At 43.7% G+C, this 144,179-nt stretch overlaps 1 pseudogene; it reads right to left on the minus strand.

Annotated features, from left to right (window-relative positions):
- Nucleotides 1-41,640: 41,640 nt before the first annotated feature.
- On the minus strand, nucleotides 41,641-41,705 carry LOC141106978 (U4 spliceosomal RNA; annotated as a pseudogene).
- Between the last annotated feature and the right edge of the window lie 102,474 nt (nucleotides 41,706-144,179).

Genomic DNA, 144,179 nt, shown 5'->3' on the forward strand with positions numbered 1-144,179 from the left:
AACAAGTGTTAAGGCAAATAGCAGCTAGCACAATACCATAATACATAATATAACTAATATCATAACCATAAGTGCAGCACTAAAATAACAGATAAAATATACATGCAGTGTAAATTCAACAAAAGTTCACAAATCAGTGTGCACCACCAGGTCTTCAAATCAAAGTCCACATTAAGTAGAAAAAATGAGTGTCCAAAATTGAAGAAAGGCAGCTTAGGATAGCAGTCCTCTAATCATGGGGAAATAAGGAATAGGTGTAACTTTCCAAACACCACCAACTTTCCTCCAGTTGCAAAAACACACACCTCTGTGCACAGAGAAAAGGGGGGGGGCTTACCGGAAAATGTGTGACCCTTAATACAGAGTGGTCAATCAGTGCTTGTGTGTTACTCCACAATGGCCGGCTTTACTCTGAACCACATGTCAAAAGATGATGTTATATTGATGCCAAAGGATTCTAAGTGCACATACTCAGTATGAAAATAAAGCGCTCAGGGGCTGAAGTGAAATGATTACGAAAGCCACAGTCAATGTCCAATGAACTCACTGGTGATTTATTCACAATGTCATTTAGAAGTGAATATTCCATAGAACATTGTCATAACATTACCACGCTGATACAAGAGCTGGCTCGGGAACTGATGGGTTACTCGTCTTGGGCAAGGGAAGCCATGGGGAGGCACCAAGCACCATGGTGACAAAGATGGAACAGACTGCAGGAAGGACCAAGCCAGAACCCGCTGGCACGAGAGGATTGCTTCACAGGAACACCTGAGCGGAAGTGCAGTACCTGGAAGGAGGAAGCCGCTGTGGTCAGCGTGGAACACATGCATTCCGGTAGCCATGACGTGTTTCACGCAGATGCACTTTTTCAAGTCATGGGAATGATGGCAGAGGTTTTAAGTCCAATGTCATTTAGAAGTGCATATTCCATAGAACATTGTCATAACATTACCACATTGATACAAGAGCTGGCCCGGGCACTGATGGGTCACTCATCTTGGGCAAGGGAAGCCATGGGGAGGCGCCAAGCACCATGGCCGCAAAGATGGAACAGACTGCAGGAAGGACCAAGCCAGGACCCGCTGGCACAAGAGGATTGCATCACAGGAACACCTGGGCGGAAGTGCGGTACCTGGAAGGAGGAAGCCGCTGTGGTCAGCGTGGAACACATGCGTTCCTGTTGCCATGACGTGTTTCGCGCAGATGCACTTTTTCAAGTCATGGAAATTATGGCAATCAGAGGTTTTAAGCCCGATAAGGGAGTGGGGAGTGGGCAGAGTTAGAGGGAAACTCCTTTACAAGTTAACCCATCAGTGCCCTTTCCCGAATGTATGTTTAACATATGACCTATTTCATAGTGCCATAATTTTTTTTTAAATTTATAAAAAAAAACTATTTAATAAACAGTCATTGTGAAAATATATAATCAGTAATTGTGAGAAATACAAACATCACACAAAATATACAAAAAATATACAAAAAAAAAAGAAGAAAATAAAGAAAATTGCAGAAAAACAAAATAATTGATACTACATACATAAATAAAAAATAAATAATAAATAATAAATTAAAATAAAAAATGCCTCAATATAAAAAAAAAATTGAAAATAATACACACAATATTGAATTATAAATATGCAAATGATTATTGAATACTCTCATGGCTGGTGAAAAAAATCTCCTAAAAAAACACAATTAGGTGTGGCCATTAGGTGACAGAGATCCAAAATTATCAAATCCAAAAGACTTCTCTCCTGCAGAGGAGAGAAAACCTCTCATTGTCTGTAAGTGTACCTTTGGGGATAGTTTCAATTGCCATCACCTCCAGGCATCTAACATTCCTATTGTGCACCTGGAGGAATTGGCAACATTTTTTTTTTTTTGTTTACAAAAGTTTTTATTAGGAATAGTCAGACATTTCCATAGAAGTGACATCTTACATACAGGGATCAGGTTGGAGATAGCTGTACATATGTAAAGTATAAGTAACAATGTCCAATCTGCATCATATAGTGCTTATAAACCACTTGTATGGAAATCTTGTGTAACTGGTGTGTAAATGTGTAATGGTCTACAGTAACAGAATAACAAAACTTAGAAATGAAAAAGAAAATAATAATCATAAAAAAAAGTATAATATACTGCCATGAGCACTATAGGTATAAAGTTAGGCTCGCAACTCAATGACTGTTGTATCTTCATAAGTTTATCAATGTCAAAAAAACGTTGGTGTTAAGTATTAAAGCAAGCAGTTCCACCATATATGAGTTTGGCCAGTATTCCCACTTTCTGTCAAAAATTTGAATTGAGTCTGTGAGACTGTGATGGATACGTTCCATCAGTCTCACCGACTCCATGTGATGAAGCACCTGAGCCCAGGTGACTGTGTGTTTGTGCCAATTTAAGGCAATTGCCCACTGTATTGCCCCAAACAATGTGTGAACCAGTTTTTGCACTGGAGGTACGATCTCAGGGAGGTCTGCAAACAGAATGCACATCTGAAATGTAAAGGTGATGTTTGAGCCAGTAATTTGTAATACTTTTGCAGATGTCTGTTGCCAGAGGGAGTGTAACTCCCTACAGCTCCAAAAAATATGGAGTAGGGACCCTCTCTCACCACAGTCCCTAAAACATCTATCTGTGATAGTAGGGAACATTTTATGAATTCTGACTGGCGTATAATACCATCTAGTATGCAAATTAAGTACAGTTTCCTTAACAGCTACAGAGCGTGTACATTTATGCATATTCTCGACCATTTCATGCCAATCAGCTACTGAAAACTCTAGACCAACCTCCTTTTCCCAGTCCAACATTGCCGCAGATTTAGCCTCTGCATGAAGGTCATTCAGGTGCATATACAGTATAGATATTGTCCTTCTATCTCTGGAACCGTCATGGCACATGTTCTTAAAAGGTGTTCTAGCCTCCCCCTCGATTTGAGAGATGGCCTTTTGGAAAAAATGACGTATCTGTAGGTATTTAAATAGATCTGAGTTGGGTATGGCAAAGTTTTTGTTCAGGTACTCTAACATGCAGAAAGCGGTGCCCTGCATCAATAAGTGTAGTGTCATCAGTCCTTGTGAGGACCAGAGTGTGAAGTCTATCTCTGCATTGAATGCAGCAGGGAAGCCAGGGTCACCCAAAAATGAGGCCAACAAGGGGGGTTTAGAAGAAGGTCCAAATCAAAAGTGCAATTCCTGAATGCCCAAATCCCTCCTTGTATAAGCTCCAGAGATACAGGGACTGCCCAACTATTTCATTGAGCTGGGATATCAGTCTGTGGTTTATCGTAGTAGTCCACAAAATGCCTGGCAGGAAATAGGGTTTTATGGAGTCTTTTTCAAATTGTAGCCAAGGTATGTGCGATGTGGAAAAGTGCCATTGAGCCATTTGAACTAATCTGGCTGCCAAGTTATACTTCCACAAATCCGGGCAGCCCAGGCCCCCACTAACTCGGGATCTGAACATCTGAATCCTATTCATGTGTGTTTTTTTACCCTGCCATATAAATTTTAGTATGGCCTTTTGAATGTCTTGTGTGATAGATTTGGCTACGTATATGGGCAGGGCCCTGTAATAAAACTGCAGCTTAGGTAGTATCGACATTTTGATCGCCTGTATTCTTCCCAAAAAGGAAATATGATAAGGGGACCATTGAATTAATAGCTTTTTGATGTTAGAGAAGGTCTGAGGATAATTCAGGGTATACAACAATTTCAGAGTAGGTGCTAACCGTACGCTCAGGTACTGTAATGACTCCATATTCCAGGAAAACTCGAAACTGCTTCTAAGGGTTCCGACCGGGGGGGGTGGTAAATGTATAGGCATCGCAACGCATTTAGAGGGGTTGACCCCCAGGCCTGAGACATTACTGAAAGTGCAGTTATCAATTCTGATCATGTCTTCTCTGCTCTTTTACAGGTAATTGTCTCCTATCTCCTATCCAACTGTACATCCCTACTGAACTGGCTTTGCTGAGTCTGCTATTAATATTTTTGGTAATTGTCTCCTATCTCCTATCCAACTGTACATCCCTACTGAACTGGCTTTGCTGAGTCTGCTATTAATATTTTTGGTAATTGTCTCCTATCTCCTATCCAACTGTACATCCCTACTGAACTGGCTTTGCTGAGTCTGCTATTAATATTTTTGGTAATTGTCTCCTATCTCCTATCCAACTGTACATCCCTACTGAACTGGCTTTGCTGAGTCTGCTATTAATATTTTTGGTAATTGTCTCCTGCTGCCATATCTTTAAACTTCCATATTTACTGCTAGCTCTATAACAAACACACTGCAATAGCAATATTACTGGTGATTGATTCTCAACTCCATGTGGCTTGAGTGATCAAGAGAGGTAATTAGCTTTACGACCCTAGCCTGTGTCTGGCCTGGCCCTGGCCATCTCCTCCCCATATTCAGGTGTCTCACATCAGACCCAATAATGACCAACTGAGAAATGCATCCCAGCTTAGGCTGTCTATAAATTTATGGCAGCTTATGGGGTGGCGCAGACAGGGGCATGGCGCAGACATCATGGCTCTTTCCTGAGTGGCTCTGTCACGAGTGATGCGCAGTTTCACCGACGCAGTTTAACGAAAGCTACAGGAACTCTGCTCCACTCTGCAAGACGACAAGCAAACCAACTTTGAAATTTATTTTATATTAGGTTAGTTTCCCACTCTCTAGCCACATTCTCTTCCTTCTCACATTGGTGTCTTCTATCCTCAAATTATCTTTACTCTACCCCTCCTCTCTTCCCTGCAGCATGCACATATCACCCTCACTCCTACCCTCTCCCTACTATGGCACCCATCATCTCCTGCATTTGCTGCACCCACATGCTGACATAAACTCCAGGGCCACTAGACACGTGCGCTCATGCACATCCCACTCCCACCTTGCCTTCCTCACCCTCCTCCTTCTCCTAGTCTCAGGTGATATTTCTCCTAATCCTGGTCCGCCATTTTCCAAATGCAAGCCACATATCCAATACCCCTCCCCCTCTGGCAACCACCGCAATCCACTCAGTTTAATTTCTATCCCCCTACTTCCTCAAAGCACCCCACCAATCTCATGTGCCCTGTGGAACGCCCGCTCCATCTGTAACAAGCTAACATCTGTACATGACCTCTTCATCTCTCATGGCTTGAACATACTGGCCATAACAGAAACCTGGCTGCAAAATTTTGACTCAGCTTCTCCTGCTGCCCTCTCCCATGGTGGTCTCCATTGGACTCACTCCTCCAGACCCAACAGACATAAAGGAGGTGGAGTTGGCTTCCTTCTGTCCCCACAAAGCACCTTCCAAGTCCTTACTGTCCCTCCCTCTCTATCCCTCTCTTCTTTCGAGATGCACTGTATTCGTCTGTTTTCTCCCATTTCTCTGAGGATTGCAGCAATTTATAGGCCTCCAGGACTGGTATCGCGCTTCATTGATGACTTTGCTGCCTGGCTACCCTACTTTCTCTCCTCTGAAATACCCACCATTATTCTTGGTGACTTTAACATTCCTGTCAATGTCAACAGCCCAACTACAGCTAAACTTCTCAACTTAACCTCATCTTTTGACCTAACCCAATGGACACATACTTCCACTCACTCCAATGGTAATACCCTTGACCTTGTATTCTCCCATCTCTGCAACCCTGGCAACCTCACCAACACCCCCTTTCCTCTATCTGATCACAACCTCATTACTTTCACTGTATCCTTGCCTCCAACCACCCATCCCTCCAAGCAGCAAACAATTACTTGTAGAAACCTTCGCCACTTTAACCCTTCTCTTCTCTATTCTGCTACTGACAACCTATATGACATAATCTCTCCCCTGTCCTGTCCTGACCTGGCCACTTCTGTCTACAACAGTTCACTCTCATCATCACTAGATGCACTTGCTCCCCTAACCACACGCAGAATTAGGCCCCGACCGTTACAACCCTGGCAAACTGACAACACTAGAAATCTCAAGAGACATTGCCGTGCTCTTGAACGACTGTGGCGTAAAACCAAATGCCTGCAAGATTTCACCCTATATAAATCTGCCCTTCTAAAATACAATTCATGCCTCCATGCTGCCAAACAAGCCTACTTTGTCTCTCTTATTAATTCCTTGTCATCCAGTCCCCGTCGGCTCTTCTCAACCTTTAACTCTCTGCTTCGTCCACCACCCCCTCTACCCACTAACTCACTCACTGCCCAAGAGATTGCCAATCACTTCAAAGACAAGATCAATGCAATTCGTGAGGACATCTCCACTGTGCGTACATCTTCCCCACCCATCATACCTTGCCCAGCAGCACATTCAACCCTCTCCTCTTTTGAATTGGCTACTACGGAAGAGGTTACAAAAATTTTCTCGAATGCCCACCTAACCAATTGTCCCTTGGATCCTGTTCCCTCACAACTACTACGGTCACCCTCTTCTTCTATCCTATGCTCCCTCACCCACATCTTCAATCTCTCCCTTTCTAGTGGCATTTTCCCCTCCCCTCTAAAACATGCACAGATCACTCCCATTCTTAAAAAGCCCTCACTGGACCCTACCGACCTGAACAACTTAAGACCCATCTCATTACTCCCATTCACCTCTAAACTTCTAGAACGCTTAGTCTACAACCGTCTTAGCTCCTACCTCAATGAAAATAACCTTCTTGACCCCTTACAGTCTGGCTTTCGCTCGCAGCACTCCACGGAAACTACCTTACTAAAACTCACTAACGATTTACTAACTGCTAAAACCAACAGCCAGTACTCCATACTCCTACTACTTGACCTCTCTGCGGCCTTTGATACTGTTGACCACCCGCTCCTTCTCAATAAACTACATTCCCTTGGCCTCCGAGATTCTGCTCTATCCTGGTTCTCTGGCTATTTATCACAGCGCTCCTTCAGTGTCACCTACAACTCTGTCTCCTCCTCTCCATTGCCCCTTTCTGTGGGGGTCCCCCAAGGCTCGGTTCTTGGACCCCTTCTCTTCTCTATCTACACCACCTCCCTTGGTCACCTAATAACTGCCCACGGCTTCCAATACCACTTATACGCTGATGACACCCAAATCTATCTGTCTACTCCTCACCTCACTCCTTCAGTCTCCTCTCGTATTACTAACTTACTAACTGACATATCAGCATGGATGTCGCACCACTTCCTTAAACTAAATCTCTCTAAAACTGAGCTATTAATATTCCCCCCCGCCCGTGCCCCCCTCCATGACTTTTCCATCAAAATCAACAATGCAACCATCAGTCCCTCCCCTCACGCCAGGGTACTAGGTGTAATCCTAGACTCTGACTTGTCATTTCAGCCTCAAATCCAATCGTTGTCAAAAGTTTGTAGAATTCACCTCCGTAACATCTCTAAAATTCGCCCTTTTTTAACAAATGAAACCACCAAGCTCCTCATTCACTCCCTTGTTATCTCTCGCCTTGACTATTGCAACTCCCTTCTCATTGGCCTACCGCTCCATAGGCTATCCCCTCTTCAGTCTATCATGAATGCTGCTGCCAGACTTATCCACCTTACCAACCGCTCAGTGTCTGCCAACCCTCTACTTCAATCCCTACACTGGCTCCCAATCACCCAGCGAATTAAATTCAAAATTCTAACCACAACATACAAAGCCATTCACAACTCTGCCCCAAGCTACATCACTAATCTTGTCTCCAAATATCACCCAAATCGTCCTCTCCGCTCTTCTCAAGACCTCCTGCTTTCAAGCTCTCTCATCTCCTCCTCCCATGCTCGTCTCCAGGATTTCTCCAGAGCCTCTCCCATCCTCTGGAACTCGCTACCTCCATCTATCCGGCTATCCCCTACTCTTGCTACCTTCAGGCAATCCCTGAAAACTCATCTCTTCAGGAAAGCCTATCACGTCTCCAACTAATCTCCTACCACTTCCACCAGCTCATTCCCCACAGTTACAACCTTTTGTACCACCTGCCCCACCCTATTAGATTGTAAGCTCTTCTGAGCAGGGCCCTCTTAATCCTATTGTATTGTATTATATTATAACTGTATTGTCTCCCTTTTATATTGTAAAGCGCTGCGTAAACTGTTGGCGCTATATAAATCCTGAATAATAATAATAATAATAATAAAAGTGTTCAATGTCTTGAAGAGATTGGGCAAGGAGACTAATGGGTCTGTGAGAAACAATAGGACATCGTCTGCATATAGACTTAGTTTATATTCTTGATTTTTTTTAAAGTATCCCCTATTGTCCTGGTTATTGTTTATATATCTAGTCAAGGGCTCCATTGCGAGGGCAAATAGGAGGGGGGATAGGTGACAGCCCTGTTTAGTTCCCCTTCCTAAGTCAAAGTATTTTGATGAGCTGCCGGGTATTTTAATTCTGGTTTGGGGTTTGCGATACAGGGTGTGAAAACCACTTACAAATTCTCCTTGAATCCCAAATTTAGAAAGAAATATGTTCAGATAGGACCAAAGGACACTATCAAAGGCCTTGTTTATATCTAAACTTAGCATTAGAACCTTATTTGTATTTGTATGTAAGTTAGCATCTTGTATAATGTTTGAGGCTAGGCGTATGTTATCCGTAATTTGTCATGTGGGAATAAATCCTGTTTGGTCCAGGGATATTAAGGTTGTGATGATTGCTGCTAGGCGATCCGCCAGCAGGCGGCTAAAAAATTTTAAGTCATTGTTAATGACTGATATGGGCCTATAGTTCTGGGGGAGTGTGTGATCTTTACCTGATTTTGGAATCAGGGACATATTGGCCATAAGCATATCATTAGGGAACGACTCACCAGCCAAGACTTTATTAAAAAATCTTGTCAACTTTGGGGTTAAGAGACCAGAAAATTTTTTATAATAAAGGGCCATAAAGCCATCTGGGCCTGGAGCCTTTGAAGGTTCTAGTTTAGATATGATAGAGGCAACTTCCTCATCTGTGCAAGGGGCATTCAGGGATTGCACGTGGTCATCTGTAAGCTTAGGTAAGGGAATGGACTCCAACCATGATAGGGAAGCAGGCGCGACAGGAGTCATGGGGTCTGCAAGCAGAGTTTGATAATAAGTGCAGAACAGGTGTACTACCTCATTAGGGTGAGAGGTGAGAGTCCCTGTCCTATTTCTCAGTTTGTATGTGTGTGTGGGTTGTAGCGTTTGTCTTAATTTTCTTGCAAACATGGTCGAAGCCGAACCGCTATATAAAAGGAAACGAGCCTTTGACCATCTAAGTGATTTCTCTGTGTGTTCAGAGAGGATATCATCTAATGCTTTCCTCTTTTGTGTAATCTGTTGAAGTAATTCATGTGTTAGGGTCCGACCATGCTTGTGATATAGTTTTTCTAAATCTGCCATGAGGGAGGTGATATCAAGTAGTTTTTGACGTTTACGTTCCAAGGCTAACTGCATAAGTCTGCCCCTCAGGACCGCCTTAAGGGCCACCCACAATGAGGCCGGGGAAATTTCCCCGATATCATTGTGTTTGAAATATTCAGAAATATTCAGATAATGCTATGGGGTCCGTGAGCATGGAGTCATTAGGCCTCCAGGCTCCCGCCTCCCTGGAAAGTCCAATGTGGGAGAAGATGCAGGACACTATATGATGATACGACCACACGCAAGCATGAATTCTGGCTGATGTGGAATTGGCTGTCAGTACTGTAGTAGAGAATATATAGTCTCGTCTGGAGTAGCTTCCGTGGGGGTGGGAGTAAAAAGTATAATCCCTACCCCCCACGTTATGAGCTCTCCAGGTGTCCATTTATGTCCTATGTTCAGGCCTGGGCCCAGTTAGGCCTAGTGTTGGTTGCGGAGCTCCCTCCTGGGAGATGGCGTAGCCCACATCGCAGAAGGGTGTGGGGTAGATGGCATTCTGGGGTGAGCCGTGGCATCCAAGAGACCGAGTTTTAGCAGCAAGTCTTTTCCTTCCAGTATAGAGGTGACCGTATAGGTGGTGCCGTTATGTGGAACTTGCAGCTTGAATGGAAAGCCCCACCGGTATCAAGTGTGGGCAGCCTGAAGAACTGTTGTTATCTTCATTCTCCTGCATTTGTCAAGGGTGGTGGGAGATATATCTGGATATATCTGAATAGCGATGCCCTCCAGTTGGATATTAGGTGTGTTGCGTGAAGCCCTGAGGAGCTCCTCTTTAATTAAGAAATCCTTCAGGCATAATACAATATCCCTTGGAGGCCTGTCTGGAGGGGGCTTTGGGCGCAGGGCTCTGTGAATTCTATCACATGTAAAGGAGGCTGCTGGTGTTTCTGGGAGAAGTGATGAAAATAATTTCTGTATAGCTTGGGGGAGGTCTGTCGCTATTTCAGGGACCCCACGCACCCTCAAGTTATTCCTCCTGTTTCTATTATCAAGGTCCTCCAGGTGGGCTTGCAGGAGCTGTACTGTGTCTGTGAGGGACTCATGATCTTTCCTGAGGACCGAGTGAGTGAGGCTAAGCTCATCATGTTTAGTTTCCAGCAGGTCTGTTCTGGCGCCAAGCGCCGCTATCTCCATAGACAGGGTGTTTGTGGATTTGTGTAGCTCGGATTGAAATTTCCTAGCTGTCTTATCGTACATGTAGGAGAGGCTGTCCTCTAAATCAGCTTTTGTAAGCTGACTCACAGTCTCCTGTTGAGGGCTCCGGTGATAAGGCCGCAGGCAGTGTGCGTGGTGATGCAGGGTCCGACTGGGCGCCATCTTGGGACATCCTGCTCTGCTCTCTCACCCGAAGTAAATAGCTCGTTAGAGATCTTTGGGCCGGTTTACCACGGCGAGTCCTTGGGCCCGGCATGCGCTATATGTTCCACCAGGGGTGCAGGGCTTTTTGGTGCTGAAATAGCTGCTTGATAGCCCCGGGGAGTCTCCGGTCCTTACAGAGCTCTTATCCCTTGCTTCTGTCCAGGATCGTGCCGCGCATGTGCCCCCGAATTGGCAACATTTTTTAAAGCAGATGCCATTCAGAATAAAATGGTGGGTGTTGACATTTATGTAATATGGTATTTGTGCAGCGGTTTGCAAATGCAATTTTTTGGGAAAAAAATACAATTTAATGGATATTCATATACAAAAACACAATATTACACACAAGTGTTTAGTAAACTATAAACAATGATATGCTGAGTAAGTTGATACCAAACAGGTCACGCTTTAAAATTTCACACCTCAGTGGAACGAAATGTAAATTGTATCATCCATAGGCAATGCTTTAAAAGCCTGTACGAGTTATCAATTTTGATTTACACAGGAGGTCTGTTGCTAGAATTATTGCTCGGTATGATTTTATGCTTTTTACTAACCACTAACTGTTTTTAACTGGCAAAACCGGAAGTAACAAAATACTTGTCGCTTACGCCATCTTAAACCATAAAGATGATCTGGGGCCATTTCGGTCCCTGATAAGCAATATGGTCAGCCAGCAGAACCATTGTCTGCAATCTTGGGTTCCCCAGTGAGATGGGAGAGCCCAGGAAATTGGTAGAAGCTGGCTCGTGGGGGAGACCCCCTCCTGCCACTTTAAGAGCAATCCAGTGGCTATTTAGCCGCTAGGATTGCTTTTATAAAAAAGAGCTCCGCCTCTCTAAAAAAATAATATTTCAGGCATCACCCTGATATAACCACTGACTACCTTGCGTTAAGTGGTCAACGAAAGCGTGGTAAATTTGCATGTAAATCCTAACAATGGACTTCTCATTTTCTCCTTTTTGGTCCCCTAAATATATAATTGAAGGTGTTTTGTGATATGCATTTAGAAAAGTTGTAAAACATTCCTGTTAATTTTGCAAGAAAAAATTTAGTATAACTTCCTGTGCTCTCTGCCTGTGCAGATGAATGGGTTTTGGAAAGGTCTATATCCTTTGCAATCCTTGAGAAATAAAGAAGGCAGGGCTTACACCATAATCATAAAAAATGGAAAGCGCACTGGCATATACAAAGAAAGCCACTGGCGGAGACAGTCAGACACATTGTACACTAAACAAAATAAACAAAAGTCCCACGCTGGAACGCATTTCCGGTTTCCGGTTGCTGCAGAGTACGCCTGTGTGCTGGCTCTCTAGCCTCCCAGACATAATTAGAGGCTACACCGCTGTTCCATCTCCCAGCGGCCTATTGTCCACAGCACTGTGATCCAGCCATTTTTCAATCTTCGGACCGCTGAGTGACTCCACCCCTCGGACCTTGCATTTATGTGCCTGATTTTACTTCCCTTTTGTGAGTAGCCATTTGCCTTGTTTTAGTCTTATTAAATGGATACCATAATACTGCACTGAGTCTGGCACACCTTGTTTTTGCTTTTTTTTTTGTCTTCCAGGGTTTTGCTTCTACTCTCAAGGCTGCAGCTGCCAGTGTAAACTGGAACTTTTATTGGAACTATTTTTCCCCTAAACTGACTTTCTCGTTATTATCCCCCTCTTGTATTTTTAGCAATTTTATTTTATATTATTATTACCCAGTTGGTTCTTGCGCCATCATCCCCCTTTCTCCCAATCAAAAGTGACAATATACTAGTTTTTTGGTGCTGAGACCTAGATGGTTGCATCTGATCATCATTAAACTTTTGATTTCTCAGGATTATAATGCATATATATGGCCATGATGATGGTACAAGATTCCTCATAGAATCAAAACAGGTATACCCACATAGTGTGAATCCATAAAACACATTTATTAAAGGTAAAATGCAAGGCTATTCACATGAAGATCATAAAACAGTGCTGTGTATACAAAATATAGTAGTAAACGAAACCAAACATTCCAGAGATTGTGTGCATGGTGACATCACGTGCATTAAGTTAGTTTAATGTGTTTCTTCATAATTTACATCGGGGGGCTTGTTGTTTTCATCTATGCACATTTTTAACAGTCTCATAATTTATATATTCTTTTCACCCTATTAATGTGGTGTGCATTAATATTAGCACGGCAGAACTTTGTTTATTTTGTTGAGGGCTTACACCATGTGCTGAGGAATTTTGAGCTGTGTTGTCATGTCAGGGAGGAAGGTAAGAACATGCTATATGTCTGACACATCAAACAGTATTTTAAAGGGATAAAACATTGGTTAATGTGTGTGTATTTCTAAGATGTACCAAATACATACGTTACATGAAACAAATCAACCATGTTCCCTGTGTGTTATGCTACGTGTCAAGATTTTAGGCTGCTGAAATAAAAAAATTGGATTCTTACTACCAAGTGTGCGGTCATCCACCTACATTTTTCTCTGTGTCCAGAGCTGCACCCTTGCTTTTTTCAGGGCATTATAGCACTGGACAGACTTCGAGAGGTGCAAGAGTTTTGTTTGCACTCGTTATATGTTCCCATTCACACTGCATACCTAAAATAATTAACAAACATAGTTCATACCTTTCTAGGTGTTTATTTGAAGCAGGGCTTAGGCAGACTACAGACTACTCAAAACATTTTGAAATGAGAGGAAACCCATTCTATATCCACTGGCAAAGAGAGACAGAATGTGTTCTTATTGACATACAATACAGAAGCTAAGATTCTAGAATTGTAACCATTTTTTTAGGTCGGACAGTGTTCAAAATCCAGTTTACAGAGGATAATGGGATCTACCAGCATAGTATGTATAGGGTTAAATATGGTAAACATTAACTTCCTAGCCCTCTCTGCATAGCAGAGAAAATATAACATTTTGGAGTTTTTAGTACAAGCAAGTAAAATATAAGCAGCGATATTTTCTTTATGTTTCAATAAGTTTTTATTGTTTTTAAAAAAATACAAAGGTAGGAAGTACAAGACATATTGATTTCATATTAGCAGTTATTAGTTGAGATCACATTACAGGTAAGGCACATAGTAAAATGATAATGATAACTGATTCTTTAACAAAGCCTGCTATTGGCAGAAGGTAGTTATAAGATTTGAAGTAAACATTGCATGAATCGTACCAGAATGTGAGTGCCGGCTATTATACTACATGAACTTAACAAGAGGAGAGTAGAGGAACAATTGACTAACAAAAGTAACACTGTTTATACCTATAGTCACAATCAAATATCGCACTCAATCAAGTTAGGGTATAAGGAGCCTTGAGCACTGTGAGTACCATCTCTGCCAGGTATGCCAATTCTCAACTAGCTTTTGATGGTTACCTGTACTATATACAAAAAGTATTTCATATGTACTGTGTATGTTTATTGTTAACAAAGTTTCTGACAGGCCTGGGTCCATTTTATCTTTCCAGTGCCGGACCAAGTTAAGTCGTGCTGCTATCAAGATATGGGAAGTTACTATCCCCAGATCTGGCGAATAGTATCAATGTCTAGTGACAGCAATGCCATACCAGGAGTGGGTAATATATGGATCCCTAAAACTTGTTCAATAAGATTGAATATAAGAGATCAATAATTATTAATCTTTGGACAGGATCACATAAGGTGCATCAGTGTCCCAGGTCCTCTGCAGTTTCTCCAGCATTCTGGGGATACCCCAGGGGTAAATTTAGAAATACGGTATAGAGTAAGATACCAGCGTAATAAAATCTTTTGGTAAAGTTCCCATAAATTGTCAAACTTGGTAGATGTATATGCTACACTCAAGGCTTTTTGCCATTGGTCTTCAGAGTATTCTCTCCCAAAATCCCTTTCCCAGGCTTGTATATTGAAGGATTTGGTAAATTCCGGTTTGTTCTGTAGGTGTTTATATATTAAGGAGATACCTTTAGTCTTTCTATTGTTGGTTAAGTAATATCGGGCAACATGCCAAGGTAAATAGGTACTCAGTTTGTTAGAGTATTTTAGCAGATGGAGATTTGGATATACTTAAAGTACTCTGTCTGGGGAAAGGAATACTCTAGCTGGAGCATCCTAAACGTTTTGAGTGCAGGACCTATAAAGAGATCTTCTAATATAAGATCCTTATTGGAGCACCAATTAGTGAGGGAGATATCAGGGATTAGGAGTGAGATACCTGATATTGGAAATCTTAATGAAGTTAAGCTACCTGCGGTGGGTGAAGTTTTATGAAGACAATACCATGTTTCTATATAAGCTTGTATTGTAGGGGCCATTGTGGAAGATGTATGTGGGAGGAAAGGGCAAGCTATAAGATAGTTGTATAAGTTATCTCCCCTAACCTGGTGTTGTTCAAGTTCAGCTCAAAGTGTATTGGGGTTTGGGGCAAACATTGTGCTTTCTTCCCTATGCATAAATATCTATATATATTGGATTGCACGTATGAGAAAAAAAGAATTAGGTACAGGAATGGGCAGTGACCTAAACAGATACAGGAGTTGTGGGAGCACTTGCATTTTAAAGGCCGCTAGTCTGCCTGACCAAGATAGCTCACATTTTCCCAGGTTGTCTATCTTGGAGCGAAAGGCTGTAAGAAAGGAGTATAGTTTTCATTAACAAGGTCCGACACTTTAGGAGTAATGCCGTGTACACATGATCGGACTTTCCGACGGGAAATGTTCGTTGTGAGCTTGTTGTCGGAAAGTCCGACCGTGTGTATGCTCCATCGAACATTTGCTGTCGGAATTTCCGCACACAATGTTTGAGAGCAGGTTCTCAAATTTTCCGACAACAAAACTTGTTGTCCGAAAGTCCAATCGTGTGTACACAAGTCCGTCGCACAAAAGTTCACGCATGCTCTGAATCAAGCAGAAGGAGCCGCACTGGCTATTGAACTTCCTTTTTCTGGGCTCGGCGTATGTGTTGTACATCACCGCGTTCTCACGTTCTGAATTTTTGGCCAACATTTGTGTGACCGTGTGTATGCAAGACAAATTTGAGCCAACATCCTTCGGAAAAAAATCCACGGTTTTGTTGTCGAAAAATCCGTTAGTACGCTCCTTCAGACAATTGTTGTCCAACTTTCCTCTAACAAATGTTGGATGGCAGGCAAGTAAATTTTCGGCGGACAACGGTCTGTTGTCATATTTTCTTATCGTCTGTACACAAGTCCGTCACACAAAAGTCCAAAGTACAAACACGCATGCTCAGAATCAGTGCTCACCAAACACGACATTAGCAGAAGGTGCCCAAAGGGTGGCGCTCAAGAGCTGAAATTCCACGTAGTACGTCACTATGTTCGTGTTTGTTGGCCGACAATTGTGTACCATTTGTATGCAAGACAAGTTCCCGACACATGCTCTTCAGACAAAAGCCTGACGCTTTTTTGGCCAACAATCTGATCGTGTGTACGAGGCTTTAGTCTCACTGACCTTATAATACGATATTATATTGAATAATTGTAACGTTTGGTGTACCGAAGCCAGGGAGGTTTCAACATCCATGAGCATCAAAATTATGTCATCTGCAAAGAGAATTATGGTGTGCATTCTACCTCCTACTTGGAATCCTTTGATATTGGGAAGGTGGCAGATGTAAGTGGCCATAGGTTCCATTAATGAATTAAAAATGAGTGGGGACAATGGGCATCCCTGACGTGTCCCTTTGTTAATGGTGAATGGGGTTGAAAGCATACCTGAGATGTAGACTTGGGCCGAAGGTGTTGTGTACAATGTCATAATGGCCTGGTAAATCTGGCCTGTGAATTCAAACCTATGCAGAACTTGCGCCAAGAAATCCAAACGAATCCTATCAAATGCCTTCTCTGCATCCAAAGCTAGGAGCAGAGAAGGCTTCTTGTTCTGTTGGCTAGGTGTATGATGTTAACTAGAATCTGGTAGCATCTGCTGTTTGAAGACCTTTCGTAAATCCAGATTGGTCTGGGTGAATTAGGAATGGTAGTAAGTGAACCTATCTGCTTGCAAGTAATTTGGCATAAATCTTTAAATCGTTGTTGAGTAAAGATATGGGGTGAATGTTTTGTGTTATGTCAGGGTCCTTCCCTGGCTTTGGCAATGCAGCTATCATTGCTCTGAGCATATCGGAGGGGAAGAGGAGGAGGAGGCGGCATGGTTATAAACCTCAACTAAGTATGGAGGTAATACATCTCAAAATGATTTGAAATATTCCCCTGTAAACCCGTCCGGTCTAGGCGATTTATTATTGGGCAAAGAGTCAATGATTTTGGAAACTTCAGTCTTGGTAAACAGGGAGTTCAGTTTGTCTAGTTGTTACTCCGTGAGTTGTGGGAGTTTAATTTTGTCAAGGAAATCAGCAATCAGGTATGTTGTGGGTTGGATAGTATTTGGGTCTTGCTGTAAGTTGTAAAGCGAGCTGTAATATTGGCTAAAGGCATCGGCAATAGCCTGCGTGTGATGCAGCTCAGCTTTGTTCTCCGGGTGCAGGATGAACCATGTCTGTCTGTGTCTATTTTCATCTCTGTGTCCTCTAAGATGGTTAGCTAAAAGTTTCCTGGCCTCATTGTCATTTGCATAGTAGGACATTTTTAGCTTCCTAGAGGCTTTTTCAAAGTCCTCTAGTAAGATTACAGTAAACGGAGGTCATGTCTGAGCTTAGTTAATTGGTCAGATAGAGATTGTGACTTATTGGTTTTGTTTTGGGTTTCTAAAAATTGGATCTTAGAGGAAATTTTGTGAATTTGCCACCCCCTCTGCCTCTTAGCCCTTGCTCCCAATTTAATAAGGAGCCCCCGCATGAATGCCTTATGAGCGTTCCAAGTCACAAACGAGTCAGTAACAGAATTTGCGTTATATTAAAAAAATTCAAGTAACTCTTTAGTTAGCATAGACTTGGAGGGATCAGCCTAAAATAGCTGCAGGTTGGCTCTCCAAACAAATGTGGGATTGACATTGGGTCATCAACCAGCAGCGATACCGAGGCATGATCCGACCACGTTATGTTATTGATCGTTGATGATTTTATTCTGGTTAGCAGACATTTGTCCGCGAGAAATGAATCGCATAAGAGATTTGCATAACAAAACTCTATTAGGTAGCCACAGACTATATGTTGAACATATAGATACAACATGAATATTGTATTATATTGTATAATACACTATTCATGTTGTACCTTCAGTATATTTCCCACATAAAATCCATGGCTACCTAATAGAATTTTGTTAAATATAACGTTATAGGAACATCATATCCGAACAAGGAAACCTGCAACATATCTTTATTATAAAACACCCCAAAAGTATTAAAAGTAATGCACTCAGTATAGAGAGCCCTCCTGGCACCCAGAATGATCTGCCGACACAGTACTGTAGGAGCGCCGCTGCTCTGCACCTCTATGGTGGCACTCCAAATGGCGGAAGTGACGTTACACCAGAAGTGTGTGTAGGTAATATCCCAATTTGACTGCAAAAGTGGAAATACACGTTTAGCCTTGCTTTGCTGCAAAATAAATAGCATATCCTTAAAAAGCAAAGCCTAAAGCATTGAAGCATATTAACCCATATGTTGCCTACTCATATAACACGTAGATAGCATTAGGGATCTTTTCTTTAATCTTGTTTTTTGTCAAGTGACAAACAAGTAACTTTAAAACAAGTACGGTATGCAATGGCAACTCCCATATTTTCAGGTTCTAAACAAACTAGGGATATAATACATAGCAAAAAGTCATAGCACCTTAAAATATCCCATAAACAACACATTAAAGGCAATTAACATGTTTTATAGACTCTGGTACTCCTGTGAGTGCAGCATTATAGTTTCTGCAGTGATAGATGGGCCAGATCATTGGAAGAAGCAAAAGTTTAAATACGGCTCTAGTCTTTAGCATTGCTGCAGAGTGCATAATACAGAAAATAAATCAACTTTCAGGTGTAATGGAAAAACAAAAAAGTGACCCGCTCATTAGGCCAGCACTACCATTGCATCTTGTTTTCCGTACATATTAAGACAATTTATTTATTGTCATGCAACTTCAACCAAAGTTAATCGTTTAGAGCCTTTTGCAAATAAATGAAAAACAATCTCATGTATCTTAGGTTCCAGAGGACATATCTTGAAATATAACAATACAAAGTTGTCACAGTTCTTTAGGAACAATTTATACATGTGACTAAAGACCAGCCAGTTTGCACAGAGTGTTTAAGAGCACTGATAAGGGCTTCTGTGTAAATGATGCCTGCTAACAGCATAAATCTGCACTTTTTGAAATTAGTCTCTCGGCTACCACTGGTCAAAAAAATATATAAATATAAATATTTTTTTTTCCCAATTTTTTTTCCTTTTAGTGTTAATTACCAAGTTTATACCAAGTCAATAATCTCATAGCTATAATGTCACTAAAAATGGCCATACTGTACATAGATCGAAATTTGGTTGCTTCAGCAGGGATTGGCTGAATTCCGATGTATGGGCAGGCTGGCTGTACAGAAATAAATCTATTGATCAACTTCCATACAACCAGCTTGTCAGGCTTTTCCTGAATGATCAGTGCCTTTAGCAATACTAATCAGTGTTGGGTTATGACTAAACATGAGATGTGTGAAATATGTTAACCTTCCATTCATTCTTATGACTGCATCTGTCTGCATTACAATGAAGACGTTTTATTGGTATCCCATTGCAGTGTGCGGCTGCCTTTTCCAAGTTTCCTTGTTTGTCGCAGTGGTGAGCTGGGCCAGCACCTGTGGGGTTACCTGCTGTGGAATCTCCTCGGCACAACTGGAGCAGTGATTTCTCCTCTGCCTTCCAACAATGATCAGTGTGTTCTGATGGTGGGAAAGGCTCCCAACCACCAAAACACAACACCACAGCTGGAGTGATTCCCCCATCCACCTCGGATGTGTTGATGGGGGAACCAGGTAATTTTTTTTGTTCAACCTGCTTGTTAAACAAAAAAGATGATTACTGTATGGCCAGCCTAAGAAGTGTATGGGTACTGTTAACAACCTTAAAAAAATATACATGTGACACACTTATGGATCTGTTAGGTGTTTTGATTGTGCTACTAAAATGAAGAAAAAAAAAATAATACTACTAAAAAAAAAAAATCTATAATTTGAAATAGCTTGCAGTTCACCACCTGTACTCAAGTACATGAATATAATAATTTATAAAGAAAAAGAGCTGTGCTTTTAAATAAAATTTGCACCTCCCCTAAGTGTACTGTGCTAAAGTTGATCTAATAAAATGCTAGTTCCAAGTGTGAAATATAATGCATGATTCACAGTTCAAATTATATGACAGTTTACATTCCAAAGTGCAAACAAGTATGATACACTAACATTTTCCCTTTTTTTTCTATTATTATTCACAATTTATTTAGCGCCAACAGTTTGCACAGCACTTTACAACGTGAGGGCAGACAGTATAGTTACAATACAGTTCAATACAGGAGAAAACAGAGGGCCCTGCTCGCTAGCGCCTACAATCTAAAAGGGATGGTCAAGTGATACAAAATGTAATAATTGCGGGGGATGAGCTGATGGAGGAAATAAAAGTACAGTTGTTTGGTGGAGGCAGGATAGGTTTCTCTGAAGAGAAAAGTTTTCAGGGATCGCCTAAAAGTGGATAGAGTAGGAGATAGACAGATTGGGTAAGGGAATTCCAAAGGGTAGGAGAGGCTCGGGAGAAGTCCTGGAAGTTAGCATGGGAGGAGGTGACATGGGAACTAGAAAGCAGGAGGTCTTGGGAGGAATGAAGAGAACTATTTGGTTGGTATTTTAAGACTAGCTTAGTAAAGTTTAGCTGGGGGCAGAGTTGAGGGTGGCTTTGTATATGGTTAGTATTTTTCATTTAATTTGTTTGGAAAGTGGCAGCAAATGGTAGGGAGGGGTAGTAGACACTGAGTGGTTTGTAAGGTAGATGAGTCAGCAGTATTCATGATATACTGAAGGGGAGATAGCCTATGTAAAGGTAGGCCAATGCGAAGGGAGTTGCAGCAGTTGAGGCGAGGGGTAACCAGGGAGTGGATTAGGAGCTTTGTGTCATCATTGATTAGGAATAGGTATATTTTGGAGATGTTGCGGCGGTTGAGGCAGCAAGCTTTGCAAAGTGATTGGATGTGGGGCCGAAAGGAGAGTTCACAGTCCAGGATTGCACCTAGCACCTTGGCAGGCGAGGATGGGTTGATTGCTGTGCCACTGATCTCAACAGAAAAGTCAGGGGAAGGGGCATGTGGGAGAGGAAATATTATAAGTTGGATTTTGGACAGGTTTAGTTTGAGAAAGTGGTGTGACATGCAGACTGATATGTCGGTCAGTAAATTAGTGATGCATGAGGAGAATGTTGTGAGCTGAGGGGTAGAGAGATAGATTTGGGTGTCATCCACATAGAAATAGTATTGAAAGCCATGGGAGGCTATTATTTGTCCAAGGGAGGAGGTATAGATTGAGAATAGGAGAGATCCAAGAACAGAACCTTGGGGGACCCTGACGGAGAAGGGAAGAGCAGAGGAGGAAGTGGAATTGAGAGTCAATGAAGACCACAGTCAGAGACCAAAAGAGTAAAGTTTTTTGAGGCGGAGGAGCTATGAACGTATCAAAAGGTAGCCAAAAATGATATGCAATTTCTTAGTGCCTTGTTCTTTTCTTTCTTCCCTTACAAAATATAATTATAATCACCTGACACTACAACGTTCTTATGTATATTGTAATACTTTGTTTATTTCATATTAAGACAGCGCATCCACAATGTCATATACAATGTATGTTACCCTTTTTGTAAACCAAAGAAAAATTATTGAAACAAAAAAAAAAAAAAAAAAGGGCAGTCAAAAAGGTTCAGAAGTAGGAATACATAATAGTGTCCATTAGTTTTTTCTGTTAGAAAATCATTTGTGAGTTTTAGGAGCAGTTTCTGTGGAGTGTTGAGGGTGAAATCCAAACTGAAGGGGATCAAGAAGGTTATTCTTAATGAGGTGGTCAGTCAGTTGGTTGTAAGAATGGACATTAATTTAATGCTAATGATCTATAGTCTGACTGCTGCCTTTCCTCAATTCCCCCACCTGTAGGTAGAATATTTACAGTAAAGGTAAGTATAAAAGAGAGGTTTGAGTGGCACTGCCAAATACTAGTTGTAACGAGCCCTTGTTCGCTCGGTTCCACTCTCCCGACACTCCTCTGCAGCTATAGAATCAGATCACAGATCGCAACATCTGATTGCTCGGTCATCCAATGCTCGGGGATTAGAGCTACAGCTATGTGCCGTTCTAACCCAGTTGTGAAAGCTCAGAACAAACACCAGGCAGGCTGTATGTAAGTTCAACCAGGAATCTATATTTATTGACAGGAATACAGTCTTATTTATACAATAAAAGAGCAGGTGCAGACCTCCTGCTCATATTACTCTAACAATACAGCTGTAACCTAATTAACCTAATTAACATGAGCTAATTAACTAATCCCTTTAGACAGCCTAGATGACTCAGACATGACCTTTAGGCCAGACTGGCCGTCTTGTAGTTCAGAAAATCCAATCAACATTATCACAATAGCAGAGTTAATTAAACACAAACAACAATGGGGATCTAATGACTATTAGATCCCATTCTAGAGATTTATTTACAATGCACATTCTAGCAGGCAACAGACAGACAGGTGCTGGAATTTACATCAGCATCTCCTAACAGTATCTGTCCCAGCATTATGAATCAGCCACTATTTCTAATATGGCAAAATCAGGGTCCCCAGAGTCTGTGTGTCCTGGGGGACCAGGACCCGAATCCACAGTAGTACCACCTCAGGGGTCCCCAGGCATACAGCTCACAAAGAGCACCGTTCCCCCAACTGCCAGGGCCCATGATTGATCGGCAAGAGGCTAGCATACAGTCCCCTCCAAAAGTCTCTCTCCCGGCTAGGTCTGTCACACTAGTGTTTGGTTTATTATATAAATATATTTGGGGGTGTGTCCGGCCGGTGGAGAAGATGGCCGCATAACTCAGAGCTCCCGCAGCCTCAAGCTCTGAGCAATATAAAGCAATGGGGGAGATCGGTCTTCTGAGGCCCTGTACCCACTCACCACAGTACCCAACACCCACGGGAGAGATAATCAAGTGGCGTAAATCGAAAAGCCACCACTTGGTCATCTCCGGAATGCCTGCAAATGGAATGGACCTGACCTAGATCTCCTATTTGCAACATACCTCCCCCCACCAACACAACCTCTGTACTAGCGTGAGGCTGGGAGCTCAACCACTCATCTTGTTCTTTTTTTGTGGTTCATTGGCTCAGTGCGTAACACTGACAGTCTGAATTACCGCCAACGAAACCACAGCAGCTTCGGCTGGCCATTGTGCCTGCATTTTGTCAGGCGTTTCTTTTTTTTTCCATAAAGATTTTATTGTATATAAAATATATAACACATACAGAAATCGTACATAGCAACTTGCACAATCATCTCGTGGTGTAAAGAGCAAACAACATTCGGTGCATGCATAGTCCAACAAAATGCTAAAAGGAGGCTGATCTGGAGAAGGGTTTTTAGTAATGCTGGAGGTAAAAACCTGCAACCTCTTAATAGGGTGTTGTTATTCGGTACGGGACTCTCTCCACTCACATCGTCTCTTGGTGAGTACAAGGGAGAGAGTCGGGCACCGTGCTGGTCCCGGGAAAGGAGTTAGGGGGTGTCGTGGCCCCACCGGGCACAAATATTGAGTGTCTCGAGGTTTCAGGGGTGACGAGAGGGTGCTTTCATCTTAGGGCCTACTATACGTAGGACAACTGTGTAGGTGTTGCTAATCAAGGGGAGGGAAGATAGAATAGTCAAATAAAGGGAGGCGAGGGGGGAAGGTGAAAAGAAAGGGTAGAGGGGGTAGGGGAAAAGGGGAAAAAAAAAAAAAGTAGGGTGTGTAAGAAAGAAAAAGAAAAAAAGGGGGGAATAGGAAGAGTGATGATTGGAAATGAGATAAGAGAAACTAATGGGGGAAGACTCCAGGGAGTGACCGGAACCGCCCCCCCAGACTCTGCAGGAAAGGCACCCACAGGAGTGCCCTCCTGATTGTACGCGATTATGTTTGTATGGACACTCTTGGCAGATATTGACGATATCCCTCAGTGGTCGTGAAGTGTATCCAACAAGACCATGTAGTCGTGAACTTCTGCGTCCTGTCCTGAGAAACATGGATAAGCTCTTCCATGTCTTTCGTTTTGGAGATTCTTGCAAACCATTCACTGATTGATGGTGCAGATGTCGATTGCCAGTGTTTTGGGACACATAATCTGGCAGCATTCACCAGATGCATTGCTAGGGATTTAAAGTAGTTACGCTTGGATAATGAAGTGTGATGCAGGAGATATTGGGCTGGGGTAAAATCCAGAGTAAATGTGGTGATTTGTGCTATTAAATTATGAACCTCCTTCCAAAAAGGTTGAATAATTACGCAATCCCACCATATATGTAGCATAGTGCCCACCTCCGCTCCGCATCGCCAACAGATGTTGGTGATAGAGGATTTAAATTTGTGGAGTCTTGAGGGGGTTCTATACCATCTGGTAGCTATCTTATATCCATTCTCTTGTGTAGTGACATTCAATGAGCCCTTATGTATGTACTCATGGACCGCTTTCCATTCCTCACTAGTTAAAGGTGTCGGGAGATCCCTATTCCATGAGTTCTGAGAAGGTGGAGTGTTAGGTGTTAAGGGGTCATTAAGTAATGAATACAGGAGGGAAATGAGATGTCTTTGTGGAGTTTTACGGTGACATAGGGTTTCAAACTGAGTGAGGTGTTTAAGCTCTTGAGTTTGATTGATGTGAGATTCTAGGAAATGTCTGATTTGCCTATAAGTCCAAAAGGAAAATGTTGAAGTTTTGGATAAATCCATGAGTTTTTCAAGAGGTATGATTTTCCCGTCTTGGTAAAAGTGCATAACTAGAACGTCATCATATGGCCATTCTTTCTGTAGGAAATTATTATGGGAGCCTGGAAGGAAGTCGGGGTTTCCTCTTAATGTGGTTAAGGGACCTGGAATTGAGGCCAAGTTCCCCTTTGATGATGCCTTTCTAAATGCAAGTAGGGACGGATAGATTAGAGGGTGAGTCGTTATCGGTTGCGGCCAGTGTTTAGGGGAAAGCCATGGGAGTAAATGTATGGGAAGATGTGCCACGGCGTTTTCCAGGGGAATCCAAGATTTCTTGAGGGCGTGGATATTCCAGTCCGCCACCCTCGTGAGGTGGCTTGCGCTATAGTATTTGCCCAGATCTGGAAGTCCAATTCCGCCCCTGGATTTAGGTAAGGTGAGTCTAGAGTACTTAATGCGAGGGGGAGAGTCTCTCCATAAAAAAGTTGAGCAGATTTTTTGGTATGTTGTAAAGAAGCTAGATGGTAGAGCTATTGGTATTGTTTGTATGAGGTATAGCAGGCGTGGCAGGATAAGCATCTTAATCAGGGCTGCTCTTCCGAACCAAGAAACATTTAACATCTTCCATTCTTTAAGGAGATTTTGGGCTTTAAGTAGAGCTCCCTGGAAATTCATTGCGTATAGATTTGATAATAGGGGTGGGATTTGTATTCCTAAGTAAGTAAGGGCGTTTTTTTGCCATTGAAACGGGAAGGAATCTTGACAACTTGTTACTTCTTGGGGGGGGAGCGAGATGTTCAGGGCTTGTGATTTTGTATGATTGATTTTTAAATTGGAAATTTTACTAAAGAGATCAATTTCATGTAACAGGTTTGGGAGAGAAACTCGGGGTGCTTGTAGTGACAGTAGGATATCGTCGGCGAATGCCGATACCTTGTATTCTCTCCCTTTCACTGAAATACCACGGATATCAGGGTTGTTTCTTAATTTGTTGAGGAAGGGCTCTAAGGTGAGGATATAGAGAATTGGTGATAAAGGGCAGCCCTGGCGTGTGCCATTCTTGACCGAGAAGACGTCTGACAGGAGGCCGTTGACTCTAACTGCAGCGGTGGGACCAGAATATAGTGCCATGATAGAGGATAGCATGCGATCTCCGATCCCAATTGCCGAAAGAGCTTCGTGCATATAGTCCCAGGCCACCCTGTCAAACGCCTTCTCGGCGTCTAGGGAGAGGAGAAAACCTTGGGTCTTAGTAGCCGAAATCCAGTGATGTAGGTTTAGCGTGCGTATTACGTTGTCTCGGGCTTCCCTACCCGGGACAAACCCTACCTGGTCTAGGGATACGAGGTTTGGTATTAAGGGGAGTAATCTATTTGCAAGAATTTTTGCATACATTTTGATGTCTACATTCAATAGGGATATTGGCCTGTAATTCGCGACTGATGAGGGGTCTTTGCCCTCTTTTGGTATGACCGAGATGTGGGCTATTAGCATTTTGGAAGGGTCGAATTGGGCGTCAGCCAGGGCGTTGAATGTGGATAAGAGTGTAGGGGAAAGGACATCTAAAAATGTTTTATAATATTGGAGAGTGTAGCCGTCAGGGCCAGGGCTTTTGCCAAGTTTCATTTGTTTTACTGCTGCCTCAATTTCAGTTAGGGATATGGGTTTATCTAGTTCTAGTTTAAGTTGGGACGGTATCGGCTTGGGGCTATTTTTGGAGAGGAAAGATTTAATGAGGTCAGAGCGGGTTTTCTGTGTGTTTTGAGATCTTTGGTCAGGGTTCAAATTATATAATTTTGAGTAAAAGATCTCAAATTCTTTAGCTATTTCCTCATTCTTAACCAGAAGATCTCCCTTAGGATTGCGTAATTGGTGTATTCTGGTGGTAGTTTTAGCAGATTGAACTGAGCGAGCGAGTAGGCGTCCACATTTGTTCCCCTGCTCGTAGAAGATCTTCTGGGAGAGGATATAGCGCCTACTAGAACGTTTGTCTAATTCTGTTTTAAGGAGAGCACGGGTATGAGATAGTTCTTGTAAGGTGGCGATTGCCTGTGTTTGTTTGTGCGTTCTTTCTAGGGATTTAATTGTGTCGATGAGTGAATTAATAAGTTCTTGGTTCCGTTTTTTGGTTTTAGCCGCTAGAGCAATCAGATCCCCCCGGATCACACACTTATGAGCTTCCCAAAGGGAGATAGGAGAGATTTCAGGTGACGAATTCTCGGTAAAGTAGTTGAGGATGCATGTACGGATGCGGTCTAGGGAGGTCGGATCCCCCAGTAGTGAAGGGTTAAATCGCCATACTTTAGTTCGAGGTTGAGTTTCAGGAAAGGATAGTGTAACCGTAATGGGGTGATGGTCTGATAAAAACATGGGTTCTATCGTTGACTGTTTCAGGGATGAGAGATCTGACTGAGAGAGGAAAAAATAATCTATTCTAGAATACTTTTGGTGTGGTGCCGAGAAAAATGTGTAGTCTTTTACCGTGGGTGATAATGTACGCCATGTATCGTGGAGAGTCAGATTTTGTAGTTGGGTTTTAATCTGGCGAAGAGCCATATATGTTAGGGTAGAAGAGCCTGATGATGAGTCTAATAATGGGTTTAGGGGGACGTTAAAATCTCCACCAAGGAGAACTAAACCTTCCTGAAAGGTTTCCAGCCGGCAGCAGATGTCTCGAAAAAAGGAGACTTGATGATCATTGGGACAGTAAACGTTCGCCAAAGTTATTGGTTTGTTTGCATATTTCCCTTTGAGGAAGACATATCTGCCGGCCGGGTCAATCAGTGAGTCTGAGAGAAAAAAGTTTGCATGCTTGGAGATTAATATTGATACACCTTTCGTTTTGGCATCTGGGTTCGTAGCGTGGTGGGCTGTACGATATATGTGGTTCGAAAGTTTGGGTATTGAGTCGGAGCGGAAGTGGGTCTCCTGCAAAAAAATAAAATGAGCTTTGTGTTTGGAAAGAGATGTCAAGACTTGGGAGCGTTTCTCAGGAAGGTTGAGACCTTTCACATTGAGGGATATACATTTTAGTGTTAAGGAAAGATTGGTTAATGGTTTCGATTGCATGGTATATGTACTGTTAACGTCCGGGGGTCAAAGCCCACTCAGATGTAAATCTGTGGATGTCGGTGTACAATATGTGAGGGCTGTTAAGCAAGGGGCTGGACGGGGTCAGTCACCCCCCGGAGCCTAGGAGCGGGGCAAGAGAGGGAGGTTATTGGTTATGGAAGAGAGAGGAGAGAGGGGTAGAGAGAAAAGGTAAGGAGGGAAGGGAGTAGAAAAGGAGAAGAGCGGCAAAGGTGGGTATTGAGTAAAGGAGAGGAGGGAGAGAAGAAATGGGGATAGAGGATGGTGAGGGGGGGAGGAAGGTGAAGAAGGGTAGGTAGTGTAGGGTAGGATAAGGAAGAGGAGAGGGATCGGGCAAAGAAAATCTACCAGAGACGAGGTTAGAAAATTCCCCTCGTCTAGGGGGGGAAAAAGGGTTCTGGAGTGTCAGCTAGTGTCCTTAAGGACTTGCTGTGTGGGGAGGTGAGAGAAGACGGGGAACCTAGTTCGGGTGTGAACCGGGGGACAGGTCCGCTTCACAACTTAGGTGTAGAGATATTAGTTGTAGTTATATGATGTTGTGTTTTTGTGATTTTTGAGGGGATTTTTGAGGGGAGCCCACTCAGAGTTTAGGTGTACTATAGGGCCACAGGTCACACAGGAAAGGGAACCGTGTAGGAGGTCATAAAGCATTTGTCAGGAAAACATTAACATAATACTTCTTCGCTAAAATAACCTATAAGCTGTAAACCTTATCAATTCAAACCTGTATCGTGTGTAACAAGCAGTGAGGAGAAACAAAAAATTATTATAACAGCTTAAATCCCTTAACACAAATACAAGAATTCTAACAGGAAGAAGGGTTATCAACATCCTATGCATACTGTAAGACAGATATCAAACTCAAGCTTAAGCTTTTCCTAATAAGTGAAAAGTTAAGCTTTATTCCTGAAGGAGGAAGGTAAGGAGGCAGATCGTATGGGGGATGGCAAAGGAAAAGGGGGAGAGGGGGGAGGGTTGGATGGGTAAGGTGGGTCTGGAGCAGGGGATAGGGAAGGAGAGGAGGGGGTAAGGGGGGATGGTATGGGAGAAGGGTGGTGAGAGGGAGATACTTGTTGTTAACTTTTGAGCTAAAGGGACTAACCATGCGATTCTGAAGATGCGAGGCTAAAGCCATACTATGACCTTATCAGAGGAGCCAGTGGCCTGATAAAGCGTATTGTATGTGATCTGGCTTCTATGATAAATGGTTTGCTTACTAAAGACCAAAGACATCTGAGGGAATAGGTAAAGACAGTTTTCTTGATGACTAGGGTAGCTATGAGATTACTTTTGCTATATGTATAAGATCATTTACCATAAAGAAATCGCTTATTATGCATTTTTACAGATTGGTAATGACATACATGCTTCATCTACGTTTAAATACAAAGAAGAAATGCATGAAACACAAATAAATAATAAAAAAAAAAAAAAAAAAAAAAAAAAAAAAGGGGGGGTGGGGGGGGGAAGGGAGGGGAAGGGAAGGGGGGAAGCTGTAAAGTTCTGTTCCTTCTACTCCTGCATGTTTGTATGTGGAAATTTGGGCAGTCAGGGAGATATGGAGAGGTTCCTGTGAGTAATAAGGAGGAAAAAAAAAACCAGATAGGGGTTGGACGGATGTGGATGAGAGATGCCAAGGGATATCAGGGGACTGCATTCCTGCTGCAAGAATTAGAGTACAAAGTACGATGAGGGGGTGGTGTGCATCGGGGATTAAATCGAAAACTCACTGCTGTTGCAATGCGGCTGAGTGGTTGACTTCAATCTTCCTGATGATTTCGTCCCGGGGGAGACATCGGAGCACGAGGAGGGCTTCGCTGATAGAGGTCTCGACGGGATGAGTGTGGTTTCGGTGATGCCGATCCTGCTTTACGTCTGCGCGATCTCTGGCGTGGTGCCTTTGGAGATGGGTTGAGAGTAACCGGCTGCCATGGTTCCGAGGGGAAAAAGAGGTCATACCATTCCGGAAGTTCGATCCGTGGAAGGTCAAGCTGGTCACAGAAATTCTTCAGGTCATCTGGTGTGCGGAGGATGGCAGTGCGACCCCTGGTGGACGCAGATAAAGCAAAGGGGAATTTCCAGCGATACTGGATGTTCCTAGTGCGTAATGCCTCTAATAAAGGTCTTAGGGCTCGTCTGTTTTGTAGCGTGATCTGCGACAGGTCCTGGAAAAGCTTTACTTCAGTCCCATTAAAGATTACTCGGCCTCTTTCCCTAGCTTTCCGTAGGATTTCCTCCTTAAGGGGAAAGTTCACCAGACAACAAACAATGTCTCTGGGTGGTTCATTCTCCCTGGGCTGGGGGCGAAGAGCGCGGTGTGCTCTTTCCATATCAATGGGTGAATCTGCAGGTCTTCCTATTAGATCATTAAATAGAGCACAGAGGGTTTGCTGCACTGAATTTGGATCGATGCTTTCGGGTATACCCCTTACCCTTACATTGTGCCGGCGACCGCGATTATCAAGGTCTTCCACATGTCTATGAAGTTCAAACATTTGGGAGAGTTGTGCATCATAGGCAGATTGGACCTGGCGGATGGCTGTTGCATGGGTCAGGGTTGTTTGTTCTACTGTTTCAATACGGTGTGCTATCGCCTGCATGTCTGATTTTAAGTCGGCAATAGCTGCCGTCACCGTGCTTTTAATGTCCGATGCTACTTTTTCCAGGTCGAATAAGTTTAGCATGTGTGTTCGACCGGAGTCGGTTGTGGGAGTGAGAGAACTCATGGTCTGCATGTCGGGCCGTTCGGTAGGAGAGGCCGGTGTTTGGGCCTGTGAGGCCACGTGTGCGGACGGTCTTTGGGTGCGGAATATGTCAGGAATATTCCTACTGAGTTGCGTACCTGGGTCCAATGTGGTACGGGACGTTGAGGAACTCCGGGTGGACCTGCTCATGCTGAAATCAAGGTGTGGGCTCCCCGTTTAGCTACGATCTGTCCCCGGATCACAGGAGCTCTTGGCTTATGCTGCCATCACGGTCTCCGTCCAGGCCACGCCCCCGTCAGGCGTTTCTTATGCATGTTGTGTTTATTCTAATTTGTTTGACCCTTTTTTCTTTAGTTCCTACCACCCAGTAACCACCTATTATGCTATGTCTACCAGAAATGGACCTGGTTTACCACACATGTTCCCTCTGCTGCTTTCTACTTCCGGAGACTCTCCAATCAACCCATCAGCTGAAACCTCACAAATTGCCAATCCTCGGTTACCGAAATATCCACATGACAGATACTCTTTTCCTGGTTTCCCTCACTACAATGTATTTCTCTGCAACAATACCTTAGTAAATACCCATTCTTCACTGTGCCTCTAAAATTTATGTGACTGAACTCTAAGGGCCTCAAAAGCCCCTTTAAACGTGCAGCACTGCTGAAAGAAGCACGCTCCCTCAAGGCTGATGTAAGCTTTACCCAGGAATCCCATTTCGCTGCCCACAAATGCCGTAGAGTGAACTTTCAACATTTTACTCACTTGTACATGGCCAACAGTCCCAAAAAGGCCTGTGGAGATTTTATTGTTATCAGGGACTCTGTGGTATTTAATCATGTTCACACTATTCCAGATCCCCCAGGCTGGTACATCATCCTCATTTGGGAGCTCAATCAAGCACATTGGTTTGGTTTGGTCTTTACATTGGTTAACCTCTACGTCCCGAACGTTAAACAGAGGAAATTCCTCACTTCACTGTTTACCAAGGTTATTGAAGTAATGCAAGGCACCCTTATTATTGGCGGAGACTTTAATACAGTCCTGAACTCCACCATCCCCGCTAGAAGACCTGGTCACTCAATTGCCCCCTTGCTACATAAATATGAGCTGCATGATATCTGATAGTGCTTCCATGGATCTGAGAAGGATTTCGCTTTCTTGTCTGCAGCTTATTCTTCCTGCTTCCGCATTGAACTGTGACCGTGACTTTCCCTAAACCCAACAAAAACCCCACCACCCCTGCAAACTATAGTCCCATATCTCTTCTGAATGCAGATGTGAAGATATTTGCCAAATTTTTAACGCTTAGACTACAAACATTTTTTACCAGATCTTATCCACCTTGACCAAGTGGGCTTTGTCCCAAGTCGCCAGGCCCCTAATGGAACTAGGCATCTCATTAATTTTATCCCTCAGACGCCTTCTCTGCTCCTCTCCTTGGATGCGGAGAAGGTGTTTGATAGGGTACACTGGGGATACCTCAAGATAGTGCTTGGCACTTTCGGGATTATGTGATGGATACAAACAGGCATTCTATCCCTTTATTCCACTCCCTCAGCCACTGTACTCACCTCAGGAATTAGCTCCAAACCAATACGAATAACTAATGGAACTAGGCAAGGGTGTCACCTATCGCCCATTATTTTTACGCTCCTTATGGAACCAATGGCGGAGAGCTTCCGATCTCATCCCAACATTACAGGCTTCACTATTGGTGGTACTGAACACAAACTAAGCCTCTTTGTGGATGATGTCATGCTCAAGCTCTCTAACCCCAAGACATCATTACATGAGACACAGAAACTGCTGGGAGAATTTAGTGCTGTGTCCTACTAAAAAATAAAAGTCACTAAGTCCCATATTTTAGGTGTTAATTTCCCAACCTCTATGCAAGTTTTTGTAACTAAAAGGTTGCCCTTTGTTTGGTCCCCCCACTCGACATTTTTAGGAATCCAACTGACCCCACACACCTAACAGCTCTATAAACATAACTTTAAACCCTTCATATAATCACTACTTCAAAAACTATCCCACCTGAGGACCCAGGAACTATCAACAGCAGAAGGAATAGCGACCTTGAAAATGTTGCTCCTCCCAAAACTCCTTTATCTTTTTTGCACCCTAATAATCCCCTTTACCACAAACATTTTTCTCCATCCAAAAACTTTTCACTCAATTTGTTTGGAACCACAAACCCCCCAGATGCTCCCTTATTATTATAAGACATAGAAGGAATAGTGGAATGGGTGTACCTAATATTATGGCCTATTATAAAACCTGCGTCTCAGATTAATTTCGATATTGGTGGAACCCACCCCCAAAACATAAAACATTGGCTATCATGGAATCCACCACTGTCCCACATAAAGATTTAAAATTGACTCTCATTGCTAGTAAGTTGGGAGCTCCACCCCCATCTCTACTGTCCCAACTGTGCAGATCTCCATTAAAGTGTGGTCAGAGATCCCCCTTTTATCTTCACCTAAGGGATCACTCTGCCAAATTCCTACCCCACCATCAGTGCTCTGTACTTTATACCCTGCATTGACCTTCACATATGGAAAAATAAAGGCCTTACTCTCTTGAGAAACCTATACCAGAGTGCATCTCTCCACACCTATGGAGTCCTATGACCTTCCACTGCCTGCCCAATTTATTATTTCCTCCATAAGCACCCTCTACCTTTATACTTAGCAAATTCCAGTCTCAATATATACCTTCTTCCATGAACCTACAACCCCACTAAGGGGAATTTCCCTATTTTATAATATTTACAACGCCCAAGACTCCTTTTCAAATGGGAAGAAATCCTGGGAAAAACCTTCCCAGACGCCTGTTGGATGAAAGCTTTCTCCACCACCTATACCTCATGCAGGTATGTAAACCATTGGGAACACTACCAAAAGGTAGTACATACGTGGTACCTTACCCCGTTCAAACTTTCCAAGTTCTAGCCATCCAAAATAGCTCTATGCTGGAGAAAATGTGGACAATCGGGTACTCTATACCATATACTTTGGTCTTGCATATCACCGAGGTCATTCTGGAACAGAATTTTTTCCATATTGTCTGATATACTGTATGTAGCACACATTGCACCTAATCCGCAGCTAGCCATCTTGCACCTGAACATTCATGAATTTGTTCCCAAATTCCAAGTAGTGATTATATTATTTTTATTAGCAGCAAAAATCACAATTACAAGGCAGTGTAACACTACCAATCCACCTTCCCCCAGTGATGCCATTCTCACCCTCAACCATCAATGCGAGATGGAGAATTTATTGGCGATCACAAACCTTAATTTCACAGCATTTAGAGATAAGTGGGAACTCTGGTTATCAAACCCTAAGTGTACAGTCAAAGTTTGAATGTGTCTATATTATGGTGACTAGCTTACCTGATCCTAAACCCTCCTCCCCTATCATTTTCCTCCCTCCCTCCTCCATTACCCATTTGCTTTCCCACCCTTGGCAAGCTTACCTTGCCTACTTAAAACAAGCAATAAACTAATTTACCCTCTGTACAGGTACACTGACACTACACATTGCAGATTACACCGTTATTCAGACTTGTGTACCAAATTATGTATTTAACTACCTTGTTTAAAGTTTTGTTATTGCACCACCTCAAGTTGTTCAATATCATTATGACACTAAACTATGGTTGGCTGTGCTGCCACCCTCCCCAGGACACAGTTTGTTCCCAGATGGGGTGTCGGGGATGGGGAGCAACACTCCTACTTTAAGACTAGTAATGATATTACCTCCAAAGCTCAAGTTTATATTTGACTCTTATTTGGCACTGTATATATATGTGATCTTTTGTTGTACGTTCTACTGTACAAAGTGTACAACTGAATTATCTGTTTGTAACCTTCTCTATGAAAAATGCAAAAAAAAAGTATTGGAAATAAATACATTCATGTGCATTGTCCCTTTAAATTGCTGAAAATAAAAATGTGTACTAACTGATTTTTTTGTTTATTGGCCCGATAGCACTTTAATATTGAAATGCATTAGTATGAACTTTATTTATGCAAACATGTTATAGGTGGTTCAATTAGTGTTTAGCAAGGACACACACTTTTCATCTAGCACAAAATTTAAAGGGACAGTACACATACAATTACTTGATATATTTGAAAAAAAGATTTTTAGCACTAAATTTAAAAGGGACAGTTTACATGTATTTGTTTAATAAACCAAAAACTAGTATTTAGCAGTGCCACTCAAACTTTTCTTTTATACTTACTCAGCTGGTTGTACACCAAGCGTTCGAGGAGTTTGGAGGAAAAGCAGAGCAAGGAGATGGAGCGTAGGTAATTAAGATTGGTGGGGCCTAGTGATATTTGTAGAGAGGAGAGATCATTAGGAATTGTATCAGTCTTATTTTTTTTTTTTTATTCTTTACTTAATGGTATGCATCAAAATAACACAACATTAGAAGATAACATGAATGGGTACAAATAGGCCATGAAGAACAATCCTCAATAACACACATTAAAAAAACTGAATGCAAGAATCAGAACCTGTGAACATGGACTGCAAGCTGTCATACCCATGATATCAACGCACACTATAAAGCTTTTTAAAATATTTTTTGAAAAAGGGGAGAGAAACAATCTAGGGTGCCTGAGGGATAGTGGAAGATGTACTGTAAATGGAGAGGAGAGAGGAAAAGGAAGGAAAAAAAAAGAAGGATATATAGGTAGGGGTAGAGAAAGAGGTGGAATGATGGGAGGAATGGAAGGGGTCCACGATGGGGGCGACGGGTCTTCAAATCACATCCAATACAGAAGATGTTAGCAGATTAGGATAGCGATAAGTATTCATCTGAATAGTAAAACAAGTCCCAGTGAAGCCATCGCATGTTGTGCTCCTCTATCTTATTTCTAAGGGCCTCAGTCAATTGCTCCATGTGTTGGATGTCTTTCACCCTGGTGAACCATTGAGAGATGGTAGGTGCAGAATGTTTTTTCCACATACTGGGGATGCATGCCCTGGCAGCATTCAGTAAATGCTTTAGTAGTGACTTACGGTAGTCTCTTACTGGACATGGGGGTCAAGTTGAGAAGCACTGCAGCAAGGGGGTTAAAATCCATTAGTTTGTGAACAATTTGTAGTGCTTATTGCAAAAAAGGCTGAATGTTTGTCCCAAAAAATATGAAATATTGTACCGACCTGGGCTCCTCATTGCCAACAAGAAGGACTGTGCCCAGGAAACAAGGACGTTAGAATAGCCGGAGTCTGGTACCAACGTGACAGGATTTTATATGTAGTCTTGGTATTTGCTACACAAAGATGATTTGTGGGCAAAGAAAAGTATACAGTACTTCTGGTCAACAGTGAAGGTGGTAATTAGGTCCCTTTCCCATTTGTATAGGTATGGAGGATCCTGCTGGGAAGATAAGTCTAGCAGGATATGACATGAGGAAGAGAGTGATTTACTAATGGGACCTTCGCCGAGGCAGAGGTCTTCAAATGGGGTAAGGTGCCTATTAAAGCCCGCAGGGTCCAGAAGGGAATGTAGAAGGCAATAGTTTCCATCTGCCCATTGCGGAACTGGTGAGGGATCCATAGAGATACGAAAGTTGCACTCAGCCCAAGGGATGTAAGAACATAGATTCCCTAAAGATGCACAAATCTGTTTGGATTTAAAAGACATGATCAACAAAACACTACAGCGCTCACATGGCCCATCCTATAGTGATAAAATTTAGTATACCAGATTAAAAAAAGATATATTGAAAGATGCTTATTCCTGGAGGTATAGAAATAAAAATGTAAATTGGTAGAACATGACTGACACTGTGGTACTGGCAAGGCTGCTTTTATATGTGGGCTGGAAATCCACAATCTATAAAATAGGAAGGGAAGGGAAGAAAGCGCCAAACCAGCATAGTGTAGCACAATTTAAGTCAAATACCATATAAAACAAATGGAAATCACAAGCGGGTGAGGGGGAGAGGGAGGATGACAGTCCACAGACCACAGTGGATTGTAATGAGCTGGGAGCTGTGTGGTAGTCCTTGGTGGAGAAGAAAGCCTGCTGTGGTGGGGAGCAAGATGAGCCTGGAGTTTGTGCAGCTGGAGTAGTGAGAGGAGCTGTCAGTCCAACAGCTGTGTGAGTCAATCGGGACGCATTTCAGAAGCTTAGACACGCCGCCTTCATCAGCCTGATTCTTTCACTAACTCACACAGGAGCAGAGCTGAGGCTGTTAATGGCAGGCTGTGTGCTTCCTCTCTTGTTAACTTTGTTTCTTTTATTGTCAGGAAAACTTGTCAGAAGTGACTCAAACAGATAGCAAAGGAATGAGGCAGCAGACAGACTTGACACTTGCTCAGGATTGCTCTGGATTGAGACAGGCATACACCATAGTGGAATATGCTTGGTTTACATTTCATGTCAGAGGTTTACATCCATTTTACACAATATATCAGAAAAAAATATTGGCCACAGATCATCAGAGTGAAACGTTAATTTTGTAAAAAGCAAAGTAACAATATCTATTTAAATGTCTTTAGAAAGAGAAACTGGTAAATGTAAACCCGAGCTGAATAGAATTTCGTTTACTAAAGCTATGTTCACTTTCTGTCTACATGCATACACCCCAGGATGCATGGCATTTCTTAGGGCTGGTTTCCTAATGGTAACAAGAGTGGACAATGTCTATATACAGTGGCGGCTGGTGCTCAAAATTTTTTGGGGGGTGCAAACAAATTGAAAAATACTTAAATAAAAAAACATCAATTGCAGCCTCATTGTGCCAGACGCAGCCACTGTGCCCATTAAATTCCACCACTGTGCCCATCAAAGGCTGCCACTGTGCCAAACGCTGCCAGTGTGCCCATCAAATGCTGCCACTGTGCCATTGAATGCTGCCACTCTGCCCATCGAATGCTGCCACTCTGCCCATCAAACGCAGCCACTGTGCCATCAAATGCTGCCACTTTGCCCATCCAATGCTGCCACTGTGCCCATCCAATGCTGCTATTCTGCCCATCCAATGCTGCCACTCTGCCCATCCAATGCTGCCACTGTGACCCCCCCGCCCACTCGCTGACTGCCCAGGACTGTTTCAGTGGGGCAGCGGATGACGGCGGTGTATGGTGTCCTCCATTAGTTTCCTCTCGTCCTCTCCTTTCAGGCGTCCAATCACAGCGCCTGTCGTTTCAGCCAATCAGGTGATGGGTAACAGACCCGAGCACTTGATTGGCGGAGAGGCGGTTTAGTGTTAGGACAACAAATATCCATTCACTGTTCTAACACACCATGGCGCTCACAGGTCACCTTTTTTTATGCCTACTAGAGCATATGGCTCTAATCAGGTGCTTCAAAAGCACCCCCCGCAGCTGTAATTCAGGCGCCCGAAAAGGGGCCAGGTGCCTGAATAGGGGGTGGCAGCGGCAGCCATGGATAGATTCATGCAATGCATGAATCTATCCATTGGTCATAGAGGGGGTGGCGCCTGTGCGCCCTTATGGATGCACCGCCACTGCCTATATAGTGTCTGTTGAAATTAACTCAGCATAAGTCTGTGTGCTTGAAAAATTACTTTTAGCCTAGGTTCACATCGGAGCGGGTTAGAAATCGTCCTACTTCAACAGCAGGTTCCTGCACAGATGTCTATAGAAATTGCACCCCAAAATCGCGACAGTACAGAAACTACTTTTGGTAATCGGTGTGGCACCATTGCTGGCAATTGCCGCAGATTTGGCATGCGATTTGACATGTAAATTTGCATGCCAAATCGCTACAATGTGAATCTAGGCTTAAAACAGGATCACTAGGTATAATCTGAATGAAAGATTTAGATTTAAAATGATTGAAAATTACTATTTAAATTACATAAACGTGTTAAAGCATAGATGAGGTTTTAGTGATTGAGTTTAAATTTACTTTAAAGCGGGGGTTCACCCACACCGCCAAAAAAAAAAAATATTAAAAGCCAGCAGCTACAAATACTGCAGCTGCTGACATTTAATACATGCCCACTCACCTGTCCCAGGGTCCAGCGATGTCGGCAGGGGACGCCGAGAACCCGCTCGGTTCTTGGCAGCTGCCGCCGCCATCCTAGGTGAGGGAATCAGGAAGTGAAGCGTTGCGGCTTCACTTCCCAGTTCCCTACTGCGCATGCGCAAGTCGCGCTGCGCGTCCCTAGTGGTCCCCGCTCTCTCCTGGGAGCTGTGTGTTCCCAGCAGACAGCGCGGTCGGGATGGGAAGAGGCATAGACTCCCATGGGATTCTATGCCGGTAGTGGGTGCAAATACCTGTCTAGACAGGTATCTGCACCCCCCTCCCCCCTGAAAGGTGCCAAATGTGACACCGGAGGGGGGGAGGGTTCCGAAAAGCGGAAGTTCCATTTTTGTGTGGAACTCTGCTTTAAGCAAGCATAACAAACAGATGCTAATGATTAATGAAATAATTTGCAGGTTGACCAAAAATGATAAACTGATACTGAAGAAACAGCTATGCAGAGGGAACAAACAGGGCCAGAGACAGCATATTAACCACTTCAGCCCCGGAAGAATCTGCCCCCATAATGACCAGGCCATTTTTTTTGCTATACAGCACTGCATATTTTTAACTGACAATTGTGCGGTCGTGCAACGTTGTACCAAAACAAAATTGACGTCCTTTTTTTTCACACAAATAGAGCTTCTTTTTGGTGGTGTTTGATCACCCCTGCAGTTTCTAATTTTTGCACTATAAACAAAAAAAGACCGACAATTTTGAAAAAAAACAAAAACTTTTTTTAACTTTCTGCTATAATACATATCCCCCAAAAAATATACAAAAAAACAAATGTATTCATCAGTTTAGGCCGATATATATTCTTCTACATATTTTTGGTAAAATAAAAAAAAAATCGCAATGGGTGATTGAGAAAAAGTTATCACATCTACAAACTATGGGATAGATTTAAGGACTTTTTTATTGTTTTTACTGGTAATGGCAATGATCTGCGACTTTTAGCAGGACTGCGACATTGCGGCAGACAAATCTGACCCCAAATGACACTTTTTGGGGACCAGTGACATTATTACATTGATCAGTGCTATAAAAATGCACTGATCAATGTAAAAATGACACTGGAAGGAAAGGGGTTAACACTTGGGGGCAATCAAGGGGTTAAGTGTGTTCCCTGGGCATGTTATAACCGTAGGGGGGATGGGCAACCAGGGACATGACAGAGATCTCTGTTCCCGATCACTGGGAACAGAACATCTCTGACAAGTTGTCTGGAAGAAGAGGGAATCGCCTTGTTTACATAGGCAGTTCCCCTTTCAGCCTCTGTACACCACGATCGCGGGTCGCCGGTGGAAATCGAGCTCCCGCGGCGGGGGCACTGCCATACATGCCCGCTATCTCCTATGCAAAGACTGACATACACCTATAGTGGTTTGTGCAGGAGAGCTGACCTGCCATAGTATAATGACACTGGCGGGTCGGCAAGTGGTTAAAAAAACAAGGACACACACTAACAAAAGGGAGCATAAAAAAGAAATAGTAGTCATTCTGCATTAACAAGTTCTCTCCCAAGCAAAAATTTTATGGCAAACAGGTGTTTACCCGAAGCACAAACTATAGGGCAAAGTTTACAACTGCAGAAAAAAGTTGTAGGGGAAGAGACCCGAAGAACTCAAATGGGAAAAGGGGATTGGACAAACAGCGGTCTTCTCCTTTTGGTGTCAAAACGTTTATTAGTATCAAAGATTAATTATTATAAAGGCGGACTACATATCAATTAAAACATTTAACAATGTTGCCACTGGTACACAGACACATTCAGATTAATTTGCACAGTGAAAGTGAAATGCCAAAGTCATAACAATTTAAGGTTTCAAAAGCATATATGAATGGGATCAAGGGGGAGAGCAAAAGACAAGTGGCGTCTGGTGAAGTCAGTCATGCATTGACTATACAGACACACTGCCAATCTTTGTCAACTCTATGTCCCAAGATCTACCAAACAAATAATAATAAATGCATGAACAATGAAATTCCACAGTTATCGGGCATTTGAAGTATGAATTAGGCAGGAGAGCCAGACACTGAATGTGATGCACAGTGGACCGGTAATGGTGCAATGAGAATGCAGACGGTGAGATTAATCATGCTCTATCGAAAAGCCAGTGGCATGCAAAACACACCTCAAAAACTTCCACCCGGTGCCAAAAAAAAGTGCCCACACATAGAGAGTGAAACACAAAAATGTGCAACGGGTGTACAGAGTCCTCCACTAGGGAAGGACCTTACCCTGATCCCCCGGGGCGTTAGGCTCCAGACAGGGACTGAGGTACTCAGACAAAGGGTCCATCCGGCCGAAACCAGGCGGACCCCCACAACTGGAAGGACTGCGGAAGCAGACCAACCCAAGTACAGTGGGGCTCTCCCGAAGAGAGACCCCTCAAAGGAGAGGGCGAACCAAGCCAAAAGGCCTATGTCCACCCCCTCCCAAGACTTTCAGAGTAGGCCCGAGGACCCACACCCTACTCGCCACACAGTGACAAAACGTGTATACAAAGACAACCAAAAAAAAGACAAAAAGGTGACAAACAGGGGTAAAAGAAAGAGTGGGGAAGATAGTGAGATGGGAGAGTGAAAGTGGCCATTGTGCTATACAATGGCCGGCCCTCCGGCCAGGCATAAAAATTTCCCCTGGTCCTGGCCAAAAGGCCCGGCCCAAGAGGCAGGTGCGAAAAACGTGTGTTGTGGTGAAAGTGACCATGGTGCCATAAAATCAAGTGCTTACACACCGTGACTATACGGCACCCCTGAACTGCCACTTCAGGGGCACATTCACCACTGGCTTTTCGAAAAAGCCCTGACCCTCCAGCCCAGACCACAGCAGACCCCACCACAGACAGGAAGGATATGGAGATCAGGAAGCCGGAAAGAGCCCTTTACCATCAGGCTCTGCCGTCGCTCCCATCACTCCTCCTAAGTACTTGCCACTCCCTCCCCCCCTTGCAAGGCAGGAGTAAGCGTTCTCTCCCAAATAACTGTCTGGAGCTAGATCCGCCCCAATCCAGGCCAGAAGGCCAGGGTCCCGACCCTCTGGTTCAGACCCCGTGGTTCTCCATCCCCATCAGAAGGCTTCCCTTTCGGCTACAAACCGCTCCAGGTCACCTTCACTCCAGCAGGTTTTGCATAGCAACCGCAATCCCATCTCTATTTCGCCATAGATCAGGGACGGAAGCAAGCGCCACCTCCTGGAAACTGATAAGAACAGATACTACACTTGATCTTCGCCAAAAGGCCGAGAAGCAATTAGCAATAATCACGCCTCAGTTGAACCTCATTGGCTATGATACTGCCACTGCGCAAAGCTGTGAGATTAATCATGCAGTTAAAGCTCATCTGTCTGCTTGTTCAGATATAGATCAGTACTGATCATTCATGTGGCAACTCCCCCTACACGGAGGTGTGTGGGTTACTCATGGTTGGCAGGTCGACGGTTGTCACTGTAGTTTAAGAAAAAGCTTTGGCGGTGTCTGGGAGCGATGTGATTAACTGCCGGTAATGCTAGGTACAGTGATTTTCAGCCCAAGAAGCAGACCTGTTCAGTGAGTTCTCCTATCTCCATGCTGCATTGAGATGCTGTGCTGTACATGTGAGCAGTGTGGGGATTTACTTCCGACATGATGGGAGCCTCAGTAAGTACGAGGCTACCAACAAGTGCTCTGTGATCCTTCAGATCAGCCAAGCTTCAGATGGATACAAGGGAGGTCTGCTTTTGACGTGCACACAGTGTCAAGGAGGGGTGATGATGGACACCGATATCTGTGAGCTCCTTAGATCTCCTCAGCGATTGTAGGCATATGGTGAACAGTTGGTTCCTTCCATGGCAGAGAGATAGCTCAGAGACGCTTCAATCATCTGTAAGAGGGTCCAAGGAGACGGGCATGGGGTGCGAATGGTCACTGGGGGTATCCTGTGTGCTGTGGTTGGCATACTGACGCATTTCATTCAGCAAAGATGTGAACTTCTTCAGGGTGGTGACCCCCCCATGTTAGTGGTTTTTTATGCTGCTATCTCAAGTTTTCTCAAATGAAGATGGAACACGTGGGGGGACACCCAATCCTTAGATTGATTGGGTTAACTGATTGATTGTAGGTTGGTCGGTATAGGTGTGTGAGGCGCCATCTTGTGGATGAGCTTTTCGATTCTCTTCCCCTTAAACCTTTTTCTGCATGTTTATCGATTTATTATCACTCATTACCTTGGTCTTATGCGTTGATCTGAACACTCCCCTTTATTACAAAGTTTACAGCTGGCCATGCAGAGACAGCAGCTGAGAAAAATAAAATTATATTTCATACTGGCTGAATTTCTAAGTTCTCTGACTTCCTGTTCCCTTCCGCTTTCTGTCCTAAAGCTATATGTCCCATGATCTTCTGAGCCTCTCTAGCTTCAGGGCGGGCTATGGGAGTCACTTGTATCGGTTCTGGGAGTTGATGTGGGTGAGTCCTAGGGTTACTATGGGTGTTTCTGGGCCTTCATGTGGGTGGTGAAAGGTGTAAATGTGTCATAACTCCTGTGTCATTCCTATCTTGCAGCATGCCAAGGAATAATGGTTTACCACAAGACTACAGAGGAAGGGCTATGGGAGGTTATTATGAAGAGGTTTCCTTCATATGTAAATTAATCGCTTCACAGAGAAGCAAAATGAAGAGTCCATGAAAAAAGAACATAACAAAATCAGCATTTGCTTCAATATTTACCTTTAAGCCAGAGATTTTTCCAACAGTACTTTTTTCTGTCAATAAATGTCCCCAGTCCAAAGGCATCATCATTCAATAACTAAAAAACAAATGCCCAGACACATAGACAAAAAATGTGTAAATACAGTATAATCCATAAACACAAATTGCTTGGAGTATATGAGTGAATTGCCAATACTATGATCTAAACAAAAAATGGTGCTGAAATAGACTATTATCAAAAATATTCCAGTGGATGAGTTCTCGTAATAATCAAGGAGATGTGAATAAAAAAAAGATCTGTGAAACAATGTTTCACTCCATCACCACTGACTCCTGTAGACATTCTCTCACCTTTTATATTGGACCTTTTATGTTATAAAGGTCAATACTACAGGGTTCCTTTAAACATCTGGAAACAGCTCTAATGGATGAATAAAACACTCTTCCTTGGAACCACCAGCATAATAAACACTCAAGATAGACTAATTCATCTTTAATAACCACTTGCCCCCTGGAAGATTTACCCCCCTTCATCATCAGACCATTTTTTGCTTTTTGGCACCGTGTTACTGTAGCACGTGTACCGGGGTGGGCTCCCCAGGATACAGCAAAGTCACGAATGAGGAAAACAACTCCACCACCAGCTCTTGTCAAAACTGAATTTTACTTAAACGTGGTAAAGAACCCAACCGCCAATTCTGGGAACATGCAATAAATTTACAGACACGCAGCCAGAAGGCTGAGACCCTTGTGCTGCACAGTGCGGCGCCCTCCGTAGGATGCAGGAGAAAGACAAGTAATTTGCCTACTGGCAGGCACGACTAAACCGCCACACCTTACCTGTTAATACCCTAAGAACAACACAAGAATAACTGTATGGGTGTACAGTGTGGGCTAGCCTGCGGTGCAGCACAACAGTTTACAAACTTACAAAGCTCTACCGTATTCCCCTCCCTTAACTGGTGTCGTATCATGCGTCTGTGTATTCCTCCTGAGCACAATGCCAGTCTGCCTTGAGTTTGTAGAAAGTTCATCAGCTCTCCAATTGTGACATGCCACTTTAGGTTATGGAGTCCTGATAATGAACAGTAGCAACAATTTTGGCCTGACACAAACAGAGACCCTACTAACTACCTACAGGCCTGGTCTCAGTCCCTAGGCACCAACAATGTAATGGGGTGCATGCACAATCTTACTGACCCGGGTCTGCTCTGCATCCGCTGGTGACTCTGACTGGAACAAAATGTCTCTCCAACAAGTATGCGGTCCCGCAGTGTATGTTGTTTTATTCCTCAGCTCTCATCCATGTTCCTGCAAGCAATTCCTCATTCCTCTGGACAGGATCAGGATCTTGGACACAAGTAGCTTCACTCAGCTGCAGTTCTGGTCACTGAAGTCTGCTCCCACATCTGGATGCTGTAGGATTCTCTGCACACAGTCCTCAGAACCAGCTCCTTCTCAAAAAAATGTTTTGTTTGTTTTTTAGGTACATGATGCAGCACAGGAGAGCCGCTCTGCTGCCATACTCCTATGTGAGGCAAGTGGTTAACCACTTTCCACCTGCCTACTGTATATTAACTGTTGACATGGACAGGCTGGATCATGTACATTTACATGATCCAGCCTGTTCCAGGTTATAAGAACATTCATGCTAACCCACGCTGTCACTGGCTACACTTGGATTTTGTCCGCAGATCCCAGCTAATGATTTATAGCTGAGACCTGCTGATCGTCAGTAACCAATCAAAGCACAGAGTCCTGTGTTTACATACGTGCAGGCTCTCTACATAGATCAGCAATCTGTGTTTATTCTCCTTGCAAAGCAGTGAGGAAAAACAACCAGTTCTGTTAGCAAAAGCAGAACATATTACACTTGTTAGGCACATAATTAACCCCTTGGAGGGGGCATGGCCTGGCTGCATGGGAAGATGGACACTTAGGAGACTAGCTCCCGCCGCTTCACAGCCTCTCCGCTCCAGGGAAGCATCAGATAGCACTGCCGGACACATAATGATGGGGACAGCCTCATGGACCTCCTCCGCCTCATGCTCCCGCTCACCGAGAAGACAACAGCAGAGCGGTATGAGCCAGAGTATCCCTGAACTGTTCCGCACTCAGAGAACCAACATGGCGGCGTCCCGACAGAGTCCCTCACAGACCACAGCACCGCAACCGCCCAGAGTGACATCTAGTCTCCTCACCTCGGAACCCGGAGCTCACACAACGCTCAATCGGCAACACCCAAGCCTCCTGGACCTTAGAGCAGTGGACATCAAAGATACTCTGTCAGCGGCCAGAGCAGATCTGCGCCTTGACATCCACACCATCGCTGACAGAGTACAGGATGTGGAGAAAACTACAGCACAGCATCACGCGGTCCTCTGCAGAGCGACCCACAAGGTAGATACCCACACACTTCAATTGAGGGACCTCCAGAGGCATATGGAGGATTTAGATAATTGGGGCAGAAGACACAACCTACATGTCAGAGGACTGCCAGAAACAATAGAAACTGACCAGCTTCCTGCTGCCATTAGAGCTCTGTTTAACAATCTATTAGACAGGCCAGCGCAGACCAACATAGATATGGAGCGCATGCACCATGCACTAAGACCCAAAGGCAGAGAGAATGACCCCCCCCCAGAGATATAGTGTGCTGCCTGGTGCACTAAAAATTGAAGGAAGATATACTCCACAAGGCGAGAAATAGGATCCAACTCACACATGGGGGCTCAGAGATACACATATACCAAGATCTTTCTGGCATTACCTTGCAGAACATAAGAGATCTGAAACCACTCCTGGACACTCTTCGCACCAAAGGCATACTATACAGGTGGAAGTTCCCCTTCAGTCTTTCTGCTACCTGCCACGGCCTTACAGCATTACTGAGAGTACCCGAAGACCTACCATCTTTTTGTGATGCCATGGGCATCCCTTTGATGGAAGTCCCGAATTGGTACACCAAATTCCGCCACCCTCCACCCGGGAGAGATCAACGCCACGAAGAACCCATGGATGCACAACACACCAGATACCGCAGATCAGCATCAGGCACCAGGTCGCATGCATCCGCCAGAGGACACCGCAACGGCACCAGCCCGTCTGACTCTCCGCACCCACGAAGAGCCAGACGTGATTTTGGCCCGAACCACGATCGCTCACCGCCAAGCTGAACAGGCACTTACCCTGACCGCATATTTTAGCTGTTTAACTCTTTCTTTTATCTCAGTTACCACAGGTTAAAACTGTTTTTTTTTCAGTTACTTTTAAGCACATGCTTTTTCCAGATAGACAGCTTCCCTCATCTGCATCCGCGACCTCTGGGATGGGTCGTCTCTACAGGATAGGTAAGAAGCTTACTCTCACTCTTGTGGGTTCAGATGTCCCATCAACTAAGAGACTCTGCTCATCTCCTACCAACTAACAGAGACAGTGAATCCCACAATACAAGGCCAATTTACCTTGCTAGTTGAGAGACTTAATTGCTCTAATGCCATCATCTTGTTAGCTCTGACACGGGTTCTCCAATGGGTTTGTTACTTATTTTGCCCAAACAAATCGATGTGATTTCAGTCACTGAACATATGATATTGCTCCTGCTCTGCAACTGTGACAAATGTAAACATCCTACTGTTAGAGACTCAACGCCATGCATAATATGGGAATAGAGTATGTATGGAGGTTCTGCAACTGTGGGTTAGCCGGGGCTTCCCTACTGCCAATCACCCCTCTAACTAGCCCCCAATGCCTTTCTCCGTTTAGGAGACCGACCCCCCTGACTAGGGATCACTTTACCCCAACTAGTTCGCCTCAAATGGCACAACACCCACTAAGCATCCCTCTAACCCTATATATATTTTGCCTACTTGGGGATGATAATGGCGGTGGAGGAGGCTCAGGCTGGCTCATTCTAATACCTATGTTTGACCTGTACCGCACACAAATTACTGAATATCAGGCCACGATTCCCATATTACCCAGATTGATGAAGACATCTCATCCAAGCTAGAGGGAATCTTAGCATACCCCTCTCGTGGTCGACTAAGACCCCTTACCACATGAATAATGGAGAGACTATATATGCCCCACTCCATCGAAAACACCCCACCGCCCCTTATATAGAGTGGATAAACGTCGGATCTACGGAGATCTTGCTTGTGGTCACATAAGGGACGAGAGTTAGAACCCCCAAGGTACCCGCCTGTCCAGGCTCCGCTCTTAGTACAAAGGGGTACATTAACAGTTGAATACAGAGTTATGTTTGTTTTACCAGATGTTAATGCGGTTGTAGTTTTTGCAAGACTTAAATGTGTAAACCCTATTAGGTCAGGCCTCCATGGATAGTCCAGTCTCATGTATACACAAAAAACAGATAAAGATACTGCGCACCTACGTGGGTCACTACTTCCTTCCTGGCCATAACGGTCCACCAGAGTTACTAGTTGGGATTGGGAATATAACCATCTATAACATGTACATGTCCGGCACTAATGGAAAATATAAAAGAAAAACGGGAAAAAAAACCACAGAAAAGACAAAAACGCAACTATTGCTTCCCAGGAGCTTACATTCACCTGTCATTGGCTCAGAAAGTAGCGGACTCTCACAATATTAATCTATCTCTTTTCCATGTAGACTTTCTCAACCCCCACACAGCAGTTTGGTCCAGAGTGGGCCTCTCTTGGACAGGCTCTCTCTCTCCTCACTCTGTACCTTACCGAACCTACTCATACAGGTGCAGGATTAGACCCCTGACCTGCTCGGTTTACGGTCTAGGAGTACTACCCTCCTACTCTTATAAAAACCTTCGTAGAGACTCTCATACCAAATTTCCTAAAAACTTTCAACTCACTATACACCCAACCTGACAAATGTAGTGACCTTCCTCGAACCCCACATTGTGGTGATACCGAAACCGGGTAAAGATGCTACCATAGTCTCCAACTATAGACCTATTTCGCCCTCTACTCGCCCCCAACTTCAAAGGGTTAACGGTCTTCTGTCGGACGCTTTCTCCGTGTCGAATGGAACCAGACAGGGATGCCCATTATCCCCCACACATATTTATACTCACGATGGAACCCATACTCCGCAGGATTAGGTCCAACCAGGACATCAAAGGAGTTGAAATAGCCAATAAACAATACAAAATTGCAGCGTACGCTCACAACATCCTCCTATTCCTAATGGACCCCATTACCACACTTCCCAACCTATTAAAAGACTTCTCCCTTTTCAAGGAACTGTCCAATCTTCAAATAAATTTCACTAAATCCAAAGCCCTTAACATATCCCTACCTGATTCCACAGTGACTTTATGCAAAGCCAACTTCCGGTTTGGTTGGGATGCTCACGCTATAACCTACCTAGGGATTCAGCTTCCACAAACTAATTGACCTTTATTGTAAGAACTTTGCCCCCATTCTGACAACAATACAGAAAGACCTCCAAAATTTGAACAGAGGCACTTTTTCATGGTTTGGGAGGGCGGTGATTATAAAAATGAACATCCTCCCCAGACTTCTTTATTTACTACAAACAATCCCGATTAAACTGCTGCCAACATTCTTTTGTACATATAAAAAGCTTTGCCTACAATTTATTTGGGCCGACAAACAATCATGTGTAAGCTGGGGAAAATTAGTGACTCCAAAGCTGAAAGGAGGAATCGGCTTCCCTGACATACAAAAATATTATTGGTCAAGTCACTTAGCTAGAATTATAGATTGCACTTACATTCTAGGACTAAAGCATGGATAGGCATCGAGGAGGCGTTCTCCTCCCTGCCTATTCATCACCTGCCACACAAAACACCACAGGAAAACAGATGACATCCCCTGACAAGCCCCACGATATAGGCTTTTCACACAGTTTGTAAAAAACTGAAAATTGCCTCCTCACCCGGTCCACTGACCCCGCTTAACTGGAGCCCAGAATTTCCCCCAGGTATCACACCCCTTGATAATGATGATAGATCAACATCAAGTTTCATCAGAGCAGAATCCTTCTTTGATAAAGGGAAGTTGGTGTCCTTCCAAAACATCCTAACACGATTCCCTGAAATGGACATACCATTCTTTAAATATCTCCAAATACGGCATTTTTTACAGAGCTTGAATCCACAATCCCAGTGGTTTAGAGAACATACACCGTTCAAGGCCATTTGCACCAGACACAACACTCAGAGACACGTCATCCCGGATATGTACTCCTTAATGTTTCCCCCGAGACACCGACCACAGAAGATGATAAAAAATGGGAGAAATAACTATCCACAGACCTTACACAGGAGGACTGACACAACATATATACTCACATTTATAAAGGATCTCTAAATGTATCTGCACAAGAGAACAGGTACAAAATATACTCCACGTGGTATAAAACCCCAGATAGAGTTCACAAATTCCACTACAGTGTCCCTCCACTTTGCTGGAGATGCAACGCCGCTCTCGGTTCTTTAATACACATCTGGTGGGAATGTCCCCTAATCCAACCCTACTGGAAAGAAGTTCACCGACTTACCTCACAGATCACAACATATACCCCAGATTACACGCTGGCTCAATATCTATATCTATACACCATATGTCTATACCACAATCAGCCTATAAAAAATCTCTTACCCTGCACCTCATAAATGCAGCAAAACTCTGCATCTCCACTCACTGGCGGGCTACCTCCCCTCCCAATACATCTGAATGGCTCTGTAGAACAGGGAAAATAGCTGAGATGGAAGATTAAATCCATCAAGCACAGGATACCCCGTTTAAGTTTCATAAAACATGGGCTTGCTGGTTACAAATTTAAAGAAATGACAGAATATAGCAACATTGTGTTAAATTCCTCATAGCTTGGCCTGGGGAAAAGTAAATATCACTTCACACATAATCTGCACACCCAGTCTTGAATTCCTCCCCCTTTCCTAACACCCTCTTTCCTCTATTCTTCGCATACACATACGCTACCTCCGTAGACAGACCTTAGTCAAAGACAATCACATTAACTATCCATTAGGGATGAGCTTCGAGTTCGAGTCAAACTCATATTCGACTCAAACATCGGCTGTTCACCAGTTCGCCGAACAGCGAACAATTTGGGGTGTTCGCGGCAAATTCCAATGCCGCGGAACACCCTTTAAAAGTCTATGGGAGAAATCAAAAGTGCTAATTTTAAAGGCTTATAATCATGGTATTGTCATAAAAAGTTTTTGGGGACCTGGGTCCTGCGCCAGGGGACATGGATCAATGCAAAAAAAAGTTTTAAAAACGTCCGTTTTTTTGGGAGCAGTGATTTTAATAAAGCTTAAAGTGAAACAATAAAAGTGTAATATTCCTTTAAATTTCGTACCTGGGGGGTGTCTATAGTATGCCTATAAAGGGGCGCATGTTTCCCGTGTTTAGAACAGTCTGACAGCAAAATGACATTCCAAAGGAAAAAAAGTCATTTACAACTACTCGCGGCTATTAATGAATTGCCGGCCTGACAATACACATAAAAGTTCATTGATAAAAACAGCATGGGAATTCCCCACATGGGAACCCCGAACCAAAATTTAAAAAAAAAATGACGTGGGGGGGTCCCCTTAAATACCATACCAGGCCCTTCAGGTCTGGTATGGATTTTAAGGGGAACCCCTCGCCAAAATAAGAAAAAAAAAAAAACGGTGTGGGGTCCCCCCAAAAATCCATACCAGACCCTTATCCAAGCATGCAACCTGGCAGGCCACAGGAAAAGAGGGGGGGACAAGCGAGCGCTCCCCCTCCTGAACCATCCCAGGCCACATGCCCTCAACATTGGGAGGGTGCTTTGGGGTAGCCCCCCAAAATACCTTGTCCCCATGTTGATGGGGACAAGGGCCTCATCCCCACAACCCTTGGCCAGTGGTTGTGGGGGTCTGTGGGCGGGGGGTTTATCGAAATCTGGAAGCCCCCTTTAACAAGGGGACCCCCAGATCCCGGCCCTCCCCCCTGTGTGAAATGGTAAGGGGGTACAAAAGTACCCCTACCATTTCACAAAAAACTGTCAAAAATGTTAAAAATGACAAGAGACACTTTTTGACAACTCCTTTATTTAAATGCTTCTTCTTTCTTCTATCCTCCTTCTGTTTCTTCCTCCATCTTCTTCTGGTTCTTCCTCCGGTGTTCTCGTCTGGCATCTTCCTCCACGGCATCAGCGTCTTCTTCCCTTCTTCTCCTCGGGCCGCTCTGCATCCATGATGGCATGGAGGGAGGCTCCCGCTGTGTGACGCTTCTCCTCTTCTTACGGTTCTTAAATAACGGGGTGGGGCCACCTGGTGACCCCGCCCCCCTCTGACGCACGGGGACTTGACGGGACTTCCCTGTGGCATTCCCTGTGACGTCAGAGGGGGCGGGTCACCTGTTACATTACCCCGCCCCCTTCTGACATCACGGGGAATGCCACAGGGAAGTCCCATCAAGTTCCCGTGCGTCAGAGGGGGGCGGGGTCACCGAGTGGTTCCGCCCCCCGTTATTTAAGAACCGTCAGAAGAGGAGAAGCGTCACAGCGGGAGCCTCCCTCCATGCCATCATGGATGCGGAGCGGCCCGAAAATAAGATGAAGACAAGAAGATGAAGAGAAAAAGATGACGAGAGAAGCGTCACACAGCGGGATCCTCCCTCCATGCCATCATGGATGCAGAGCGGCCCGAGGAGAAGAAGGGAAGAAGACGCCAACGCCACAGAGGAAGATGCCGGACGAGAACACCGGAGGAAGAACCAGAAGAAGAAACCAAAGGAAGATAGAAGAAAGAAGATAGGAGAAAGAAGAAAGAAGAAGCATTTAAATAAAGGAATTGTCAAAAACTGTCTCTTGTCATTTTTAACATTTTTGACAGTTTTTTTGTGAAATGGTAGGGGTACTTTTGTACCTCCTTACCATTTCACACAGGGGGGAGGGCCGGGATCTGGGGGTCCCCTTGTTAAAGGGGGCTTCCAGATTCCGATAAGCCCCCCACCCACAACCACCGGCCAAGGGTTGTGGGGATGAGGCCCTTGTTCTCATCAACATGGGGACAAGGTGTTTTGGGGGGCTACCCCAAAGCACCCTCCCAATGTTGAGGGCATGTGGCCAGGAGGGGGGGCGCTCTCTCATCCCCCCCTCTTTTCCTGCAGCCTGCCAGGTTGCGTGCTTGGATAAGGGTCTGGTATGGATTTTTAGGGGGAACCCACGCCATTTTTTTAAAAAAATTTGGCGCGGGGTTCCCCTTAAAATCCATACCAGACCTTAAAGGTCTGGTATAGATTTTGAGGGGGACCCCACGCCATTTTTTTTAAAAAATTTTGGCCGGGGTTCCCCTGTGGGGAATTCCCATGCCGTTTTTATCAATGAACTTTTATGTGTATTGTCGGACCGGTAATTCATTAAAAGCCGCGAAATGTCATTTTGCTGTCAGACTGTTCTAAAAACGGGAAACATGCGCCCCTTTACAGGCATACTATAGACACCCCCCAGGTACGAAATTTAAAGGGATATTACACTTTTATTGTTTCACTTTAAGCATTATTAAAATCACTGCTCCCGAAAAAACTGACATTTTTAAAACTTTTTTTGCATTGATCCATGTCTCCTGGGGCAGGACCCAGGTCCCCAAACACATTTTATGACAATAACTTGCATATAAGCCTTTAAAATTAGCACTTTTGATTATTCATGTTCGTGTCCCATAGACTTTAACGGTGTTCGCGTGTTTGAACAAATTTTTTGCTTGTTCGCAAGTTTTGGTGCAAACCGAACAGGGGGGTGTTCGGCTCATCCCTACTATCCATAACAACAACAGGACTTATTACTAAGATGGCTATAACCGAGAGACCGGCAGGATTAAGGCATGATTCTAAGGAAATACCAACCTCACCCACACACAGTTAGTTCCCGTTAGGGGTGCGTGAGGATCAGTCTTGACACCCGGTCTCATGAAGACGCCTGCAGAAAGACTTTAGTATAGGTTTTCTAAGAAGACCATATGCCCTATTTTCAGTCCTAAAAAGCGTTCCACAGATCTAAATATTCTAGAGAATCTTTATATGTGTCATCTTGGCTCATGTTTATGTTTCTGCTTATGTTTTTTCTGTAACCTCATATCCCCCCTCTCACTATGACTATACACTATTGTTAATGACGTAATGCAAGTATATATGCCGCATAGTTCGATGTCTTATTACTTGTAATCTGCTATTTCTCCAATAAAAATACTGAAATAAAAAAAAATAATAATTAACCCCTTGCTTGCACCTCGATGTTAACCCCTTCCTCGCCAGTGGCATTAATACAGTATCAAGTATTTTATCTGATCACTGTATTGGTGTCACTATTGATGTCAGTTAGTGTATCTACCAGTGAGGGTCTATCAGTGCCAGGTTGCCCCCCACACTATCACAGTCCCACTATAAGTCACTGATCATTGCCTTTAACAGTTTAGCACCATAGCTGTGAAAATTCCAGTATATATACCATAATTTGTAGACACTATAAGACCCCTTTCACACTGGGGCCGTGGCTGCGGTAAAGTGCCGCTCGCTTTACTACTTTTCAGGCATTAGCAGGGCGCTTTTAGCTCCAGTTTTGCGGCGCTTTGAAAGTGAATTTTTTAGGTGCTTTGAAAGCACTGCCCATTCATTCCAATGGGCAGGGGCATTTTAGGAACGCTGTATACAGCTTTTTTCCCATCTCACAAGCGCACCGCCCCAGCGTGAAAAGGCACACTGGAATGAATGAGAAGTGGTTTTCAGGTGCTTAGCAGAGACTATTTCTAGTGCTAAAGCACCTGAAAACCGCCTCAGTGTGAAAGGGGTCTAACTTTCATACAAACCAATTAATATACACATATTGGAAAATATATATATATATATATATATATATTTTTTTTTTTTTTTTACTAAAAAATGTGTAGCAGTGATTTTGTCTAAATTTATTAAGAAATTTTTGGTTTTTTATTGGATGTTTTAGAACGGACACCAACAGTGACACTAATAGAGTGATCAGTGCTAATACTATACACTGTCATTGTACTAATGACACTGGCTGGAAAGGGTTTAATGTCTAGGGGTGATCAAGGGGTTAACTGTGTGTCTAACAATGTGTAGTGTGTGTAAAATGTGCTTCTTTTACTAAACAATCTTGTTGTTTTTTTCTGCTTAGCATGAAATAAAAATCAGCAAGATCGCCTGTCAGTGTACATAGCTCTGTGTCGTTTACAAAGACAAGAAGAGGGGCACCTCTGAATAAATAGTATACACTTTAATTAAAAAAAGCAATATCAACTCACATGAAAGAAAGCAATGTTGTACATAGGTGAGCTGGATACCATCCAGAAGCAGGGTCAGAGTGGATGATAAGGTCACAATGAGGTCCTTTTCTCACTAGTATAGTGGAGTCCTGCTGGGACATCAGATATCCAGGAGAAGGTATGAAGGTGGTGAGCTGTCAAAGCCGGAGGGCTAAGCTCTGCTGTTCCTTGTATGTCCTCGCTAATCACCGCTTGCAAGATGGAGAACGTCCATGCGGTGTCAGATCTCATCCAGAGCAAGGCTTGGAAGGCACATGGCTGGGCGGCACAGGGCTGTGACATTATTAACATGCAACGCATTTCTGAGCTTTTGTGCTGCGAGTGGTGTGTCAGCCACGCTCCTTTTTCAAGCACAAAGGATGGAATAGGGAAGCAGTCTTAAGTAGTGGGACAAGGGGCGGAGTCAGTAGGCATGCATATACAATGATTGATGGAGAAATAAAGTGTATCACATATGATACGGGGAGCACATAAAATTCATATAAAAATCTCACAATATTACTGAACACAGAGAATATAACTGAACAAAGAAAAAAAGAAAAAGAAAGGAGGCTCATGATAAAGTACACAGGTACAAAACTGATAAATCTATAAATAAATGAATCAAGGGGGCGTGGACTGGATGGAGACCTGGATGGTAGCATAATCCATGAGCTCCTGTGTACCGGGGACCAAATCTAGCTTTTAGGGGAGCCTGCACCTCCAAACCAACATGAGCAGATGCACCCGGAGCTCCTCAGCCTCCCGCACCACCATGGATCTAGGTACGCAGCTGAGTAGAAACATTCCGGAGCTTGTCCGGCCTCAGCGTCAAGCCGCACATGCGGCCTCACAGGCCAAGACCCCGAGCTCACCTAGCGCAGCATCCAGCTCGCAAGCAACGGGACTGTCAGTCGCTGACTCAGGACAGGAACAGCTTCCGAGCATTTTTGATTTGGAGAAGTTTGCTCTAGATATTAAAAGCTTGGTGACAGCAGCGATTGCAGACCTTAAAACTGATTTTCAGGCAGTAGTTCACCGCATTGAGAATGTAGAGCAAACCACCCACACCCATGCGGCCACCATTCAATCCGCATATGACACCCAGCTCTCCCAACTGTTTGACCTCCATAGGCATGTGGAGGACCTTGATAATAGGGGCTGGAGACATAACATCAGGGTGAGGGGGGTCCCTGAGAGCGCTGACCCGGGGGCATTGCAACAGACCATCTGTTCCATTTTCAATGATCTAATGGACCGCCCGGCTGACTCCCCTATTGAAATGAAAAGGGCTCATCGCGCCCTGCGCCCACAGCCCTGTGAGAATGAACCGCCTAGGGACATTGTTTGTTGTGTGGTTAACATTCCACTTAAATAAGAAATTCTTTATAAAGCTAGGGAAAGAGGCAGAATTCTACACAATGGAGTCGAGGGGAAATTGTTTCAAGACTTGTCCCGAATAACGGTCCAAAACAGAAGAGCTCTGCGCCCCCTGTTGGCCGCCCTACATGCTCGTAACATCATTGGAAATTCCCATTTGGGCTATCAGCGTCCGCAAGTGGGCGCTATGCTCTATTACGCACCCCCGGAGATCTACAGAGCTTTTGCGAGCAGCTTGATCTTCCTCTCATTGAACTTCCAGATTGGCATGTGTTGTTCTTCCCCTCAGAACCATGGCTCCCGGTCTCCCTCAACCCGTCTCCTAAGGCTCAACGACAGATAGCGCGCAGACATAGAGCAGATCCAGCCTCCAGCCAACCCCAAATGCCCATTCTTCATGCAGTGACCAATGCCAACGCAGTCCTGGATCACCTCCATCACCGTTGGCAAGAAGGGGCCGTATTGATGCTTAATGCCTCTTTCTACATACTGGAACTGCTGCTTGTGAGTAAACACTTCAGCACGCACTTGTCTCATCATCCTCCTTCTCTGTGACTTAAGCCTAACTCCTTCTAATGACCCCTCTCTCAAACTCTTGTCTGCTCCCTCCGTCCCACCTTCTCTAGCCTAACAGTGGAACCGTTCTCCTGCCGATGAGAAGACATCGGCATTGACTCTCCCACGGAATGGTCACAGTGTTCTGCCTTTCCTGAACCCCCTCATCTTCCATCAGGGAAAGAGTAGTGGACTCTTCAACGTTGTTGCTAGCCTCTCATGACCTGAAAGCATCGACCCTTCGTGAGGTAATACCGCTTGCCTCTCTAGCACTACTTCAAGGAATGCCCTAGTTCCTACATTAGAAATAACCATCGACTCTATCATCATAACACCTTGAGACTTGCTTCGAGCCTTGAGATATGCACACATGCGCATTTTGTACCCCTTGATCAGGATCCCCCTGAAATCTCGTAAGGACCTTGTCTAGAAGTATCTTGATTTTCACCGATAACCATTGTTTTGCTAATCATTGTTTTTCATGATGAGATTTGATGCTATATTTGTACTTGTTTGAACACCCGGGATGCCCCCATATTTCCTCCATGACTTGTCTTACCTCTTTATTAGTATTTGCTTGGCCTACAACACCCCATGCCCACTTACTAATCCTCCTAGTCATAGGTATTTGCCATGCTTTATTTGTACTTCAGCATCCCAAGTTTCCAATTGAGGATTTAAGCAATTCAATTCAGCTAATAAGATATTTTATATGCTTACCTAATATGATAGGACTCCTCCTTGCATTTAGACACCCAGGCTGAGAATGACCAATTCATACATCTAAGTTCTTCCCTGAGGAGGGCTAACCGAGCTTTTTTCATTACCTCACCCCTTATCTCCTCACCCCTACCCCATCTATCCTCCCCTCATCCTTATTTGTCTCACCTTTCTCCTCTACCCTTCTATCTTCCCCTTCTCCCACTTTCCACCTTCTATTTACTCCCATGCTACCCCTTCTCCCTCTCCTTTCCCTCTTACTTGTCTCTTCTCCCCTCTCTTCCCTTCTCTGCTCCATCACACAGAGGTTAGGACCGAATATGTATGCCATGTTGGTTACGTTATTCTTATCTGTTTGCTTGCAACATGATATATGCTCCAGTACTAACAAATTGATATTTAGTCCTCAGGTTTCAACAATGTTCCTCGATGTTTATATGTTTACTTGATAAGGTTAATATCATACAATGTTTCTTGCCTTTAGCAAGCTCCCTCCTTACTGGTAGTGGTATGCACTTTTCGTGCATCCCCTACATAATCTCGATTTGGATTCCCGGGTTACATACACCTTGAGTTTTCCGTCCTTTCTCTCAGCCCCCCACAGCTGTCCAAACAGGACACAAGCTGACACTCCAGACTCCCTTCTCTTTAGGTGGATTAGAGACTCTAGTTCCACTTCTGGATTGACCTATTTTCTCTTACTCCTTTTTCTTTATTTCTTGTCCTTTCTTGCTTCTTACCTTCATCTTTACTTCCCTTGACTTTCTTCCCTCTTTACGGTCTATACCCAACTCCCCTTTCCCCTCCATCCCTTTCAGCTTTCACCCCACCTCCATATTTGGCTCCACCCTCACCCCCCGCCCACTTTTTAATTAGCTTAATACATTTCTATACCGACAGCCCGACCACTTCCTTTGCGTGCGACCATGCAGCCTAATCAGAGTGCCAGCGCTCCTCTGACGTTGAAGTGCATCTCCCTTAATGTAAAGGGCCTTAACCTACCAGAAAGAAGGTCTCCGGTCCTATCATCACTCTCCAAACATAGAGCACACTTCATATTTCTACAAGAGACCCACTTTCATTCAGACACCATCCCCAAACCATCAAACCACATCTACCGCCTGGCATTTCATGCTACTAACCCCGAGGCCAAGACCAAGACCAAGAGTGTCTCCATATTAATTTCCAAACATGCAAATTTCCACCTCACAGACTCTCTTATAGACCCCGAAGGTAGATTCGTCTTACTCAAAGGCACCTATGCTTCTAAGCCATTAATGCTAGCCAATATCTACAGTCCAAATGACCACCAGGTTTCCTTCTTTAAAAAAGTTTGTGACCTACTGGCCTCATTCCAGAAGGGTCTAGTTCTAATGGGTAGGGACTTCAATATTCCCTTGAATCCTCTGTTGGACTCCTCTACTGGGACCTCCACTTTAACATACAAAGCTCTGTGACAGATTAAATTACAATTTCAGCGCCTTAGTTTGCACAACGTGTGGCGCACAATGTCCCCATCGGTTAAGGATTATACCTCCTATTCGGCCCCACATCAAAAATTCTCGAGGATAGATTATTTCTTCCTCTTCCAGACAGATCTACCATCCCTACAACAATCTACCATTGAACTCATGTTCTTAACGGACCACTACCCGATCACGGTAACACTCTCCTTCCCGGAATCTAGCACTAAAATGAAGTTTTGGCATTTGAATCCTTCTTTACTCAAAGACCCCACCTCAATTGAGCATGCGCATTCATCAATACTTTGAGGAAAACTCAGATCCAGAAATATCCCCAATCACCCTGTGGGAGGCGCATAAGTGCGTGATCCAAGGTGAATTATTGGCCCTAGCTGCGAAATCTAAAAGATTACACCAAGAGACCATCAAATCTATTAAATCCCTCGAAACAATCCACAAACAGACCCAGGCCCAATCTACTCTTCAGGATTGAATACAATCCAGCTCCCTTCTTTTGGAGGAACTGGATAAACACACTAAAAGACATTACATTCTTGGCCAGAGGACCTTCTATGAACATGGCAACAAGTACGGACGCCTTTTGGCGCGCTCGGTCAAAGCCTCCAAAGTATCCTCCACGATTCACTCTATACGCAATAACAGGGGAGATCTCCTGGTCAAGAATGAGGACATCGCTAAAGAATTTGAGAGCTTCTATTCAAAGCTATATAACTTACAAACCGACCATATTTCCCAAACTACTCCTGAAACACGCATTAAACTTATTAAAGACTTTCTTACCAGTTACAGCCCTACCCCCGTAACTTCTGAACAGGCACTGGACCTTGAGAGTAAACTATTCATCACGGAATTAGAGACAGCTGTCAAACAAATGAAGGTGGGCAAAAGCCCAGGTCCCGACGGTTTTACCCTTCAGTATTACAAATCATTCACTGAGGCCCTCTTTCCCAGACTTCTGACCACTCTTAACAGTCTCTCAGACTCTTGAGCCAGACCAGATAGGATGCTTACAGCACATATCACCGTAATCCCCAAGGAAGACAAAGATCCTTCCTTAGTTGCAAATTACAGGCCAATTTCCCTTTTAAACGTTGATATTAAAATATACGCAAAAATCCTGGCTAACCGATTACTCCCCCTCATACTGGACCTTGTTTCCTCAGACCAAGTGGGTTTTGTTCCAGGTAGAGAAGCCAGGGACAACACAATCTGTACCCTTAACATACACCACTGGCTTGAAACATCTAAAATGCAAGGTTTTTTACTTTCACTTGGCGCTGAGAAGTCGTTCGACAGGGTGGCCTGGGACTACATGCGGGAAGCTCTCCGAGCTGTGGGCCTGGGGAGCCATATGCTCTTGTCTATTATGGCCCTATATTCTGGCCCCTCTGCAGCTATTAGAGTCAACGGTCACCTGTCGAATGCCTTCCCTATCAGCAAAGGCACACGCCAAGGGTGCCCACTCTCACCCTTAATCTATATATTGACCTTGGAACCCCTTCTTAATAAGCTTAGACTAAACCCAGACATTCAAGGAGTAAATGTGAAAGAGAGAGAATTTAAAGTGGCAGCTTTTCCCGATGACATTTTACTCTCCTTAAGATCACCCAGAATTTCCTTACTGAACCTCCTTAAAGACCTATCATTATTCGGCAAAATCTCGAACCTCAAAATTATTCACACAAAATCTTACGCTCTTAATGTCACCCTTCCTGCCCAGGAGGTATCCCACTGCCGGGAGTCATTCCCCTTTCACTGGGAGAAGGTCGCAATCACCTATCTTGGGATTAAGATCCCCATGAGTATATCAGAGCTCTACTCATTGAACCATCACGCGGCCCTGCTAAAAGTCCAAAGACACCTCAGAGACTGGGCAGGCCTGAACGTATCCTGGTTTGGTCGTTCAGCCCTGATCAGAATGATTATCCTACCTCGACTATTATATATGATACAAGCCATCCCAATACTCTTACCAACCAGCTTCTTCTCCACTTATCGGAAAGCATGTTCTTCCTTTCTCTGGAGAGACTCCCCTCCCCGCATCAAATATTCCCGTCTCACATTGCCTAAACAGAGAGGGGGTATCGAACTTCCAGACTTGCATAAATATTATACTGCATGTCACCTCATAAGGATTGCAGACTGGAATATCCATGCCTATAAAAAGGCTTGGGTATCCCTTGAAAAAGCTTTTTCGTCTCAACCCTTACACCTTCTACCTGGGTTGCCTCCAAAAAGCTGGCCATAAGACCTAGCTAACCATCCCCTCATTTACCCCTCTCTTTTAGCATTTAACAAGGCTTCACGAAGTGATGCATTCACCTCTATCCCGGGCCCTCTAACCACGTCAAGAGGGAATCCTGCCTTCCCCCCTGGGGAGTTTAATAATTTTCTATGCAACGACTGGCCTTTTGATGATGTATTAGCCCTTCAGTTTTACTGTGATAGTAAACCCATTCCCTTAGACAAACTCAGAACGATGGCTAACTCGGGTTCGTTTTCATTCTGGACTTATAGGCAAATCCGACACTTTCTAGAAACCCAGGCCCATCAGACTTGCTGGACGAGACCTTTGACCCCATTTGAGGCCCTCTGTTATCACAAATCTCCGCAAAGACACCTGATTTTTCATTTACTCACTCCTCTCAGAGAACCTAACTCAATCCCTAGCCCTGTCACAGGTGCCATGGAACAGAGACTTACAAACACATCTTACAAATGATGACTGGAACAAAATCCATGAATATGCACCCAAGGGCTCATTGAATGTAGCCATTCAAGAAAATGGCTATAAGGTGATCACCAGATGGTATAGGACCCCCTCCCATCTCCATAAATTCTCTGCCGACTCTCATGATACCGGTTGGCGATGTGAGAAGGAGATGGGCACTATGCTACACGCGTGGTGGGATTGCGAAAAACTCCAACCTTTCTGGAAAAAAGTCCATGACCTCATTGCTCATGTCACTACACTCTCTCTTGATTATACCCTGGCCCAATTCCTTCTACACCACACTTCTCTTCCCAGGAAAAACTACCACAAATCCTTAGCCATGCACATGGTAAATGCAGCCAGGCTCTGCATCCCCAAACATTGGCGCTCCACATGCACCCCGACGAGATAAGGGATATGGAGGAACTGATCCATATCTCACAAGATAGAATACACAAATTTCCAATTATATGGGCTTGCTGGATCCATTTCATAACCACAGATAGATATCATCAATATGCCCAATAAGGGCACTTTATGATCTTTATGACGTACGAGCGGCCTACAGCGGGTGGGTGAGGTGTGGGGGCGCCCCTATTCATCTTACTTATGTGTCTGCCCTTCCTCCCTTTTCTCTTTACTTTTCTCCTTCTTTTGGTCCATTCCCTTCCACTGTTTCCTATAGTCCCCTTCCCAGCGTACCACCCTCCTCCACTACTTATCTTACCTCTTTTTCTCTATTACTTTGAATACACCCTTTTTTTAATTTATACCTAATTGGTTCCATTGGTGTACCTTTGACTCACTGACGAAACCAGACAAGCCGGTTTGTTAGGTACTATGGTTACGCACATTTTCCCTAGTACCTTGTATGCTTTACTACGTCAAATTACATTTTTGCCTTAGTCCAGGACCATAATCAGAATGCTCTACCTACCCCTGCTTCGGCCTGGGGGGGGGGATGAGGGGGGAGGTGAAAAAATGAAAATGAGATCCTTTGCCCTCAGACGCTAAGTTTGTAATATTATCCTGAAAGCCTTTTACTGTATCCCTGGACAAGGCCCTTACATTTGCTTAGTATTGTTGTATCTTTCTAATGGAACTTCTTTAATGTCCATGTGTAATACTGACGTGTAATCTTGTTTTTGATTCGTATGTTTACCTTTTTTATTTTGAATAAAATCTTTATGGAAAAAAAAAATAAATGAATCAAAAAAAAAAAATAATAAAAAACTAACATTTAAAAAATTAATTAATAAAAAAATAATTAATCAATCGATCAAAGGATTATTACATGATTAATTATAGACTTTATTTTTTTTTTTTAAAGATATTTTTATTGATTTTTTGTTTTTAATACAAACCAGTTGTACAAAAAAAAGCACAACAAACAGTCACCAAATAAATCACTGTTAAACATTGGTATACCTTGTCAAGTATATTGTCTACATATGAGGGGGGGGGGAGAAAAAAAACAAACAGTTAACTGGTGGTAATTCGATCTGAGATTGATTACATAGTTTATACATAACCAGTTATTAACGAATATGAGTTATAGTAGTTCACATATATATGGTGTTCTTTCTGGCACGGCACGCGAATGGTACAGATCAAGCACACATTATATAGAGAGGGTCATGGAGCTAGCCAGCCACCTGTCCCATATTTTGTGGAACATTTTTTTTCGTTTCCTAAGTTCAAAGGTAAGTTTATACAACGGTATGATATCATTAATTAGTTTTAGCCATAGGGATTTCAAAGGTGTTTGTATACCTTTCCAGGATAGTAGTATAGACTTTATAACATAAAAATAAAGGATACGTAATAGTCTCTTAGCCTGTTTTGGTATCTGTAAATCACCAAAGACCCCCAGTAAGCCATTCTTCGGGTGAATAATATTGGGGAGTCCTAGAGCAGAGGAAATGAAAGAACCCACCTCTCTCCAAAAGTCCTGAACCACCGGACAAGTCCAGAAGCAATGTAGGAAATCAGCATCTCCCCCACAGCCTCTGAAACATTCAGCATTGGGTTTCAACCCCATCTTACACAGCCTAGCTGGGGTAAGATGAGATTGGTGAAAAATCTTAATTTGTATGACCCGGTCTTTAGATGAGATAACAGTATTTTTGTATGTGTCACTAAATTCAGTCCAGTCTTCTTCCGTAAGTGAAATGTCCATGTCTGCCCATTTATTCTGCGCTTTGCTGAATCTGGGGTTAAAATCTGTCATTAGGGCAGCGTAGTAAGCAGAGACAAGTTTATTAGGATCAGGTTGTCTTAGCAGTCTCTCTAATGGGGGTAAGTCTATGGGGTCGTTTAGGGAGCCAAACTGAGCTCGGATAGCATGTCTAAGCTGGTAATAGTGGAACAGGTAGGAGCTTGGTAAATCAAAATCAAGTCTCAGTTGTTGAAAAGTTTTAAAGCCTTGGTCGTTATATAGATGGCATAAATATTTTACCCCTTTGGAGTACCAATGTTTAGCATCGGGTAAGGAGTTTAGTTCCTGTAAAGTGGGGTTAAACCACAGAGGATTGTTCGGGGATGCCGACCAAGTATGTCGAGAAATTTTTTTGACTATGTGTTGAAAGATTGAAAGTGTAGTTGCCAGCATGGAAGTACCTGGTCTATTTGGGACTTTGCCCCTATAAATTATATTGTGGAGAGTTTCCATGGAAGTCGCGAAGGCACCTTCAGTAGTAGTACATGCATTTGCCGGGGCTGGATGTAACCAGTCATGTATATGCACCAGTTGTGACGCTAAATAATAAAGAAAGAAATTTGGAAATGCCAGGCCGGCCATGTAAGACGGCAGCCTTAGTGTCTCAAGTGCCACTCTGGGGGTTCCCCCCTTCCACAGGAACGTCACACATATCGTGTCAATATGTTTAAAAATAGATTTAGGGATTGCACATGGGGAATTAGCCATAACATATAGCAATTTCTGGAGATAGACCATTTTGAGGAGATTTGCTCTTCCCATAAGATCAAGGGGCAGATCCATCCATTGTTTAGTTTGCTCCTGTAAGCGATTCAATATGGGATCTAAATTATTAGTAATGTAAGTGGATAGGGGCAATTGTACCAGGACCCCGAGGTATCGGAAGGAGGACACCACCTGTAATTTAGAATCCGGATGAATCTGGGGAATCGTTGCTGTATCCAAGGGGAAAAGACTTGATTTATCCCAATTCACCCGGAAACCGGAGAAATCTCCGAATATGTTAATTTCAGCTAGCAAAGACTGAAGTGACCCGCTAGTATCTGCCAGATACACCAATGTGTTGTCTGCATAGAGCGAAATTCGCTCTTCTATAGTGGCAATAGGAAGTCCTTTAATAGATGAAGATGAGCGAATATGTGCCGCTAGAGGCTCCATGGCTAGGGCGAATAGAAGTGGGGACAGCGGGCAACCTTGCCTTGTACCTCTTGTAATGAGGAATGTCTCTGTAACCGAGGAGTTAACTCGAACCTTGGCCTGGGGGGATGTATAAAGGAGTCTTATCCATGCCACTACACGCGGGCCAAAACCATACAACTGCAACACCCGAAAAAGATACGGCCATTCCACACTGTCGAATGCTTTGCAAGTGTCTAAGGATACTATGGCCCGTGTTGGGGGGCAATCATGTGGATATTGCAAATTGTGAAATAATCTACGAATATTTATTCTAGTGGATCTTCCTGGTATAAAGCCCCCTTGGTCACTGTTAACCAGAGTGGTGACTACTTTATTTAAACGATTTTCAAGCACTTTAGCCAGTATCTTAACGTCCACATTTATAAGGGATATTGGTCGGTATGATTCACATTTAAGTGGATCCTTTCTAGGTTTCAGCAGAAGTATGATCAAGGCCTCACGCATAGTGGGGGGAAGGACCCCAGTGCCCAAAGCTTTATTATATGTACGCAATAAATGTGGGCATAGTAATTCCCTAAACTGTGTATACCATTCGGTGGGGTAACCATCCAACTCGGGGGTTTTATGGGCTGGCATTTGTGAGATGGCTGCAGCAATCTCTTCCACCGATATGGGCGCCTCCAACTCATCCCTCCTCTTAAAAGACAGGGAGGGGAGGGATATGTCAGCGAGGTAATCATCCAGCTGGGTTTCAGAGTATTCAGCCCTGGAGGTATAAAGGTCTTTGTAAAAGTTAAGAAAAGCCTCCATAATATCTCCAGGAACATCACTAATTTGGCCCTGTATGGCCTGAATACGTGGAATAGATACAGGAGGTCAGTCTGGTCGCGTGAGATATGCCAGGAGACGCCCAGCTTTGTTACCGTGTTCAAATGCTTTCTGTGTAGTGTGTAATAATCATTTTTGTGTAAGATCTAGTAAACTAATTTCATATTCTCTACGCCTCTGTAACCATACCTCTCTCTTATCAGGGGACGGGTCAGTGGCATAGCTAGACTCTGCCTGCACCATAGCGGTCTTTAGTTCTGTAGTAAGCTGTTGGTTATTTTTCCTCAATACCCCGGTGATGGACATAAAAGTACCCCTCAGTGTGGCCTTAAAGGCTTCCCATTCTGTAGAGGGGTCTGCCGTTCCCACATTGTCTCTCTAGTATTCCACAATACCCCTCCTGCAGGTCCCTTGCACCATTTCATCCTCCAGCCAATAAGAATTTAGTCGCCAAATAGCCTGACCTGAGCCTGGAAGGATGTCGAGGTCCACAGAGAGAGGAACGTGATCTGAAACCCCTCTGAGCAAATATGTAACCGCAGAGACAAGGGGAAGAGTGTCTGTAGGGGCGAAGACCATGTCGATCCTAGATATGGTGCGAAAAGAGTCTGAGTGACATGAAAATTGTTTATCGTCTGGGTGTTTCCACCGCCAAAGTTCTGTAAGATCATGAACCTGTACCCAATCTAAAAGGGAGGGAAAGGATCTACCCCCACCTCCCAAACGGTCCATGCCTGGATCCAGTACTGCATTAAAATCACCTATGTAAAGTAAGGGTCCTGGGGGTCTATTCAGCAAATAGAGTGACAGTTTAGATAGCATTTCCACCGAAAATGGGGGGGGAATGTAAATGTTTACCAGAGTGAGTGTCACAGTAGAAATTTGTAGGGAGAGTATAACAAATCTCCCATTTGGGTCTGTCTAAATTTGTATAATTTCAGCTGGAAGGGATTTGGCTAATAAAATAATTATAGACTTTATAGAGTCTAGTGAGTCCACTAGAAGGCAACTGTGGTCACCTGTCCAATGCGCACCATACTCAATTTGGCGACATATATACATGCGTATATAATCATGCGCACACATATACACAAGCAAGATTGCATGTGCACACATGTATGCATAACATGCACAAACACGTATCAAAAGACTAACCAGTCCAATTAACTGAATAAACGGTGTATAGCCCAGAGGAAGTGTTATCAAGTTGTTATCATAGGGTTCTACATTATATGCATACATAAGGACTAAAAAGATAGATTAGTCATATGGGAGATATTTTTAGCTGTGGTATAAGTCCATATGTGAGATCTCAGATTTAATGACTAGAAAGGTACTTAGTTATTTATTTAATTGAATTTACATGGGGGGGGGGGGGGGGAGAAGAGAAGTGAGAGAAGAAGTGGGAAGGTGGGGGGGCATAGAGGGGAGAAAAAAAGTAGAGAAAACAAGAGAAAGGAAAAGAAATATGGAGAGGGGAAAAAGGAGATAATGGAGGAGCATGTAACTATGTGCGTCATCTCCAGGCCTTGAAGATGAATACTCATAAGGGCTTCGACCCAACCACCTCCATAGAAAATAAAGATGAAATCCTGCGATAATAATAAATGGTGTGATTAAAAATGAATAGGAACAAATCAGTAATACATTATATAATGAGTATGAGAGCACATACACATGGCTATATATAATCTAATATAGAGTAAATTCAGATCAATGGACCAAGATTATAATACTGTGGCGATCTCGATGCCCTCATTGAGGCCTCCAGGCGAGAGCACATCAAGATTGTAAATCCAGAAGGTCTCTCTTGTGCGTAGTTTTTTTAAACACTCGGCCTCTGTGAGAAACCTTGGTATTTGTTCGATCACCCACACCTGTGGGCTAGCAGTGGATTTTTGATGAAACTCGGCAAAATGCCGTGGGACACTATATTTATCCTTGCCCCCTTCAATGAGTCTTCTATGTTGGCCGAACCTCTGCCTAAGAGGGCAGATGGTGCGGCCAACATATATCAACCCACAGGGGAAAGTGAATCCATAGACTACAAAGTCTGATGAACAATTGAAAAAGTTGTGCAACTGGTAAGTTCTACCTTTAGTGCAAAAGGATTTCTTTTCATGTTGGACAAATTGACAAGTTTTGCACAAAGCCTTTCGGCACTGGTACATGCCCACAAGAGGTAAAAGAACCAGAGGACTGGGACTGATGTGAACAGGTTGTAGTTTACTGGGAGCTATCTTGTTTTTGAGATTGGAGGCTTTTCGGTAAGTCACTCTCGGTTTGCCTGGAAGAATGGTTTTTAAAATGGGGGTCCTGTTGCAGTGTGTTCCACTGGTTGCTTAGTATATTTTCCATTTTTTGTATTGGTAGTGAAATGTGGTTATGAATCTGGTGGAGTGATCAATGGGTTCTCGTACTGTTTTGGGAGGTTTACCTTTTGAATAGAGTTCACAAGCTTTAGCTACCTCTGGATATTGTTTGTCTAGACATTTTTTCTTTAGTAGTAGGCTTTGTTGGTCATAGTCAGTGTCAATAGTGCAATTCTGTCGGAGCCGGCAGAACTGCCTTTGGGGATATTTTGTATCCATTTAGGATAGTGGCAGCTACTGTGGAGAAAGAAGGATTTGCCCGCAGTGGGCTTCGTATAATTTTTGGCAAAGATGTTGTTGCCTATGTGACCTAGTTCCAGGTCTAGAAAGGCTAGGTGATGAGGGTCAGAAACATGTGTAAATGATTGACCATATGAGTTGGCGCTACAATGGTTAACAAAAGAGGCAACTAGTTCAATAGATCCGTCCCGGATGATAATGATGATATCAATATATTGTCCAAAAAAAATGATATTATTGGAAAACGGGTTGCCAAATGTAATTATTTTCCAAATAGCACATAGCCAAATTGGCATATGAGGGGGCAAAATTACCCCCCATAGCTGTTCCTTGTATCTGCAAATAGAAGTCACCATCAAAATTAAGGTAATTGTGGGTAAGGCAAAAATTGGTTGCTTCCAAAATGAAAGTTGCATGTCTAGGGTTTGGTAGTGGATCATTAGCGAGAAAATACTCTAGTGCTAATAGACCAAATTAATGGGGAATGGAGGTGTAGAGGGAATTGACATCTAAAGAAAGCCACCGATACGAAGATTCCCATTGGTATGGAGAAAGAAGTTCCATTATGATCCATCCATGATGGACTAACGGTTGAAGGTATTGATCAATATATTGGCTGAACCCCATGGTCACACTGTCCATAGCAGCTACTATGGGTCTGCCAGGTAGTGCTGTCAGGTTTTTGTGAATTTTGGGCAGGTGATAAAAGTAAGGGATTTGATATAAATCCTTACGGAAAAAGGAACCCTCTGTTTTGTGAATAATTCCTTCTTGGAGGGCTGATTGAACTAAAATATGGACTTCACGAGCAAAATTGGAGGTGGGGTCTTTTTTAGGTTTAGTATACGTGGCCTTGTAAGATAGAAGTCTTAGGGCTTCCTTGATGTAATCAGATCTGTTTTGTAGGACTATCCCTCCTCCCCATTTATCAGCAGATTTAATAATAATATCTGCTATATGCATCAGGGAATCTAGGGCTTTTGTCTCAGATGGAGAGAGATTATGTTGGCTGGTTGGCACAGTGGAGGATGAATGGCATAACTTTAGAAAGTCAGCGTCAACTACACTATAGAAACTCTCAAGGTACGGTCCCTTGGATTGTGCAGGATAAAAAATTGATTTTGGCTTTAGTGTGGAGTGGACTATTGGGGGGAGGTGGCAAGATGTGTGAAGAGGCTAAGATAGCAGATCTAAGGAGTCAATGATATTGGTGTCAAATTCAAAAGTACTTGGAGATGGTATAGAGGGTAGGGAATCAGTGGAATTGGAAGCAGTTTGTTCTTTAGTTTGTTTTATATGAAAGAATCTCTTGAGAGTGAGATTACGGATATAGCAGTTGAGATCCTTAAACAGCATAAAGGGATTGGCCTTGTTGATGGGGGCGAAGTTTAGTCCTCAACTTAGTAGAGCTGAGTCAGCACTGGATAGGTTATGAGATGAGAGGTTGAATATCTTTATAGTTTGCGGAATTTTTGTACATTTGTTTTAAGACTTGAATCGTCTTTCTCTGCAGCCTCTCCTGCGAGCTTTCTTTTTTTGGAGTTGGCCAGAGGAGGACTGGGAACTAAAAAAGATAAATCAATGGGAAGAGGTGGATTGTAAATATTGACTGCTGGCATGCTAACCACTGGAATAGACTAGATGTCGTTGGATGATACAACAGCTGTAGGTGGATCAGATATGTTCACAGGGCTGTCGGTCAGATGATGTGATTCTATGGGGCATGTAGTATCACCTGGATGGGTGACAATGGATGGGTAGGATGTTGAGTGGTATGCTTGTGAGGTGTCCTCTGAGGATTACTAAGAGAACCAGAGATCTGGTTCTTGGCTTTTTCAGTACCATGGGTATGAGTGGTTCTATTGTAGAACCAATTGAAATCAGCTAGTAGTACGTTATTTTTGTTGATTTTGGGTGGGGGTGACGGTAGGTGTTTAGAAGTGGGAATAGGATGGGACGGTGAAAAGGGGGTGCAAGTGGTATGCCGTGACATGAGGGGAAGGGGAGGTGAAGGTGTAAAGTTGGACTTGGGACAGGAAGGAAAGAGGCGGATGAGTCCTATATCATGAGGTGGTAAAATGGATTTCCATTTCCAAGTGAATACTCTATGTATATTGAAATCATTTGGATCTCTTCTAAATTTTCCTAGCTTAGTTTTAATAATAAAATCTTCCTCTGATTTTGTGTTTTTCTTTAACATATCAAGCCAGGAAAGGGGGCTAGTAACTTTACGATTGATAATATCCTGAGCTATTTGCTGGGCTTCGTAAATGCATTTCTCCAGCCAATGTGATCTGTGCTGAATTAGAACCTTCATCCATTTGGATGTACAAAATTCTGATATATTTTCCCATTCCTTTTTGCCAGCAATATCAAGCTATGGGCAGTCCTTGAGGACTCTGAGTCCTCTAGGTGAAATTTTTGTAGAAATAAATTTCTCTAGAAAGAATCTATCCCACCATTGCTGGTTGATGTTATTAATGATTCTTTCAAGATGTTTGAATTTCCCACACAAAGTCTGTCTGGTTTTACCAGTCAGTGTAGTACTATGGGAGAAAATAGATGGAGGAAATGTAGTATATAAATCCTCTAAGGTATTATGTCTATAGGTTTCTACTTCTTTTAGAATAACCATGTCATATTAAGTATGCCATATAGCATGAGCGTATAGTCCAAATGAAAAGAGTAATGTATGATGTTCAATCGAGGTGGAGAATCACAAAATTATGGGTGCACATATACATATGACAAAGTCTTGGGAGCTACCAAATCAAAGTTCCCCTATCTTATAATAGTATGTTGACAGCTGCTAGCGCTAATCACGTCCCATACTAACATGTGAGAATCACAGATGAATAAATATATCATGTGCTGCGCTATCCCCTTATTGATCTGCTGAACTTGCAGCAAAAACCTAAAAAACAAAAAAGTTAATTAAAGTGATGTGCCTATAACTTAAATCCAAGAATATAATAATAATATATAAGCGACTGAAGTCGTCATTCAGCTTTCAACATCATACAGCGTGAATAGATACACATCATAAAATATAAATATTGATACAAAAGTGAACCATAAAGTTCTCGAGTCCATATACCCACTGTAAGTCCGTGATACTCTGACCACCCAGGATCAGTTTTCAGTTTCCTTAATACAGCAATAATAAAAGTGACTTGACAGGTGACTGGGAATATAGCGATCTGTAGCAGTGATTACACTCAGGTGCTCCCCACCCCAAGGTAATGGCCACTCATCTCAGAGCATGTGACCTCGCAATTAGGTTTGGTCAATACACGCTTTTGAATTAGGTATGAGCTCGATGTTCGGGTCGAACATAAGTTCAACTCGAACATTGGGTGTTCACCCATTCGCCGAAGAATGTATATTATGGGGCATTCATGGGAAATTCGAGCGCCCCCCGGAACACCCCATAATGCACTGCGAGATTGCAGTGTATTGCTGTATGATGATTGGCCAAAGCATGAACCTGACCTGCATGCTTTGGCCAATCACAGCGCCCTCTGCTAAAAGAGCCATAATTGGCCAAAAACAGGGTGCCTTTGGCTAATCAATGCTCAGGGGGACTAAGTCCATGCCCCACACTATATAAGGCTGCCTACACGGCGGCCCTGTGTAGCATTGTTGGCGTGGATGGAGAGGTAGTGTGACATACACATACATACACACACACACACACAGTCCGATGGAGCCCACACGCGGTCAGAATTTCCGACAACAAGCTCCGATCGCATATATTCCATCGGAAAGTCCAACCGTGTGTACAGGGCATAAGAAAATTCAGTCCCAGCAAACCACATGCTCAGCGTCTGAATGCTAACTTGGCCAAACTGCTAGCACTGCAACTGCTGCCTTTTCAGCTGGTAGACTCTGCCCCTTTCATGAATTTGTGGAATGTGCTCTACCTCAGTGGCAGGTTCCAAAACGCCATTTCTTTTCACGGAAGGCCATTCCGGCTCTCTACCGGCATGTGGAAGGCAATGTTTTGGCCTAGTTGGACAGGGCAGTCAGCAGTAAGGTGCATATTACTGCTGATTCATGGTCTAGCAGGCAAGGGCAGGGACATTATCTTTTCTTCAAGGTCCACTGGGTAACTCTGCTGGCAGCTGGAAAGGATGCTGGACAGGGTTCAGTATTGTTGGAGCTTGTTCAGCCACCACGCCTCCAAACTGCTAGTGGTGAATCTGCCACAGCTCTCTCCTCCACCCCTCCTCTTCTTCTTCCTCTATGGCCTCTTCTGCAGATTTGTCCTCTGAACCAGTGGTGCTCCGAAAGCGTTCAAGGGCCTATACAAGCACTCAGGCAAAATGATGCCATGCGGTGCTTGAGTCGGTCTGCTTAGGGGACAGGAGCCACAGTGGGGCAGAGATTCTGTCAGCTCTGCAGGCGCAGGCTCAGAGGTGGTTGACACCATGCCAGCTTCAGCCAGGAATGGTTGTATTCGACAATGGCACCAACCTTCTCTCTGCCCCCTGACAGGGACACTTGACCCATGTCCCATGTTTGGTACGTGTCCTGAATTTGGTGGTGCAGCGGTCCTTGAGCAGGTACCCAGGCTTACAGGATCTCCTGAGGCAGGCCAGAAAAGTCTGTGGTCATTTCCAACGGTCATACAATTCCAGTGCTCGGCTGGCTGACATTCAAAGGGAATGCAACCTGCCCACCAACCGCCACATTTGTGACATGCCCACCAGGTGGAACTCAACATTGGCAATAATGCAGTGACTGCACTCGGAGCAGAGGGCCATCAATGAGTACCTGTGTGAGTATGGCACCAGGACAGGGTCAGGGAAGCTTGGCTTTTTTTCTCCACACCTGTGGCTACTGATCAAGGATGCATGCACTGTCCTGTCACCATTTGAGGAGGCCATGAGGATGGTGAGCAGCGATGCATGCATCAGTGATACTGTCCCTCTTGTCTTCCTGTTGGAGCACATGCTTCGTGGAATATGGACTTAAGGCAGAACAGCGGGAGGAAGAGGAGGACTTCCTTACCTCTCAAGGCCCCCTTTATCCAGATAGTATTCCTGCGGGTCAGCCAAACACACAGGAAGAAGAGGAGGAGGAGGATTGTGTCAGCATGGACATGGAGGATAACACTCAGCAGCAGTCTTCAAGGGATGGTTTTCAGTCCCCAGAAGCCCAAGGAGTTGTACCTGACTGGGAAGAGGTTGTTATGGATCATGTGATCCTTAGTTACCCAGAGGACTCAGAATCTAATGCCTCTGCAAACTTACACTGGATGGCCTCCCTGATTCTGCAAAAGCCTGCAAAAGGACCCTAGGATTCGTGGTATCGAGGGATCATTACTGGCTGGCAAACCTTCTTGATCCACATTACAAGGATAAGATTGTAGAGGGAGCAGAGGATGAAACATCTTCAGGAGCCCTTGAAGAAAGGTTTGTGCAATGTGTTTCCAGACCCTGGGAGGTTACAACTCGTTGGTGCTGGACAATGTGTTGCTGAGGCTTCGTTCAATCAGAGGAAGAGTGGTGGAGAAGGTGGCTGGCTGACCGATGCCTTTAGATATTTTTCAGTCCTCAGCACCAAGGATCCGATTGGTTCAAGCAACCATCGCCAGTGTCTGCATTACATGGTGCAGGAATATCTAGAGGCAAGGGCATAATTGGAGACCTTTCCAACAGAGCATCCACGGGGTTACTGGGTCTTGAGGATGGTCCACTGGCCAGAACTTGCTCCATATGCAATTGAGCTACTGGCCTGTCCTGCATCCAGCATTCTTTCTGAAAGCATATACAGTGCTGCTGGAGGGTTTGTAACAGATCATAGAGTGCGCCTGTCCACAGACTCCGTTTATAAGCTCACATTCATGAAAATGAATCAGTCTTGGATCAGCAGCTATCAAGCACCTGATGCTGATGTGACTGATTTTTCTATGGATGTGGGATCCCTTGAAGACTGCCTATGCTGAGTGGCTATCCTGTTCCTCCTCGATCTTGATGATGCTAGCTTCCAACAATATTTTTGGTTTAGGGCAGCACCACTGCCTAAGGTTGTGGCACCAGCACCAGTGCCTACACCCAATTTTTCTGTCCCTGTTTAACAGGGGCATGTGATTACAATTTTTGATCTAATATTTCACAGCAGGGCCCGTTCCTGCACCCATAAGAGTATCTGTGAGGGGTTACAGTGTTGTGGCACCACCACCAAAGGCCCAAATTTTCTGCTCCTGTTTAGCAGGGGCATGTAATTACAATTCTTGATATAATATTTCATAGTAGGGCCCATTCCTGTGCCCAACAAGCTTAACTGTGAGGGCTTACAGTGTTGTGGCACCACCACCAAAGGCCCAATTTTTCTGCTCCTAATTAACAGGGGCATGTAATTATAATTTTTGATATAATATTTCACAGCAGGGCCTGTTCCAGCGCTCACCAAAAGTAACTGTGAGGGCTTACAGTGTTCTGGTATCAACAACACCTAAGGCCCAATTTTCTGCAGAGTACAGTAGACATGTGCACACTGAAATATTTCGTTTCGGAATTTCGTTTTCGTCCGAAAAATAAATTTATTTAGTTACTCCCGAAATTTGTTTTTATTTATTTCGTTTTTCATTAAAAATTGCATTCGTCCGAAAATCCAAATTAAGGTTGAATCTGTCATTGAAGGCTTATGGTGTCTATCAAATGTTCAAAGAAGATTCGACGGAGCAGCTAAACTGTATGACGTCGTATAGTTTACCTGCTCTGTCGAATCTTCTTAGAACTTTCAACAGACACCATAAGCCAAACTACGTGTGTACTTAGTTCTAGCTATTTTACTGCTCCTCCTCTTTGGTTACAATCAGCCAATAACATTCATCATCATCATTATTTTTATTTATCTTTTCTCCCCTACGTCGAATCTTTCTCCCCTACGTTGAATCTTTTCTCCCCTACGTCGAATCTTTCTCCCCTACGTCGAATCTTTTCTCTCTATGTTGAATCTTTTCTCTCTATGTAGAATAATCTTGGACTAATAGAGTTAAGGTTAGGCACATTCGACCACAGGTTTGATGGGCACAGATTGTTATTGTCATCACCATGTCGAATCTCCTATCTATATCGAACTGTTGTAGCAATGAAAACGAAAATAAAGCATTTGTTTATGTCGGATCTTTCGTTTTTTGGATTCTGCACTTTCGTTATCGTTTGTTAAAACGATAACGAAAATACCTGAAATTCGGACGAAAATGCATTTGAACGAAAACTAATGCACATGTCTACAGTATATAGAGCAGGCCGTATAGTATATATACTTCTATTCAGAGTATATAGTGCCGGGGGGCCCCCCCATGCCATTTTTTTTAAATTTGGGTGTGGGGTTCCCCTTAATATCAATAACAGATCTGAAGGGCCTGGTAATGGGCTGGGGGGGAACCTATGTCATTTTTCTCAATGATTTTCATGTATATTGCCGTGACCCAACAATACATTACAGCTGAAAGCAGTTTTAAATGACTTCTTTTCCTTTAGAAATGTCATTTTGCTGTGGTATTGTTCTAAACACGGGAAAAATGTGCCACTTTACAGGCATACTATAGACACCCCCCAGGCACAATATTTAAAGGAATATTTCATTTTTATTGTTTCACTTTAAGCATTATTAAAATCACTGCTCCTGAAAAAACAGCCATTTTTAAAACTTTTTTTTGCATGTCACCTGGGACAGGACCCGGGTCCCCAAACACTTTTTATGGCAATAACTTTCATGTAAGTCTTTAAAATTAAAATAAAAAATTTGTTTTTTCACGTTCGTGTCCCAAAGACTTTAACGGTGTTCGCGTGTTTGAACAAACTTTGTGCATGTTCGCATGTTCTGCTGCAAACCGAAACGGGGGTGTTTGACTCATCCCTATTTTGAATCATCAAAATGGATTCCAGGTCAGATTACAAGGTCCAAACACTGCTCAAAGATGTAGCCTCCTCAAATATAGAGTTCAAAAAGAAACTTCCATAGTGTGATACTGCTTTAAAAGATTTTATTTACTACAAAGCCCTATTATAGGGTACTCACATGGGTCTGGTTCGTTAGTGCTCCGCTCTATAGCATGCCTTAATAGCGCCAAGCCGTGGATGAGATTGTGTGCTTCTACTCCATTAGGTAGACCAACTGTCTCCTACGCTGTCCATCCCCTCCCCTATGTGTGTTGATTCAAGGGAAATATCGTATCTTCATCAGGGGGATGCTAATTCGACAGTGGTGCTGTCTGTTAAATACCTGGTCATTGGCCATTTTCTTGTAGTTCAAAACATATGATTTTCCATTGGCCATTTTCTTGTGGTTTATTACATAAACATGTCCGGCGGCCATTTTGGGGTAGTGCAAGGACATTCAAATACTCATAAGCTTAATCCCTCTTGCTAAACTACCGTAGCAGGTGACACCAACAGGGCTATCTACACTCCTTCCTGCTAAGTTTAAGTAACTTGAGGGCTAAATTAGCCAAAAAACGAACTCCGTAAAATAACGCTTGGGTGGCACAGTGATGCAGTGGATAGCACTTTCGCCTAGCAGTAAGAAGGGTCGCTGGTTCGAATCCCACCCACGACACTACCTGCCTGGAGTTTGCATGTTCTCCCTGTGCCTGCGTGGGTTTCCTCCGGGTACTCCGGTTTCCTCCCACACTCCAAAGACATGCTGGTAGGTTAATTGGATCCTGTCTAAATTGTCCCTAGTATGTATGAATGCTAGTTAGGGACCGTAGATTGTAAGCTCCTTGAGGGTAGGGACTGATGTGAATGTACAATGTATATGTAAAGCGCTGCGTAAATTGACGGCGCTATATAAGTACCTGAAATAAATAAATAAACCCTAGACAGCGATATGTACAATCCCATCCACAGATCAGCACTTACAAAACATAACATTTAACAATAAATCGTATACAAGAAAATCTTAAAAATCATATAATGAGAAGCTACACAAATATTCCCAATTTTAATATCAAACCAATCTAGAGGAATCCAAAGATTCTGCTTAACACAATTAAAATACACATATGTGCACACCTCCGGGTATATAACCATAATGTGCACTACTCAAACCCTATGTTGTATATGAAAAAAAGGCCATTATTAAAATGCATTTGGTCACCTCCCTCCATATATATGACCAACTACCATGTCATAAAATGGGTGGTAAAAACATGGCTTAAACCCATAATTGTTGCTAATACCTCACCTATATATAACCATCACTTGGAACCATCGGCACTAATAATCCTCTAAACCCATATCAATCGGAACCACTTACCAAAAAAAGTATTGTTTTGAAATAAACAATAAAAATAAAAAAATAAAAATAAATATAAATAAAAAATTCCACCTGAGGTTTCTGGGACTGTCCTTACACTTCTTAATTATTATTATTTCTCATGTGCATTTTATTTCACATGAAAGCTGTTCATGAACCTTTGTGACAATAGCGCTGCTTTATTAATAATTTAAGGCACTATTTCTGAGTTTTGCTATTTTATTATTAGTAACTGTTTTATACACATATGCGTGATAAATTATTATATTCAATAATTCAATAAATAGAATCAATAAAAACAAAGTTATAGCAATCCGTCTTATTCCTATTTATTCAGAGGCGCCCCTCTCCTCGTCTTTCTCAGCTCTACTGGATTTCTAGCTTCTGGTCCATTTTGTTGTCAGCCCTGACTCGCAGACCCATTATCCATCATAATCATATACCCATTGCTGGACTTTTATGGATTTTTTTATATGGTCACCTTTGAGGTACTTGTGTGTTGCGCCTTTTACTTGTATTTACCCATGTTGTTTACAGCACAGAGCTCTCTTTCGTGAATGACGAAGCAGAACAGCGGGTCCCGCCGATTTATTATTGGCCAGGACCGCTGATCGGCTTGTGCTGTAACAAATCACATCACATCACAGCTGGGGCAATGGGTGCGCTCCTTACCCGGAAGCGCTGATCATATACCAGATACGTGATCCAGCGCACAGCGGCCACCCTGCCGCAGTATATTTACATGGGGCAGTCACTGGGCAGATAACCTGTGCACATACATATATACTTTATATACAGTATATTAAAACCTGAAAATTGAGCTTGAAGTCATGGGTAATGGTGAGCAAATTGCAAACAAGTTTATTTTAAAATGAGAGCATTTGGTATTTTTTCAAGTCTCCTGAATATAAGAATGCAAATTTAAATACCGTATCTATTGAGAGTCATGTAATTCATGAATCACAGCTTCCTGGATTCATAGTATATATTTAAAAAACTGAAAACACCTGGTGAATGTCCAAAGAAAATGTGATTTTCTATAAGCATCTACCAATCTGTGATGTAGCTAGTTTGATTATACCGTACGTTGGTTTTCATAGATCCAAATCTTATTGAGTGAAATCTTCATATGACAACAGTAGACACTTTTCATGTTTCAATAGAACTGTGTAGAACTTTGAATGCTAATCAGCTGTCAGTCAGAACAATGGTTTCTATTTTGAAAGCATGGTATTTTTGGTGTAACGCTAAAGATGAACCGACTGTTTACTGCAGAGACACTGATGGTTTTATTAAACCTGCTATTGTATACGGTGATGTGAAAGCCGAGCAAGGTTCATTTCATACACCTCTATTCATTCCACTGCTTTAGTGAAAATAATGCCTACTTTTTGACACTGCATCTATTTGTATGCAATGAGATGACATTAACATCTCGCCTTTCCATGTTATTTTCTACAGGATTCCAAATAAAAGAGTATTTTTCTGTAAATAATTTAAAAAGGTTGACTTTGAATATAACATGTTGCAAAGTTTCAAGGATTATACTGGCATTTGAGAAACTAATTATATAACTTTACCTGATATTCTACTGCAACTGGTTATATGCTAATATTCCGCCTTCTGAAGATAATTTATTTTTGCAAGTTTCTGCCCACGAAGGGTTAAAATCAATTTAGAGACATCTTCTTCCTTGCAAAGTTTTATCTTTATTAAGGAAGATTGGTTGCAGAGTTCTTTATTCATCTTCACAAGAGCTTATTACAGAGTCTGTAGATGAAAGCTTGTACACAGAACTTGTAGCTTAGATTTAAAGTTCTTCTTAAGCAAGCCGCCTTAGCACATTTAATCTTCAATTTATAGAAATTTTAATTTCTCTTCTTCCTGTCTTCGAGGTCTGTTTTTAAAAATCCTGATTTCACACTACGCTGCACTTTGCAGTTTTTTCTTATCACTTTTTAAGTAACTTTTCTTGTCTTTTATAAAGACTCAAGTCAATGAGTGCTGAGTAATAACTAGTGGACAAAATTACATTAAAGACTTTAAAAGAGGACATACAAAAAAGAGAGTTGTGACCTGTCCACACCAGTCTAAGCAATGACATGTCTCCATCCCAATTGGTTGAAAAAGAAGGAAAGGAGCTAAAGCGGGACTTTGTATGAGGCATGTCAAAGAATGTATATGTTTGTAGGTCAAAATTGACTAAAATAACCCATAACCAATATACACATATAATCCATATTGTTGTATCAATAATTCTTAATAAAGACTAAAATTCCGTAATCACAAAGGATTTACATCCTAATAATCATATAGAATTGTTTAATAAAAATTCATCATTGAACATGGTAGACCATATACAAACAGTAAGCACAATAAGTACAGTGAGTACAAATTCAGAAAAGAGATTGTTCTATAGTAAGAGAGTATATGCAACCATAAGTTGGTAACTCTACGCGTTTCTTGGCTTTCAACCAATCATCAGGAGTCAGATGCAAAATAACTGGAAAAATGAGGTAATGAAACTTCTATTAGTATAGGGGTTCTTGTAAGTAGATGGAAGGTAAGTATAGAGGAAACGTAAGTCTCAATGATACTCACAATTCATCATGGATGAGTAGCAAATATTGTGATAGGATAACTAGTTGAGGCAAAGAGCGCCCCCCCAAAACCCAAGGAACACGGCTGTCATGAAGATAAAGGAGGAGGTTACAAATGTGACTATGTGCATGGTAACTCCACAGAATAGGTTCAGGAGTGCAGGCATGATAACCAATGTACTGTAAGCATTTAAAAGCCATGTGAATCCAGATGCTGCATAATCTTGGAATTTTTTATCTCAAAGTAGAGATGGACCAAACACCCCCCCTGTTCAGTTTGCACCAGAACTCCCGAACAAAGAAAAAGTTCTGACCCGAACAGTGAACCCTATTTAAGTCTACGGGACCCAAACTTGAAAAACCAAAAGTCCACATTCTGAAGGCTTATATGCAAGTAATTGGACATAAAACGGGTATGGGGGCCCGGGTACTGCCCTGGGGGACATGTATCAATGCAAAAATGTATTTTTTTTAAATATAGTTTTCACTTCCGGTTCTGGCGCCTCATGTAGTGGGAGTGAGGGATGGTGGCCCTGGCAGGGACAGTGACAAAAAATGGCTCCAGACCACCAGGTACCTCTCCCGAAGCACCTGTCACGCCCTGCACCTCTCCGGCTCCACTCCCAATGAAAGAATATCTAATATCGGGCAGCCCCAGCCCCGCTCAAGCCACAGAGCCTGATCCCTCCTCGCTAAGCCCTCAGCCGCCCAAGATGACGGACAGCTCCCTCACAGCACCTGACTCCCACACAGCTCACACTGCTTCACTATCCCTGCCCACAGAGGATGAACAGTGCACTAAGATGGCCCAGGCAGTGGTGGCTCTGCTCTCCCCTACAATCAGGGCTGCTGTGGACAGGACAGTCACCGCAGGGATCGATCATCTCTAGAGGGAGCTAAGAGAGCAGGCAGGCAGGCAGGCTCACCGAAATTGAGCAACGTATGTCAGACCTAGAGGAGGAGGCACAGAGCTCTCAAGCAACAGCACACCAGGCTTCTCAGACACACATTAGATCTTGGAAAAACTGGATGATCTGGAAAACTGCTCATCACAATAACCTTAGAATCGTAGGCCTCCCGGAGACTTATAACTCAGGCTTACTGACTGAGCTGTGTAACACCCATATCCCTGGGGCCCTCGGCATCAACAAACCCTGCATAGTAGAAAGAGCCCACCGAGTAGGAGCCCCATCTAACGACAGAAGCACCCCTCCACCCAATAATCAATATCTAAACTACTCGGACAGAGTTGCCCTCTTAAAATCTTTCCAAAATGCAAACTCCTTTCAATTGGAAGGGCATAAGCTGCTCATTTTTGCAGACTATTCGCAAGAAGTTTCCTGCAAGCAGAAAGCCTTCCAACCTATCTGCTCAGCCCTTCATCTCAAGGGGGTAAAATTCACCCTGGCATACCCAATTATACTACACCTCACTGACACGGCAGGTGAGACAAAATCCTTCTCCCACCCACATGAGCATCCCACATGAGCTTTCTCTCATGGAAACTAGCTGGTACCCTGAAGGCCCCAGGAAGCAATGCAGCCCACACAAAAATCCACCAAAAAGAATACACTACTCAAATAATCCAGGATCCCCAAAATGCAAATGAAGAGCTCCCTATAGAATCTGAGAGCCCGTGTATCTTCTCACTCTCCTGGTCTCTCAGGATGTAAATGCTTAAAATATATCTGTGATTGTTCAAGTTACTTGTTGTATTATTGTTATGGTTATTTAGCGGTCTCTATTTTTACCATTCTTGCGACAGCCTTCCAGAGACGTGCAACATGGTACCCATTTGTATTGACCAGCTGTGAGGGCTTACCTAGGTTGGAGTCCATGGCGCAGATATGTACGCTCACCCTTGCAAATACACACAGCCCATGGTAACAAATAGATAAGCTACCTGGGCTGTGAATCTGTGCATGGGGGCTTGACAGGAATTTGCCAAAGGATAGCCAAGGTAAAGCCGTACTCAGGGATTCCAGAAGACAGACTAGTGAGGCAGTGTTTTATACCCAGCTGATTGGATAAACTGCCTCAGCTGAACCAGGAGTGACAGGCACTACAGTTTTTCTCCATTGTTTTGGCTCATTTCTTAAAACAGAAATGACATTCTCAAAACTCTAAGTTCATTTGGCAAAACAGTCTTACAGTTCAGCACAACACTATAACTCACATGCAAAAGCCCACATCTCTCCCAAAACTGTTCACTCATGCTTCAAAACCATATTCCTTTCCCATATAAAGAGTCAGTGCTACCAAAATGGCAAAGATTCTTCTCAATTGCTTTGGCTCATCTCTTGAAACAGACCAGACGTTCTCAACTCTCTTGGTGCTTTTGCCAAAATAACCTGGATGGTTCAGCGCAACACCATGGTTCACCTTCAAAAGCTCATATCTTTCCCAAAACAGTTCACTCATGTGTAAAAAATAAATTTCTTTCTCATTCAAATAGTCAGTGCCCCCAAAATGCTTTGTCCCTTTGGCATTGTGTAAGCACTGCAAGTCAAAATGTTTAGATATTTTGTCTCTAAGGCAGAGGACCATTGAAATATCCCTCATGTCCACCTTTCAGTCTTAGCCCAGTCCTTCATTGACAATGGTTACTGTACAGTTTTTGTCTAGCTAACTGAATACAATTGTGTATAAAACTGAAAAAAAAGAAAAGATTTTAGGGTAAGAGTAACCTCCAAGGTTTGACATCACACATTGCACTCATACTGCCAAGGAAAAATTACTTTACAGTATTGTAACCATTATCATTCACACACAAAGTAACTTCCATACAGAGTAAAAAGAAAATGTATACAGCATAATACACGGAAATATAAACACACAAACATAAAACAAGGAAAATTACATTTAGCCTACAATGCTGTAAATAAAGCTGGAGTTTCACAACTACTGTAACATCTCTTCACTGGCCACCGTCCTCACCCTCCTGCCCATCCACACGCTGCTGTCTGTCTGGCCACAGATTCTCATTAACATTGCAGCGTATATCCTCCCTTGCGATGCAACGAGGGAAGAAACGGTGTGCATGTTGCAACCATCCCCTACACTGATCTCCTGTAATATCCTCACAGGCAGCATCCATTGCATGGAGCAGGGACCTCTGATCTTGAGCCCGATGCTCATACACTCTCCAACTACAAGTGGAGAAAGACTCCTCAATAGGGTTGAGGAAAGGAGTAAGGTGGTAGGAACACCATATCCATTCTTGGATGAGCAGTGTACCAAGCCCTGATAAGCAGGCCACTGTGGAAATTCACATAGTCCCATACAATTATATATTGTGGTAGGTGAGGCCCTATGAGACCTCTCTTATTTTCAGGGATCAAATCCAAATGAAGGCGGTCCAAGAAAATGAGGAGCTTCTGTGTATTCTATGGGCCAAGACTGGGGATGTGAGTGGCCACACCATTCTCAGAAATGGCAGAACACATAGTTAAATTGCCCCCTCACTGGCCTGGGACATCCACCGTGGCCCGGTGGCCAATAAAATTACGGCCACGTCTTCGGCCCTTGGCCAGGTTGAAGCAAGCCTCATCCACATCCACATACACGAGTATGTGAGAGGTCTCGTTTCCTTCCAATGCCATTATTCTCTACAATAGAGTAAAAAAAGAAAACATCAAATCAGTCATACAGAAGAGTCGTACACTACAGTTACAGACAGTTACATAGGAATGTTCTATGTTCTACACAAGTTCAATATATTACTGGCCAGTATTCCAGTGGTTCCAAACCTGGGGTACATGTACCCTATGCAGAGGTACTACAGGGGGTATTTGACAGAAAGGGGAGGGGAAAAATTATCAATGAGTGGACTTACTGAAATGTTACAGTAAAACCCACAGTATTAGATAGATTTACATGGGAGGCACTACTGTAATTGCAGCTCTTTGACCCTTTTTCTTACTGTATTATATGGTATATTCTTCAAAATAAGAAAATAAGGATTATAATGATAATTGCATCATACAGTAAGCTGCAGTTTTTAGACAAAATGTTTATAAATCAGATACGTAAATCAAATACTTTCATACCTGGATTACCTAGATTCAAAAATCAGGTAAAGTGGGTACTGAAACCAATACATTTTCGGGAACCACTGCTTATGGTAATTGTAAAAAGGTTATCTTGATGGACAACCAGTGACTGACTTACATGTACATGCTGGTACCGCAGCTCTTTCACTCTGTCAGACTTCCTCTCAAATGGTACCCTGTAAATTTGCTTCATTGTCATCTGATGCTTTTTTAATATGTGGGCTATTGTGGAGATGCTTATAGAGTTGACATTTTGGAATATGGCATTGTCTTGCAGTGCGGATCTGTCTCAATGTGATGGCATTATTTGCAAACACCATGTTACAGATCTCTTGTTCTTGTTGTTCATTGAGAAGTTTTCCTCGGCCACCTGTGCCAGGTTGTCGTCCAATCCTAGACATAGAATTCAAAGGACAACACTCCATTCGTAATTTATACCTTATGTATTCCATACAGAATGAGTTACCAATGTAATCGTAATGCACAGTGTCCTGTCCTATACATTATATAATTCCATCATTGACTGACTACATACCTGTTTTCCCTGTGAAAGGTTTGGATGATAGAGAAGACTGTAGAGCGAGGCACATTAGGCTGCACTCGGCGACCTTCCTCCGCCATTGTGAGGCCATGGTTGATGACATGATCTATAATTGTGGCCCGAATTTCATCAGGGACAGCATAGTGTCTTCATGCTCTTCGGCCTCTTCCCCCTATTCCACCACCACTCACCTTTACTCCTCTTCCTCTTCTTCTTCCTCTTCCTCCCTTGTCCATTTACTTGGCCAGGTGCCATGTTCAGAAATTGTACTGGTCTTGCATGGTCAAGCTCTATATACACATGTTTGGCAGCATTTACAATCATGGACAGCACCTGTCAGGTAACTAAACATACTGTTTGATTGGTAATCTGAGACCAACTCCAACTTCTCCTTTGTTAGTCAAGTTCTAGTTGTACCTGACTGTCAATTGCTGTAATCATTTTATCAAATGTTTCAAGAGATTTATATATTGTATTCATGGTATTATGTTCCTGAATAATTTTGACAATTGAACAGACTATTGTGCATGTGATGACTTAAACAATGAAATGACGTTGACACGTTTTGGAGAGAACAACCATTAGACTGAGCATTGACAATCAGTTTAGATCAACAAGATCTATTCACTTGGAAATTGTGCTAAATGTAGACTACTTGTACTGAATCATTTGAAAGATGTACTGAGACATTGAGACATGTACTGAGACATTTGCAATATTGATGAAATGAATGAGAAATTCAATTCAGTTGTGAACAATTGCCAAGTGGTTTGGAGATTTGTCCATGTTGTTTTGAGAATGTCATTTCTGTTTCAAGAAATGAGCCAAAACAATGGAGAAAAACTGTAATTGCAACAAGATCCAGAGTATGGCCCTAGTATTTCATGCAGAACTAGGCAAAGCTAGAAAGCAGGCTAAAAGGAACTGAGGTGTGGCTCAGAGGCAAAGTAACTAAACAGACAGTCATAGGTTTGAGCCACTTGAGGCGTGACCACGCCTGGCTGTCTGCATGGCACGGTAGGGACCGTGACATCAGCATCTTTAGGTGACCTATAAGTACCTAGCCACCCCACTGAACTGGCCACCTGGCGAACGCATACTGGCATATGACCCAAATCCCCCTCTCCAATAACACTGTCATATGGAGATTGCTACGTGAGGAAGAAAGTGAAGTCTCGGCTTCCTCTAAATTGTGAGTTCATTTTACCTACACTATCTCTGTTTCTTCACCACTGTTTTTAATACACTTTCACTACTCTTCACTCCTCCTTGTGCTCATATCTACCTCCCCCACCGCCCCCATCATCCCCGACCCAGATTGCATAACCATCCTTCAGAGCCATTGACAGACAAAACACACCTTGCATTAGCCCAACCCCATTCCCGTTTGACACAATGAAAATTGTTTTATGGAACGTCAAAGGACTTCGGTCCCCTCACAAACGTATGGCGATACTCTGCCACTTGAAAAGATTAAAAACAGACATCCCTCAGATGACTTCTGGTGAATCCACAAATTATGGGTAGGCCAAACACACAGATCAGACTCTGTTAAATGCAAAGCAGGTGTTCTGATCCTCATCCATAAAAACCTTCCTTGTGAAGTTGTGTCTTCCGCAGGGCGCCTCTTGACTTTACACCTCTGTATCTCCAACAAAAACCTCATAGTCACCAACATCTATGTGCCCGACTCCCCCACCAAGTCCTTCTTCCAGGCCGCCACAGCACACTTAACCCCATACCTACAATACCCCCTTCTGCTAGGAGGCGACTTCAACACTGTAATGGACATGCAAGAAGACAAATGCAGAGGAAAACCGAACCCACCACCTCTGTCTCAATCCACCACAACTCTACTAACTTCCTTTGCAGCAGCCCTGCAGCTTAACGATCCATGACATTTAACACATCCAGAAGGCAGGGAATACTCTTTTTACTCCCCCCCATCACACTCTGTACAGGATCGACTATTATGCAATTCTGCGCAGCTAAACAAAACCTCAGAGACTCTCATACATGACATTGCTATATCTAAATATGCCCCCGTATCCATATCATTATTCAATTTCACCCCTCTACCCACCACAAAAACTTGTACCTTCCCTAAGTCCTGATCTCCAGAAAACCTTACATGAGACATGAGCGGACTATGAATTGACCAGTGCCCCACACTGCTCAGACCCCAACTTGTTCTTGTTCAAAAGCGAGTACATAAATCATACTCTGAATTGCAATACCACAAGTTTGGTAACAAATGGGGGAAATTGCCTGTGAAGCTGTGCAAGGGTGCACATGTTCCCACACACATAACCTCATTGAAAGATACCCAAGGAAACACTTTCTCCTCTCCCACTGACATTAGCTCTATCCTTGAACAATATTATACCGCTCTATATGGCCCAGACCCCCTCCGACACAAACGCTGCCCAGGATTTCTTAAAGAAGGTTCCCTCCATGCCCTCATATAGATTCTAAACTCCTTGCCCAACTCAACTCCCCAATCACAGAGCAGCAAAACAACAAAACAATTTACTCCTTTGCCAATGGGAAAGCCCCAGGCCCAGACAGGTACACCTCTGAGTTCTTCAAACTCATGATAATCCCTGCCTTGGGGAGGGTCTACCAGAAAATCTTCCAAGGCAGGAACTACCTACCGTCCACCTATCAAGCCCACATTAAGACGATAGCAAAGAAAGGTAAAGACCCTTCAGAACCCAGTTCCTACAGGCCCATCTCACTACGCAACCTAGACTAAAATCCTGGCATCACCCAAGGTCGATCTGCTTCCTTCAACATTCACAAAGTTCTCATGTTCCTCGAATATGCCAAGTCTAACACCAATGACGATATAGCCATAATATCCCTAGACGCATAGAAAGCCTTTGACAATGTCAGATTCTCCTGGTTGCCATGTGTCCTACAACACTTTGGCTTCTCAGGACCCTTCTTCCACTTAATCTACACCATGTACGCCACCCCTACTTCAAACAATATAGCAGCTGGCCTCATCTCAAAAACCGTGACACTATTCAAGGGCACCAGACAGGGGTGTCCCCTCTCCCCACTACTCTTCAATTTGGCCCTTGAACCACTTTCCCTCTACCTCCTCTCCCACCCCTCTTTACATGGCGTGCAAATAGGACATCACAAACTCCGCCTAGCCCTGTTTGCAGATGACATACTTATTTTCTCCTCCAACCCCACCTCTGACATGCTTCTCATACAGGACATTCTTACAATGTTTAGAGATCTCTCAGGCCTTTGTATTAATTTTGCCAAAAGCAAGATCCTTCCTTTGTTTCATTTCAGAACCCCCTCCTGGGCTACCTCCTCCAGTTTTTCGGTAGCAAAAAAATCACATTACATATCTTGGGTAGGGATGAGCTTCGAGTTCGAGTCGAACTCATGTTCGACTCGAACATTGGCTGTTCGCAAGTTCGCCGAACAGCGAACAATTTGGGGTGTTCGCGGCAAATTCGAATGCCGCAGAACACCCTTTAAAAGTCTATGGGAGAAATCAAAAGTGCTAATTTTAAAGGCTAATATGCAAGTTATTGTCATAAAAAGTGTTTGGGGACCCAGGTCCTGCCCCAGGGGACATGGATCAATGCAAAAAAAAGTTTTAAAAACGGCCGTTTTTTCAAGAGCAGTGATTTTAATAATGCTTAAAGTCAAACAATAAAAGTGTAATATCCCTTTAAATTTCGTACCTGGGGGGTGTCTATAGTATGCCTGTAAAGGGGCGTATGTTTCCTGTGTTTAGAACAGTCTGACAGCAAAATGACATTTTGAAGGAAAAAACTCATTTAAAACTACCCGCGGCTATTGCATTGCCGACAATACACATAGAAGTTCATTGATAAAAACGGCATAGGAATTCCCCAAAGGGGAACCCTGAACCAAAATTTAAAAAAAAAATGACGTGGGAGTCCCCCTAAATTCCATACCAGGCCCTTCAGGTCTGATATGGATATTAAGGGGAACCCCGGCCAAAATAAAAAAAAAAAAATGACGTGGGGTTCCCCCTAAATTCCATACCAGACCTGAGGGTCTGGTATGGATTTTAAGGGGAACCCCGCGCCAAAAAAAAAAAAAAACGGCGTGGGGTCCCCCCAAAAATCCATACCAGACCCTTATCCGAGCACGCAACCTGGCAGACCGCAGGAAAAGAGGGGGGCACGAGAGTGCGGCCCCCCCTCCTGACCCGTACCAGGCCACATGCCCTCAACATTGGGAGGGTGCTTGGGGGTAGCCCCCCAAAACACCTTGTCCCCATGTTGATGAGGACAAGGGCCTCATCCCCACAACCCTGGCCGGTGGTTGTGGGGGTCTGCGGGCGGGGGGCTTATCGGAATCTGGAAGCCCCCTTTAACAAGGGGACCCCCAGATCCCGGCCCCCCCCTGTGTGAAATGGTAAGGGGGTACAAAAGTACCCCTACCATTTCACTAAAAAACTGTCAAAAATGTTAAAAATGACAAGAGACAGTTTTTGACAATTCCTTTATTTAAATATTTCTTCTTTCTTCTATCTTCCTTCATCTTCTGGTTCTTCTGGTACTTCTGGCTCTTCTGGTTCTTCCTCCGGCGTTCTCGTCCAGCATCTCCTCCGCGGCGTCTTCTATCTTCTTCTCCTCGGGCCGCTCCGCACCCATGGCATGGGGGGGAGGCTCCCGCTCTTCTCTTCTTCTTCATCTTCTTCTCTTCTTCTTTTCTTCTCCGGGCCGCTCCGCACCCTTGCTGGCATGGAGGGAGGCTCCCGCTGTGTGACGGCGCTCCTCGTCTGACAGTTCTTAAATAACGGGGGGCGGGGTCACCGGTGACTTGACGGGACTTCCCTGTGACGTCACGGGGAATGCCACAGGGAAGTCCCGTCATGTCCCGTGCGTCAGAGGGGGGCGGGGTCACCGGGTGGCCCCGCCCCCCGTTATTTAAGAACTGTCAGACGAGGAGCGCCGTCACACAGCGGGAGCCTCCCTCCATGCCAGCAAGGGTGCGGAGCGGCCCGGAGAAGAAAATGAAGAAGAGAAGAAAAGAAGAAGAGAAGAAGATGAAGAAGAAGAGAAGAGCGGGAGCCTCCCCCCCATGCCATGGGTGCGGAGCGGCCCGAGGAGAAGAAGATGGAAGACGCCGCGGAGGAGATGCTGGATGAGAACGCCGGAGGAAGAACCAGAAGAGCCAGAAGAACCAGAAGAACCAGAAGATGAAGGAAGATAGAAGAAAGAAGAAATATTTAAATAAAGGAATTGTCAAAAACTGTCTCTTGTCATTTTTAACATTTTTGACAGTTTTTTAGTAAAATGGTAGGGGTACTTTTGTACCCCCTTACCATTTCACACAGGGGGGGCCGGGATCTGGGGGTCCCCTTGTTAAAGGGGGCTTCCAGATTCCGATAAGCCCCCCGCCCGCAGACCTCCACAACCACCGGCCAGGGTTGTGGGGATGAGGCCCTTGTCCTCATCAACATGGGGACAAGGTGTTTTGGGGGGCTACCCCAAAGCACCCTCCCAATGTTGAGGGCATGTGGCCTGGTACGGTTCAGGAGGGGGGGGCCGCACTCTCGTCCCCCCCTCTTTTCCTGCGGCCTGCCAGGTTGCGTGCTCGGATAAGGGTCTGGTATGGATTTTTGGGGGGGCCCCACGCCGTTTTTTTTTTTTTTTTTTGGCGCAGGGTTCCCCTTAAAATCCATACCAGACCTGAAGGGTCTGGTATGGAATTTAGGGGGAACCCCACGTCATTTTTTTTTTTTAATTTTGGCCGGGGTTCCCCTTAATATCCATACCAGACCTGAAGGGCCTGGTATGGAATTTAGCGGGACTCCCACGTCATTTTTTTTTTTAAATTTTGGTTCGGGGTTCCCCTTTGGGGAATTCCCATGCCGTTTTTATCAATGAACTTCTATGTGTATTGTCGGCAATGCAATAGCCGCGGGTAGTTTTAAATGAGTTTTTTCCTTCAAAATGTCATTTTGCTGTCAGACTGTTCTAAACACAGGAAACATGCGCCCCTTTACAGGCATACTATAGACACCCCCCAGGTACGAAATTTAAAGGGATATTACACTTTTATTGTTTGACTTTAAGCATTATTAAAATCACTGCTCCTGAAAAAACGGCCATTTTTAAAACTTTTTTTTGCATTGATCCATGTCCCCTGGGGCAGGACCCAAGTCCCCAAACACTTTTTATGACAATAACTTGCATATTAGTCTTTAAAATTAGCACTTTTGATTATTCATGTTCGTGTCCCATAGACTTTAACGGTGTTCGCGTGTTCGAACGAACTTTTTTCCTGTTCGCATGTTCTGGTGCGAACCGAACAGGGGGGTGTTCGGCTCATCCCTAATCTTGGGATAAAAATTGGTAAGACCCTTTTATCCTTATATAACCAAAACTTTATCCCAGTGATCTCTAGAATTATCAATGAACTGGAGACATGGATGGATCTCCCATCTCGCTCTTCGGGAGGTGCCACCTGTTTCAAATGGTCAGTTTTGCCAGACTCTTATCCAGACAATACCCTTACTCCTACGTCACAAAGACATTCAAAATTTACATAAAGCCTTATCCCTCTATCTCTGGCAGAGACGACTCCCCCGTATTTAATTGAACAAACTAGTCCTCCTGAAAAGCGAGGGGGGAGCCATCCTCCCCAATATTAGCGTGTATAATTTATCTTGTCTCCTAAGAATATGCTTAGCTGGTTATCACCTCCTGATACTCCAATCATGACCTGGAAACTCAATTGGCCACCCCTTACAGTCTACCGGCTCTTCTTCACTGCAAACTGTGGTCTATAGCCCCTCACCTCCATCAAAACTTGCTTCTTAGAGATACGATGATCACATGGCATGAGGTCAGGTGCAAATTAAACCTCTCCCCATGGGTCTCTCAACACCTTCCAATCCATGGGAATCCATCCTTCCAATCAGCCACGTCTCACCCAGGATACGAAATCTGGGCCCACCAGAAGCTACAACATTTTACCCAACTTTTTGACTTGAACATGGGCAATGCTAGACCAGTCTCCCAAACCTTGGCCCATTTCAAGCTCCCATATCACCACTTTTTGCTCCTCCATTAAGCTGTCCAACATGTTACAAGTCTATGCCTGAAAAAACGTCAACGCTTTCGGAGTTCCATTCTAGACACTCTACTGGAACGGCAACAATTCAAGATCTCATACATTTACAAACCTTTAAACAAAAGTAAACCCTTACTGGCCACATCTGTTGCATCTTGGAACTCTGACCTCAACTCACCAGACGCAGTGAGTCATATCATAAATGGATACAACTCTACCTGCTCATATATCTCCAATGAATTCTGGCGAGAACAAAAGTTCAAAATAATGCACCATGCCTACATCCCTTTTCCTGCCACCAACACAACAACCTCACAAACACCAATGCCCTCTGTGTAGCCAGGAGAGACCTTCTCTGCTTTATAGACTCTGGCTATTCCCTCAAATCTCTTGCTTTTGGAACCAAGTCGAAAGCCTTGCATTAAAGGTCATGGGACACCCCCCCACAAACTACATTTTCCCCCTGCTTTTTGGTCACCTGGAAATCCCCTCCGCAAAAAGCCTGACCACCCAGCAATCAGTCAGCGCAACAAGGCCTGGCTATCATCATGCTTCGTGTCAGTCAGATGAGCGATACTCAAGAAATGGTTCTTTTCCAGCCCCCCTACAATCCAGGATGTCAAAAATGACCTCACATTCCAGCTGGATAAAGAAAATCTTGATGCATGCCTATCCAGATGTAGACCATCATCCCGATTCCAACGCAAATGGTCATCCTTCATCGCTACTACACTACCAACATCTGACCATCCTGGTACCCCATCCCTCCCTTCCACATCTACTGGAACCCCCCTTCTTCCTGCAGATCTACACTCTCTTTAACCACTTCAGCCCAGGAGGATTTTATCCCCTTCTTGACCAGAGCACATTTTGTGATTCGGCACTGCATCACTTTAATTGACAATTGCGTGGTGTCATTTGATGGCCTCTGCAGTTTTTATTTTATGCGCTATAAACAAAAAAAGAGCGACAATTTTGAAAAAAACGCAATATTTTTTACTTTTTGCTATAATAAATATCCCCCAAAAATATATTACATTTTTTTTTGTCCTCAGTTTAGGCCGATATGTATTCTTCTGCGCAAAATTTATAGTGTCTACAAAATAGGGGATAGTTTTATAGCATTTTAATTTTTAATTTTTTTTATTAGTAATGGCGGCGATCTGCGATTTTTATCGGGACTGCGACATTATGGTGGACACATTGGACATTTTTGACACTATTTTGGGACCATTGTCATTTATACAGTGATCAATGCTAAAAAATGCATTGATTACTAAGTAAATGACACTGGCAGTGAAGGGGTTAACCACTAGGAGGCAGTGAAGGGGTTAAGTGTATCCTAGAGAGTGATTCTAACTGTTAGGGGGCTGGGCTACAACACACAGGACAGTGTCCTGTCACTAGGCAGAACAGGGAAATGCTTTGTTTACAAAAGCATCTCCCCGTTCTTCCTCTCCATGACATGATCGCGGACACCCAGCGGACATTGAGTCCGCGGGACCCCCGGTCACGGAGACCATGGTAGGAGCGCTCCCATGACACAGCTTCTTAAAGGGGACTTACCTGTACTCCCTTTTTCCTACCAGCGCCATTCTGCCAACGTACATCGGCGTGCGCTGGTCGGTAAGCGGTTAAGGTCAAGCTATAGAATCCATAAACCTACGCCTGAACTCATCAGCATACATACCCCCTGTTATCTTCACCCTTCCAGCTCCTAACCTCAATGGGTATCATCCTTGTATCTCAACGACACAAAAGCTTGTACCACCGTGATCACGCACACCCGTCTTCTTACTTCAGCTTTAGGGTAACCAACAGCAAAAGGGGTCGACCACTAAGGCTTCATGTACACGGGACATTTCTGAACCTCTCCTGAATGCTGGAACATCACAGCTAGTTATCCATGTTTAAAAATGTGTGTTTAGCAGCGTTTACAGGCCACGTTTAGCGGCATTTAGCTGCATTTGCGTTCAGGAGCGTTTACTAAGGATAACCTCAGGAGACCCTCCCAAATGATTAGAAAGCACTAAAAACAAGTATTTATTAACTATTTCAGCCATTCTGTGACAGAACAGTGTGAGTAGCAGCTGAGAAAGCTGCTAAGAGGACTTAAGAGGGGGAGCACCAAAAGTCACCTGGATTTTTCCTGTGTTCATAGTCACAATAGGAAGTCACCAAGCATCTAAGAATTATAAAAGACTTTTGTTTTGTTGGTCTTTGAAGGAGTTTGGATGTTACAACTTGGACTTGGTCTATCTACTTATATCTCACATCTATTTCTCACATACAGTATATTGGGACTGGATTCCTTTTCATTTTTGTGTTTTTTTTGTGTTTATTTTGAATATTTGTGTATGTCTGAGTATCGCTCTTTCTGCATATAGTTACTTGTATTTATCACTGCCATTATCACTTATGGTTAGTGTATTACACTTCTGTCACATTTTTTTTCCCAATTCAAAGATATTTATTGAAGAGCAGTACATTACAAAATAAGGCAGACACGTATCTTTAAGGTACATCTTACACATATAAAAGAGTATATATGTACGCCATGCAAGGCATATCAAACAAAACTATTAATCAAAAAGTCGTCTCCTGATTTAACTTAACAGAAGGATGTAAAGTAAAGCACGTATAACTATAGTCAGGCCTGACACCCCAAACAGGGACAAACTGTGTAAGGCTCCAACGTGAACTGGTGTACTACAAGTGTGCATTTTGTTACCAGGACTTTTCACACCACCCGGGAATGCAGAGAAGTCCCAAGCGGTGAGAGCACCCCTACGTGAAACTTCTGATCAGTACACAAAAGAACAAAAGAATATCAGGAAAAGGTCCTGGAACCTTAGATTATAATATCGGATAAGCTAAGAAAGCAAAATCGTAATGTACTTGTACTAATAAAGAGAAAGTTTAAACGCTGACATGTTCTAATTAATCATCTAGAGACAGAAAAGGGAAGTGAAGAGAAAAAAGGTGGAAAGAACAAGAGTGGGAGATAGAGGGTATAGGTGGGTTGCCAGTCTTCGTGGAGAGAACGCTTAGGTGTTAAGCTCCGACTCCTGGGATGAGGGAAACGCCTACATGCCTAGCCCAGGGTTCCCAAGTTGCCATAAAGGTTTTGTTTGAGTCCGTTAATGAACTCGCCAATTTTTCTTGGGACCTGATCCAAGAGATCTTTCTTTTAGCAACTGCCAGAGAGACCCTTGGTTGTTTCCAGGCCCTCACGATTGCAATTTTTGCGCCCGTTAACATGAAAGAGATAAGTTTACCAGAGTTTTTAGGAACTTTAGGAATGTGGCCATTTAGAAGTGCAGTCTGGGGAGATTTCGGGATGGAAAGGTCCGTTAAAAAAAAAATAAGTTAAAAAACTTATTCCAAAAACCTCTAATTCTCGGGCATTCCCACCAAATGTGTATCATGGAACCCCAGGCCTGGCAGTCTCTGAAGCATAATGGTGATGAGGAAGGGAACATCTGTGCTAGTCTGGTTGGTACCAGGTACCATCTTGTGAGAACCTACAAATTTGCTTCAATCAAAGAAATGTTTACTATACCTTTGGAGGCTCTTGTTCCCATTTTGTGCCAAACCTCCAGGTCCCATGACTCACCCAGATCGCTCTCCCATTCTGTCATATATGGAAGTTTGGATAAGGGATCAATCAGAGATAAATAAATCAGTGAAATGCCCCATTTCTGCTCCATTGCTTGGTCACACCAGCGTTTATATTGTGTAAATTCCGGGGGGATGGATTTGTTTTTCCAAATTATGTGGAGAAAATGAGAAATCTGGTAGTATCTGAATTTCTCTGAGTCAGGAAGATCTAATTTGTCTACACACTGTTTCAAGGTGATCGGGCCGGAGGCGGAGAAATAATGTCCAATACGATAAATCCCCTTGTCCAGCCACCACTGAAAGGATTTGATGTCTATCCCAGGTTTGAAGTGAGGGTTGTGGAAAATATGAGCAAGTGGGCGTAATTGTGAGGTCAGGGATGGTAGTAGGATCAAGTTGTCCCATAACTTAATGGAATGTGAAAGCGTGGGAGCCATAATAGGGGGTCTAGATTTGCGGGAGCACCATAGAAGAAAATCAAGGGTGAACGTTGGGGCCGCCTGCCTTTCTATACTAACCCAATCAGGTTTTTCTCCTCTAAAATAGATTGTTGAGAGTTGGGCCAGTCTAGCTGCTTGATAATATTTGAAGAGCTCGGGAAGACCCAGGCCTCCCTTGGATCTAGGACTATAAAGGATGTTCCTGGCAAACCTGTACCCCTTATTCCCCCAGGTGAATTTTATGATCTTCCCCTGAAAACTCTTAAGGTGATTTTTTTTAATTGGTATCGGAAGGGCTTTGAAGAGATAGAGAATTCTAGGGAGAAGGGTCATTTTGATAGAATGAATTTTCCCCAACCAAGGTAATTTGTGAGATGACCATGATCGTAGGTCTTCTTCTAATTTGCAATACATAGGGGGGTAATTAGCTTGATAAAGGGATTCTATTCTAGGAGTAATGTTTATCCATAGGTAATGGATGGAGTCGCTCCACTTAAATCTAAAAGGAGGTTTTAATTGTTCAACTAATGTTGGGCTGAGAGAGATGTTTAATGCTTGGGATTTAAGCATGTTGACCTGGAGGCCTGATAAGTCTCCAAATTTTTGGAGGAGATTGTTAATGTTGGGTAGGGAGGTTATAGGGGAGGTTATAAATAAGAGGATATTGTCCGCGAAAAGGGCGCACTTATGTATATTTTTCCCGCACCCAACATCTTTAACCACTTAAGGACCGCCTAACGCCGATTTACGTCGGCAAGGCGGCACGGGCAGGCAAAATCACGTACATGTACGTGATTTGCCTCTCGCGGGTGGGGGGTCCGATCGGACCCCCCCCGGTGCCCGAAGCGGTCCCGTTCTGTTCCCCGGCGATCCGAGATGAGGGGGAGGCCATCCGTTCGTGGCCCCCCCCTCGCGATCGCCGCCGGCCAATGGGAACACTCCTTTGCTGCTGTATGCTAAACAGCAGCAAAGGAAATGATGTCATCTCCCCTCGGCTCGGTATTTTCCGTTCCAGCGCCGAGGGGAGAAGACATCAATGTGAGTGCACAACACACACACACACAGTAGAACATGCCAGGCATACAAAACACCCCGATCCCCCCCCCGATCGCCCCCCGATCCCCCCCCAATCACCCCCCCCCCCTGTCACAAACTGACACCAGCAGGTTTTTTTTTTTTTTTTTTTTTTTTTTTTTCTGATTACTGCATAGTGTCAGTTTGTGACAGTTACAGTGTTGGGACAGTGAGTATTACCCCCCTTTAGGTCTAGGGTACCCCCCTAACCCCCCCTAATAAAGTTTTAACCCCTTGATCACCCCCTGTCACCAGTGTTGCTAAGCGATCATTTTTCTGATCGCTGTATTAGTGTCGCTGGTGACGCTAGTTAGTGAGGTAAATATTTAGGTTCGCCGTCAGCGTTTTATAGTGACAGGGACCCCCATATACTACCTAATAAATGTTTTAACCCCTTGATTGCCCCCTAGTTAACCCTTTCACCACTTATCACCGTATAACCGTTACGGGTGACGCAGGTTAGTTCGTTTATTTTTTATAGTGTCAGGGCACCCGCCGTTTATTACCTAATAAAGGTTTAGCCCCCTGATCGCCCGGCGGTGATATGCGTCGCCCCAGGCAGCGTCAGATTAGTGCCAGTACCGCTAACACCCACGCACGCAGCATGCGCCTCCCTTAGTGGTATAGTATCTGATCGGATCAATATCTGATCTGATCAGATCTATACTAGCGTCCCCAGCAGTTTAGGGTTCCCAAAAACACAGTGTTAGCGGGATCAGCCCAGATACCCGCTAGCACCTGCGTTTTGCCCCTCCGCCCAGCCCACCCAAGTGCAGTATCGATCGATCACTGTCACTTACAAAACACTAAACGCATAACTGCAGCGTTCACAGAGTCAGGCCTGATCCCTGCGATCGCTAACAGTTTTTTTGGTAGCATTTTGGTGAACTGGCAAGCAAGCACCAGGCAGCGTCAGGTTAGCGCCAGTACCGCTAACACCCACGCACGCACCGTACACCTCCCTTAGTGGTATAGTATCTGATCGGATCAATATCTGATCCGATCAGATCTATACTAGCGTCCCCAGCAGTTTAGGGTTCCCAAAAACGCAGTGTTAGCGGGATCAGCCCAGATACCTGCTAGCACCTGCGTTGTGCCCCTCCGCCCGGCCCAGCCCAGCCCACCCAAGTGCAGTATCGATTGATCACTGACACTTACAAGGCACTAAACGCATAACTGCAGCGTTCGCAGAGTCAGGCCTGATCCCTGCGATCACTAACAGTTTTTTTGGTAGCATTTTGGTGAACTAGCAAGCACCGGCCCCAGGCAGCGTCAGGTTAGCGCCAGTACCACTAACACCCACGCACGCAGCATACGCCTCCTTTAGTGGTATAGTATCTGAACGGATCAATATCTGATCCGATCAGATCAGATCTATACTAGCGTCCCCAGCAGTTTAGGGTTCCCAAAAACGCAGTGTTAGCGGGATCAACCCAGATACCTGCTAGCACCTGCGTTTTGCCCCTCCGCCCGGCCCAGTCCAGCCCACCCAAGTGCAGTATCGATCGATCACTGTCACTTACAAAACACTAAACGCATAACTGCAGCGTTCGCAGAGTCAGGCCTGATCCCTGCGATCGCTAACAGTTTTTTTGGAAGCTTTTTATTGAACTGGCAAGCACCAGCGGCCTAGTACACCCCGGTCGTAGTCAAACCAGCACTGCAGTAACACTTGGTGACGTGGCGAGTCCCATAAGTGCAGTTCAAGCTGGTGAGGTGGCAAGCACAAGTAGTGTCCCGCTGCCACCAAAAAGACAAACACAGGCCCGTCGTGCCCATAGTGCCCTTCCTGCTGCATTCGCCAATCCTAATTGGGAACCCACCACTTCTGCAGCGCCCGTACTTCCCCCATTCACATCCCCCAACGAAATGCAGTCGGCTGCATGAGAGGCATTTTTATGTGCTCCCGAGTACCCCTACCCAACGAACCCCCCCAAAAAAGATGTTGTGTCTGCAGCAAACGCGGATATAGGCGTGACACCCGCTATTATTGTCCCTTCTGTCCTGACAATCCTGGTCTTTGCATTGGTGAATGTTTTGAACGCTACCATACACTAGTTGAGTATTAGCGTAGGGTACAGCATTGCACAGACTAGGCACACTTTCACAGGGTCTCCCAAGATGCCATCGCATTTTGAGAGACCCGAACCTGGAACCGGTTACAGTTATAAAAGTTAGTTACAAAAAAAGTGTAAAAAAAAAAAATATATATATAAAATAAAAAAAAATAGTTGTCGTTTTATTGTTCTCTCTCTCTATTCTCTCTCTCTATTGTTCTGCTCTTTTTTTACTGTATTCTATTCTGCAGTGTTTTATTGTTATTGTTATTGTTATTATGTTTTATCATGTTTGTTTTTCAGGTATGTAATTATTTATACTTTATTGTTTACTGTGCTTTATTGTTAACCATTTTTTTGTCTTCAGGTACGCCATTCACAACTTTGAGTGGTTATACCAGAATGATGCCTGCAGGTTTAGCCGACCGCTGGCTGAAAAGAATGATACCAAGATGATACATCTTGGTATCATTCTTTTCAGCCAGCGGTCGGCTTTCATGTAAAAGCAATCCTAGCGGCTAATTAGCCTCTAGACTGCCTTTACAAGCCGTGGGAGGGAATGCCCCCCCCCCCACCGTCTTCCGTGTTTTTCTCTGGCTCTCCTGTCTCAACAGGGAACCTGAGAATGCAGCCGGTGATTCAGCCAGCTGACCATAGAGCTGATCAGAGACAAGAGTGGCTCCAAACATCTCTATGGCCTAAGAAACCGGAAGCTACGAGCATTTTATGACTTAGATTTCGCCGGATGTAAATAGCGCCATTGGGAAATTGGGGAAGCATTTTATCACACCGATCTTGGTGTGGTCAGATGCTTTGAGGGCAGAGGAGAGATCTAGGGTCTAATAGACCCCAATTTTTTCAAAAAAGAGTACCTGTCACTACCTATTGCTATCATAGGGGATATTTACATTCCCCGAGATAACAATAAAAATGATTTAAAAAAAAAAAAAATGAAAGGAACAGTTTAAAAATAAGATAAAAAAGCAAAAAAATAATAAAGAAAAAAAAAAAAAAAAAAAAAAAGCACCCCTGTCGCCCCCTGCTCTTGCGCTAAGGCGAACGCAAGCGGCGGTCTGTCGTCAAACGTAAACAGCAATTGCACCATGCATGTGAGGTATCGCCGCGAAGGTCAGATCGAGGGCAGTAATTTTTGCAGTAGACCTCCTCTGTAGATCTAAAGTGGTAACCTGTAAAGGCTTTTAAAGGCTTTTAAAAATGTATTTATTTTGTTGCCACTGCACGTTTGTGCGCAATTGTAAAGCATGTCATGTTTGGTATCCATGTACTCGGTCTAAGATCATCTTTTTTATTTCATCAAACATTTGGGCAATATAGTGTGTTTTAGTGCATTAAAATTTAAAAAAGTGTGTTTTTTCCCCAAAAAATGCGTTTGAAAAATCGCTGCGCAAATACTGTGTGAAAAAAAAAAATGAAAAACCCACCATTTTAATCTGTAGGGCATTTGCTTTAAAAAAATATATAATGTTTGGGGGTTCAAAGTAATTTTCTTGCAAAAAAAAAAAAACTTTTTCATGTAAAAAATAAGTGTCAGAAAGGGCTTTGTCTTCAAGTGGTTAGAAGAGTGGGTGATGTGTGACATAAGCTTCTAAATGTTGTGCATAAAATGCCAGGACAGTTCAAAACCCCCCCAAATGACCCCATTTTGGAAAGTAGACACCCCAAGCTATTTGCTGAGAGGCATGTCGAGTCCATGGAATATTTTATATTGCGACACAAGTTGCGGGAAAGAGACAAATTTTTTTTTTTTTTTTTTTTTTTTTGCACAAAGTTGTCACTAAATGATATATTGCTCAAATATGCCATGGGAATATGTGAAATTACACCCCAAAATACATTCTGCTGCTTCTCCTGAGTACGGGGATACCATATGTGTGAGACTTTTTGGGAGCCTAGCCGTGTACGGGACCCCGAAAACCAAGCACCGCCTTCAGGCTTTCTAAGGGGCGTGAATTTTTGATTTCACTCTTCACTGCCTATCACAGTTTCGGAGGCCATGGAATGCCCAGGTGGCACAAAACCCCCCCAAATGACCCCATTTTGGAAAGTAGACACCCCAAGCTATTTGCTGAGAGGTATAGTGAGTATTTTGCAGACCTCACTTTTTGTCACAAAGTTTTGAAATTTGAAAAAAGAAAAAAAAAAAAAGTTTTTTCTTGTCTTTCTTCATTTTCAAAAACAAATGAGAGCTGCAAAATACTCACCATGCCTCTCAGCAAATAGCTTGGGGTGTCTACTTTCCAAAATGGGGTCATTTGGGGGGGGTTTGTGCCACCTGGGCATTCCATGGCCTCCGAAACGGTGTTAGGCAGTGAAGAGTAAAATCAAAAATTCACGCCCTTAAAAACGCTGAAGGCGGTGATTGGTTTTCGGGGCCCCGTACGCGGCTAGGCTCCCAAAAAGTCCCACACATGTGGTATCCCCATACTCAGGAGAAGCAGCTAAATGTATTTTGGGGTGCAATTCCACATAGGCCCATGGCCTGTGTGAGCAATATATCATTTAGTGACAACTTTGTGCAAAAAAAAAAAAAAAAAAAAGTGTCACTTTCCCGCAACTTGTGTCAAAATATAAAATATTCCATGGACTCAATATGCCTCTCAGCAAATAGCTTGGGGTGTCTACTTTCCAAAATGGGGTCATTTGGGGGGGGGTTGTGCCACCTGGGCATTCCATGGCCTCCGAAACTGTGATAGGCAGTGAAGAGTGAAATCAAAAAGTTACACCCTTAGAAATCCTGAAGGCGGTGATTGGTTTTCGGGGTCCCATACGCGGCTAGGCTCCCAAAAAGTCCCACACATGTGGTATCCCCGTACTCAGGAGAAGTAGCTGAATATATTTTGGGGTGCAATTCCACATAGGCCCATGGCCTGTGTGAGCAATATATCATTTAGTGACAACTTTTTGTAAATATTTTTTTTTTTTTTTTTTTTGTCATTATTCAATCACTTGGGACAAAAAAAATAAATATTCAATGGGTTCAACATGCCTATCAGCAATTTCCTTGGGGTGTCTACTTTCCAAAATGGGGTCATTTGGGGGGGTTTTGTACTGCCCTGCCATTTTAGCACCTCAAGAAATGACATAGGCAGTCATAAACTAAAAGCTGTGTAAATTCCAGAAAATGTACCCTAGTTTGTAGACGCTATAACTTTTGCGCAAACCAATAAATATACGCTTATTGACATTTTTTTTACCAAAGACATGTGGCCGAATACATTTTGGCCTAAATGTATGACTAAAATTGAGTTTATTGGATTTTTTTTATAACAAAAAGTAGAAAATATCATTTTTTTTCAAAATTTTCGGTCTTTTTCCGTTTATAGCGCAAAAAATAAAAACTGCAGAAGTGATCAAATACCATCAAAAGAAAGCTCTATTTGTGGGAAGAAAAGGACGCAAATTTCGTTTGGGTACAGCATTGCATAACCGCGCAATTAGCAGTTAAAGCGACGCAGTGCCAAATTGGAAAAAGACCTCTGGTCCTTAGGCAGCATAATGGTCCGGGGCTCAAGTGGTTAATGTTTGGATCTGACCTAATTGCAATGGCAAGAGTTTCTATTGCTAATACGAAAACTAAGGGGGATAAGGGGGCATCCTTGTCTTGTTCCCCTGGCGATTTTGATGGGGAACAAGTAGCCCTGTAGTTTGACCTTTGCTTTGGGCTCAGAATAAAGGGAACTAAGAATCCCTATGAAGTTTTCACCAAAACCCCAGTATTTGAGAGCTGTGAACAGAAAAGGCCATGTGAGTGAATCGAAAGCCTTCTGAAGGTCTAACGATAAGATGAGGCCCTCCTGGGGTGGTCCTCCGTCCCAACCCGATTGTAGGATTGAAACAATGTCTATTGCCCTTCTAACCTGGTCTGGACCCTGCCTTCCCGGGATAAAACCCACCTGGTCCTTGTGGATATACATACCAATAAAGGTGTTTAGTCTATTAGCGTAAATTTTGGTTAATATTTTTAAATCATTATTAATTAAGGAGATGGGTCTATCATTTTCTACCATTTCAGGATCTTTATTGGGTTTGGGAATTACTGAGATAAAAGCAGCATTTAAGTGGGATTCTATGGGTTCGCCCTTCCTTTTGGAGTTAAAAAGTTTGGTTAAGTGGGGGGCTAGGGTCTCAGCAAAGGTCTTATAATATAGATTGGACAATCCATCTGGTCCGGGGGCCGATCCCCCTTTCAGATTTTTAATAACATCTAAAGTTTCTTCTAATGTAATGGGGGCTTCCATCATCTCTCTGTGGGACTTGTGTAAAGTGGGAATAGGCAACTTTTCTAGAAATGATTTAATTGCTTGAGTGTCTGTTATGTCATTTTTCATGTATAATTTAGAGTAAAAAGATTGGAACGACTGTAAAATGCGTTGGGGGTTTTGGGTTGATGTACCGTCTTGTAATCTAATATTAGGAAGTGAAAAAGATCGTGACTTGGGAGAGAGCTTCGTGGCCAGCTCATTTTATCCTGGTTTAGGTAGAATTTAACTCCGTTCCAGCGTAGGGAACTCTCGGCTTTGACCGTGAGCGCCAGATTTAGCTTAATACATGCGGCGTCTAGCTGTGCGATTTGGACCATGGATGGGTCTTTTTTGTGTTGTTTGCATAAAGAGTGAAAATTTCTTTCTAACTTTATTACAGCCATTTCCTTTTTAATCTGGGAGGAAATTTGGATGAGCTTGCCACGAATCGAAGCTTTATGGGCCGCCCATAAAGTCTCAGCCGAGATTCCCTCTACACTATTCAGGAGAAAGTATTCTTTCAGGGCCCCATCTAAAACTGAGATCTGAACAGGGTCTTTAATTATATGTTCCTTGATACGCCAATGGGGGAGGGGGGTCTAATAAGATGTCCTTGGAGTGTGAGAGTGATCATAGAATGATCCGAGAGGGCAGTTTCCTCATGTGAGCTTTAATAACTGCTGGTATATGAACGGATGAAATAAGAATATGATCAATTCTTGAGTAGAATTGGTGAGGGATCGAGAAATGAGAATAGTCCTTTGTGGTCGGGTTAAGTTCTCGCCATATGTCTGTGAGTCCTTGTTCGTGAATTAGTTTTGCAATTTTGGAGCTGATTTTGGTGGGCCTAGTGAGTTGTTTTGAGGGAGGTTTTGATTTATCAAGGCTCTGGTCAAGTGCAATATTTGAATCCCCTCCAAAAATTACCATCCCTTCCAATAAGGGTCCAAGGGAGTGGAACATTGATTGGAAAAAATTTCCCTGACCTCTATTGGGTGAGTAATAAGATATGAATGAATAAAGCTGATCTTCTATCTGGCCTTTCACCAATATAAACCTACCCTCGGGATCCTTATGTGTCTTGATGACTTTAAATTGGCAAGTCTTAGCAAAAAGGATCACTACTCCCTTAGTTTTGTCTTCAGCATTTGCCAAGTAAAACTGGGGGCAGTGAGCATGGAGGAAAGAAGGGGTGTACCGTATTGGAAAATAAGTCTCCTGTAGCATTACCACTGCTGCCCTCTGGGAGCGATATGATTGAAGGATTTTTCTCCTCTTAATTGGTGAATTTAGGCCCTGGACATTGTGCGATATAATTTTTAGGAGGAGAGGAGGCAAAGAGTCATTGGGCATGATCTTTGGGGTGAATATATGTCACAATATGCATGTCACTTACCCCTCCCAGAAGGAGACTGAGTGAGCTGGAGTTGAGCGCGGAACCATGCCTGGGACCTGGAGTGGCTGAATGAGAAGGAGATGACTGCGAGCTGGCAACCAGGAAAAAAAAAGAGGTTAGGAAAGGAAAAAAGAAGCAAGGAGGAAAAAAGTATATTTTGGCCTAACCTAGGCAGGCGGTGTGGGGAGGGGGAAAAATCCCTTCCCACGTCTTCATACAAAAAACAAAAGTAGTCCATAAGATGGACCACTAGTCCATCGAACGAGAATGGGAATACCATTGTCGAAAGATGGGTGGCGGCGCAGGTCTGCTGCCTCTGCCAGAGCTTGCCCTGGAACCTATATAAAACTAATTAAAGAAATCAACAAATAATAACTCAAACATTAGAACTTTCTTTTCGATTTAGGAGAAAAGCCAGAAGGGAAGTTAGTACCTATATCTTTATAGGCCTGTGTGGAACCAGTGAGGGAAAGGGGAGGATAGGGGGGTTAGGCAAAGTCAAGGAGGTAGATGAGAAGAAACATACGGATCTGGGAGGGTGAGACAGGGAGAGATGGCCAAAATATGAGATTCCTGAAAATGGAAGCAAACAGACCAACTTCTCTCCTGACATGTGGGGATCATACGGGAATGATCCATTCTGGATTGAATCTGTCAAGAGCTATTATAAGCACCCTCACATAAGCAAATAAAAATAACCTTGAAATATGTGTGGTATGGATCTGAATGTAAATTCAGGTAGCAGTCCCAAGAAAGTGTCCGACATGGTCCAGGTGGGACTGGAGATCGAAAAATAGTGTTGCAAATATTAATAGGGAATAGGCAGTTTAGTGTCCTCGAACAGGCACTAAAAACCTTAGTGAGAATTCCGAACAGGTGGGGCCCCTGAAAATGGGATGAGAGAAAAACGAACCAAAAAAGAAAAAAGGGGGTTTTTCGTTCATCTTCAGGTTGGCATGTGTTCCTTCAGCCGTCTGCTTTTAGTAGATTTCCAGGAGGGGAAGATTGGACTGTTAGCTCTGGGGCATTTAGATGATCCAGCTTGCAAATTTGATGTGTCCATTGCTGAGTCCTGTGAGATGAAGAACTTGTTCACCCTCCGGAAATGTAGTTAATGAATGGTTTTGGCCTTTGTATGCAAATTTTAGAGCAAAGGGAAATGCCCACCAGTATTTGATTTCTCTCTGAGTAAGAATTTTCAGAAGAGGTTTAAGGGCTCTGCACTTTTGTATGGTCATGGGTGAAATGTCTGCAAAAATTTGTATTTCCAAACCTTGGAACAGAATGCAGGATTGTTGACATGAAATTCTCATGATCTCTTCTTTCACACTGTAGAAGTGCGGCTTCACTACTACATCCCTGGGTGACCCGTCGTTCCTGGGGGGGCCCAGGGACCTGTGTGCTCTATACAACTCTAACTTGATAGGGGTAAACTCTGGTATGAGGGATTTAATTAGGTCTTGAATGGCTTTAGGAACATCTGTGGCTGATTCAGGAATTCCTCTGACCCTGAAGTTGACCTGTTCTTCTTGACCTGTTTTCGAGGTCATCGATCCTATTTAGGGCCACTTCAAGTTGCTCTTGGATGACATGAATGTGATCAGTGTTCTGATTAGCCCTGGACACTGTGATATCCAATTTTTGCACCCAAGTTTTGAAAGTCAGATCGAATATCGTTAGTAATTTTGGTAGCTGTATTAGATAGCCCCCTATCCAAAAGATCAGACAGCTTAATAAACAGATCTCCTGTATTCAGAGGTAGATCCACATCCGGGTCTCCCAGTGAGATCATGGTGTCTTGTTGTGCCGGATGTTTATCAGGGGGGATAGAGTATAGTTGTTCATTGATTGCTCTATGAGCGATTCTGTGGAGGCCGGAGAGGGTGTCACCATGGAAGCTTTGTGGGAGATAGACTGGGGAGTGTAAGCTAAAGTGGCTGGAGTAATCACTTGCCTTGGCTCCACATGTCCCCCTGTATGTGAGTCTCTCTGCTGTGATGCGGCTGCCATCTTGTATTCAGCCAGGGAATCTTCTGCTGAAAATTGCGGCCCCAGGTCATGGCAGACCGAGCTGCCTGGCATGAATTGGCTCTGGGGGTGATCCTTGAGCGGTTCCCACAGAAAGCGGGCATCCTGCTGGCCTTACTTCGGTGCTTGGGCAGCTTGCTGGGCTGGGCAGAGCGGAGCTCCCGGCTTACGCGGCCATTTTGGAAGTCCCACACCTGCGCACTGGTAACATGCTTTTCTATGATATTAGTAGTGGTATATATTACCACAGTAGCACATTTCACTACACAGGCCATTTAGGCTTGTCGCCTTTTTACTGCATAGCAACTCTAGCGATTTAGACTTGTCGCTGATCACTGTTTAGTAGTGGTTACTATATTTTTTTATCACATTCATTAGTTGCACATTTTTATCTTTTCACTACATAGGCGATTTAGGCTTGTCGCCTTTTTACTGCATATCAATTCTAGCGATTTAGGCTTGTCAATGATCACCATTTTTTTATCACATTCATTAGTTGCACATTTTTATCTCATCACTAGGGATGAGCCGAACACCCCCCTGTTCAGTTCGCACCAGAACATGCGAACAGGAAAAAAGTTTGTTCGAACACGTGAACACCGTTAAAGTCTATGGGACACGAACATGAATAATCAAAAGTGCTAATTTTAAAGGCTTATATGCAAGTTATTGTCATAAAAAGTGTTTGGGGACCTGGGTCCTGCCCCAGGGGACATGGATCAATGCAAAAAAAAGTTTTAAAAACGGACGTTTTTTCAGGAACAGTGATTTTAATAATGCTTAAAGTCAAACAATAAACGTGTAATATACCTTTAAATTTTGTAGCTGGGGGGTATCTATAGTATGCCTGTAAAGGGGCGCATGTTTCCCATGTTTAGAACAGTCTGACAGCAAAATGACATTTCAAAAGGAAAAAAGTCATTTAAAACTACTCGCGGCTATTGCATTGCCGGTCCGACAATACACATAAAAGTTTATTGATAAAAACGGCATGGGAATTCCCCACAGGGGAACCCCGAACCAAAATTAAAAAAAAAAAAAATGACGTGGGGGTCCCCCTAAATTCCATACCAGACCCTTCAGGTCTGGTATGGATTTTAAGGGGAACCCCATGCCAAAATTAAAAAAAAAAAAAAACGGCATGGGGTCCTCCCAAAAATCCATACCAGACCCTTATCCGGGCATGCAACCTGCAGGAAAAGAGGGGGGGATGAGAGAGCGCCCCCCCTCCTGAACTGTACCAGGCCACATGCCCTCAACATTGGGAGGGTGCTTTGGGGTAGCTCCCCAAAACACCTTGTCCCCATGTTGATGAGGACAAGGGCCTCATCCCCACAACCCTGGCAGGTGGTTGTGGGGGTCTGCGGGTGGGGGGCTTATCGGAATCTGGAAGCCCCCTTTAACAAGGGGACCCCCGATCCCAGCCCCCCCTGTGTGAAATGGTAAGGGGGTACAAGTACCCCTACCATTTCACTAAAAAACTGTCAAAAATGTTAAAAATGACGAGACAGTTTTTGACAATTCCTTTATTTAAATGCTTCTTCTTTCTTCTTTCTTCCTTCATCTTCTTCTTCTTCTGGTTCTTCTGGTTCTTCCTCTGGTGTTCTTGTCCAGCATCTCCTCCACGGCGTCTTCTATCTTCTTCTCCTCGGGCCGCTCCGCACCCATGGCATGGGGGGAGGCTCCCGCTCTTCTCTTCATCTTCTTCTCTTCTTCTCTTCTTCATCTTCTTCTCCGGGCCGCTCCGCATCCATGCTGGCATGGAGGGAGGCTCCCGCTGTGTGACACGTCTCCTCTTCTGATGGTTCTTAAGTAACGGGGGCAGGGCCACCCGGTGACCCCACCCCCCTCTGACGCACGGTGACTTGACAGGACTTCCCTGTGACGTCACAGGGAATGCCACAGGGACGTCCCGTCATGTTCCGTGTGTCAGAGGGGGGCCCCGCCCCCCGTTATTTAAGAACCATCAGAAAAGGAGATGCGTCACACAGCTGGAGACTCCCTCCATCCCAGCATGGATGCGGAGCTGCCCGGAGAAGAAGATGAAGAACAGAAGAAGAGAAGAAGAGAAGAAGATGAAGAGCCGGAGCCTCCCCCCATGCCATGGGTGCGCAGCGGCCAGAGGAGAAGAAGATAGAAGACGCAGCGGAGGAGATGCTGGACGAGAACACCGGAGGAAGAACCAGAAGAGCCAGAAGAAGAAGAAGAAGAAGAAGAAGAAGAAGAAGAAGAAGAAGAAGAAGATGAAGGAAGATAGAAGATAGAAGAAAGAAGAAGCATTTAAATAAAGGAATTGTCAAAAACTGTCTCTTGTCATTTTTAACATTTGTGACAGTTTTTTAGTGAAATGGTAGGGGTACAAGTACCCCCTTACCATTTCACACGGGGGGGGCGGGATCTGGGGGTCCCCTTGTTAAAGGGGGCTTCCAGATTCCGATAAGCCCCCCGCCAGCAGACCCCCACAACCACCGGCCAGGGTTGTGGGGATGAGGCCCTTGTCCTCATCAACATGGCGACAAGGTATTTTGGGGGGCTACCCCAAAGCACCCTCCCAATGTTGAGGGTATGTGGCCTGCTACGGTTCAGGGGGGGCGCTCTCTCGTCCCCCCTCTTTTCCTGTGGCCTGCCAGGTTGCGTGCTCATATAAGGGTCTGGTATGGATTTTTGGGGGGACCCCACACCGTTTTTTCTTTTATTTTGGCACGGGGTTCCCCTTAAAATCGATACCAGACCTGAAGGGTCTGGTATGGAATTTAGGGGGACCCCAACGTCATTTTTTTTTAAATTTTGGCCTGGGTTCCCCTTAATATCCATACCAGACCTGAAGGGCCTGGTATGGAATTTAGGGGGACCCCCACGTCATTTTTTTTTTTTAATTTTGGTTCGGGGTTCCCCTGTGGGGAATTCCCATGCCGTTTTTATCAATGAACTTTTATGTGTATTGTCAGACCAGCAATGCAATAGCCGCCAGTAGTTTTAAATGACTTTTTTCCTTTGAAATGTCATTTTGCTGTCAGACTGTTCTAAACACGGGAAACATGCGCCCCTTTACAGGCATACTATAGACACCCCCCAGGTACGAAATTTAAAGGGATATTACACTTTTATTGTTTGACTTTAAGCATTATTAAAATCACTGCTCCTGAAAAAACGGCCCCTTTTAAAACTTTTTTTTGCATTGATCCATGTCCCCTGGGGCAGGACCCAGGTCCCCAAACACTTTTTATGACAATAACTTGCATATAAGCCTTTAAAATTAGCACTTTTGATTTCTCCCATAGACTTTTAAAGGGTGTTCCGCGGCATTCGAATTTGCCGCGAACACCCCAAATTGTTCGCTGTTCGGCAAACTTGCGAACAGCCGATGTTCGAGTCAAACATGAGTTCGACTCGAACTCGAAGCTCATCCCTACTCATAACCTAGTGTTATGTCACACCACATTAATGATATGGGTTGGGTTGCTTGTTTATTTTATATAGGTAGCACCATATTACTCTTTATTTTATTTTTATTGAGAAAGCAGTGTGCTTGTAGCTAGCTGTTATTTTTTGGTTGGTTTGTTAATATGGATGCCACAATGAGCATGTGTGAGGAAATGCTCTTGATGTTGCTTTTGCTGAGGCTCCAAAGATGTTGAAAATTGTGTGAGAGGACCAGAGTTTGTCGCTACTGGACACATCCATTGATGGCTCAACGCTTGTCCACAGGATACTTTTCTAATATGTATGTTCAGCTGCGTAATTACCCAGAGAAATTTTTTAATTTTACACGCATTTCAATTGCCACCTTTGACATTCTCTTGGATAAGGTTAGACCCCGTTTAGTTCGTAAATTCTCAATGGTTGAAGGGTGAGTGAAATTCCTATTCAACTTCAGCGTCAAGTAATGCAAGTTGTGTATTGTACAGCATAATTGACTGATAAGGGGAATATTACATGGTATATCAAGCTTGCATACAGTGATAATTGAGTTTTTGGTGTGTTTTTAGCATTTTCCAGGCTCAAAAGTAATGAATAAAATGTTTCCCTTTAAAAACGCTACTAGACGAAAACATGCCTAAACACGGATAACCGCGTTTGGCGTCTGAAATGCCTCTAAACACAGCTCCTGAACGCATTTTTTTGTTTTCCAAAAAAAGCCTCTAAACGCAACTGCCTAGAAACGACTATCAACGAGCCTGTGTACATGTAATGATAAGATAACATAGAGGAGAGTTCAGGAGCAGTTGAAAAAAATGCCCAACTGCTCCTAAATGTCCGTTTACGAGCAGCAGTGTACATGAAGCCTTACTTGCCATTGATTCTAAGTCAACACTTTTACCACGGTACACTGCAGCAAAACTGTATATGTGCTCCTCTTTAGCCTCTTGATCCATCCATAGTCTCCAAGCCATGTTCTTTACTTCATTTAAAACTTTAACTACTTACTCTGTGAACCACAATGTGTCATACCAAGTCCCATCTGGGTCAGGGACTTGGTGCCTCTGCCTCCTTCCAAGGGGGTATGGCACCAGAGCCCCTACCACACTTGCCTCCCCCCTTTCTCTCTCCTGATCAGAGCCAAGGAGGGGGTGATGCTGAAGGGATTGAAGTGTTATCACCCCACGCCTCAAATTTGCACCAGTAAATTTTTGACCATTTGTAATTAAACCTTATATTTAAACGTTTTTCTGTAATAATACTTTGGAACTTACCCAGTATTTCACCTCTGTGTGGTACATAAGTTTACCTGTTATTGGTTCCACCTATGTCATTAGGGTATACCTCAACATCAAGAAGATCTGAACAAATTAATGGGGTGGGCAACTACATGGCAAATGAGTTTCAATGTAGAAAAATGAGAAATAATGCATATGGGTGGCAAAAACATGAATGCAATCTATTCACTAGGGGGTAAACCTCTGGGGAAATCTAGGATGGAAAAGGACCTGGGGTCCTAGTAGATGACAGGCTCAGCAATGGCATGCAATGCGAAGCTGCTACAAGCAAAGCCAATAGAATTTTAGCATGCATTAAAAAGGGGATCAACGCTAGAGATAAAACGATAATTATCCCACTCTACAAGACTCTGGTCTGGCTGCACCTGGAGTATGCCATCCAGTTCTAGACATCAGTCCTCAGGAAGAATGTGCTGGAACTGGAGAGAGTCCAGAGAAGAGCAACAAAGCTAATTAAGGGACTGGAGGATGTCAGCTATGGGGAAAGACTGCAAGCACTGAACTTATTCTCTCTGGAGATGAGGCGCTTAAGAGGGGATATGATTTCAATGTACAAATACCGTACTGGTGACCCCCACAATAGGGATAAAACTCTTCAGTGAAAGGGAATTTAAAAAGACACATGGCCATTGACTAAATTAGAAGAGAAGTGGTTTAACCTTAAACTGTGTAGAGGGTTCTTAACTGTAATGCCTCGTACACACGGTCGGATTTTCCGATGGAAAATGTCCGATCGGAGCGTGTTGTCGGAAATTCCGACCGTGTGTGGGCTCCATCGGACATTTTCCATCGGATTTTCCGACACACAAAGTTTAGGCTATAACATTTTCCGACAACAAAATCCGATTGTGTCAATTCTGACCGTGTGTGGCCTGTTCCGACACGTTCCATGCCATGCCATGCCATGTTCCATGCCACGCATGCTCAGAAGAAATTCCGACACGGAACAGCTCGGTCTGGTAAATTTAGCGATCACAATGGATACAGCACTTTTGTCATGGTGCAATGTAAAAAATGGTTTAATACAGCGCACTCTCTTCTTCTTTATAATGTGAGAAGAATTAAGTAGTTTTGCTGCTCATATTCACACACACTTCTCACAAACTTCTTTCTTTATTATTTATCGGGATTCCCTCAATATATTTTGATTTGTCACATCTGACAACATTATTTTGGTGTTGTTTTTTTGTTTTGTTTTTTGTTTTAAGGCAGATTAGTTATTTTTGGTTTGTATTTTTTTCAAGGCTGATTTTTGTTTTATTGTATTTTTATTTTTACTCCAGAATATTTTTGTGTGTGTTTTTTGTGTCAAGTTACCACAACACCATTGATATGTTGTTATATTTAATCTGTAGGAGATTGTATGGTGTTGTTGTCCCTTGTTAAATTTCACATTGTATTTTAGAAATGTACCTGAATCGTCACCAACAAACTGTCCTTTTTGAATGAAAACATACATAGGAGAGTATAATTTTCCAAAAAAATAATTTATTAAGGGCTCACAACTAAACAAAGAGGGAGGCAACGCTGGAGAAACAGCAGAAATGGGTGAAGCTTTGGACCCCCAGGGCACACATCAACTATTTTCAAGCAAAATTGGTGGCCTGAGGAGTCCATATTTAAGGGAGTGCAGTCTGGTCCAGAAGTCCCAGAGATCCGGAAAGCAGCAGATGACATCTGTGTCCCCAGGCTGTGGTCATACCAGAGACTGCATCTTTTGTCAGACCAGACTGAACCCAGGGCCATCACTCTCTGGTCTTCTTTCCATGCCTCCTTCCATGCTGTGGCTCTGGTGGTGGAGTCGTGGCAGCAGGAGGAGGATGGTCCAACTCAATCACGTCGGTCTTGGGTGTTAGTTCCCCACTCACCCCTTTACTTAGGACTTTATAAAGCAGGTCCTCACATAGCTTGCGTTGACCCTCCTGCATGCCCTGCAGTTTTGTGGCAGCCATACAGGCAAAGGCCTCTTCAGGAGTGGGTAAGGCTTGGAGGGACGCAGAAGCCTCCTGAATTAGCCTGAGCGCTGAATCCTTCATGTGAGTCACCATCCTTGCCCTTTTGTATGGAAGGCGGAGGGGAGGAACCTGCAATTCAGTCAGGCTGTGACTGGTCCCAGGCTTCTCCTGGCTGCCACTTAGCCCCACATCCTCCTGGCTGCCACTAATCCCCGCCTCCTCCTGACTGCCACATTCCACAACCTCCTCCTGGCTGAGGTCTTCCTGTGTATGAAAAAGGGACATTGTTTTATTTTTTGATTCATCAATCACACACAATTTTCACCTCCTGACTGTTGCAAATTGAATGTTAACAAATATATATGAGAGACTTCTGAGCCCAGCATTTTTCATTCTTGTCCCAATTTTGGGTGCCCACTACTGTCTATTGATATGTAAAACACTTTTTTCAATCAGCAATTAGTGATCAATAATGACATCTAGTAAAGATCATTTATTTATTGACCAGAAATCTGTAGAAGAATGCTATACCTGGCTCCAGCTGGGCTCCTCCACTTCTTCCTGACTGGAAGGCCCAGGTTGGACATTGGAAGCCTCAGCTGGGGTGGAAGGAAGAGTGGAAGGAAGAGTGGACAGGGATTCCCTGACTTCAGTCTGGTCTGACAGAAATCGCAGTCTCTCATAGTACCAGAGCCTGGGGACATAAACGTCATCTGCTGCAGCTCCTGATCTGGGAATCCGTGACCTTCTTGCGCTCCCTAAGATAAGTGCTCCTCAGGCCACCAATTTTGTTTTTTAAATAGGGGATGGTTGCTGTGGGGACCACCGGCTTCACCAACTCCAGCAGTTTCTCCAGCGCTGCCTGCCTCTTTTGTTTATGATTATAATGGCGATGTCTCACCTGCCACAGACAGGGCAGCTCCCTGTATTTGTCTATGAACAGGGGGAGGAAGTTGTGGTCATTGAAGCCATCCATTTTCTCTGCAAGACACAACACAAGAAAAACCCTAAGGTCAGGCTAAACTCTCCTAATCTTGTTACAATATAGGCTTCAATTTCGAAGCAGTATAGGCCCAAGTTTAGATCTTACCTTCGTTATCACGATCGGCGCCTCAGATTCCCCTTCCTCCGCTCACAGATCGTACGTAATACGTACGCGTGTTACGCTTTATACACACTGCACATGCGTGTAACTCCACCTGCCCCGACGTTCTTTCTAGTCTATTCCCCGCCCCTTTTCGGTGGGTGCAGTGGGGGAAGAGCACATGGCGGATACACAGCAGGTGTGTGCTAATTATAGCAACGAGGAGGAGGAGGAGGAAAGCCCGGAGCCGGAAACGTCCCAATCCAGAAGGAGACGATTTAAGGCCTCAAATATGTCATTTGGGTAGATGTTGGAGATGGTCGACATCCTGAAGAAGGCCGACTATGATGGGAAGTTTGGACCTTACCCCAACCACAATGTCAGAAAGGCCAAGATCATGGCGAAAGTGGTCAGGAGTCTGCACCGGCATTTCGGGGTACGTCGATCGAAAGATCAGCTCAGGAAACGGTGGTCGGACCTCAAACTGGGAGAACATGAGCAGTACAGAAAGATCCGGAGAGTGCTGCAAAAAAGTAAGTAGTTGTCCTGTGTTCCTATTCTTTATGTTTATTACGTTCGTGCTGCTCCATGTGCTTTTCTTACAAGTGTACATTTTTAAATGGCAACTTTCATGTTCATGGGCACATTATTCGTTCGTATCAAACATTTTTCTTTCGGCCTAGAAAACACCATTGTTTTGGCCATATGCATTTGGCCACAATTTTTATGCCCTACTTGTATGAAACTAATTTGGTTGTGCATATGGCTTTGTTACTAGAATGAAATGCAAGCTAGACTCTGTGTAAGGAGAGGACACTGAGCAGCTGTTTTCACATCTGGACACTGGAGCACTAGTGTGGGACACAAGAACATCCTTTTTATTAAGGGGCCACACAGGTGCTCCAGTGTATACTATGGGGGGGGTCTCCATCTGTGAAGCTTGTACAAGACAGGTAAAGTATTGAAGCTTGACAAAGGACACTGAAAATGCTCCATTTTGGAACTCGGCCAAAATAGACAATTATACCCCACTTCCAAGCAATGTTTCCTATTTATAGTTCTGCCATCAAATATCTGTGTGCTAAGTATACCATTTTTGTTTTACATAGGGGAGAAAAGACTCGGAGGACACCCCTCATCAGAGGAGACCACAGACCCCCCACCTCTGGAAGAAGGGAAATCCACCCAACACAAGAAGGGCAGGAGGAGGAAGAAGATGTGGTGGAAATTGTCACCACAACAGGTGAGTGTATGCGATCACAGGCTCAGGTAAGAGATGGATGCCGGCATATTTTTGATACCTGTTTTTTTTTTTGGTTTCTATCTTTTTAGGTGATCGTGATGTTGTGGATCCAGATCCTTTCACATCAGAAAGTGCCCAGATCCTGATCGGGGAGATTATGGGCTGTAATTTACAATTGGAAAACCTCAAAAAAAACATCGATGATGTTATTAAAAAAAAATAAAAACATCATTGATGTTTTGGGGCGAGTTTAAAACCCCTCCAAATCCCTTTGTTTTTTTGTGTGCTACAATGTTAAAAATCTATTAGCGATTTTTCAAAAAGCCAAAATTGGAGGATGCACACAGTGTTCCAACATGTGCTATCTGCCAACACGGGAGATCAATGGACGTGTTTTGGGGGTGCAACCCCTTCCTCAATAATAAAGTAGCTGAGAGGAAGGGGTTGCTCCCACAAAACACATCCCTTGATCCCCGTGATGGCAGCTAGCACATGTTGACATTGGTAAATTTGTGTGCATCTTCCAAATTTGGCTTTTCCTGGGGTGAATTCACCCCATCTGAACGCAATATCAAACACAGTTCATGTCTGATATTGGCTTCAAGTTCTACCAAATGTGAACTTTGTAAGTTCAAGATTTGTGTCTTTCTTGTTGTTTGGAAACATGCCTGTTTTAGCTTAAATGGACATTTCTATTTTTTATAATGCTACCCCAAAAATTGTTATACAACAAACATGTTAGTTTGTTAGAAAAACCTTTTCTAAATGCACATGTGATTGTGCAGGTATTAAAAAGATTGTGAATCAAGAATGTGTGGATTATTGTCTCAACACTACAACACTTTTGTGGTGATGTAATTGCTGCTTTCTGTGAAAATGGGGGTTATTTCCTAAGGGCAAATCCTCTTTGCACTACAAGTGCAGTTTCAGTGCAGTTTCAAGTGCATTTGTAGTGCAAAGTGTCTTTGCCTTTAGTAAATAACACCCAACAGTGCTTTGTATAAAGTTACACAATCACACCATTTTCTGGACTCACCACATTTCTGTCAGGGTCAGCTAAAACAAACACAAGCAGTAATGTCAACAAAGATTTGCTTTTTTTTGCTTTTTATTTGACAAAGGCTTCACAAATTTGCTGGCATATTGATGGCCCCCCTACCCTTAAAGAACTCAAGGTATCTTAACCGGACATCACGGGCACTCAGGGAGGGCAAGCCAGGACGGCCACTTTCAAGCACCGTCAGTGTTGTTTCATGTATCATTCCAGCCTCAGGCCCAACTGAGCCAGCATAGTTGGCCGAATGTTGGCGTAAAAAGTTATGTAGAACACAGCACGCCAGGATTATATGATTAAGTTTATACTCCGCCATATGGATGGGTGTCAGAAATAGGCGGAACCGGCTGGCCAGAATTCCAATGTGTTCTCCACCACTCTTCTGGCTCTGGCCAGCCGGTAATTAAAAACCCTCTGTGCCGGGGTGAGGGTCCTCATTGGAAATGGCCGCATAAGATGGTCCCCCAGCGCAAATGCTTCATCCACAATGAAGACGAATGGGAGTCCTTGCACATTGTCTTCTGGAGGTGGCAAGTCCAAGCTGCCATTCTAGAGACGCCTGTAAAACTCCGTCTGGGCGATGACTCCACCATCGGACATCCGGCCATTCTTCCCCACGTCCACATACAAGAAGTCGTAATTAGCCAACACCACCGCCAACATCACAATACTATTGAACCCCTTGTAATTATAATAGTACGACCCCGAGTTGGTTGGTGGGATGATGTGGACGTGTTTCCCATCAATTGCCCCTCCGCAGTTAGGAAAGTCCCACCGCTGGGCAAAGTGGGAGGCCACAGTCTGCCATTCCTGTGGCGTGGAAGGAAACTGTTGAGGAAAACAAAAAAACTTAGTATTTTTGCACATAAACATGGAAAGCAGATTAGACACAAACATTCTTGGCCAACATCCAGACAACATTTATTAAGGGGAATTTTACAACACCAAAGTATAAGGTACACCTATCATATTCCCCCTCCCCCCTCTCATGGGCCATTTCTAACATTATGGGGGGGGGGGGGGATCTTGGACAGGTAACCCTCTTCACTTCATTGAGAGATGAATGGCTAAATACAGGGTATTACTTGGAACTGCCCCTCCTTAGTTACACTATTGGCAGACTATTGGCAGACCACTGGACAGGTAAGAAGTGTCATAATACAAAGATATAAATACACATTGTACACATTTGAGCACATTTGGACATTCTGCTATTACCTATCAAGATAATAATAGGATACCAAAACTTTAAACAGTACCATTTGAAAGTATACAGGCAGGCCCTTGCACTACATGCTTTGGGGAATTCATCCATAAATCTGACCAGTAAAGAGATGGGTATAGTGTGTATGGGTTTGGCAAAGTCAGCAGATAGATGATTGAGGATAGATAGAGAATTGGGATCAGCTGACTTAGCAGTTGGGGGGAGGGAGGGTTAATAAAAATGATTTGGGGACACCACAAAAAAAAGCCTCTGCCACTCTGCCTGAATTTAAAGCACAAATCACATTTCTAAACATTTTAGGGGTTGTTTGGGGTAAAGCACTATGGAGCTGATAAAATACATTGTTAAGTGACTACATGAGGTGAATATAGGGCAGGAGACCATGCTGGGGAGGTTAGTGAAGGCAAATATGTATGAAGGACATAAAAATTCAGCATGCATGAGGACAAAGGGGACATTCACAGCATATTACAATCATGGTAATTAGGGAATGAGGAAAGAAATACAATAGCAAACATTATATACAATAAAATGTGATATTAAAGGATAAAAATCTTACCTTCATATACTCCTTCTGCAGGACCTGGATGATGGCAGAACAGGTCTCTGGGATAATGATACCCAGAGCCTGGGGGGAGATGCCTGTCGAGAACTTCAAGTCCTGCAGGCTTCTCCCTGTCGCCAAGTACCGCAGGGTAGCGACAAGCCTCTGCTCCGCAGTGATGGCTTGTCTCATGCAGGTATCCTGCCTGCTGATATAGGGGGTCAGCAAAGGCAACAAACGGTGAAATACAGGGTCCATCATCCTGAGAAAGTTCCTGAAATCATCAGGATTATTCTCACGGATCTCACGGAGCAAAGGCATATGAAAGAACTGGTCACGCGGAAGCAACCAATTCTTGGTCCATGAACTCCTCCCCACCCTGTTCATGGACTGGACTTGTGTCAAGGTCAGGACCCCAACACCAAGCCCCTGCACAGCACGAACTCTACGAGGAGTACGTTTACGAAATATGGCTAGAAAATGGTCGGCTGCTCAGAACGAAGTAACAGAACGCAGTGAAGAACAGCAAGGCCTGTGAAAAGTGACCTGAAAAACAGTAACGAACGAACAAAAACACAATGACTAATTAAAGTCACACGGAACTTGCTTGCACGCACTGAAGAGCAGATACAAACCCACAAGCACAAACTGAACTGCAGAAAACAATCTGAAAGCCACGAGTCTGAAAAATCGAATTGTCTCTCACCAAACTTTTACTAACACGAGATTAGCAAAAGGAGCCCAAAGGGTGCCACGCTTGGTTCTGAACTGGCATTTTCTAGTCTCGTCATACGTGCTTGACGTCACCGCGTTGTTGCCGATCGGAAATTCCAACAACTTTGTGCGACCGTGTGTACGCAAAACAAGTTTGAGCCAACATCCGTCTGAAAAAATCCTAGGATTTTGTTGTCGGAATGTCCGATCAATGTCCGATCGTGTGTACGGGGCATAAGAGCGGTAAGGACGTGTAATTCTCTTCCACAGGTAGTGGTTTCAGCAAGGAGCATAGATAATTTTAACAAACTAAGGATGAGTAAAAGTGTGATGCTGCGCTAATCCTTTAAATGAACACTTGTTCTACGTGTAATACCTCAGTAATGGTGGGTATCTCCAAACATACAAAAAAATTTAAAGTAAGATATATAACAATAAACTAATACCCAAATGTGACACTGTAATAAAAGCATATAATGGTGGTGTATCTTCTAGCAGCGTGTAGCAATATACCTATCGTATAGATACTCTACTAGTACTAACAATAAAACACACAAAATTAGTGAAAAAGTGACTGGTGCTTCTTAATAATTCTAATACACAGAATATATAAAAAATATATAAATATATAAAAAAATATTATATAAATTCATACAGCGAACTTAAGACGTGACCAGTCTCTGACTGGACTGGCAAACACCTGTGGCTCAAAACACTCCCAGGTGTATATATAGAAGTGAATTGTGTTTAAAGTGCATAACATAGAGTGACAGTCTTAATATAGTTACATAGTTACATATAGTTACATAGTAGGTGAGGTTGAAAAAAGACACCCGTCCATCAAGTCCAACCTATGTGTGTGATTATGTGTCAGTATTACCTTACATATCCCTGTATGTTGCGGTCATTCAGGTGATTATCTAATAGTTTCTTGAAGCTATCAATGCTCCCCGCTGAGACCACCGCCTGTAGAAGGGAATTCCACATCCTTACCGCTCTTACAGTAAAGAACCCTCTTTAAGGTTAAACCTCTTTTCTTCTAATTGTAATGAGTGGCCCCTAGTCTTATTAAACTCTCTTCTGCGAAAAAGTTTTATCCCTATTGTGGGGTCACCAGTACAGTATTTGTAAATTGAAATCATATCCCCTCTCAAGCGTCTCTTCTCCAGAGAGAATAAGTTCAACGCTCGCAACCTTTCCTCATAACTAAGATCCTCCAGACCCTTTATTAGCTTTGTTGCCCTTCTTTGTACTCGCTCCATTTCCAGTACATCCTTCCTGAGGACTGGTGCCCAGAACTGGACAGCATACTCGAGGTGCGGCCGGACCAGAGTCTTGTAGAGCGGGAGAATTATCGTTTTATCTCTGGAGTTGATCCCCCTTTTAATACATGCCAATATTCTGTTTGCCTTATTAGCAGCAGCTTGGCATTGCATGCCATTGCTGAGCCTATCATCTACTAGGACCCCCAGGTCCTTTTCCATCCTAGATTCCCCCAGAGGTTCTCCCCCCAGTGTATAGATTGCATTCATATTTTTGCCACCCAAATGTATTATTTTACATTTTTCTACATTGAACCTCATTTGCCATGTAGTCGCCCACCCCATTAATTTGTTCAGGTCTTTTTGCAAGGTTTCCACATCCTGCGGAGAAGATATTGCCCTACTTAGCTTAGTATCGTCTGCAAATACAGAGATTGAACTGTTTATCCCATCCTCCAGATCGTTTATAAACAAATTAAATAGGATTGGTCCCAGCACAGAACCCTGGGGAACCCCACTACCCACCCCTGACCATTCTGAGTACTCCCCATTTATCACCACCCTCTGAACACGCCCTTGTAGCCAGTTTTCAATCCAGGTACTCACCCTATGTTCCATGCCAACGGACCCTATTTTGTACAGTAAACGTTTATGGGGAACTGTGTCAAATGCTTTTGCAAAATCCAGATACACCACGTCTACGGGCTTTCCTTTATCTAGATGGCAACTCACCTCCTCATAGAAGGTTAATAGATTGGTTTGGCAAGAACGATTCTTCATGAATCCATGCTGATTACTGCTAATGATATCGTTCTTATTACTAAAATCTTGTATATAGTCCCTTATCATCCCCTCCAAGATTTTACATACTATTGATGTTAGGCTAACTGGTCTGTAATTCCCAGGGATGTTTTTTGGGCCCTTTTTAAATATTGGTGCTACATTGGCTTTTCTCCAATCAGCTGGTACCATTCCAGTCAATAGACTGTCTGTAAAAATTAGGAACAATGGTCTGGCAATCACCTGACTGAGTTCCCTAAGTACCCTCGGATGCAAGCCATCTGGTCCCGGTGATTTATTAATGTTAAGTTTCTCAAGTCTAATTTTAATTCCGTCCTCTGTTAACCATGGAGGTGCTTCCTGTGTTGTGTCATGAGGATAAACACTGCAGTTTTGGTTACTGAAGCCCCCCGATTCACTTGTGAAGACTGAGGAGAAGAATAAATTCAATACCTTTGCCATCTCCACATCCTTTGTAACCAGATGTCCTTCCTCGTTCTTTATGGGGCCAATATGGTCTGTCCTCCCTTTTTTACTGTTTACATACTTAAAGAATTTCTTGGGATTTTTTTTGCTCTCCTCCGCTATGTGTCTTTCATGTTCTACCTTAGCCGTCCTAATTGCACCCTTACATTTCTTATTGCATTCTTTATAAAGTCTGAATGCTGAGGATGATCCCTCAACCTTGTATTTTTTGAAGGCCTTCTCCTTTGCTTTTATATGCATTTTTACATTGGAGTTAAGCCATCCAGGATTTTTGTTCGCTCTTTTAAATTTATTACCCAATGGGATACATTGGCTAATGCCCTTATTTAATATGCTCTTAAAGCAAACCCATCTCTCCTCCGTATTCTTTGTTCCTAATATTTTATCCCAATTTATGCCTTTTAGCAAGATTTGTAGTTTAGGGAAGTTGGCTCTTTTGAAATTCAGTGTCTTTGTATTCCCTTTATGTTTCCTATTTGTGTGATTTATGCTGAAACTAATTGACCTGTGATCGCTGTTACCTAAATTGCCCCGTATTTCCACATCTGTGATCAGGTCTGTATTGTTGGTAATCAGTAGATCCAGTAATGTTTTATTTCTAGCTGATGCGTCTACCATCTGACCCATAAAATTTTCCTGCAAGACATTAAGGAACTGGCGAGCCTTAAATGAATGCGCGGTTCCCTCCGCCCAGTCTATGTCTGGATAATTAAAATCCCCCGTTATGATAACACTTCCCATCCTTGCTGCTAATCCAATTTGTGATAGGAGATCCGTCTCCAATTCCTCCTTCAGGTTAGGGGGCCTATAGCATACTCCCAGTATTATTTTCCCCTTAGCTTCATCCCTTTGGAGCTCTACCCATAAGGATTCCACCTCCTCTCTAGCTCCCTCAGTGATGTCATCTCTCACATTTGCTTGTACATTATTCTTGATATATAGGCATACCCCTCCCCCTTTTTTACCCTCTCTATCCTTGCGGTATAGGGTATACCCTTGAATGTTTGCCAGCCAATCATGAGAGCTGTTGAACCAGGTCTCTGAAATTCCCACAAAATCCAAATCCTCCTTGTACAACAGTATCTCTAGTTCACCCATCTTGTCTGCCATGCTCCTGGCGTTGGTGAACATGCCACATAATATGACTAAGTGATATAAAGTTTGTTCATATGCATGCAAATAACACATGCAACAAAAATAGTGCTCCTCTTAAAAAATGATCAATAATTCAAAGTCCACAAGATATGAGTGGTCCACTTGGTGCTAAGTGTACGTGACGGTAGTGGTAAATCTTCATGCAGCACAGCACACACTGGTGGGCAGTGGCCCCTTACCTGAAGGTAATGGGGTACTCGCATTTAGCCACTTTAAGGCATGGCAACCTTTTGTTGTAGAGATCGTGGAATCAACCAGCTGTGGGGGGTGGTGGAGATGTAGTCCTATCCTGGTCTATCTCCTATGCGGGCGTCTGTTCCTTCAAGTAGTGTCCCGGGGTCACCCAGATAAATCAAAAAAGGAAGCCCACAATGGTATAGTATTGTATGGCAAGCGTATAACTCTTTATTAAAAAATGAATAAGTACTCACATTCCAGACACTAATACCGGGTGGAGATCCGACGAGCGGCGAGCTCGTAATGCAAAAAACAATCATAGAGTGCCTGTCCCGTCCCTACGCGTGACATCACAGTCACGTGACTTCTTCAGGGGACAAAGGGAAGCACTGTAGGTGTCCTTAAATATCTCCCCATAGGCTATAATGGGCAGCCATTTTCCTGGAGCCGCCAGGAAGTGCAACAGCGGCCAATTTGCCTAGGGCGGATGGGCGCAGCTATGCTGTTAGTCGGCCAATCGCGGTGCCGGGGGCGGGCGCCATTCCCTAGCAGCTATGTCAGATCTGGCCAATCGACAGTCGCGCACATCACGACTGTCAGCAAAGGGGAACCATACATAATAGGTTGGCAGACGGCGTAACTGATCGCCTGTGTGCAACGGTGGCTGCCCTAGCGGCATGCACAGGCTGACAACTGGGCAGGAAACATAAAAATAAAAATTAAAAATAAGGGGAAATAGTTACCAGTGAAAGAAGGGGTGGACATATAGATAGATCCGGTGATCAAAGCTGACGGGACAGGCACTCTATGATTGTTTTTTGCATTACGAGCTCGCCGCTCGTCGGATCTCCACCCAGTATTAGTGTTTGGAATGTGAGTACTTATTAATTTTTTAATAAAGAGTTATACACTTGCCATACAATACTATACCATTGTGGGCTTCCTTTTTTGATTTATCTGGGTGACCCCAGGACACTACTTGAAGGAACAGACGCCCGCATAGGAGATAGACCAGGATAGGACTACATCTCCAACACCCCCCACAGCTGGTTGATTCCACGGTCTCTACAACAAAAGGTTGCCATGCCTTAAAGTGGCTAAATGCGAGTACCCCATTACCTTCAGGTAAGGGGCCACTGCCCACCAGTGTGTGCTGTGCTGCATGAAGATTTACCACTACCGTCACGTATACTTAGCACCAAGTGGACCACTCATATCTTGTGGACTTTGAATTATTGATCATTTTTTAAGAGGAGCACTATTTTTGTTGCATGTGTTATTTGCATGCATATGAACGAACTTTATATCACTTAGTCGTATTAAGACTGTCACTCTATGTTATGCACTTTAAACACGATTCACTTCTATATATACACCTGGGAGTGTTTTGAGCCACAGGTGTTTGCCAGTCCAGTCAGAGACTGGTCACGTCTTAAGTTAGCTGTATGAATTTCTTTATGTAATATTTTTTTATATATTTTTTATATATTCTGTGTATTTGAATTACGGTATTCAGAAGCACCAGTCACATTTTCACTAATTTTGTGTGTTTTATTGTTAGTACTAGTAGAATATCTGTACGATAGGTATATTGCTACACGCTGCTAGAAGATACACCACCATTATATGCTTTTATTACATTTGGGTAGTTTATTGTTATAGTTTATTGTTATATATCTTACTTTAAATTTTTTTTGTATGTTTGGAGATACCCACCATTACTGAGGTATTACACATAGAACAAGTGTTCATTTAAAGGATTAGCGCAGCACCACACTTTTACTCATCCTTATTTTAGCCAGGGACAGGCTGTACCCTACTTGGTGTAGGCTGCTTTTCCTTGTTTCACTTTGTTTTGGGCTTCCCCTTCTCTCCTTCACCCCGTCTTACGATAGCGCAGGAATACCCTATAACCTTTTCTAATTTTAACAAACTGAGCAACCATAACATACAGGGAAATACAATGTAATACCGACATAAAAACACACACACAGGTTGGACTTGATGGACATGTGTCTTTTTTCAACCTCACCAACTATGTAACATGTTTATTCTGTCTGCTCCATTGTCCTTTTCTTGTTGGAAAATCCAATAAAGTATTTTCCAAATATATATATATATATATATATATATATATATATATATATATATATATATATAGTTTTTTTTTTTTACAGGAGCAACAATTTTATTGATGCCTAAAGTGCAACAATAAAAATTAAAAATTCCTTTAAATATAGTGCCTGGGGGTTTCCCTTAGTCTGCCTGTAAAGTGGCACATCTGTAACATGTATAGAACCTAATGCAGCAGAACTTACATTTCTAAAGAAAAAAAATTAATGAAATACACTTAAATTGCCAGCAATACAATACCATTGCCAGCAATAGAAAAAAAAAAAATAACATGGCGTGGGGGTTCCCCCTTTGGACTTTAATGGGAACCCCACACCAAAAAAAAATGGCGTGGGCCCCCCCCCCCCCCCCCAAAATCCACACCAGACCCTTATCCAAGCATGCAGTCTGGCAGGTCAGGAAAAGGGGGGGGGGACAAGAGAGTGCCACCCCCCTCCTGAACCATACCATGCCACAGGCCCTTAACATGTGGGGGTGGGTGCTTTGGATCAGGGGGGCTCTTCCCCCCACCCAAAAGCACCTTGTCTCCATGTTGATGGGGACAAGGGACTCATCCCCACAACCCTGTGCTGTGGTTGTGGGGGTATGCGGGCAGGGGGCTTATCGGAATCTGGAAGCCCTCTTTAACAAGGGGCCCCCCAGATCCTGGCCCCTTATGTGAATGAGTGTGGGGTACATACCCCTACCCATTCACCAAACAAGTTTAAAAATAAATAGAAACAGGAGGCAGTTTTTGACAATTCCTTAATTAAAAATAATAAAAACAGTGCCCCCCCAAAGTAAATCCATCGTCAATCACAACGCCACCACCACCACTGCCCAGAGATGAAAAAAAAATGCTCCACCATCACCTAAGGCAAACCGCTGAATGCCTGGCGTGCCATTTGATAGTCCTTATATAGGTAAGGGCAGGGCTACCTGGTGATGTCGCCTGGTGGTACCGCCCCCTTGTGACATCACCGACCCAACATGCATCAGTCAGTGATGTCACAAGGGGCGGTGCCAACAGGTGACAGCACCAGGTGACTCCGCCCCCTTTTTTGGATCCGGCAGTGGTACGTGATTGACAATGAATATACATTGGGGAGATTGTTTTTTAATAAAGGAATTGTCAAAAACTGTTTTTATTACTTTTTTATTTATATTTTTATACTTTTTGACACTTTTTTGGTGAAAGGATAGGGGTACTATGTACCCCCAACTCCAAGCTGCAGCCGTGACTCCCGCACGCATGCATGGGAGTGATGTCATTGCACTCAGCCATTCATACGGTCAAAACCCATGAATCCAGAAAGGAAGACCGGGTGAATATGGAAGTGCCTACACCACTGGAGGGCTTCGTGTTTAGGTAAGTTAGTCATAATATGCTACTATGTGGTGCATGCAAGTATATTATGGCTTAACCAGTTCCTGCCTGCGCTATAGCCAAAAGACGGCTACAGCATGGGCCAATAACAGGAGCACTTTACCACATGATCAGCTGTGCCCAATGGCAGCTGATCACGATGTAAACACAAGCCTGTTAACCGGCTTGTGTGATGGGGACATCTACACTGATAATCGGAGCACTGAATATCAGTGTCTTGATTATCAGTGCAGTCCCAACAGCACCCACCAGCGCTGCCTATCAGTGTCACCTATCAGTTCTGCCTATCAGTGCAACCTCATCAGTGTCCATCAATACACATCAGCACAGCCTCATCAGCGCACATCAGTGAAGGAGAAAAAAATACCTGTTTGCAAAATTTTATAACAAACCATGAAAAAAAATGTTTTCTTCCTTTCTTTTTTTTTTTTTTTTTTTTTTTAAGTCTGAAAATTGGCCTGGGCAGGAAGGGGGTTAAAGTGCCCAATAGGGAAGTGGTTACACTTCCCGGGGCCCAATTTTTTTTTTTTGCTGCAGGTTACTACTGCTTTAAGACTCCATCACTCTGCCCATTTGAGGCAAAATGATTGCCTTTAGAAAGCCCACCCCCATCCCAAAATAAACCAGTTCCACATTCCTCTATTTCTTTATTGTCTAAAACTGTGTGATTCTGGGCATGGGGAGTATGTTATCTTACCCCAGGTTGTAGCGCTTAAGACTGAGTGGCCAATTACCAGGCCCCCAAAAGACATGGAATTTATGCAGGGTTTGATTCAACTCTGATAAATATAAGTGAGTTGTGGATGAGCATTTAAGAGCCCATCCCATTGCCCTGATTTGTCAAAGTCACAAATCGTTTTTAAATTAGCATCTATGTTCTGTGACTAAATAAAGCACCTACTGAACACCACTGGAGTCCTATTGACATCCATATCTTGGTCTGAATCCTGAGGAACAGTGCCATCTATTTTCTTAGTTGTTCCAGCTACCCTTATTTGCAGGTCATTATCCTGAATGGAATAGATTTGATCGAAAAAATATAATGTGAGTGTAGCTTTCATTCTTTTCTTTTTTTTTTTGTCTTAATTGAATTTCAAGCAGTAGTGAACTGTAAGTTTCTTCATCCTATAGGTTTTCCAACATTGCTTAATCCTCTCTGACCCATATCTCATGTGATATGCTTTCCAGTGAGTTCAGACTAGCCAGGATATAATGTTTCAGCGCTTGGCTTACTTTTATTTAAAGGAAAAGCAAAATTGAAAACAAATGGATCCCCTTGCAGGGATTTCTACCATCACTTCAACCACAAAAATACATTAAACCTACTACTCAGGCCTCAAGCTTAAAGCAAGGTTCCACCCAAAAGTGGAACTTCCGCTTTAAGGACTCCTAACCCCCTGACATGCCACATTTGACATGTCTTTTTTTGGGGGGGGTGGGTACCTAGTTTTGACAGATACCCAGCTCCCACTTTCGCTCGCGCCACCTAAGCGACTCAAGCAGAAGTTCTCCTCTCCCCTCCCTCCCTGCAATCTTCTGAGATACGTCACAGGTCCCAGAAGATTGCTCGGCCATTCAGGACACGCAGCATGATTAATGCATATGCAGTGCGCACCCGGCTGTGAAGCCGCAAGCTGTCACAGCCGGATGCCCGCGATAGTGACACCGGGGCGAGGTGGGGGAGAGAACCAAAGCTTTGGGCGGCCTCATCAAACAAGCAACAGATCACAGGTGAGGATGGTTACCTTTAATAGCCATTCAAACTCCTTTGTATCAACTTGTGTGCATGTTATCAGGCCAAAATCACCAGGGTATGTAAACTCAGGGTCAGTTAGGTAGTTTCTGTTGCCATTATGATTTAAAAAGAGTAAACACAGTCTAGTGTGTATATATATATATATATATATATATATATATATATATATATATATATATATATACTCTGCATTCAGTGTAGCCTATATATACAGTGTATAATACACTTTAGGTGGTGTACACAGTATATAATACAATGTGTACAGTTTCTGATACACTTCAGGTTGTGTACATAGTATATAATACAGTGCAGCCGGTGTACAGTTTCTAATACAGTGCAGGCCGTGTACACAGTATATAATACAGTTTATACAGCTTCTAATACACTTCAGGCAGCGTATATATATATACACATATACACACACACACACACTTTCCAACTGTTCCAAATTATTATGCCAATGACATTTTTCTCATTTACCTAAATAATTGATGTAAACAACAGTCAGCATAATTCTCATGTTATCAACTATTAAGAGTACAATTAAAATTTTATTGAACAAACCTCCTAATGATAACAGTTTTTTTTCAAAAAAGAGCTGCTGTATGGATGTAAACTGCCTCCCACCCTCATAGATCTTTTGCTTGAGGATGCTCCAAAGGTTCTCAGGATTGGGGTCAAGGGAGGATGGAGGCCACACCATGACTTTCTCTCCTTTTATCACCATAGCAGCCATTGATGCAGAGGTATTCTTTGCAGCATGAGATGGAGATGGTGCATTGTCATGCATGTAGATGATTTTATTAAGGAAAGCATAGTTCTTCCTTCTGTACAGGGAAGGCAGTGGTCAGTCAGGAACTCCACATACTTTGCAGAGGTCATCTTTACACCTTCAGGGACTCTAAAGGGGTTGACCAGCTCTCTTCCCATGATTCTGGCCCAAAATATGACTCGACCACCGCCTTGCTGATGTCGCAGCCTTGTTGGAACAGGGTGGCCGTCCACCAAGCATCCACTACTCCATCCATCTGGACCATCCAGGGTTGCACGGCACTCATCAGTGAACAAGACTGTTTGAAAATTAGTCTTCATGTATTTTTCTGCCCAATGCATCCGTTTCTGCTTGTGAGCATTGGTTAGTGGTGGCCGAATGGAAGGTTTATGCATAGTTGCAAGACTCTGGAGGACTCTACACCTTGATGTCCGTGGAACTCCAGAGGCACCAGCAGCTTCAAATATCTGTTTGATGCTATGTAATGGTGTTTTAGCAGCTGCTCTCTTGATCTGATGCATGGATCTGGCAGAAATCTTCCTCAGTGTGCTTTATCTGCACAAAACCCATCTGAATCAGCCACAAATCTCTTAATAGTGCGATGATCACACTTACGTTTTCGTGAAATATCTAATGTTTTCATACCTCATCCAAGGCATTGAACTATTTTATCCTTTTTCTTCCCCATACTGCTGAAAATGGTGCTCTGCTTAATAATGTGGAACACCCTCCTTTAGTAGTTTTTCCTTTAATTGGGCTCACCTGGCAATCTAATTATCACAGGTATCCAAGATTGTTTTCAGTGATCAAAAAAGCCCTGAGACACAATACCATCCATGAGTTAAAATGAAAAACAAAATATTTAATCTTTGTGACACTGAAATAGAATTTGCATAATAATTTGGAACAGTGTTTATATATATATATGTTTATATATATATATATATATATATATATATATATATAATTATATATATATATATTATATATATATATATATATATATATATATATATATATATATATAATACACTTCAGGCGGTGTACACAGTAACTGTACACCCTGTATTATATACTGTGTACACCGCCTGCACTTTATTAGAAATTGTACACTGGCTGCACTGTATTATATACTGTGTACACCACTAATACACGTCTGGTGGTGTGCACAGTATATAATACAGTGCAGCCGGTGCACCATTTCTAATACAGTGCAGGCAGTGTACACAGTATATAATACAGTGTGTACAGTTTCTAATACACTTCAGGTGGTGTACACAGTATATAATACAGTGGAACCGGTGTACAGTTTCTAATATAGCGCAGGTGGTGTACACAGTATATAATACAGCGTGTACAGTTTCTAATACACTTCAGGCAGTGCATTAATATATATATATATATATATATATATATATATATATATATATATATATATATATATATATCTATAGATCGATATATATCTATAAAGATATATATCGATCTATAGATATATATAGATATATATAGATATATATATCGGCGTCTGGATACAGCCTAAAGGGAGTCGCTTTCAACAAAGCAATAGCTGGATTTGGGGAGATGCTTGACCCTCCCCCCTTCTTGGATTGAGCTGTTGCACACCCCAAAAGAGTCACAAGCTTATTGGACACTCAACAACTGGCAAATCAGTAGCAGTACTAGAAATCCCCCCCTTTATTTTTTTCCTTTTTTCTTTTTTCTCCACCCCCCTCCCCCCCCTCAAACTGCTAGCTCTCAGAGACTATGAGCTGAGTGTGGGGGTCTTGGGCGCCATGATTTGTTCTTTCAGACATTGTACTTTGGTCTATAAATGTAATACATGTGTTTTGGCGGGAATGTATTTGGGTCAGCCTACCACAGTTATACATTTTTATTTGTTGTATGTGTTTTATGCTGTTCTTGCATAGCTCAGTTCTTCCGTAATAGGGAATTTCAGTGATTAGCATGTGGGAAAGGGACCATGGCCCATTCCCTCATCAAATGCTGTATATGACGTATGATGGTGGGGCTAAAGAGGCCGTCTTTAGATGACTAGCTCGCCCTATTCTCCATAGGATACGCGTGTCTTTACACAGTATGATGGTTTGCAGTTCTAATGGTTTTATAGTTCTTGCCTTCCTTAGGTGCCCCACTGAGGGAAGGGGTTGGGCGCTGGAGCCTCCCGTTCCTGGGTAAACACCTGATTGGTGTCCCTAGGAGCGGAGGTCTCTGTCGACCAGCGTAGCATACACAATGATGGTTATCTGTCTTTTCATAATGGCCTTGCTATATATAAGTTGCTTAATGCTAGTATATGATGTTATAAATAAGATTACACCCTTTGAGTCCATTGGCTGTGCCGGATGGGGGCTCCCCGAGGAAAGCCTCACTCATCTTTTTTGAGGGGGCCACCCCGGGCTTTACAAGCTGAGGTTTTTCTGTAATGGTTATGCTCACATTTTGGAGTTCTGGATGGTAGAATGTAGAATTTGGTCTTGGTGTCAGGTTTCTTCCCCACCTCAAAGAGGCAGGTCTCCCCTTTGAAACTTGCCGGCATAGTTTTTCACCACTCCAGCACTCCATAAGATCCTATTCAGGTAGTTCAGCAGGCCTGGAATTACCTCAAGTTTACTTTCCACGAGCCCCTTATTTGGGGTAGTTGATACAAGGGTTTTTTTTACCCCCCCCCCCCCCAGGTTACTTAGGCACTTACACGACACTTAGAGCTTAATAGGTTAGGGGCAGTTTCTGCCCCTTCTTTTTCTTCTCCTTTTTCTCTTTCATTAACTTCTTCCTCTTTCTCTACCTACTATCCCCTCCCCCTTTATTTTTACTCTTCCTTTCCATCCCCTCCACATGGGCCCTCACCACTCGCTATCTGAGGGTGAAACCGAGATACACTCCCTTCTAGTGACTATGCCTTCTGTGAGGCATTCATCAGCTCCTCTATCCCTCAAGGTCTATTCCTTAAATGCTAAAGGCCTCAATATCCCCGAGAAGTGATGTAGTGTCCTCACTGAGGCACACTGCCAAAGTGTTTTTTTTCCAGGAAACCCACTTTAAGTCAGGATCCACCCCCCCCCCCCATCCAATAGTTGCTTTCCAGAGGCTTACTATGCAACCTGTGCTGATTCCAAAATGAAAGGAGTCTCAGTAGTACTTGTGAAGTCGTTCACCTTTCGCCTCACAGGCCAGATGCTGGATCCAGAAGGCAGATTCTTGTTTCTTAAGGGAATCTGGAAAGACAGACCGGTGACGCTAGCTAATATCTACTGTCCCAATTCCAAACAGATGACCTTTTTAAAAGAAACCCTCCTGCAGCTCACATTTCAGTCAGGCTTACTTATTCTTGGGGGGACTTTAACATGGCCCTAGACCCACTTCTTGACACCTCCCACAGGCACCTCCTCACTCCCATTCTCCACTTTATGGCAAGTGAAACTCACTCTGGCCTCCCTCACACTCCATGACACCTGGCTCACTGAATCCACGGGGGAGGGACTGCACATTCTTCTCCTCTCCGCATAACCGCTACTAAAAGTTGGATTACCTTTTCATACACCAGGCAGACTTATCTTACCTTTATGATGAGACAATAGAGAACATGATACTCTCGGACCATCACCCGATCACACTGACTTTACGTTTCCCTCAGAGGGAAACGTCAACAAAAATCTGGAGATTGGATGCCTCCCTAAATCCTGATTGGATTTAAAGCAAGACTTCCTTAGCAAACATAGCCCTCAAGCACTCTCTGCTTCTGACTGGCAGGCCTTGGAAGAACCGTTATCCTCAGAGGAATGAGTTGAGGCCCTGAAAACCACGAAACCTGGCAAGTGCCTGGGGCTGGATGGTTTCTCGGCACAATATTATAAAAGCTTCTCAGACCTCTTAGCGCTAGGTTTTCTTAAGGCCTTTAATATGCTATCTCATGCCTCTTGTCCCTCAGGAAACCTACTAGTGGCATATATCTCGATGATACCTAAAGAAAATAAAGATCTCACTAATGTAGTCATCTACCGACCCATCTCCTTTTTGAATGTGGACTTCAAACTGTTCTCCAAGATCCTGGCAGCCAGATTGTCCTATCATGTTCCGGTGGGTTTGGACCAGGTTGGATTTGTTCCTGGCAGAGAAGCCAGGGACAACACCGTTAAGGCTCTAAATCTACTCCACTAGCTCACCTCGACCCAAAGAGAAGGTTTCTCTCTGGCAATGGATGAAGAGAAGGCATTTGACCGTGTGGCCTGGGATTACATGGATGCGGTCCTGGAAGCCCTGGGTCTGGGAAGGTGTATGCGGGCTTTCATTGGCACTTTATATGCCAATCGCACAGCCAAGGTGCGGGTTAATGGGCATTTGTCAGATGCCTTCCCTATCCATAATGGAACCAGACAGGCTTGTCCTCTTTCCCCCTTGCTGTATATCCTTATCCTGGAACCTCTATTGCGTTGTATTCGAGCAAATCCAAACATAAAAGTAATTGAGGTCCATCAACAAGAATATAAAGTTGCCGCCTTTGCGGATGACATCTTGCTCTTCCTTTAATCCCCACTGATGTCCTTGCCCAGTCTGATGCCAGTTCTAGAATAGTTCAAAACTACCTGAAAATTAACTACTCAAAGTCCTTTGCACTAAATATTTCATTACCTCTTAAGCTAATACAACTCTGTCAGTCGAATTTCCCTTTCTGCTGGAAAATGAATGCTATCACCTATTTGGGTATCCAACTCTTGGGTAGGTTAAAAGACCTCTATGAAAAAAATTTCCTGTCAGAACTCAAAAACAACGAGCCCTCCACAATTGGGAGGCACCCACTGTCTCCTGGTTTGGTAGGGCCTCAATCCTTAAGATGACGGTGCTCCCCCGGATATTATACAAAATGCAGACTATCCCGATCCATCTACTGCCTTCTTTTTTTGCATCCTACAGAAGGGATGTGCAGGGCCTTTCTTTGGGGAACCAAGGCAGCCCAAATTGGGTGGGCGAAGCTGGTCCTACCAAAATCTGGGGGTGGCATAGGTTTGCCAGGTCTCCAGAGATACTACTGGGCTGTTCACTTAGCTAGGGTGGTTAACTGGAGATTACATATGCGATGTAAGGGCTGGGTCTTGCTCGAGGAATTGATCTCGGAAGCGGAGCTTCGTTTAACCTCCTGGTTCTCTAAAAAATATAGAACACCTCTTATACACACGCATCCGCTTATTGGGGCAACACTTCAGGCATTTGATAGGGCCTGCAAAGTACACGCAATATCAAAGACTGCACGATCACCCCCATTAAGGGTAATCCAGATTTTCCCCCAGGAATGGCCAAGACTTTCTTATCAGTGGAGTGGCCGTACGCAGAAATGAAGGCTAAACACTTCTATTCAAGGGGTAGGTTCCTCCGGCAAGGAGAACTCGCCGCATTGTCCAACACTAAATCTTTCCCTTTCTGAGCCTATATACAACTTAAACACTACCTGGACAATGCGGCGAGCAGAGGAAGCTTCACAAACCCTCATACTGTCTTTGAATCGCTGTGTTCTAGCTCATCTCCCCAGAGTCATGTGATCTCAGTGCTCTATGGTTCCATGTTCAAGGAACCATATGCTTCTTTGCGCTCAGAGCATGTGTTCTGGGAGACTGAGCTGAACGCGGTGATCGAGTACACTAGTTGGGACTGCATTCACCTATACATCCATAAAGGTTCTCTCCAGTTAGAGTTCTCACCAGCACAGTACCTCATTTACCTTTCTAAAATATCATCAAAAAGATATTATAAGTCATTGGCTATGCACATGATTAATGCAGCCAGCCTTTGCCTGCCGGTTCATTGGCAGTCTAAATCTCCCCCTTCAATGAAAGAATGGGCATCACGCATTAACCATATAGCAACGATGGAGGAGCTGATACACATCAATCAAGACAGAATCTCCAGCTTTACAGTTACGTGGGCTAATTGGTTTTTAATATCAAACCTCTTAGCAATATCAGGAACTGATACAAGACACTACTTAACTTATGATCTACTACTCTGGATACCCCTCGATGATACAACCCAAAAGCACTATGGCTTGGGGGTCTCGAGTGGCACATCCAGTAGTTAGTGGAGAGTGTTTTCCCACCCCCTCTCCTAACAGGCCCTCATATTCACCCCCCCTTCTTTTCTTCTTTACTCTTTCTTTTCTTTCCCCTTTCTACCTACTGTAACAGATGGGCGATATGAGGTGGGGGGCAGATCTAGTGGTCTGCTCATCTCCCCATCCTCCCCATACCATGTGCAGCAAACAGAAAACAAGTTGGGGTAGCCTGGAGGACCCAGTCTCCTTGGTTGCTCTGATGTGGTTATAGATAAGAGAGATACCAATTCCAGCAACGAATATGCATTGACATCATTAAGAAGAATATATGACTGTATATGTCAGGCACTTAGGATGCACTTAATACAGGAACTATGAGTATGGGTTCTGTTATTAGTATATATATATTTATAGATGTCCTCTGTATTAGCTGTTTAAAAATTCTAATAAAATCTTTATGGAAAAAAAAAATGCACCGTACCAGCCAGTTCCACTGGTGATAAATTCCCGGCTCCATCCTTTGGTACCCTGCAGCATCACCACATCTGACTGTAATGGAGGCACCCAGGTATACAAGGAATGTGCTTTCACCAGTTCAAGTAGTTTCATTAGCATATTTGTCATTTCAATGCACTCCACATCGCAATGCAAAACCTTTAGGGACCTTTCCCTCATCAGATACTTGGAGGGGCTCATTCACTGCAGCTTGAGAGGCCGGGACATTTAAAGGGGCCTCCACCACACTGGAGGTATCCGTCACAGCCTGACACTCCCCCAGAGCACTGTCAGACACATGTCTCCCAGTCATGCCCTCTAACTCAACAATAAGCCTCTGCAAGTCAACATTCATTACATTGTCACCTTGATCCAGACATTCAGCGGCTGGGCTGTGGACAACATCTGCCATGCATGCGCCTGGACCTGGTCCTTCCAACTGGGGGGGAATCAGCCTTCACAGGGGCTGACGTGCCCTTGAGCACCGGCCATTCTGTGATACCTCCATTGGGCATAGCAGGTGTTCTGTACAGACCTTTGCTACACATCATTGCTTAGTAATTCCTTGTCACTTGGCCTAGTGCCGCAAGTCCTTTATTGCACCAATCATCCCAGTCCCTTGCGGTTCCATCACAGGTGCTCCACAGCGCTTCATCAGCTGCTCTAGAAGGCCCCACAGGAACCTGGGATTCACTAGCCAAAACAGCACACTTGTCACTTCTATCTACCTCACATTGTGACAATATTTTTTTTTTTCACATCACACAGAGAGATTGCATCCTCAACCAAGGCAAGGTGCAATACCCTATTTTGACCACCTTGCTCAGGTGGCACTTTGCACTCTCAGCTTTTGCAGGCTGAATTAATCCCTTGCCAACTGGGTTATACTTAGGGTTGTGGGACTGTGCCCACACACTCTCACTGTGTGAATTAGTCCCCCTTGTTTCACCAGCATAGCACCAAAGCCATCCTGGACAGACTCTGACTCCAACACATGGAGACCACATGAGGCTTCCACGGGCAATCCTGTGCCTCTGCCTGTCACGGGAGATCTCCTACACCCATCATTGGTAGTGAACACATTACCAACCTCACTCTCAGATATGACATTACAAGAAATACATGTTTCAATGTCATTACAATCAACATCACCTTTACCAATAGTAACACTTTTGTCAGCACGACCATTAGCATTCTCATTGCATGTAGACATAACTGCCGTTTTTGTGGGTTGTCTATGAGCCACCACAACCTCCGAGAAACTCTTTACAGCACCCGCGCTCTGTAAAGGGGCACTCTTACCTACTTGGGCAGCTCCATAGCTGACCTGGGAAACTCTCTGCTTCGTCACTGCGAGCTCCTTGGAAGTTTCCCTGGGCAACCTCGCAGCACCTGTCACTAGGGAACATGGTACCAGCTCTGTTTTAGTCACCCCATCTCAATTTTTCCAGCAATCTGCTGGATTATAGCAGGCATGTGCAGAGTCCCTATGTTCTTTCCAGTCATCAGCCCTGCGGGCAGTTGGGCTTTACGCTGTGCCTCCCCACTGTTCTGGGTAGCACACTGCAGCAAGTCTGTGTCCATTGGTGTTGCAGTTCTCCCCACTGGACATTCTCCCACTTCACTGGGTTCAGTTCCATAAACTGAAATAGTCCTACCAGTTCCTGCAGCTGGTGTCATAGCCTTCACTTGAGTGCGCTGTCTCACAGGTGTGCCGTCTCCACAGGTTGACAGCACAATAGGGTCGTGGAGCAACACTGCAGCCTTTACGGACCCACTGACGCCCCCTGCAGGTAACACAAGATCCTTGTTGCTAGGGGTAACCGCAGACTTGCACTCCAAAGCTGGTTGGCTATACCTCATGCAGGACGGAGACTTTTGCGCCCTCCTTTCTGGGCTGATGACTTTCTCTAAGCAGCCACGACACAAAACTTTGCATTTCTCAGACTCTCGGATACTTTGGCCTCCCGGTGACACCTCTCCGACCCCGGAGCATTGCTGGTGGACCATAATACGCTGGACAGCTCCCCAAAGAAGGATTTCCTCTTTAAACTTGCGGTAGTCATCATGGTCCCAATCCATCAAATGGTAAATTGATCGGAATTCCGTCAGTAACAGAGGTTGCAGCAATTCTAGCCACCAGTCCCTAGGCCATTTTCTTCTGACAGTGACTTTTTCAAAATTTCCCAGGAAGTCCCCAACCTCCTCTGTAGGTAGCATGGGTTGCATGTAATCAGAGGCCCAGATCTCAGCCCCTTGAACTGCACCCCACTCTTTATTCTGGATTCCGTTTGAATCACTCATTCACGTCTCATACACCACTGGCCCCTTTTGACTGGCCCACACACAGCTAGCAGCAGTTCCTGACACGACTCACCACTGGTGCTGAGACCCGAATTTCACCATCTATATGCCAGCATTCTCCACCACTTGTGATATTGGGGTGTTTAGCTCAAGTGGATAGATGCATTTTTGTGCAGTGAGTCCACATTAGACAGGCGTTTATAGTTAAGGGCCTGGTAGCCCACGTTTAATAATGGGAAAAAACAAAAGTCCACACAGGAATCCCACACAGGGGTTTAACTTAATTCGGTAGGCATAAATGAAAACATACCAAGCCACCTGGCTCTCTCATCAGCAGTTCCTGCTTGCTCCCAACAGACTTATCGATTCTTTCAAGCCCCCTGAACTCACTGGCTTCCTTAGTCTCCCTGACTCTCAAGGCTGGTCAGCCTTTCCCAGTCTCTGGACAAAGAATTCCTCTTAAACGGGCTGCAGTTTCCCTCAGGGCAGACAGCTTTCCAGAGACCAGTCTGTTTTCAAACAGCAGCAGCAAGCTGCTCACACTCCACCTTCCTTCCCTCACTGCTCTCACCAGTCCCTCATTATATGGGCTGTGTGCACCTGGGCACACACCCTGCTGGCTATCCACAAGACCAGAACACAGGGTTGGAGATCCCGTGCCACCAAAGACTCTGAGGGATCTCCAAACTACAGAGCCCCATCTGGAAATAATTAGTGAGGATTAATTAGCGAGTAATAGTGAGGATTTATTACTTGTTACTGCTGATGTCACAGCACTATACACATGCATACCCTATAATTTAGGGCTAGCAGCGGTTGAATTATTTTTGTCCAGAGAGGAAACTATCCCAAGAACCAAACAAAGATTCATTATGCTACTAAACATAATTATTTTTGGTACAATGGAGATTTTTATCTCCAAAAGGGTGTGGCCATGGGGGCCAAATTTTCCCCGAGTTTGGCCAATATTTTTATGGCACGTTGGGAGGAGGATGTCGTCTATGCCCTAGACCCCCCCAGAATTGGTCCTCTGGGCTAGGTACATAGACGACATCCTCCTCCTATGGACAGGTAGTGTTGACTCCTTACACTCTTTTCTAACCGTATTGAATGCTAATAACATTGGCATTAATCTAAAATAGGAAGTTAGTTCTTCCACTATTCATTTCTTGGATCTGGAAATAACAGTTGTCAACAACCATTTGGAGACCAAAACCTTTTTCAAACCTACCGACCGGAATGGTTAGATTCCGGTCTATAGTTGCCACCATGCCACCTGGCTAAAATCAGTACTTCGAAGCCAACTTACACATAGTAGACGCAGTTGTAGCAACCTCTCAGATTATTTTCATCAAGCATATATTCTTAGATCTAGATTTATAGATAAGGGTTACAACTCAATGGATATAGACGAAGATATTAACAAAATTTCTTTAGTGGACAGAAATTCTTTATTATCTGAACAACCGAAACGCGTAAAGGATAACAAATACAGATGGTCTTTCTTGACTAATTTTTCAGTGCAGCATAAGCAGATCAAGGATATTATATCCAGGCATTGGAACATTTTAAAAAGTGATCATATATTAGGCCCTCTACTCCCCGAACGTGGTGGGGTCATATATAGAGGCGCACCTCTATATATGATAAAGGGCCAGATTGCCCCTAATGTAATTGATCCTCCGATTACCCGGTCTTTTTTCATAATATGAAGGGATTCTTCCCCTGCCGCAGATGTACTGTATGTGCACATAATGTCTGCGGACGGAGGAGACCTGAAACTTTTGTCTCTACATCTACTGGGAAAGAGTACCAAGTCAAGCATTTTTTGACATGCCAAACACGGTATGTTGTCTACCTGATCACCTGTCCATGCGGGAGACAATATGTAGGCCACACTGTACTCACATTTTCCATGAGAGTAAATGAGCATATAACTAATATTAAAAAAGGACGCACTAACCATAGCGTCCCCAAACATTATCTTCAGTGTCACAATCAGAATCCAATGGGTACAAAGTTTCAAGATATTGATAAGTTTGTTCTGCACTGGAGGGGTGAGTCGTTCAAGAGGGGTGTATCCAAGCTTGAAACGTTTTGGATACACCAATTAAAATGCTATATGCCCCATGGCCTCAATATAGATTGGCACATTAATGCATTCATTAATCAATCTTAAATATTCTGTTCGTTTTTTCTCTTTTTTTCTTTTTCTGCGTTGGGTCGATGTAATTTATCATTAATTCCTTCTGTATAATTTTTTTTTTTTTTTTTTTATATTTTGTATTTTTTCTGTTGTCTATTCTACAAATCATGGGATTATTAACATATCCGTTTACTATAGGCATTTACTAATATTTCATTTCGTCTGGTTGATCAGACTCTTACCTTTCATCCACGATTATACATAGGGGAGCCTCCTTCCTTGCAGGGGAGTTGATATTTTATGCACAGAGTTAGCGTGTGTTCGAGAGAATATTCATATTTCATTTTTGTATTTATATATATTTATGAAATATACAGGCTGTTGTTGCTATGTGCAGTTCTACCTCCGGATGTTGCGGTTAATAATTTTATTGCACTTTAAATTTAACACAATTGTTCATTCATTTTTCATTATTTTTATTTATATTTTGTATTCCCAATCAATATTGAAGTCTTTTGTGAGGCTTGTACCGCAGATGCGTTCCAAGACCTCTTACCCCCTTACTTCCTGTTTAAGTCAGCGCGTTCTGAGTGATCACCAATGGCTGCTCGCACAGCCGGCATGTGGTCACTCGCACTGACTGATTCGTTGGACAAACATGCGGTGCCTGGCCTTTTGATAGGCCATCATCGTATTATCAGGTGACCCCCCTGGTCGCTCCGATTGACCTTAGGCTGTCTATTGGTTGTTTACGTTCTCCACACGTGACTGTTCACGTCCGTTAGATGGATAAGATTGTACCTCATAGGCTAATGAGATCGAGGCTTGGTTTATCTACCCATCTCTCATTCGCCTATTGTTACCACATGATAATGACACAAACGCCATCCTCACGAACCCGGAAGTCATACTTCACATGGAAAAAACAGGTGTTTTAGGTTTGTTATCATATTTTATTTCTATATAAGCATATCAGTGGCAAGCAGGCATATACCCCAGTTGAAGTCCATGTGGACGAAACGCGTTGGGTTCGATATGCTTGCTGAGCCACTATTTACTTAAGCACTTTTTTATACTGTCAGTCTGTACCTGGTCCCTGTTTATTTGGGAGTCAGAGAATTTTATCAGAATTGTATTAAAAAAATTTTTATGCGGATTTACACCATGTGGAGGTATTTTTTCAGTTTTTCCTTTTGAGAGATATACACCCTATGTGATGACCGGAGACCGGAGTTCACAAATCTTCACATAGCTGTATAACCATGGATGTCCCAAGTCTGTGAACATCTGATTTGGACGGTTGGTGAGTAATTACCACAATCTTCCATCGATTCCGGATACAGCTCTGCATCCATCCTCTCTGGGACCACCATCCCTACGGGATCCCGATATAAGCTTGTCCGACTCACAGCCTTTGGCTTGTGAGTCCACCTATTCCGGTAAGGGTATTTCAACCTTTCCACACATCAATTAGACACCCTTGTTCCATGTTACCTCAAGGTCCATCCCAGCCTCGGTATATTAATGAGATCTATTCCACATGCATACTGAAGGCATTGAAGTTGTTTTCCTATCAGCATTTGATATACGCCCATAAGAACATTTTGGACACTGTTAATTCTATCTATATGTTGTGAACTGATCACATTCATTTTTTAGTTGGAGATAGCACCTACTATAGTCACACTAATTGAATTATTGTCTACATGAATGCATATTATATGAGGGCATGATTTCTGTCGTCATTTATTTTATTATTCTACAATTATTAGGAGTGTTTCATCTATTTTGCCATCCTATGTGATATATTAGCGAATTGCACCTAGTCACTTGTCCATTCACAAATATTTTTTATGGCAAATATAGGGTGACACCCTGCAAATGCACATATACATATTTAGGTATACTTTATACTCACAACTCTTCACACTCATTTATTTGAGTGTTTTTTCACTAAATCTTTATTGTGCAGTCGACCTCTAGATTTTCATTCTGGTAGGTTTGCCCAATAACGGACATCACGTTTTAGCGCCACATTTTTCACTTCTAATCCACAGATATGCCATCTCTGTGTCCCTTTTAACCCCCTTTTCCCAGAGACAGGGACTCTCACTATTACTATAATTATATGAGGCAGACGCTCACAGGCCACTAAAAGAGGGCAAGCAGCCTCTGTGTCTACAGTCAAGAGTGGTGGTCGTGGACATGGTGCATCCTCTGCAGGTTTCCGTGGGGCACGCTTTTCCTTTCTTTCTGCTGCGGGCCGTGTTATTGATGGATAACGAAGCTGTCCTCATCCTCCTCCTCTGTCACCCAGGCTCAGAGTAGTTTGCATACCAAAGCAGCTGCCAAAGCGGCCTATTCCACTGGCTCCTTGTCCACAGTTACTCCTTCCATAGCCCCACCAACATGTATGGAGCAGTCCCCAGAATTATTCGACCACAGTGTTGATTACATGTTCCTGGAGGATGCGCAGCGATTCGAAGGCTCAGATGTTGGTTCCCAGGTTAGGGAAGGGAGTAACGTGAGCCTAGAGAGAGGGGGTGCCACAGAATGACAAGAAACGGGCAGTCACGTTCCCACAGCTGCAGCATACTGCCAAGTTTGCTTGAGTGAGGAGGAGGGAGGGGATGATGAGGTCACTGACTGTACCTGGGTGCCTGAGAGAAGAGAGGAGAAAAGTGAAAAGGAGGAGGAGGCACAACTCGAGTGAGGCAGGATGTCCTCCGGGGGGCAGCTTAAGTGCAGCCATCCTATTGCATCACACCTCAGAGCTTCGCAGGTGCAGGGCGCTGCTGACTCCCCATTGGCTTTTGTCTGACTCCCTGCTGACTTGGTGTGGGGCTTTTTCACCATGAGTACAGCAGATCACACCATTGCGGTTTGCAACCTATGTCTGAAGTGGAACAAGCGTGGCCAGAACAGCAGCCGCTTGGGCACCACATGCTTGACCAGACATATGATGACCTTCCATGCAGTTCATTGGCAACAGCACTTGAAAGACCCACATCATAGAAAAAGGCAGACTTATCCTTGCTCCTCATCTGGGATCTTCAACCCTACTACACCTCCAATCCTCTCAAAAACCGTCACTGAGAGGAATGAAGGTATAGCAATAGGTGTCACAAGTACTTGCAGCAAATCTGCTATCAGTACACCACCCGTTGATTTCAGCAGGCAACTTTCCCTACCCCAGTTGCTTGACCGTAAAAAGAAATTTGGTCCCAGCCATCCACATGCTCAGCGCCTAAATAAATGCTAGCTTGGCCAAATTGCTAGCACTGCAACTGCTGCCTTTTCAGCTGGTAGACTCTGCCCCTTTCGTGAATTTGTGGAATGTGCTGTACCACAGTGGCAGGTTCCAAAATGGCATTTCTTTTCACGCAAGGCCATTCCAGCTCTCTACCATCATGTGGAAGGCAATGTTTTGGCCTCGTTGGACAGGGCAGTCAGCAGTAAGGTTCATATTACCGCTGACTCATGGTCCAGCAGGCATGGGCAGGGACATTACTTTTCCTCCATGCCACACTGGGTAACTCTGCCGGCAGCTGGGAAGGATGCAGGACAGGGTTCAGTGTTGTTGGAGCTTTTTCTGCCACCACACCTCCAAAACGCTAGTGGTGATTCTGCCACAGCTCTCTGCTCCTACCCCTACTCTTCTTCTTCCTCTATGGCCTCTTCTGCAGAATTGTCCTCTGAACCAGTATTGCTCTGTAAGAATTCAAGGGGCTACCCAAGCAGTCAGGCTAAGATGCCATGTGGTGCTTGAGTTGGTCTGCCTAGGGGACAGGAGCCACACTGGGGCAGAGATTCTGTCAGCTTTGTAGTAGCAGGCTCAGAGGTTGTTGACGCCATGGCAGCTTCTGCCAGGAATGGTTGTATATGACAATGGCACCAACCTTCTCTCCGCCTTCCTTGACCCATGTTCCATGTTTGGCACACGTACTGAATTTGGTGGTGCAGCGTTTCTTGAACCAGGCTTACAAGATCTCTTGAGGCAGGCCAGAAAAGTCTGTGGTTATTTCCAGCAGTCATACAATGCCAGTGCTTGGCTGGCTGGCAATCAAAGGGAATGCAACCTGCCCACCAACCACCTCATTTTTTACATGCCCATCAGGTGGAACTCAATGTTGGCAATGCTGCAGCGGCTGCACACACAGCAGAGGGCCAGCAATGCGTACCTGTGCGAGTTTGGAACCAGGACAGGGTCAGGGGAGCTTGGCTTCTTTTCGCCACGCCAGTGGCTCCTGTTCAAGGATGCATGCACTGTCCGTTTTGTGGAATCATGGACAGGGCACTTAA

This window comes from Aquarana catesbeiana, linkage group LG08, assembly GCF_042186555.1.
Source record: "Aquarana catesbeiana isolate 2022-GZ linkage group LG08, ASM4218655v1, whole genome shotgun sequence".
NCBI lineage: Eukaryota > Metazoa > Chordata > Amphibia > Anura > Ranidae > Aquarana > Aquarana catesbeiana.